General features: G+C 36.4%; 6 protein-coding genes, 2 long non-coding RNA genes and 4 pseudogenes across 33 annotated transcripts; 7 read left to right on the top strand and 5 right to left on the bottom strand.

The window, feature by feature from the left end:
* Positions 1–2,440: 2,440 nt before the first annotated feature.
* Positions 2,441–5,316, bottom strand: LOC148693219 (uncharacterized). Its single transcript, XM_088680334.1, has 5 exons — positions 5,181–5,316; positions 3,818–3,957; positions 3,080–3,268; positions 2,876–2,935; positions 2,441–2,770 (listed from the first exon to the last, which is right to left on the bottom strand). The coding sequence occupies exons 1-5, from the start codon at positions 5,314–5,316 to the stop codon at positions 2,441–2,443; spliced, it is 855 nt and encodes a 284-aa protein (XP_088536460.1).
* A 1,127-nt stretch (positions 5,317–6,443) lies between these two features.
* LOC148693220 (uncharacterized) lies at positions 6,444–8,958 on the bottom strand (annotated as a pseudogene).
* Positions 8,959–10,062: 1,104 nt separating this feature from the next.
* On the bottom strand, positions 10,063–11,578 carry LOC137742819 (uncharacterized). Its single transcript, XM_068482770.2, has one exon. The coding sequence runs from the start codon at positions 10,834–10,836 to the stop codon at positions 10,402–10,404; it is 435 nt and encodes a 144-aa protein (XP_068338871.1). The 5' UTR covers positions 10,837–11,578; the 3' UTR covers positions 10,063–10,401.
* Positions 11,579–37,049: 25,471 nt separating this feature from the next.
* LOC137742461 (putative serine/threonine-protein kinase At1g54610) lies at positions 37,050–44,393 on the top strand. Its single transcript, XM_068482335.2, has 8 exons — positions 37,050–38,224; positions 39,054–39,338; positions 39,625–39,942; positions 40,630–40,857; positions 41,377–41,477; positions 42,291–42,402; positions 42,987–43,442; positions 43,657–44,393. Exons 1-8 carry the CDS (start codon positions 37,817–37,819, stop codon positions 43,861–43,863), a joined length of 2,115 nt encoding a protein of 704 aa, XP_068338436.2. The 5' UTR covers positions 37,050–37,816; the 3' UTR covers positions 43,864–44,393.
* Positions 44,394–44,778: 385 nt separating this feature from the next.
* On the top strand, positions 44,779–46,012 carry LOC137742818 (L-type lectin-domain containing receptor kinase VII.1 pseudogene; annotated as a pseudogene). The gene has a single exon (XR_015953053.1). The product of XR_015953053.1 is annotated as an L-type lectin-domain containing receptor kinase VII.1 pseudogene (transcript).
* Positions 46,013–46,373: 361 nt separating this feature from the next.
* Positions 46,374–53,657, bottom strand: LOC148693221 (uncharacterized). Of its 20 annotated transcripts, none has more exons than XR_015953069.1 (9): positions 53,507–53,657; positions 53,202–53,275; positions 52,769–52,849; positions 52,540–52,636; positions 50,779–50,852; positions 50,560–50,710; positions 47,280–50,257; positions 46,958–47,110; positions 46,374–46,868 (listed from the first exon to the last, which is right to left on the bottom strand). It is a non-coding gene; the product is annotated as an uncharacterized LOC148693221 (long non-coding RNA). The 20 variants fall into 20 exon arrangements; XR_015953068.1 differs by having other exon boundaries at positions 47,280–50,061; positions 50,132–50,257; positions 50,560–50,852; XR_015953057.1 differs by lacking the exons at positions 46,374–46,868; positions 46,958–47,110 and adding an exon at positions 53,065–53,086 and having other exon boundaries at positions 47,405–50,061; positions 50,132–50,257.
* Positions 53,658–56,948: 3,291 nt separating this feature from the next.
* LOC137742195 (protein SPA1-RELATED 3) lies at positions 56,949–62,708 on the top strand. 2 transcript variants are annotated; one of them, XM_068481986.2, is made up of 8 exons: positions 56,949–57,506; positions 57,835–58,887; positions 59,044–59,201; positions 59,544–60,483; positions 60,558–60,704; positions 60,836–61,147; positions 61,630–61,689; positions 62,201–62,708. In XM_068481986.2, the coding sequence occupies exons 2-8, from the start codon at positions 57,994–57,996 to the stop codon at positions 62,387–62,389; spliced, it is 2,700 nt and encodes an 899-aa protein (XP_068338087.2). In that variant the 5' UTR covers positions 56,949–57,506; positions 57,835–57,993; the 3' UTR covers positions 62,390–62,708. The 2 variants fall into 2 exon arrangements, 1 of the variants encoding a protein (XP_068338087.2); XR_015953319.1 differs by having other exon boundaries at positions 56,951–57,506; positions 60,558–60,750.
* A 2,085-nt stretch (positions 62,709–64,793) lies between these two features.
* On the bottom strand, positions 64,794–68,403 carry LOC137742610 (beta-glucuronosyltransferase GlcAT14A). Its single transcript, XM_068482520.2, has 5 exons — positions 67,913–68,403; positions 66,545–67,254; positions 66,382–66,457; positions 66,185–66,300; positions 64,794–65,589 (listed from the first exon to the last, which is right to left on the bottom strand). Exons 2-5 carry the CDS (start codon positions 67,113–67,115, stop codon positions 65,090–65,092), a joined length of 1,263 nt encoding a protein of 420 aa, XP_068338621.2. The 5' UTR covers positions 67,116–67,254; positions 67,913–68,403; the 3' UTR covers positions 64,794–65,089.
* A 16,160-nt stretch (positions 68,404–84,563) lies between these two features.
* Positions 84,564–89,699, top strand: LOC137741738 (proton pump-interactor 1). 4 transcript variants are annotated; one of them, XM_068481455.2, is made up of 8 exons: positions 84,564–84,860; positions 85,613–86,016; positions 86,679–86,867; positions 86,981–87,148; positions 87,281–87,475; positions 88,379–88,477; positions 88,574–89,074; positions 89,172–89,699. In XM_068481455.2, exons 2-8 carry the CDS (start codon positions 85,651–85,653, stop codon positions 89,481–89,483), a joined length of 1,830 nt encoding a protein of 609 aa, XP_068337556.2. In that variant the 5' UTR covers positions 84,564–84,860; positions 85,613–85,650; the 3' UTR covers positions 89,484–89,699. The 4 variants fall into 4 exon arrangements, with proteins under 4 accessions (XP_068337556.2, XP_068337555.2, XP_068337558.2 ...); XM_068481454.2 differs by having other exon boundaries at positions 84,629–85,007; XM_068481457.2 differs by having other exon boundaries at positions 84,659–84,860; positions 85,631–86,016.
* Positions 89,700–99,263: 9,564 nt separating this feature from the next.
* LOC137743437 (receptor-like protein 2 pseudogene) lies at positions 99,264–101,805 on the top strand (annotated as a pseudogene). Its single transcript, XR_015953413.1, has one exon. The product of XR_015953413.1 is annotated as a receptor-like protein 2 pseudogene (transcript).
* Positions 101,806–105,903: 4,098 nt separating this feature from the next.
* Positions 105,904–108,016, top strand: LOC137742817 (receptor-like protein 2; annotated as a pseudogene).
* A 4,245-nt stretch (positions 108,017–112,261) lies between these two features.
* On the top strand, positions 112,262–113,851 carry LOC137741528 (uncharacterized). The gene is made up of 3 exons (XR_011069313.2): positions 112,262–112,350; positions 112,817–112,925; positions 113,144–113,851. It is a non-coding gene; the product is annotated as an uncharacterized LOC137741528 (long non-coding RNA).
* Positions 113,852–121,896: the final 8,045 nt, after the last annotated feature.

Consider the following 121,896-nt stretch of genomic DNA (forward strand, 5'->3'; position numbering starts at 1 on the left):
AATGACTCTTTCTAGAAAACAAAATAATTATTTCAAGTAATTTAAACTTTTACATTGACACACCCCGACCTAGATCGAAGCATGCTGGCCGTCACGTGAGAGTGACTTAACCATGTGCACAGTGCGAAAGTAATATTGATATAGAGAAATACGAATAAATAAAAACCAAGTTACTAGCAATACTAGCTAAGAAAAGGTGCTAGTGCGAGATTAAATGTGAAATACACAACCAGAGCATAAGTAGCCTAAGTGCAGTCCGACAGGACAAGTACTAATTATACAACACCCAAAGGTGATCCTACATTTGTTAAATCTGTCAGAACCTCTGGCAATCCTTGTAAGCCACCAACGATAACTCCTACCTAGAACCTGGAGGGGTGCAAAACAGAAAGTGTGAGTGGGCAAAAACAAAGCTTTTCAAAACCATTTCATTTCTCAAATGTTCTAACCCCTCACCGTAAAACCTATATAATTTCCCAAAAAATAAAATATATTCGTATTTCAAAACCATGCTCAACAAGCTTTGATCATAAATATCTCATTCCAAATATCTCAATATGACAGAATAAGTAACTCAGGTAAAATAAACCAATGAGAAATAACATATCAGTCGGATCCACCTAAAGTGGCATAGATGACTGAACTCCTAGCTCATCAATCATGTCTGCACATGAGTCGGAACCACCTATAGTGGTCTGTACGACAGGACTGGGTGTAAATAAATACACTTTAGTGCTACGATCACGTGAAAACTATGCGAATAATCGCAGGTCACCTGCAAGTCGAAACCACCTATAGTGGTCTGTATGACAAGCTTGTGCACCTAACTTGGATCCAAGGTGAGCGTATGGTGTGGGAGGTGAACATCACGTGAAGGACCGTGCCCTAACTATGGGGGGAGCACTAACACCAGTGTGTAGGTTTATAAGCTCTCAACACATCTCACATAATTATCAATTTACATAAACAATCTACAACTCACCTGGTACTTACCTGAGCGTCCACAGCGTCAAATCACATTTATACATACTATATTAATTCAATGATCTATGTATAAATCAATATGCATGGCGTTTCTAAACATAAATTCATTTAAATCGATTTTTTGGGAATAATCTCAAGTATATAAGCATATACGAAAAACCAAAAACCCACTCACTGGTATGTGGAAGGGTCGTAGCCCCCAAGCCTCGATTGACTGTGCTCGTCCTGAGGATAGGTCTCACATATATGCGAAACAACTATATAAACGTTAATTTAAAGCACATAAATGAAACTAGCTAATAACTTCTCATACCTTGCTCAAATGGGTGTTTGAATATACTAACGTGATCAACTCAACACCACGAACATCCTTATATTTTTAGAAAAATTTTCTAACTACCCACGCGCCTCCACGCGCAGCCAACCCTAACGGAACAGTTAACGGCAGTTAGGAATATTTCGTTAAAACCTTAATAGAAGTTAACGGCGTTACCTGACGCCGTTAGAATATTCCGTCAACTCTGATCGAATATTCGTCTCCTTCTCCGGCGAGCATCACCGGTCGCCGCCGTCAGCACCGTCATCTAAAACATGAATTTTTGCGAGTTTCTGGAAAAACTTTAAAACTTCATATCTTTCTCATTTCTTAACCAAAATCCATGAAATTTGTTCCAAAATGAAGCTTACAACGAGTAGAACAAAACCTTACCACTTTTAGGACTTAAATCCAACAGGATCTTGCCAGAAAAACCCACGATAATCTGGCCACTACTGCAACTCTCCAAAATTAAGCTTCCCGACGTCCAAAACACTCCAACTTTCTTCCCCGAGCTTCATGAAGACATCCTAAAACTCCCTAGAACCCTAAAACTCAAAGAAAAGTCCATGATCACGACTGCATGAACAGTAACCCAAATTGAAAATTCTGGTTTCAAAGGTTTCCCAGGTTTTCACGTCCAACCACTACCACCATTCGACTCCTAAGCTTGCAAGGAGTCCAAAAACACCATTCACGACCTCAATTCGTGATGTTTGAAAGGGTTAGTTTGAGAGTTGTTCGTATAGTCATACGAAAATGGAAGAAAAATCCAAGAATGAAGGAGAAAAAGGGTACACGGGAGTGGTGTGTGTGTGTGTGTGTGTGTGTGTGGTCCAACTTGCAGCTAACCAAAACAAAGAAAATCTAAGTTCTAATTGGGTCCAAACCATTAGGACTTAACATATTGGTCCACCTCTAAAAGCATGTCACACACAACACATCTCAATGTCCAAGGGCAAAATAGACATTTCACACTGTCAATAAAAATAATTCGGGACGGGCTGTCACAACCTACCCCCCTTAAGAAAATTTCATCCTCGAAATTCACACAATAAATACAATCCACTAATAATCATAAAACAACCTTGGATACATATCTTTCATCTGGTCCTCTGTCTCCCAGGTGGCTTCCTCCACCTAGTGATTTCTCCACAAAACTTTCACTAAGCGCACGGTCTTGTTCCTCAGCACCTTATCTTTCCAATCCAATATCGTCACTGGCTCCTCATCATAAGTCAAATCTGGATTAATTTCCAAAGGTTGAGGAGGAATCACATGTGACAGATTTGAAAAATAATGACGAAGCATGGAAACATAGAACACATCATGCACTTTAGACAACTTTGGAGGCAACTCAAGCCTATAAGTAACTTCACCGACTCTCTCAGTGATCACATACGGTCCGATGTACCTAGGACTTAGCTTACCTTTCTTCCTGAACTGTACCACACCTCTCCACGATGAAAGCTTTAAAAATACCCAATCACCCACTTTATACACCCTGTCAGTGGCATGTTTATCTGCTAAGCTCTTCTGACGGTCCTAGGCGGCTTTCAAGTTAGATTTAATCACCTGAATATTCTGAGTAGTCTCCTCCACTATCTCAGGGCCCACCAAAACTCTCTCGCCAACCTTTGACCAACACAAAGGTGTACGACAAGACCTGCCATAAAGTGCCCCAAATGGTGCCATACCAATAATTGAATGAAAACTATTGTTGTAGGCAAATTCCATTAAATCCAACCGCTTATGCCAAGCATCACCAAACTGCAATACCGAAGATCTCAGCATATCCTTTAACGTCTGAATAGTCATCTCTGATTGTCCATCTGTTTGAGGATGATATGTTGTACTATAAAGTAATCTCAAACCAAGAGCTTCCTGGAATGCTACCCAGAACTTAGAAGTAAACCTGGGATCATGATTCGAGACAATACTAACTGGAACCCCATGATACTTCACAATCTTCGATATAAATAATTCTGCTAATCGACTTAAAGAATACTTCTCCCTTATTGGAATAAAATGTGCTGACTTAGTAAGCCGATCAACTATCACCCAAATGCCATCATAACCATTATGTGTACGAGGAAGCTTGTACACAAAATCCATAGTAATGTTTTCCCATTTCCACTGTGGAACTGGAAGTGGCTGCATCAACCCAAAAGGCTTCTTCTATTTAGCTTTAACTTGTCGACAAATGGCACACCTACTCACATACTTAGCAATTTCTCTTTTCATACCCGACCAATAATAAAATGGTCGAATGATATGACACATTTTACTACCTCCAGGATGCATTGCATATGCCAAACAATGCGCTTCATCCAAAATTTCTTTCTTTAATTCAATATTATTCGGCACAAACATTCTACTCTCCTGCATAAGCATGTCATCTGATTCTCTAATTCTGAAGTCTTTCTTCTTCCCCCGATTCCTTGCCTGAATTATTTCCTAGACTTCTTCATCATCCATCTGAGCCTTAAGCACTTAATCAATTAATATTGGTCTAACTTGGAAATTAGCAAGTAGAGCTTCTTCTCGAGCTTCTACCCTTAACTTCACTCTAGTGGACCTCAAATCAGCAAGAAGAGGAACATCGCAAGCATAAATGGCATTAAGTCTAATTGGAGTCTTCCTACTAAGTGCATCAACTACCATATTTGCACGACCAGGGTGATACTTAATCGTGCAATATTAATCACTTAGCAACTCAATCTACCTTCGCTGCTGAAGATTAAGATCCCTCTGAGTAAAAGATATTGGAGACTTTTATGATCCGTATAAATCTTACATTTTTCACCATAAAGATAATGTCTCCAAATCTTCAAAGCAAAGATAATGGCGGCTAATTCCAGATCATGAGTAGGGTAATTCATCTCCTGAGGCTTTAATTGTCGTGAAGCATAAGCAATCACCATACCATGTTGCATCAACACACATCCCAAACCATTCAAAGAAGCGTCACTATAGATCTCGAAAGTACCACTATCATCTGTGAGTGCTAAAACAGGTGCATGAGTGAGATAATATTTCAACTGCTGAAAACTTTGTTCACAATTATCACCCCACTCAAACTTAACCTCTTTTCTAGTCAACCTCGTTGATGGTAATGTAATAACTGAAAAATCTTTAACAAACCATCAATAATAACCTGCTAGACAAAGGAAACTCCGTACCTCAGTGACGGTTCGAGGTTGTTCCCAATTCTCCACCGCTGCTACTTCTTAGGGATCTACTTGAATACCTTGAGCGGATATAACATGTCCCAAAAATGCCACTTGATTCAACCAAAATTGGCATTTGCTAAACTGAGCATACAATTGGTGTTCCCTCAATCTCTTCAACACCAAAGTGAGATGTCAAACATGCTCTAATTTAGACTTAGAGTATACCAGCATATCGTCAATAAAGACAATGACAAACCTATCTAAATATGGCTGGACTACTCGATTCATCAAATCCATGAAAGTTGCAGGTGCATTAGTTAATCCGAATGGCATCACAAGAAACTCATAATGACCATATCGAGTCCTAAAAGTCATCTTAGGAACATCCTCACTTTTAATCTTCAACTGATAGTAACCAGACCTCAAATAAATCCTAGAAAACACGTAGGCGCCTCGAAGCTGATCAAATAAATTATCTATACGCGGCAATGGATAACGGTTTTTAATTGTTACTCGATTCAATTGCCTATAATCAATGCATAGCCTTAAAGTCCCGTCTTTCTTCCTCACAAATAACACTGGAGCTCCCCATGGTGGCGTACTAGGCCGAATAAAGCCTTTATCAACTAATTCCTGCAATTGAATCTTCAATTCCCTCAATTCAACAAAAGCCATTCGATAAGAAGTTAAATATATAGGGTCTATACCTGGAAGCAAATCAATAGTGAACTCCACATCTCGGTTTGGCGGCAATATGGGTAAATCATCAAGGAATACGTCAGGAAAATGCCTGACTACTTTTACATCCTCCACACTACTAGGAGCAACATCATTCAACACCATAAGAGCTAAATATCCCTAGCAACCTTTTGATAATAACCTTTTTGCTCTCACAGCAGAAATAACGTCATGCCTCACCCCACTATGCTCATCCACAAAAGTAATCTCAGGTAATCCAGGACGATGGAAAGTAACTGTTTTCCCGTAGCAATCTATATTGGCACGATTATAATGCAACCAATATGTGCCCAAAATCACATCAAAATCAACAATATCTAACGGGATAAAATTAGCTAGCATAACTACATCTTCCACCATCACTGGACATCCTGGATATACACAATCAACATAACATCTCTCCCCTCTAGGCATAGCAAACTCTAAATCATACCCTAGAGGTGTAGGATGAGGTTGCGTCAATTGAGGAAATGTACGAGAAATGACAGAATACGTAGCACCACAATCAATTAAAACTCTAGCAAAGTGACCAAGAATGTTTAACATATCCATGATCAAGTCCGGATGATTCTAAGCATCCTGTGGAGAAATATTGTTAATACGTCCATGGGCTTATTGTCGTCCCCCACGACCTCTACTAGCTTGATTATTTCGCCCCTGCACAGCATGGCTCTGACTTGGCTGACCAGGTTGCCTCGAAGATCCTACACTACTGGAAGCAATCTCTACTTGATGGGGTTGTCCTCCCTAGTACCACTGAGATCCACTAGCTGGAATGGGAGGATACGGCGTATAACCTCCAGAATATTGAGGATACCCACTTTGGTATTACGGATCCTGGGAATACTGATACTACCCTGAAGCATAAGGAGCGGTGTCACCCTAATAATGGTAAGCACCACCACGACTCATCTGTTTATAACTACCAAACCCTGGAACTTGTTGGATTGGCACTAGTGGTGGCAAAGAAGGCTGATGGGGCCTCTGCTCATTCTGGGGACAATTTATAGCTCTATGTCCCATTTGACCACAAGTAAAACATCCACTGCTACCTCTCCTACACTCCCCAAATGTCTATTATTACATCTACGGCACAACGGAGCAATTCATTTACTAGCATCCCCCTGTCTCTGGAATCTATGACCCCTAGAAACTCTACCACATCTTCTCTGACCAGTGACACTAAAACCCCCATTGGAAGAACTGGAACTAGCTCAACTTTGCTTAAAGCTCTAAGTCTTGTGAGGTCCTTGAGATGATTGACCTTTACCTTTATCATCTCTCTTCTGATTGCCGTCCTTTTCTTCTTCCTCTTCACTCTCACTAGGCATATTCTCTGAATCCTCAATCCTCAACAAAATCTCATAGAACTCCTGGTAAGAAGCACAATGAGTAGTGGTTGCCATAGAACGCCACTTCTTCTTAGTACCCAATCTGAAACGATGAAGCATCTCAACCGGATTAGCAGAAACATTCGGATGATAACGAGACAAGTCAGTGAATCTCCTGTAATACTAATTCGCCGTCATCTTCCCCTGTCTCAATTGAGTAAATTCTTGCTTCTTGCAATCACTATACTCAGGAGGAATAAACCTTTTCTAAAACAACTGTTTAAACATTTCCCAGTCAACAATTTCCTCTGAGGTCAACTGATAAGCCTTCTATCTCCACCAGGATGCTGGTTCTTTACCTAAGAACCATGTAGTCGTCTCGACCCACCTTTCAGGAGGAAGATTCCCTTGACTTTGCATCACTCAGAAAGTCTTTTCAAGATGATCGAGCCACCGCTCTGCTCCTTCATGTCCTTCATTACCCTCAAACTTATCCAACTTCAAATTATATATAGTCTGCAGGGGAGTCCTCTGAGGAGGGCGAAGCGAAAAGTGAATAGCATTGGCTATAACTTCCCCTAACTGAGCTATATCGGGAAAACTAGGCTTAGCTGAACGACGTGGCTTTCTACGAGGCGGTATAGTTCTAACAGAAGACACCAAAATAATTAGAATATTCACAAAATATGCAGGACTGCCAAACCTAGTGCTATGATACCAAAACTGACACACCCCAACCTACATCGAGGCATGCTGGCCGTCACGTGAGAGTGACTTAACCATGTGCAAAGTGCGGAAGCAATATTGATATAGAGAAATACAAATAAATAAAAACCAAGTTACCAGCAATACTAGCTAAGAAAAGGTGTTAGTGCGAGATTAAGTGTGAAATACACAACCAGAGCATAAGTAGCCTAAGTGCAGTCCGACAGGACAAGTACTAATTATACAACACCCAAAGGTGATCCTACATTTGTAAAATCTGTCAGAACCTCCGGCAATCCTCGTAAGCCACCAATGATAACTCTTACCTAGAACCTGGAGGGGCGTAAAACAGAAAGTGTGAGTGGGCAAAAACAAAGCTTTTCAAAACCATTTCATTTCTCAAATGTTCTAACCCCTCGCCGTAAAACCTGTATAATTTCCCAGAAAATAGAATATATTCGTATTTCAAAACCATGCTCAACAAGCTTTAATCATAAATATGCCATGCCAAATATCTCAATATGACAGAATAAGTAACTCAGGTAAAATAAACCGATGAGAAATAACATATCAGCCGGATCCACCTAAAATGGCCTGGACAACTGAACTCCTGGCTCATAAATCATGCCTACACACGAGTCGAAACCACCAATAGTGGTCTGTACGACAGGACTGGGTGTAAATAAGTACACTCTAATGCTACGATCACGTGAAGACTGTGTGAATAATTGCGGGTCACCTACGAGTCGGAACCACCTATAGTGGTCTATACGACAAGCCTGTGCACCTAACTTGGACTCAAGGTGAGCGTATGGTGTGGGAGGTGAACATTACGTGAAGGACTGTGCCCTAACCATAGCAGGAGCACTAACACCGGGGTGCAGGTTTATGAGCTCTCAACACATCTCACATAATCATCAATTAACAATCTACAACTCACCTAGTACTTACCTAAGTGTCCACAGCGTCAAATCACATTTATGCATACTATATTAATTCAATGATCTACGTATAAATCAATATGCATGGCATTTCTAAACATAAATTCATTTAAATCGATTTTATGGGAAAAATATCAAGTATATAGGTATATACGGAAAACCAATAGCCCACTCACTGGTTTGTAGAAGGGTCGTAGCCCCCAAGCCTCGATTGACTACGCTCATCCAGAGGATAGGTCTCACCTATATGCGAAACAACTATATAAACGTTAATTTAAAGCACATAAACGAAACTAGCTAATAACTTTTCATACATTGCTCAAATGGGGTGTTTTGAATATACCAATGTGATCAACTTAACACTACGAACATCCCCATATTTTTAGAAAAATTTTCCGACCACCCACGCTCCGGCCAAGGCACGGCTAGACGCGCCCCTACGCGCGGCCAACCCTCACGGAACAGTTAACGACAGTTAGGAATATTCCGTAAAAACCTTAACAGAAGTTAACGGCGTTACCTGACGCCGTTATAATATTCCGTCAACTCTAACGGAATATTCATCTCCTTCTTCGGCAAGCATCGCCGGTCGCCGCCATCTGAAACTTGAATTTTGGCCAGTTTCTGAAAAAACTTTAAAACTTCATATCTTTCTCATTTCTTAACCAAAATCCATGAAATTTGTACCAAAATGAAGCTTACAATAAGTAGAACAATACCTTACCACTTTTAGGACTTAAATCCAACGGGCTCTCGCCGGAAAAACCCATGATAATCCGGCCACTACTGTAACTCTCCAAAACTAAGCTTCCTGACGTCCAAAACACTCCAACTTTCTTCCCTGAGCTTCGTGAAGACGTCCTAAAACTCCCTAGAACCCTAAAACTCAAAGAAAAGTCCACAATCACGATTGCATGAACAGTAACCCAAATCGGGAATTCTGGTTTCAAAGGTTTCCGAGGTTTTCACGTCCAACCACCACCGCCATTCGACTCCTAAGCTTGCAAGGAGTCCAAAAATAGCATTCACAACCTCAATCCGTGATGTTTGAAAGGGTTAGTTTGAGAGTTGTCCGTACAATTGTACGAAAATGGAAGAAAAATCCAAGAGGAAGGAAAAAGAGGGTACACGGGAGTGGTGTGTGTGTGTGAGGGTGTGATCCAACTTGCAGCCAACCAAAACAAAGAAAATCTAAGTTCTAATTGGGTCCAAACCATTAGGACTTAACATATTGGTCCACCTCTAAAAGCATGTCACACACAACACTTCTCAACGTTCAAGGGCAAAATAGACATTTCACACTGTCGATAAAAATAATTCGGGATGGGCTGTCACAAACATTGTTAATGACTCTTTGTATAAAAAAATAATTAATTAATTAAAGTAATTCCTCATTATTAGAACAAAAAGTAATAAAACTTATGTTTTGAAAACAAATGTACCAAAAATTCAAATGTACCAAAAACTAAATGTACCAAAAATTCAAATGTACCAAGAAGCCAAATGGACCAAAAATTCAAATGTACCAAGTAACTAAATGTACCATTATAATCAAACGTACCTAACAATGAGTTTTGTTACGTTCTATTTAATTTACTAAAATAAATATTTTAATAAAAAAAATCTTAAATCATTATAATAAGAGATGCATAAAAATAAGAGGAAAATGGGAATGCTAACGTGAATAGACTTCTAATCAAATAAAATTAAAGTACCAAAATTGTAGGGAAAATGTTTAATCAAATTTGCAAAAGAAATAGATGTTTAGTCTATGACATTTAAAAACGAGGCATCTAATTCAAAACGCCCCTTCCAAAAAATGCATATGTGAGTTACCTCAGTGGGTCACACATTATCACGAAACCAAGTGAAAGACACGAATAAATGCATTTGTTGTCATTTTATTCATTCTTTAATGTGAAAATTTACAACATGGACCCAAGCGAATGTGCAAAATTGCAAATAAACAACAGAGTATGTAGAACATGTTCAAGATTAACAAGATCCAAACAACCTATAAACTAACCAGAAGTGAAACCTAATCTTTGTTTTTCTCTACCTGCAATTCTTGTAGTTACCAGAATTCAACATCATTTGTTTTGTTAGACAAAATCATTCCAATTTTCAACATGATCAAGAAGTTGAAGAACTCGAAATATAAGATACTCTGGAGCACCTTAGAAGTTTCGCAGCAAAGCAAATGCATTTCTCTACTAATCATACTTCTCCCTCCATGAGTACACAAGAAGTAACACCCATGAAAGCGCCAATGTGATGTCACCAGCGACCTGTTTTGGCCAGTCTCCGGCGAGCTCTTCAAGGTTCCTCTCGAAGTAAACTCTCCAAATGGCCATGGAAATGTGAAGCAACACGCACCCCTTGGAAAAGAAGCTTTGGAACTTGTGGTCTTTGACAAAAGCAACCATGAACAGAAGGAATCCAATGGCAAACAGAAGCAATCCGGAGAAGGAATCCGCCGTTCGGATCAAAAGCCGGTCGTGAGGCGTCGATCCTTGGAGCTTGATTGCCGTCTCATGGCCATGGCTAAACACAGAGAATTCGTAGGAGTAAAACATCATGAAAGCTCCACAAATCAGAACAATCACAGAGTGGAGCATACATATTAGGAAAAACCCAGATAACCCCATTGCTCAAAATCCCAAGTAAAACACTAATCTTTCTTCTCTTCACAAAAAAACTTTGAGACGTAGGCGTAATCACATTAGTCAGAAAAGACGTGCTCCCCTGTATACCGAGTTTGAATCCCCTTCTCCGCAGTCTACAATATCGCAAAAAGGATCACATATATATCAAAAACCCTAAACCCTGAACTCTCACTTTACAAATCCCAGAAACCGGAGCAAGTAAATTGATCAGAAGCCAAACTTACTTAGCTTCCACTCTAAAACTCAAGAAACCCAGATGCCAGATAGACGCACAGACCAAGATTTCAAGATTTTTAAGATTTGAAATAAAGAATCAAACCTCAAACAAGGAAAACCCTAATCTTATTTATCAATGTTTTCCATGAACCAAAACCTTGGGCCTCTGAAAGGAAGTGAAATTAAAAAATAAGGGGGTTTTGCATGTTTGGCAAAGGGGAGAGAGGAAAGAGGAATGGATCTTGGTTGAGAAATTTCAGCAACTAGAACATCCTGATTGGCAGTGGAGGGATTTTTCTATTTGTGGTGAATTTTTTTATCTGATTTGATTAGCTGTAAAAATTTAAAGATGCTATAAATGCAAAGGATTATACAGATTTGAACTTTGCTTCTGTCTGCAAAGCCCCACAGCTCATGAACATTTTCTGGTTTCTTCCTTGTTCTGCAAAGCAATTTGTGGGGTCTACATTATTTTTCTAATTTTCTTTAGGTTGTATTACTACTAAATTGACCAAAAAAACAAAGAATACACCATATCTAGAAAATATTTCCTCACATCCTTTTTTAGAAGAAAATAAAGAAAAAAATGTATTTTTTAGGAGGCTCATAAAGACTTTTGTCCCTCTTTTGAAGATTTTATATTTTGTCTTTTTTTTAAGTTTGAAAGAAAGAGCATCATTATGTTAAGACATGAGTTTTTTTAAGGTAATGGCAACGCTTGCAGCTTTATCTTCAAAGAAAAAATAGAGCACTTTTAATGGGAGATACAAGTTGCTTTGAGATGGACATATTACATTTTTATTTTATAGGAAAGCCTTGTAATGGAGAAATGTAAATTATCCATCTTTGGATGTGGGTTTCGTTAGCCAAAGAGAAAAAAATAAATGAGATCCAAATTTAGATTTCTTCTATTAGAATATAACTCATATTTAGATTTATTTTAAATGTAAAATGAGATATAAATGTGACATATTACGTCATAAAATTTACAATTTTCTATCAAAGATGCTCTTAAAACGGTGAGAAAATTCGAACTCTCGAAAAAAGATATTTAAAAAAAAAAAATTCTTTTTAAATAATTAGCCCAAAGAGAAGTTCGTTCACTTCACGTCTTAAGCAGCCTTACCATGACTCAATGTTTTTTTATTAGGAAGCTCACGTCTTGCAGATGTCTATGGATTCCTTGGAGGAGGGTCCCTTAAATTTTTAATGTGATCGTCACACTAGGTGATACATTACGTGTCCGTTATGTATGTTAAAAGGTTAATAACTTAAAAATTAAAAATTTCCACCACTTGCACAAAAACACGTGATGTATCATCCGTGTTTCCGTCACAACTAAAAATTTCTCCTAAAATATCGAGTCTTGTTGAGCTATTTGCATACGCAAGTGGTTATTTTTTTGATAATTATACAAAAACATCTCATTAAACCTATAAAAGAAAATTTATGCCCGTCAAATTATGATTTTTTTTAAAAAGAATAATAACTTCTTACGCATAAATGAAAGATTACTCCACCATGCTAAGAAACCCTTCAAACTAAACTAGTTCTTTTTTCACAATGTGAGCTGGTGCTGTCAGAATCTTGTTCATCTGCACGTAAGAATTATCTAAAGTGGATGCACAAGAAAATGAATGCCAAAGGTTTGATGGTTGGTTGTAAATGTCCATGTACAAAGTAAGCTGTATTGCTTTGTTCTCTCCTGCACCAACCCAATGACAACTTTACTATATCTTATACATTGAGATTCACATAACATTAGAAGAAATCATCATCATATGATTCATATGAGACCACCACCTCACTTGCAGGCTACAGCTGTGGAAGTGGCAGTGGAAGTGCCCATTCTTTTATTCATATTATTAGCGATGGAATGGGTCGAGTTTAACCTGTTTATATTCATGTCGTGGTTCTGTCAATCTACAGGTTGATTAACACATAAAATAATTTTAAAACAATAATTTAATAATACAATAGCCTGCGTTATTCTTCAAACATTTGAGAAAATTTATTGTTTAATTGTTTCCACAGAGTTTTTATTTTCACGTGAATTTCAAATCATGTAACATGTCTTATCTGGAAATTGTCGCTCTTGGTATGTTGCTCAAGAGAAAATTTTTATTATGCTCGGAAAATGAATGCTACATCACGTGTCATTATATGTTTATTTTTCAAGTTGTTAATTTTTTAACACAAACATCTTACCATTTATATAATGAAACGTGGTGTATCACCCGCATTTTGAATAATCTCTTGTTGCACAATCCCGCAGATTCATCATGCACACTTACCAATGCATAGCCAACTAATGGCCATAGTATGGGATCACATGATTACAGCCTCTTTACGAACCAATGCTCTAATCAAAGCATCAATCCCTGCTTCTTACAAAAGCAAACCTCCTCTCCTCTCCTTTCCTCTCCCACCTTCTAAAACCTCCATTTTCTCTGATCAATTTCTGAATCTCTAGTGCTGGAATGTTTGTAGCTTTCCCAGCATTGGGGTCGCCTTCCTTATTAAGGCCTTAAACAATTAATGATCGATCGTTTTGTGATCGTATAATAAAATGAATACAATCAACGATGGTAAGACAAAACCGTAATAACAACAACAACAATAACAATAAAGTTTTATCCCGCTAAATGGGGTCGGCTATATAAATCTTAGAACGTCGCTGCACTCGGTTTTGTGTCATGTCTTCCGTTAGATCCAAGTAGTCCAAGTCTTTTCTTAGAGTCTCTTTCCAAGTCTTCCTGTACCCCTTTGGACATGAACCTCTGTCTCATAATCTTATATTCTCACCGAGGAGTCTGTAGGTCTTCGTTTCACATGCCCAAACTACCTTAACTGATTTTCTTTCATCTTATCTTCAATTTTGACTACTCTTAATTTACCTCAGATATTCTCATTCCTAATCTTGTCATTTTTCGTGTGCCCACACATCCAACGAAGCATTCTCATCTCTACTACACTCATTTTGTGTACGTGAATGCTTCATCGCCCATCATTTCATGCCATAAATCATTGCTAGCCTTATTGTCATCCTATAAAAAATTTCCTTGAGCCTTCATGGCATACGACAGTTGTACAACACACACGATGCACTCTTCCACTTCATCCATTCAGCTTGTATTCTATGATTGAGTGCTCCATCCAATTCTTCGTTCTTTTGTAAGATAGATCCAAGATAGTGAAAGCGTTAATTCGCTCTTTGGTACTTTTTGGTCTCCAATCCTCACCCCTAACTCATTTGAACCTTCATTCCCACTAAAGTTGCACTCCATATACTCTGCCTTTGACTTACTTAGGCAAAGACCTTTAGATTCCAACACTTCCCGTCAAAGGTTAAACCTTGTACTTACTTCTAATCCTCACCCCTAGTCTGTTGAAAGAAGTCATCGGTGGTCAAGGTTCTAGTTGCATATGCAGCATCAATTATATGCAGCATCAGTTTCAAGGTACAAGTTGCATCTGCAACTTCATGTACTCACATGTGAGTTGCAACCACCATTGTGCATTCCTGTGTCATTTGGTGAATGAGATAAAGCTGCATTTGCAGCTCCATACCTCCCATAATGTGTTGCAACTGTTCCATGCATCTTTCTCCATAGTTTTGGTTTTCATACTTTACCTAGAAACTTGTGTCTAGTTTAGTTGGTTTAACTAGTGGCCCATCTCAGTGGCTTGCGACTGTCTTTTTGTCTTTAGCTGCTAATCTTGCTTGGTCTCTCTGTATAGAGCCCTCTCTTGTCATTGTTACTTATGAATGAATACAAACAATCACTTTGAACTAGAAATCAACATGATATCAAAGCAGGAACCATAATTGGCCTGCCTCTAATTTATTCTTTACTGTTTTTTTTTTCTCTTCTGTTTATCCCACGAAAAATGGCAAAAGACAACCCTTTGGTTTCAGAGGCTACGAGTTCCTCTACTTCAACTTCCAGCATCATTCATGGAGAGATCAATCCTAATCAAAGGATGTGCTCCGTGTTGTTAAATGAATTCAACTATCTACCTTGGTCTCGTGCTGTCACGCTCGCCCTAGGAGGAAGATCCAAGATAGGGTACATCAATGGCAACATTAAACCTCCTAAAACTACCTCTACGTCTTATGATGCATGGTTGTGTAATGACCAACTGGTTATGTCGTGGCTGCTCAACTCCATGAAGCCCAAGCTGTCTGAGCTTTTCAGTTACCCAAAATCCTCATATATTTTTTAGGAAGCAATTAAAGAGATGTACGGGAGTCAAAACAACGCTGCTCATGTGTTCCAACTCAAAAATAATCTTGCTAGTTTAAAGCAAGGTGATCAAGCGTTTGTTCAACACCTTGGAAGCTTGAAGAATATATCGAACAAACTAGATTTGTATCACCCACACACCACTGATTCCGCTGTGCTTCTGAAGAAGGCTGATGAAGACAAGGTTTTCTGAATCTTAGCTAGTTTGGGACCAGAGTATGAAGATCTCAAGAGCCACCTTTTGATGACTCATGAGCTTCCATCCTTTGCAAGTGTATGTTAAGCTGTGCAAAGAGAAGAAACCCGCAGGAAAGTGATGAATGTCAAAATCAAGACCAATGTCAAAATCAAGACCAACCTTGAAGCTAGAGCATTCAATGTCAATTACAAATCAACTGGGGACAAGCAGTTCAAAGGAAGGAGGTCAGATTGGAAGTGCATTTACTGCAATAGTGGTAGTCATTTGAGGGAGAAGTGTTGGATCTTACATCCTGAATTAAGACCTAAGTTTGAAAACAGGTCTTTCAAAGATGTAAGAGGTTTACTCAACCACTCACAAACTCATGCTCCAAAGGCCTATCATGCAGCAAACACATCTACTGATGAACTGGTAAATTTCACCTCCAATCCGGTTAATTTAATAAATAAGTTTGCTGCCTATATCTAAAGGAAGAAAGGAAGTGCTAAGAGTGAGGATCGAACCACTGGAAATCCCATTGCCTTAGTTGGGAAATTTGCCGGATTCTTGGCTGATTCAGAATGTGTACCACAAAGAGACATCTTAGGTATAACAAGTGCACTTTCCACTGCTCTAAATATAGGTCTTTCACATGATGTTTGGATTATAGACTCAGGTGCCACTGAACATATAACAAACAAAGTATCCAGTTTACATGAGTATACTTAGTTACATAAACCTAGCCATGTATATGTGGCAAGTGGTAAGGGGGAACTTATTCTAGGTAAAGGGAAGATAAACTTGATGAGTGATAGGGTCGAGTCACCTGCTCTTTATGTTTCTTCTTTCCCTTTCCAATTGTTGTCCATTGGAAAGATTACAAAGACCTTAGATTGTCTTGCCATTTTCTTTCCTCACAATGTTGTTTTTCAGGACCGAGTCACCAAGAGAAAGATTGGTGAAGGAGTCAATCTAAATGGTCTATACTACCTGTCAAGGGATATCAACATTGTCCAAAAGTATTTTGCCTGTTTAAGTCTTGATCAAGAACACCAGCTTTGGCACCAAAGATTAGCTCACCCTTCTGAACAAGTGATGTCTATTGTGTTTCCTAAGTTTTTTAAAGATTCACATGAATGTGAGGCATGTCAACTCTCAAAAGCTACTAGACTTCCTTTTGTTTCATCCAAGTCTAAAACCAATAATTTTTTTGAAATTGTTTACTCCGATGATTGGGGTCCCTTGAGGGTAGAATCATTTGATTGGTATATGTACTATGTTACCTTTGTAGATGATTACTCTAGAACTACTTGGTTGTACCTATTGAAGTTTAAAAGTGAAATGTTTGATGCCTTTAAAGACTTTCACAATCTTGTTAAAACTCAGTTTTCCTCCAAGATACATATACTTAGGTCTGACAATGGCACTAAGTATACATCTAACATCATGTCAACCTATTTAAGCACTCATGGAATTATGCATCAAACAAGTTGTATGGGTACACCACAACAAAATGGTGTTGCCGAGAGAAAAAATAGGGATTTGTTGGAAAAAAAACCAGGTCCTTGTTGTTTTAAATGAATGTTCCCAAGATGTTTTGGTCCTAAGGCATTCTTTCTGCCACTTACATCATTAACAGGTTACCTAGTCAAATAATGAGTTCTAAATCACCCTATGAAATCCTTAAAGGAAGAACCATGGATGTATCTCACCTCAGAACTTTTGGGTGCATTTGCTTTGTCCATATTCAAGCTCCTCAACGTGACAAATTGGAACCAAGAGCTACTAAGTGTGTATTCATGGGTTATTCAAGTTCTTAGAAGGGTTACAAGTGCTATAATTGAAGCACTCGAAAAATTATAATGTCCAGAGATGTGAAATTTGATGAATTCACTCCCTATTTTTCAAAAAAACTCTGAGTCTATTTCGCAGGGAGAGAGTTTCTTGGATTCATTTCCACTTCCCACTCCAGCTTAAGTGCCTGAATGTAGATCCCAATTGCTCTCTATTAATCATACCGATGTTCATGTGAGTTGTGAAAATTCCACTGATCTTTCTCAAACTCAAGATCAACTCCAAGAAGCTGTGATTACTCCAAGGAGAAACCCTACCAGAGATAGGCAACCACCTGTAAGGTTTCAAGAGTATGTGGCTTATACTGCAAGGCATCCTATCTCTCAAGCTGTTACTTATAAAAATTTGTCCTCATCTCATGCATCTTTCCTTAGTCTGTTGTCTAATGAAACTGAACCTAAAAGTTTTCAAGAAGCTAGTGTCAATCTAGTCTGGCAAGAAGCAATGCACGAAGAACTCAAGGCGTTGAATGATAATCACACATGAAGTGTTGTCAAGCTTCCCAAAAGGAAGAAAGCTGTGGGAAGTAAGTGGATTTACAAGACAAATTTCACTATGATGGTGAAATTGAAAGGCACAAGGCCAGACTAGTAGCTAGAGGATTTACTCAAACATATGGCATTGATTACAAGGAGACATTTGCTCCAGTTACCAAGATGATCACTGTGAGAGTACTACTATATGTGGCTGTTAATCATGAATAACCCTTGTTCCAAATGGATATGAAGAATGCCTTTCTTCATGGTGACCTCGAAGAAAAGGTATACATAAGATTACCACCAAGACATCCTCAAGAGAATGAAACTAATATGGTCTGCAAACTTCACAAAGCCATATATGGACTCAAGCAATCTCCTCGTGCATGGTACTCCAAACTTAGCTCAGTTTTGGAAGTTGCAGGATTCAAAAGAAGCCATGCTGATTCTTCCTTATTTGTTCAAATTGGTTCAGCTGGTAAACTCGTAGTACTTATATATGTTGATGATTTAATCATTACAGGAGACAATATTGATGAACTTAATGCTCTCAAGCAATCTTTTCACCACAAATTTGCAATCAAAGATTTAGGAGTTCTCAAATATTTTCTTAGGATTGAGATGACTACTTCTAATAACGGTCTGTTCTTAAATCAAAGAAAATATGTGTTGGATCTTCTTGATGAGGCAAAAATGATGGACTCCAAACCTGCTCGTACTACTTTAGTCAACAAGCTCAAGTTAGATGTTGAAGGCGAACCTTTAACTAATCTCAGCACCTATCAAAGATTAGTTGGGAAACTCATTTATCTTACTATTACGAGACCAAACATTGCTTATACAGTGAGTCTCATTAGTCAGTTCATGCATTCTCCTACCTCAATTCATTGGGAAATGGTCAAAAGACTTTTCAGGTACTTCAAAGGCTCAGTAGGAAGGGGTATTCTCATGAAGAAAAATGGTTCAACTCACATTATGGGCTACACCGATGCTGATTGGGCATGTAATGCCCTTGATCGTAAATCTACCACAGGTTTTTGTACCTTCGTTAGGGGCAACCTTGTTACATGGAAGAGCAAGAAGCAAGCTGTGATAGCTAGGTCAAGTGCGGAAGCTGAGTATCGTGTGATGACATCCACTACTTGTGAGCTTATTTGGTTAAAAAGTCTCCGTACAGACCTAGGTTTTTCAAGTTCTCAACCGATGTATTTGCATTGTGATAACCAAGCTGCCATGCACATCGCATCGAATCAGGTGTTTCACGATAGAACAAAACACATTGAAGTGGATTGTCACTACATATGTGCCCAAGTTCAAGCCAAAGTGATCAAAACCGTCTTCACTCGAAGTCATGATCAACTGGCAGACATTTTCACAAAAACCCTAGAGGCTACTCAGTTTCAAAGGTTGCTTTGCAAGCTTGGATCAATTAACCCCTTTGATCCAGCTTGAGGGGGCGTGTTGAAAGAAGTCATTAGTGGTCAAGGTTCTAGTTGCATATGCAGCATCAGTTATATGCAACATCAGTTATATGTAGCATCAGTTTCAAGGTACAAGTTGCATCTGCAACTTCATCAACTCACATATGAGTTACAGCCGCCACTGTGCATTCATGTGTCATTTGGTGAATGAGATAAAGCTGCATCTGCAGCTCCATACCTCTCATACTGTGTTGCAACTGTTCCATGCATCTTTTTCCACAATTTTAGTTTTCATACTTTACCTAGAAACTTGTATCTAGTTTAGTTGGTTTAACTAGTGGCCCATCTCAATGGCTTGCAGCTGTCTTTTTGTCTTTAGCTGCTAGTCTTGCTCGATCTCTTTATATAGAGCCCTCTCTTGTAATTGTTACTCATGAATGAATACAAACAATCACTTTAAACTAGAAATCAACATAGTCAAAGAGTTATCAAAGGAAAAATGAAAAGAAAAGAAAAATTAGAATGTCTTGCTGTCTCTACTACCACCAGCAACCTTACGATGGCGCTTCTTATCTCCTCGTCCACGCTTTTAAGGTAAAACGATCAACTTTGTTAAACCAATTGCAGTTAAATAAATTTGTGATGGGAATGCGTTCCTTTATGATAACACACCCTTCAGGAACATCTACAGAAAGTCCCAGAGCAAGGCATCACATTCCGGATTAAATAAAGAGAAAAATAAAGCTATTACATGCAAACCGATGCAGATAAACATACACTGCCATATGTATGCATAAGCTTACACATGAGTGATATCATTGCACATGAATCAATGACCTACCACTTGTTACTGGAAACTCAGCCTCAATCCTCCTTAATATAGAAGCCAATCTGCTCATAAATGGTGGACTTATCATACTTTCCTGCAGCTTTGTTAGCTTCAGCCTCTTCAAGCACATCATACCCTATATAGTGCCTTGAAATTGCAAAGTTCACATTCTGATGCCACAAGAACCTGAAGTATTCAAAAATCAAGGTTTACGTAAAGCTCAAAGACAAATATGAATTGCCCGGCAGCACGATAACTGGCTGCAGTATCACACTGTTACATAAAGTGCATGGTGAATTTAAGTGTCACTGTTAAAAATTACTGATAGTTGCTGTATGAGGCAGGGTAGTAAGAGGATTTCAGGGATCCGTAAATTATATCCGTTCATCGTACATTGTGCGGTCATACAATGAGCGAGCACGATTTACGAATACGAATACGATATACGATGACCGAGCACGATTTACGAATCCTCATAATCATCATAAAAAGATCTAGCAAGGATCCTGTTGGTGAAATGGATCCACCACAAGCCGAAGCTTTCCATCAATCCATATAAAGTATCTAACATTGGGGAAAATCCTATGCAATAGAAGCTTCGGAATCTACCACAAATACATTAAGGGTGTAGTCAAACTTGGATTTGAGAAGATTCTAATAGATTTTGATACGTGATGGATTTCATAGAATTATATAGAATTCTGCAAAATCCATATAGATTTTGGAAGATTTGAGAAAATTTGTATAACAGATTTCTATGGATTTTGAAAGATTATGTAGCGTTGAATCTTAACCATCAAATAAATCAAATGGTGATAAATGTATCTAGGTCATAAATCTAATCAAATGAAATTGTTTATGCTATGGAGCTGCATCTCTTGGAGTAGAAAAAAAAAATTCAAGATTATCACATAAACCCAACTCCTCAAAGATCCCCCAGTGCACCCCTTTCCAATCCTACTTCCTCCCTCACTTTATTCTTATCCCTTTCATTGTCACCTTATGCATTCTGGATTTGAAATCCTATGGTGTGAGGTAGGATTTTATTTGGCTTGGTTATATATACTTCTTCCTCTCAAGTCCCACAAAATCCACAACTTCATGAAATCCTACAAAATCTTTAATTTTTTAATACATCTAGATTTGGATGGACTTTAAAACTGACTATTAAAATCTCCATTGACTACACCTAGATTTACATGGATTCTAAATATCCATTAAAATCGGTTGACTACACTATAATTTTAAAATCATTTAAAATCTTTTCAAATCCAAGTTTGATTACACCCCCTAAGTGTCAATAACATCTAAAAATTTCCCCAATGCCTTTTAATTCGGATATTTGGAGCAAATTCTAGACAACGCCCCACTATTTCTATTAAGACTTAAGAGAAATGCTAATACTATGTTTGGATGAGGGAAGTAAACTTAGAATTTTGACAAGAGTCAGTTTATAAATTGACATGCACTAATTTCCTTGTTTGAATTCATAAACATGGAAATTTTGAATTTCTAGGTGGAAAAAAACTTGGAAATTGGAACCTCTAAATTTCATGTGAATAGGTATCATTTCTAAATTTCTACGAGTAAGAGTTTAAAAATAACAAATTCCGTATTCAAATTTTATTGTTATTTTAGGTTAACCAAATAAGAAAATTCACAAAATTCTAAAAAATAAAATTTTGTCACTTCAACTTTCGTCCTTTTAAAATTCTTGCCAGCTTACATTTCAACATCAATTTTCGAATCAACATTATAAACTATTGTGCAAAAAAAAAAAAATAGAGTCCATAAAGAGCCCCACTTTTAAAAAAGTCTCCTTAATATTTTTATTCTATTAAATTAAATTAAAAGCACCACCTGATAAAATAGATGACATTGGCCTTGTTTGGTAGTTCGGACTGTTCTCACTATTTCAATCAGATAGCATAAATAGCCACCGGATAATACTGACTAATTTAGTCGAACATTTCGTGCAGTATCGGACTAATGACCGTATTATTTTTAGGATTTGGATCATCTCCTGAGCAAGGGAGACGGATCCTCCTGACCCAAACACACAAGCCGTTGGATTTTGATCCAACGACCACAAACAAGAGGTCCCTTTAAAAGTTATAATAATTATAGCCGTTGGATTAAAATATAACAGTCCATGTATTTGGGTCAAGAGGCTTCGTCTCCTTTGCTCAGGAGAGGATCCAAATCCTTACGATAGGAAGCAAATGAAAAGGTCCCAAATTAGAGCAAAATCTAATTTGAAAAAAAAAAAAAAAAAAAAAAAAAAAACCAATGAAAAGAATTTAAAAACTTTGAGTTTTAATGATAAAGACAAAATAAAGGGTAAAGTGAATAGTACCAGGATTGACTTTTTAGTGTAAAAATATTATTTTTCGTTAAAGTAAACAATACCAAGAGTTTTTCATTGAAGATCTCTTGAAAAAAAAGGGTAAATTAAGGATTTTTCTTTGGCAGCTTTCGTTCCCTAGTGGTCTGCAGTGGTTCAAAGCAATTGGATCATGTGAGATGTGGGGCTGACGCAATGAATTTTATGCTTTCTAGGTTTGGGTTTGTGCAGTAGTTCAAGGCGGCAACAATTTGCAACCATGGGATCTCGTTTCAAGATACAACAACAATGGCAGACTCGAGTGCAAGATGGTGGTGCAAGCAGTTATAGAAAAGCAGTGGGTCATGGGCAGCGACAATGCGGGTTCCCAGAACGAGTTGATTCAGGCGGCGAAGACAACTTTGGACGGCGCAGCTCTCCGATTCTAGTTCAATCCGCCACCATGGATGTCTGAATAGGGACGTCATGGCCTGGGTTTAATTTGTCACCTTTGATTTTCTGTTTGTATATGGTTGATGTTGATCAGAGATGGGGAGGGAGAGAAAAGGAATATTTGGATGAGCATGTCGTGATGCAAGCAGAGAGGTTGAGAGAGCGAGCTTGATTTGCCTAACTAATTATACAGAGGTTCTGGGGAGCATAAATTAGCGGGTGTGAAGGTATTAAAATGGTGGGACCGATTTAATTATCCGGTGCTTAATTAGTACAGATGAGCACCAAACAACTTATACCGTTTTATACGGCCTGCCAAAAAAGGCTATTGACTTTTCCTAGCATCCATACACTGCAAAAGGTAACACCAAAACCAAGGTTAGGAGTGCCAATTTGACTAAGACAGGCCAAACTCCAGTTGCAAGGCCCAACGTCTACAGGTTAAAGGTTCAACAACTTACCAAGCACCACTTTGAACAGAACCTGGACCAGAAGTTGAATGTGAGCTAGAGCCAGATCGGTCAAAACTTATGGTACATACGACCATGCAAACTTCAACTTTCGGTTAGGTGGTAAAAGGGCCAGGCCAGTTTGGTGTAGGTATTATGCTGAAATTACAGTATTATACCAATCTGTTTATGTATAATTTTATATCACTATCCTCATACATGCGTGTCTATGCGTGTTTCTTTGCAATGGTTCTATTAATTTCCATGAATCATATAAACTAATCTTAATAATAAGCAATGCTAGCTACCCTCCTATCTGCATTTCCCTACTTGCCTTCCCCACTTATTTCTTGACACATGGACTTCACTACAAATGCAGTAGGGAAGGCACTAGGGAAAAAACCTCCAATCTCGTATCTACAATGCAAGTAGGGAAGAAACTAAACATCTAAAAGCACCAGTAAATCCTTGAAACCAAAAAGTGGTGTTATTGGCATTGCCAAAATGTCATACTGCACTCCACCGGAATTCCGATATAACCAAGGCTTCGAATTTGAAGGAGATAAAATTAGTCATAGTAAATTGCTACTGGTATCACGGGATGGGACTAAACATCTTTTCTTTTTTAAACAAATGACATTATCTACACTAAGAAGGTGAGAGAGTGAGTTAAGCCTCATAAGAATCGAACCTAAGACATCTCACTTACAAGTGAAAATGAATATCACTAAAACGTAATACTAAATAGCTAATATCGCTTATGTAGTTATATTTAAAGAATACCCATTTTATTGAAAGAAAAAAAGTTTTTAAGTAATTGCGAATTGAACTAGTTGGTCAAGATTTTATGCTCTTCCACTTGCGCACAAGTTTAAACACGGAAGAAGATCGTCTCCGGATCCACTATGTGGAGATCCTAAAGATCCCCACATCCTAGCCGTTCATCGTATATCATGCGGTCTGTTTTCGTCAAATACTATTTGTGTTTAATTTTAAATAAAAAGGTCAAATAATTTATGATTGTACGATACACGATGAACGGCTAAGATATGAGGATCCCTACAGTGAATCTGAATGGAATCCAATTCCTTTAAACACCCCTTTAATTATTAGAAAGTTGATTATTTTTTAAGTCATTTCAAACTCACTTTCGATCGACTTGACGGTGAAATTGACTTATAAAGTTCCCCATTAGACGAAAAATCCACCCTTGTTGGTATTTGTCACTACCATCAGCTTGGCGAAAAATCCTCGATAACGATTTAATCAAAATCATAGACCATTTGAACAATCTAAAATATGACAATCATTTTTCTTGTTTTGCATGATTCAATTTATGACTTTTATTGTTTCATTCCAAAAGCTGATTAAAAATGTGAGTAATGGTTTTTTTTTTTTTTTTTTTTTTTGAGTAAAAGGTGTGATTGTTGAAGTTTTACAAGAATTTTTGTGTGTACGGTAAGAGAAAAATATGAGTATTTGGAAAGTGGTCATATCATTTGATGAGTCACATAAGCAAAACAATTAGTAAGAAATAGTTGTGAGTCCTAACACGTTAACATACCGGAGTTTTGTCAGTTAGATCATGATGTATGAATTTCAAAAAACTTATTGTATGACAAAATTTTCATGAAAATGGGTTATATGACCTTTTTCTTCTTGCGAATATTTGCAAAACCAATTCAAAACCATGAGCAACAATTGTTGAAATAATAAGGTTTTAAGTGTAATAAAATCACAAAGGAATTTTTATTTTTATTTTTAACAAACAATATTATTTATAATAAGGAGGATAAGGTAAGATTAACCTCACAATTGGCTAGCAATAATGTGGTCCAAAATCGCATTTGGCGATAATCGAACCTAATACCTTTTACTTACAAATAAAAAAAATACTGCTAGATAAAGTATTAAATGGCCACATAAAATAATTTTAAACAATCATAATAATTGAATGTAAATCTACAAGCATAGACAGTGCTAAACAAATATGAACACTATATGAACTTGAGTTCGAGTTAAGGCAAGTGTTCGACAGTAACTTCAAAAAAAATTACGTATAACAGTGTTTATGGTTATCCGCGCTCATCTCTTATAGGGTACAACAACTCTCTTTGCAACAGAAAAATAATTATCCTAGAACTCTCTTTATTTTGGAACTATGTATGTGCATGCAAAAAGCGAGATTAATTCAGTTTGACTACTCTATTTAGTAGAAGCAAGGAACAAGCAAGGTATAATCCGAGTTTGTTTCACTTATGAGGACCGGAATTGAATCCATTCTAAACTTTAGTGTCTGGAGTTTAGGGATAAAAAAATTTGAGCTTTTGATTTGTGTAGAAAAAAATCAGAGTTGTTGGTTTGTGGTAGATGAGCCAACATAATAAATTAATAAGAATCGTCGAATTCAATTTGTGTGATCCAAATTTTTAATCTCTAGGTTACGGACACTATAGTTCATGTAAGGATCCAATTTCACGAAGACAAATCAAAATACTGAGGCCGAGAGAGTGGGCCCACAATCTAAAAGCCTAAAACTTGCCGACAGGATCCTCTTCAGATCTTTTGGTAAGGATTCTGAGAACCGTAAGTTGTGTTTGTTCATCGTATATCATGTGGTCAGTTTTTGTCAGGTACTGTTTGTATTTAATTTTAAATAAAAATATTTAAAATAATTTCTGATCGTATGATATACGATAAATAAATATGATTTACAAATTTCTAAAATTCTCACAAAGAAAATCTGATGATGATGCGGATTCTAAAACTTGGGGTGGGTCGGTCCCAGGGACTCGTTTATTTGTCCGAGTGGGAGAAGACAGCCATAAATTTCATCAAAGCATTATTACGTGGATAACTGTTGGTAAATTAAATAAGACACAGACAGCTCTAGTTAGGTCATTCATTGTTTTCATAATCTATGCACCATTGGGTGGACCGACCCATGATTAATAGCATTCACGTTATTAACTTATTTATTTGTTTACTCGCACTAACTTTTCCAGGTTTCGTATGGACTTGGATTGTTTGCTCTTCTTATCCCATACATTTTTCATCTCCTCTTATATTATGTGGTCATGGTTAAATCATATTAGACTTGATAGTCGTGTCGTGTTTCTCGTGTTCGTGTTGTTTTGGTGTCATACCTGATAGCTTAACGGGTTGTGTCGTGCAATACCTGTTAAAGTAAATGGATAATATGATCCGATCCGAAATCAACCCGTTAATATTATCAGGTAATATGACCTAACTCGTTACCCGTTAAGAAAAATATATTTTAAATCAATAAAAATGAAAATGAAAAACATAATTTGACCCAAAAAAATGTAAAACATAATACTAAATTAGTAAATACATACTAAATTTCGGAGTTTGCCCCTTAATGAAAATTGTAAAGCTTTTCATTATGAGTGATTACATTTTTCACACTTCTACAATAATTATTATTAATTTTATTAATTTTGCACTCAAATAAAAAATACTATTCATGAGATTTGAAGGGTTTTAAAAATCTAAACGACCATGTAACCATCGTCTAAGCGTTAATGATGCAATTATGAAAGTTTATTATGCTTTCACATATTTCAGACTTATCCATTAATGATTATGAATTTTGTTTATTTTGAACTCCCTTAACTATTCATGAGACTTTGTATGGTTTTAAAAATTCAGACAATCATATACTCATCCTCAAAGCGTAGATGATGCGACTACGAGCGTTTGCATATTTTTTTCATATTTTTTTCACATGTAAATTAATTATTATAATTTTTTTAATGTGCTTAGTATTTTTAAATTACTTAATATTTTTATTTTTAATGTGTTTTATGATTTTTAATCTCAATCTTTGCCTATAATATACTATAAAAATAAATAAATAAATAAAACTTAAATTTTAAAATTTATATAGAATAATAATTAATAAATAATATATACATATTCATTATATCTATTGTATTTTATAGTAAGTTTTTTTTAGTAGATTAAAAAAATTAAAATCATCAAAATAACTTTTTTCTTATCGTGTCGAAACAGGTTACCCGCGTGTCACTTTCGTGTAAATCTATTAAGGACCTGTTATTAACGGGTTATTATCGTGTGACCCAATAATGACTCGATTAGTTATTGTGTTGATCCGAAATCCGTTATTTGCGTGTCATTTACATGTCGTGTAAGAAATTGCCAGGTCTAAGTCACGTCAACATTTTATATTCCCATTGCTTTTGTTTTATTATTTTTATAAAAAAAAAAAAATCAATATAAAATGTTGATACGGCTTAACCATGACTACAGAAATAAGAGGGGATGGGAAGGGTATAGGATGGGAAGGGCAGACAATCCAAGTCTGTCTCGTATTGTATGGGCCTGATTAGAGAAATGCTAAGATCATTTATAAAAGAGATGTCAAAAATGTCATATAGACATAGAGCTCGTTTGGATGTGCTTTTAAAATACCTGAAAGTGCTTTTGGTGAAAATGTTTTTAGAACCAATCTTTAGTAAAAATGCAAGTGATCCTGGAAAAGCACTTAAAGTGCTTCTTGGAATAAGCACATAACTGGTGCTTCTTACAGAAAGCACTTCAAGTGCTTTTGGAACCTAAAACAATTTTCTCTAAAAGCATTTTTAGTCATTTTAAAAGCACATCCAAACAAGTTCATATAACGATAACAAATGATGTACTATTTACTCCAACCAAGATGTCAATGATGACATGCCTAAGCTGACATGGACGATGTCAAATTTAAAGCTGCCTTCAAATTTGATTTTTGTTATTTCTAAAGGCATTCCAATTGTCTTACCTTAAATGCTACCACAATTAAGTATTATTTTATTATTTTTAAACCAATAACAACCCAACTTTTATTATTTTTGTTTAAAGAAACATAAATTAAAAAAACAAATTTTGGCATACCGGGTGGAAGGAAAATATTGACAATATGTCAAATTACTAAGTCAGTCATCAAATTTAAATTTGATATTTTGAATTTGACATCTTCTTTGGAGATGGTCTAAAGAGGCTCTTTTAAAAGTGAGACTCTCTATGAATTTTTTGTCGTCTTATGTTTTTGGCATAATATTTTTAATAATATTGACACGAAAATTGTTATTAAATTATGAGGTGTCAGAGAGTTCATAAAGAGTCATACTTTAAGAGAGTATCACTGGCATTTGTCATCCAATTATCATTAACCCCAAACTTTTAGACATAGAAAGCGATGATTTGTTATTGTAATTATTTCATATCAGTAAGCATTGCACACATGTATAATCATAAGCCTAAATGCCATATTATAGGATATCGACTTCTTGAAGAAGAGGTTCAGTTATTTTTCTTGTTAGTGGCAACGACTCGAATGTAACATGGTGGGTCATGAATTGGTTAAACATGGACTCTACAATGGAGGTTTTAATATATGGATGGAGGAGGAACCACTTTGGCTATCCCCCTTCCTTCAGTTTGATTTGAGAATGACAACTAATTGTAAGTGGTGAGCAAGTTGGTGAAGCATTATTTTTCCATCTTCTTTGGAGGTTTTTAGTGAGGCTTGTTGTGCCTTGGCCCGTTCGTTAATGCGGAACCGAGATTCAGATTACAACCTCACCAAAATCACACACAGTTGAATAGTTTAAAATACAAGAAATAAAGACACCGAGAAATTTACGAGGTTCGGCAAAAACCTGCCTACGTCCTCGGAGAGATATTGCTCTTCACTATGAGAAAAACAGTACAAGTTACACATGAGTTAAATCGACATAACCCAATCCCATAACCCTTGTACACCCACTCACAGAATTTTTCCAAAAGCCTCACTCTACCCCAAGAGTTCTTTCACAAGAAATCTTTCACTCTAGCTTTCTTGATTTCTCTCACCCATGCCCATGGTAGAGCCAAATGCTCACACCATCTCTTTTGGATGTGATAGGAGCATATTCATGCGACTTAAATGGCTTGTTCTCGTGCATTTACGTTATGTTTCTTTAGTTATTTTATTACTTTAAGCTATTTTCGTGTGTTTGTAGGTCCAAAGGGCTAAAGGAGCAAAAAGATGCATTTTGGAGACTTTTGGAACACTTTTGGGCTAAGGATGGATAGCTTATGCTTGGAGCCAAAGTGTTGGACGAAATTGAAGACCTAATTGAAGACCAAAGTGTTGGAACCTTGTTCCCTTTAGTTTTAGGACATTTAAACCTTTCCTTTATCCTTAGCCGTGCATAACATTCCAACATTCCACTCCTTCATTTCAGCCACACTCCCACATATCATTACTTATCATCACCACATATCACTTATCACATATCATTACTTATCACTCACCACTTATCATTCACCACTTATCATTCACCACTTATCTTATCATTCACTTATCATTCACCACATATCATTCACCACTTATCATATCATTCACTTATCATATCATACACTTAATTAATTAACCCACATGCACCCTTTATTCTTTCATCATTTCAGCCACTTTCACACACCAACAACACCACTCATTGCACATGCACTCCCACCCTTTAATCCACATGCATCTTCCATAAATCAAATCAGCCACATTCACTCACCACAACCTAATTCACATGCAAACACAATCTGCCATCATTCACACAAAACGCCATCATTGCCGTGAGTTCCCATCAGATTTCCATCATATTCACATGCATTCCATCCTTTAAAACATTGCACATGCACTCCCTTTAATTAATTAAGCCACATGCACTCCCATCCATTTCATCATTGCAGCCAACACATGCTTTCACATGCATTTTCAGATTGTCCCCTTGCACATGCAGCCACATATTCATTGCACATGCAATTCCAACCCACATGCATCCTTTAATCATTCAAACATGCAGCCACATTCCCTCCTAGCTGTCATGTTCCCCCCCATTTCACCTATAAATAAGCATCCATTGCATTCATTCTTATTCACACTCATTCATACACATTTCAGTCACAAACTCATCCATTGCAGAAATGTAGACCATAAACCACCCTTGTCGTGCTCTCCCTTACAATCCAAACACCATCCTTCCATCTCCACAACTCCTCTTCCATTCCTCCACCACTCCCCAAACCATTCACACCATCAAACTATCCCTAGACCTTGTGCTACAACGAAGAGGAAGATAAGAGGGCCTAAACGTTCATACAATTCAAGTTTGAGTTGTTGGAATGTTTAGGTGTTTCTTTGATTTCAATGTTTAATTTCAATACTCTTTGTTTTGTACGAATGAGGAATGGAAGAGAAGAGTGCCTAAACGTTCATACAATTCAAGTTTGAGTTGTTGGAATGTTTAGATGTTTCTTTGATTCTCTTTATTTTGTACGTATGAGGTACTAAACCCCCCTTGGCTAGGGGGGATTTGAAATAAATGTTTATGCTTGCATTTTGATTTGATTATTTCTAATTGCGTTTCATAAATTGTGGATTCAATTTGTTTAACCATTTGATTGATAACTTATTTATGTATGTTTATTGAGAGTGCACGCTTAATTTTCATGCATGAATATGACGCTAGAATATAAGTGAGTTTCACCTAATCGTTATGAACTTATATTCACAAGTAGTGGAGGTTGCTTATAAACAATCGCGTTAAACGAATTCTTGGCATAAGTTTCATGCGTATTCCATAGTAACGAATGCCTCGTCAACACTTATAGTTTTCATAATGCTTAATGATCTTTGATTGTATCTTTATTGTGCTGTTCACGTAAAGGACTTTTGGAGAATGTTGTGAATTGCGTTGCGCTAACCCATCCAATTCATTAACTTAAGGAAAACTTGACGGTTAATTTAAGCGGACCTAATTAACCCGGGGTGATGAGTTTCATAATTTATTGAAATGCAATTGGAAATCTTTTTATTATGTAAGTGTAACATGTGTGGAGAAGAACCCCTTAGCTATTCTATCATCCATTCATTCCATTTCATCAATTTCGTTTTTATAATCTGTTTTAATTAGAATCTGTCCATTTAGTTTATTTTCGTCCAAACCTCAATCCCCATTTATTTTAAAGTGTTAGATTAGTTAGAAATACTTTTAGTTTGTGTTTATAAGTGTTTTGATTCAATTTGTTAAACAAATTCGTCCAAATTTGTGTTTGTGCTCAAATCTGCCCAGAAAGTGGTTTTTAGGCAGATTTGAGTGTGTTTGTGTTGTTTTGAGTCTTTTGGTTTGTTTGAGTGTTTTAAAGTTTAGTTTTGCATTCTTTGAGTCTAGTATAGTGTTTCATATTGTTATTTTACGTTTTTGAGTCAAATCCAAGTGATTAACAATCCCTCCTAATCCCCGGTCTAGAACGATCCCTACTTATACATATACTACAATTTGACGAAAAGAGGGTTTAATTTGTGTGCGTATAAATCTCGCATCATGATGCTTTCCTTCTCTTCATCCGTATCCTTGTTTTGCCAAATGCTCTCTTTTTATGTTTTTCTTAATCCAAGCCTTCTCCCACAAAACATGGCTTTGAAAAAGCCACAAAACATGGAGCAATTTAAGCCACAAAACAATGAAACATTTGGCCATTATCCAACAATCTCCACCTTGGCCAAATTGTACCAAAGTCCATTGGCCTTACGTACCAGCATGCACACTCTGAATCAACCTCGTTGGTCCTGTTCCGATTCAGTTACTGCCAATGCATGTGCAGCTGCTGCAAGCTAAAAATCACCATTTAGCTTCAGACAGGATCTCAACACATCCTCGTCTCCTCCAGCAGGTTTTCCCCCTCTTCATTGTCTGCAACCTGGAAACTCGTCAGCGCGCCTATTTCCAGCAACAACCCATCGAGCCAGACAAAATTCCCACACTTCCTCCTACCTCAGGACCTTCTCATCACCTGTGAATCCCATAGCTCCACCTGCTGCAAAACCCCTGCAACACTTGAGACTAAACATCACCAGGAGAAGTGTTGCTTCGAGTACCTATAGGGCATACTCAAAGTCTTCCACCACAAACTTGCTAACCCGGCCTTGCACCCGTAGCACTGTGGACCCTTGCCTCCAGAACCGGATCCGAACCTGCTGTCTCTCTCAGATCCTCTTTCCAATTTTCTTCCACGATTTCAACCTTGAATAGCTTAAGCAGTCTTGTGCCCACCATCATCCATGGTCTCTTGTGTGTATCATTCCACACCAAAGAAGCTTGCACCTGCTCCAAACTTACTGTTTCTTTCCTTGCAGTAAAGTTTCACAAGGTTCTCGTACAAATCTGAAAGTGAGGTAAGAAGAAAGAGGCCTTTGTCTTCTTCCTCAACATCAACTTTCGCAGTTGATCCAAGCATCTCTAAACATGGCTTCCATTTCTTCAGGCTTCCATTACTCTCCTTTACCAAGAGCAAAACCGCCTTTCCATTTAAACTGCTCAACTGAAAATTCCATGGTGAACAACAAATCTGGACCTCCAACGAACCAAAGCCCCCAACGATGCTCTGATACCAATTGTTGTGCCTTGGCCCGTTCGTTAGTGCGGAACTGAGATTCAGATTACAACCTCACCAAAATCACACACAGTTGAATAGTTTAAAATACAAGAAATAAAGACACCGAGAAATTTACGAGGTTCGGCAAAAACCTGCCTACGTCCTCGGAGAGATATTGCTCTTCACTATGAGAAAAACAGTACAAGTTACACATGAGTTAAATCGACATAACCCAATCCCATAACCCTTGTACACCCACTCACATAATTTTTCCAAGAGCCTCACTCTACCCCAAGAGTTCTTTCACAAGAGCTCTTTCACTCTAGCTCTCTTGATTTCTCTCACCCATGCCCATGGTAGAGCCAAATGCTCACACCATCTCTTTTGGATGCTTTCCTTCTCTTCATCCGTATCCTTGTTTTGCCAAATGCTCTCTTTTTATGCTTTTCTTAATCCAAGCCTTCTCCCACAAAACATGGCTTTGAAAAAGCCACAAAACATGGAGCAATTTAAGCCACAAAACAAGGAAACATTTGGCCATTATCCAACAAGGCTTCCCTTGCTCCCCCAAAATTCTTGTAATCTGTTTGTTTAACAGTAATGGAAATTTCAGTTATGATAAATAAATTAAAATTTAAAAATTTAAAAAATTTAAAAAAAAAAAAGAAAGAAGGGCCATAACGTGGAATTGTTGTAAATGTCGGTAACACAATGCTACATGAATATGTAACGTTACGAATTCACCATAGGATGATATATTCACATTATTAGATTTAGGGTTTATATGTATGACTGCAACATAATCCTATAATTTGAATGAATTTGTAATGTATTCACATTTTTTGGGTTTAAGGTTTGTATATCAATGACTGCAATATACATAACTATAATTCAACTGAATTTGTTACACTACATTAACATGTCATCTTTTTTTCGACACGAGATGTTATTGTCTCACACAAACATTCGTCGTAATTAATGGACCCTTGAATTGATAACAAATATTAGCCTAGTGCAACCTCCGGTTCAACATAACTTATGCATCGTGCCATTGCCAAAGTTCGTTTCAAAACCTAGTCTAAAATCATCAACAAGAAAACCTCGTTGTTGAGAATGAATCTTACATTGATGAGATGAGGGACCTTGCATATGCTTATAAGCGAGTTGGATTACTCCCCGTATAGCTAATTGGTTTTATGGTGGAACATCAACTTCTTCACTCACTCAAACAACACTACTTAGTGCTACAATTTATGGAAAAAACACATTGCCAAGCTTACAATGCTCCTACAAACTAGGAACATTTCCTAAGAAATCTTACCTCTTATGTGTTAAGTGGCATCAGATGGTAATGTTCTAGTTAGTTTTCTTTAGCTATTATTGAAGAGTTCTATAAAAGTTGTTATTTTTTAGAAGAGTGGTTAAATACATGTTACTTTAGCCGTTTGATAAAAGGAAACTTTAATGAAAAACTCCCGGTACTGTTCACTTTAACGAAAAACTATAGTTTTACATTAAAAAGTCAATCTTGATACTATTCACTTTACCCTTTATTTTGTCATTATCGTTAAAACTCAAAGTTTTCAAGCATTTTTCATTAGTTTTCCTTTGATAAAAACTTACTTAAAAACTACATGGGTAAATGTCAAAATGATCCGAGCCGTCAAAATTTGATCTAACGGCTACAAACAGGAGGCCCCTCTAAAGTTAAAATAATTGTAGCTATTTGATCAATTTTGAACGGTCCGGATCAGTTGATCCGTGGGCTCAGATCCTTATTAACCAATTACACTGCACAACATCAATTTCGTTTTATATTTAGAAAATTGTTGATATTTTGCTAAAATCCAACAAGTATTACTCAAAAATAGACTTGAAAAAAATTGTTACTTGTTGGAAAACTAACCGTTTGGAAGAAGGTAGAGAAAGGGCCGGCTACAGAAGAAAGAAGATTGAGAAGAACTTGAGGAATTATGTGTCTAATTACTCATGTTTAGTGTCTTTATTTATACTAATCATGATGAGTTTCTTGCCTACAAGTAATACAAGTTGTATAGGAAAATGATCTTCTAGATCCTATTGATTTCCTATTTCTAGCTACGCAATCACACTAGTTTATAATCGGATTCGTTCAATTTCTTAAACTTCAATTGAAGATCATCTTTAGAAAAATCTTGGAGATCATTCGGTCTTTCAAATGTATCAAATAAATAAACTATCATCGTAAATATGTTATTTGGTACTGATATTGTAGATTTATTTCATACATTTGGTGCATAAATAATGTTTGATTCTAATTATTTTTCCTAGAGGTGAATAAGAAATTGAGGGAATTCCATTGTTATATTTATACGACAAAGATATGTTACTCGCAGTGTATGAGATATGTGCATTCTTCCATGAAGGATGCAAGTATTTTCCGTACTATAACGTAGTAAAATTCATAAAAGGCTTTTTAGTCAAAATGGTACATGATATTAACATAACTCCTCACTTTGATTCATGAGATTTGAAATTGAGTAATCCTTAGTTTGTTCACCGTCAACTATTTTGATAATTCAGTGAAAATTTTCTGTTAAATAAGAACTACAATAACAAAATGACCCTTAATATAATAAATAATGGATCAAAATGATTTGACAAACTTGAAGGTATTTTTGGAAAATGATTTGGACCTTCATTTTTTTTCTTTGTTTATTTTGTCATTTGGGTCGAACCAAATAAACAACAATAAACGACAGTTTAGACGAAGGGCGCTGAGAAGGCAGTGGAAAAGCCAACGAATTGAATCATTGAATCGGCATAAAACATTTAACAGCTTAACCCTAAACTTTTTTACGGACTACGCAGACCAAGTATATTTGTAATAGTTTCACCCTCGCTGCAAGCACGTGAGATGCACTCACGTCTTGGCAAAAGTGCTTTTCTTCCCTCGTTCAACCCTTTTTATATGTTTATGTTTTTTTTTTTTTAATCATTCTCCAATTTATGTTAGAAAAATACCAAGAATACTTTATCAAAAGGGAGAGTCTTCGTGGTCGCTTCATCACCTTGTACTTTTTTACACAATTTTTGTGCTTGCATTATAAAATATTGTTCAAACAATATGAGGTGGCGTCACTTAGTATTACGGTCTAATGTTATTCTTATTCACTTGTAAATGAGAGGTTTTAAGTTTAATTCTCGTCAAAGGTGAATTTGAACCACATTTTTGCTAGCCCATTGTGAAACTAAGCTTATCCCCTCCCCTTGATATAAATAATATTGTCTGTTCAAAAAAAAAAAAATGTGGTGACGGAGAGTCACACTTTGAGAATCTCCTTAGCATTTCTCTTTATGTTAACATGGTCTAAAATTAGACATGGTTTCATTACACTTAAAATGTTAATAAAATTTTTTATTAACAAGAGCAGGATAATTTACCCAAAATTAATTTAAATTATGGGGAGAGGGAGATGGAGGAAAGCTTGAATTCAATGCGTAGTGGGATGAAGAAAAGTGTTCTATCCACAATTATTATCCACCACTTTCCAACAAATTATTGTTCTATCCACAACTATAATCCACGACTTTTTAACAAAATACGTCAATTCTTTCTATGTAAATGAAATCATGTATGAACCATAAGTTATAAATTGAATCCCTAAGCCACTTAGTATTATAGGTGAGTGATATTTGATATCAATTTATCTTTTCACTTTTTGGTGTAAATACATCATTGTATACAAAAAAACTCAATTCCATAAAAAAATGCAAGGATTCCAAATTATTTTCATCACTGAAAGTAATATTAAAAATGTCACAAATTCTCATCTTCTCTTTTCTGTTAATAAAATAATCACGTAGTAAAAAATTTTGTAAGCAAAAAGAAAAACCAAATATGATAGAAACTATAATATTACAAATGGAGAAGGCGATTAATGCCAATTTGGCCAAAAATGGAAATGAATTATTTCAATATTGTGACAAGTAAAACACTGAAGAAAACGATGCATGAATTGAAATAGAAAATTTTTGAAATTGTCTAAAAATAGAAAATTTCTAGACATTTAGGATTTAGTGATATTTTCCCTCGTTTTTGGCAAAACATATCTCTAATTTGAGTCATGCACCCCTTATAGAAAACAAAAAAATTTCTAAAGGGAATTGTTATTGACACTTTAAAAATCTCATTTCTTACTCTAAACTTTTTATAATTAGAAAGAAAAATACACTTATGAGCAATGTAGATTAAATCTTTTGAAGTTTTAATGACAGTTCAATTTCTGAAAATAGTAAAATTAATTAGTTAAGTTGATTAAGGCAGAGACGGCGCGTGGGAAAGATGGTGGAAGATAAGAATGTCTTTTATGCTTTAGGCCTGCACAAACCACAGTCTGTCTTTTCTCTTTCACTGGAAGCTGCTGTTACCGCTGCTGGACACTCCCCCTTCTCACTCTACCAATATTTTCTTTTTTTTTCACTCAATTTATTTATTTATATTATTCGAGAGATTTGATGTTAATATTTGTTTAATTTTTGTATTTTCTTAAACTCTCCAACTCTACGTCTCTCTCCAGCCCCTGGGAGCCATTGATCCATGTCCTTCCTTCTCCAAATGCCCTGAATAATTTTCTAGGGTTTCCAGTAAAGGAGGCATTTTCAATAGGAGGGTGCTTTGTCTTGAAGGTACTCAACATTCTGCAGGTTGTGCAAAAAGGTTTGGACTTCTGGGAAATTGGGGTTTTGTTTGTTGTGAATTTGTGGGTATTTTTATTAGCATTGAGAGTTTGCATTCTATGCGGAAGAACTGGCATTTTGAAGGTTTTATTTGCTCAATTTAACTTACTATGGTGAAAGATTGAAGATTTTCAAGATTCTAGGGTTTGGGTTTCTGAAATTGTGGGTTTTGCTTCTTGCAAAAGTGTGACTTTGGTGGGTTTGTGAAGGGGTGGATTCATACATTTGGTGCTTGTTGGATTATATACATTGGATGAGTTGAATTCTGGGTTTTGGTTAGGATTGTGTGCTAAAAATGCAAGATTTCTGAGGGTGAGAACAGTGGTTCTATAGGAGGGCATTGTTGGGGGTGGTTTTGGTGCATAATGGGTTGCATTTATTGTAAGCCCTCTGCAATTGAGGATAGCAAGGAGAGCCCCAGAGAGAGATTGTCCAACAAGGGGGCATCAGACTCGCGGACGACGAGGGTTGCTTCCTCAAGGAGGGAGGAAACTTATCGGCCGAAAGATCGATATGATGGCGATGGTGGGAGAGCAATGTTGACTGATACGCAAGTGAATGGGCCTGTTCGATCGCAAGGTGAGAATTTCGAAAGGAAGAGGGAAAAGATGGAGTATGTTGTTGCTCAACATCCTGGGATTGGTATCATTCCAAAAGCTGCAGAAGGGGAGCAGGTTGCAGCAGGGTGGCCCTCCTGGCTAGCTGCAGTGGCTGGAGAGGCCATCAAAGGATGGGTACCCCGTCGTGCGGATTCATTTGAGAAGCTAGATAAAGTATGCTTCTTTTCTTGTTTCGTTCTCAAGTAGCTTTATGGTGCAAGAAAAATCTGCATTATTGAGATGGAATTTGGTATTTTCTATTTCATTATTGAGACTGAATTTGGTATTTTCTATTATTGAGATTGAATTTGGTATTTTCTATTTCATTGGAATCTGTTTCCTTGTGGTTCATAACTAATTGAGGAACAAGGTTTACTAAGTAGCCAATTTAATGTTGGGGTTGAGGGCAGTAGTATTATTATTACTTATTAGTATTGACAAGTTTAAGAATGTTGCGTCAAGGTATACAGTATACTTATGAATAGGCACATGGAATTCATATGGTGCAAAATTCACTCTTTGGTTGTCCTATGTCTTTGGTAATTGTAAAAACTTTTAAAAGAAAAAGGCAATGGAAAACTTGGAGCTAAGGGCTAGTGTACACAGAAGCTTAAAGCATTGTTTATTAAAAATCATTTGACATGGGTGACTTGTTCAAGCATAACAATTTTAAGGTAGTAGTTGGTTCTGCAAGTTATGAATGGAATTATCGGCACTTGTAGGATTTTGTTAATTTTCACTTAGGTAGGTTGGTTTTACAGTTTTATGTTTTGGGTACTCTATTGGATGCTGTTTGGTTGCTATGCTTATATATGTATCTGATTTTCACAATAACATTGAGAAAAGGAAAAGGTTTATGACATATAATAAATACCAAATCGCTCTATTCAGTTCTTTCCTCTGTGATATGATATCTCTGTTTTCAGTTATTTTCCTTGGTGCTATCTCTTTACATTTCCATATTAGCTGGCTTTGGTTGTGTCCTAATACTTATATTTTGCAGATTGGTCAGGGAACTTACAGTAATGTTTATCGGGCCCGTGATCTTGATCAAAAGAAAATTGTTGCCTTGAAGAAAGTGAGGTTTGATAACCTGGAGCCTGAGAGTGTTCGCTTTATGGCAAGGGAAATTCACATTTTACGAAGGCTTGATCATCCAAATGTTATAAAACTAGAAGGTCTAGTTACTTCAAGGATGTCTTGCAGCTTGTACCTTGTGTTTGAGTACATGGAGCATGATTTGGCAGGGCTTGCTTCACACCCTGGTCTGAAGTTTACAGAAGCACAGGTACTTGGTCATCTTCTTTCCTTCTTATACTAAAGTAACAAGTTACTGCAGGTTTTTCGTCGGTTCTTGCTTTCTGTATCTGCATGATGTTCGTGTTATGAACTTTCTCTCACCAGCATCCATTGATGCTACTGGTATTTTGTTTACTTTGACACTTGTGTAGTTGTGTGAATGCTATCCTGCAGTTTCATTTCACTTATGTATATAGACTACACGACTTATGGTATGCTAGTATCAAGACTGTTCAGTTGGATGGATGATTGACGTTTAATTGATTTATTGGCAGGTTAAATGTTACATGCAGCAACTGTTATGTGGACTTGATCATTGTCACAGTCGTGGTGTTCTGCATCGTGATATTAAAGGTTCCAACCTTTTAATTGACAACAATGGCATGCTGAAAATCGCAGACTTTGGTCTGGCAAGTTTGTTTGATCCTTGTCAAAATCAACCTTTGACAAGTCGTGTTGTAACTCTATGGTATCGTCCACCTGAGCTTCTGCTTGGTGCTATATACTATGGGACAGCTGTGGATTTGTGGAGTACAGGTTGCATAGTTGCTGAACTGTATTCTGGAAAGCCTATTATGCCTGGAAGAACTGAGGTATTTAGAGTTTTTTTTTTTTTTTTATGGGCATGTAGAGTTGATGCTCTTCACTGATGTTTATCTTCCAACTATTTGGTAGCACAAACGCGCGCACACATGTTTCTGCTTTTAAATTGAATACTTTCTAGTTGGTGGAAGAATAATAAATCAGCTAATAACCTTTCTTATTTAGTGGAAATCACCATAATGAATCATCTTCATAAATGTGTGCTGTAAACTTGCTTCCATCCTTATTCCTGATCCGGTTTGTTGTGATTTTACAACATAAACCTAGTGGTGGCATCTTGCATGTCTGTCTTGTGGCTCTCTGAATTGTTGTTCCTGTTAGGTTCATTATACACTACGAAGTAGTTTGAGTGTAAAATTTCAGATTATTCTTCCCCTTTCTTAGAAATGGTTTGTTAGATGTGAGATGGCTCTTTAGAGGTGGCTTTGTAAGTAACCTCATTGGGCCATGCCACCATGAAAGCTTTGTGGTTTTAGCTGGTAGGTTAGGGATAGTTTATGTACTGTTTCTGTTTGCATTCCAGTTGCTCAATTTCTCTGTGCCCTTGTAGTCGTGCCGACTTTGTAATTATTAGGATGTCCCCTTTCTGTTTTTTACATTCAGAATCTCATATGCTTCTCTAAGATGTAAGTGTTGTGCAACTAAATAACCGGATTTTGTGGATTTTTACCTTGTAGGTGGAGCAGTTGCATAAGATTTTCAAGCTTTGTGGCTCACCTTCTGAAGAGTATTGGAGAAAATCAAAGTTGCCTCATGCAACCATATTTAAACCCCAACAACCTTATAGACGTTGTGTGGCAGAAACTTTTAAAGATTTCCCTGCACCAGCTTTAGCACTTATGGATACCCTTCTTTCTATAGATCCTGCAGACCGTGGATCTGCAGCTTCTGCTCTCAAGAGCGAGGTTTGGATATTAATTTAATTCCAATTTAATGTTTTCTAAACAGGCATTATTTTTTCTGCAGTCTTTCTTTTAACTCGATATCTTCTTTGACACCATTCTATGTGTGCCTCACTGCTTGTGCATGCTTACATCTGCGGTAGAGCAGTAGATATGTTGTGCTTTCCGTCTTTTGCCTGTGGTATTTTTGAAAGTACAACTTTACTATGTTCAAGTCCACTTTTCATTGAGTTCACTCATTTAACGTCTTCTCTACTTTTATGCCATGTAATGGTAGCTAATTAGTAGCTCTGGAGATCATGTTAAGCAAAACACCAGATTGCAGCAATTTTTTTTGGTTTTTCCTGACTCTGCTTTTAAAGGCTACAATGTGTATTTTAATTGGCAGGAACATCTGATAACTCTCTTCTGCATTAATAACTATTTAGATTTTAGAATCATCCTATCTCTTTATGAGTTATTCTCCCATAACTTTGGTTGTGTTTCTCATGTGTTATCTTTTTGTTTCCTTATTTTTCACAGTTCTTTACAACAAAACCTCTTCCTTGTGATCCATCAAGTTTGCCAAAGTATCCTCCAAGCAAAGAGTTTGATGCTAAAGTACGGGATGAGGAAGCTAGAAGGTGAATGTTGTTACATAAATTAGTAACTGACACTTAACTACAAGTAAAATTTTACCGTTTCTCAATTTATAGTTGCAAGGAAGTTGCACAGTTGGACCACTAGCGTGTGTTTATATATATTATATCTAGATTCTACACACATTTTAAAGTACTTACATTTGTGGCATGAGTAGTTCAATCCCAACAATAACAACAACAAAGCCTTATCCCTCTAAGTGGGGTCGATTGTATGAATCCTAGAATGCCAATGTGCTAGGATTTTCTCCAAGTGTTCCGTTGGCCTCCCAAAACAAAAAATGAAAATCCTAGAAAACACTGGATTTTCTCCAGTGTCGGACAGACTTGATGCATGATACCTGTGGGTGAAGTTGTTCTTTTGTGATTTTACTAAAGCTTCCGTGTATGGGTTCTTGGGTTCTTAACATCAAATAATGGGAAACTATCTAAACCTAAATGTAATGGAATGAGTAGGCTTTGGTATTTAATAACTGATCTCATACGAGTCTGGGCACTGGAGTTTCCCTAGAGCACCCTAGTGTGTACAATTTTTCGTTGGTTGGGGCTGTGTACGGTTGTGATTTAGTCTCATTTATGAAGTGCATTAGTGTAAAACCATTTATTATTTCTGTGTACATGCTTACACACTGATGGTTTTTGGTTGAATTCTGTCTACTCATTTCTCAAGATTTAATTTGAGTATTGCGAACCTGATATAAAGTTTGGTCCTATATGTATGGTTTTTTCCTCTTCTATTTTTAACATTGTTAATGTGGGTGGTGTATATAGTAACAATCTTTTTCCACACATTGGTAGACAAGGAGCAGCAGGGAAGGGCCAAAGGCTTGACCACGAAAGGAGAGGAACAAGAGAGTCTCGAGCCATACCAGCACCTGATGCTAATGCTGAATTAGTCATGTCAATGAAGGTAACCTGTGTTATTTTAACTAAAAACACTCACTTGGCTCCATCATTGATTTATGTTCGAACCTTTTATGTATGATGATATTTATGTGTTGCCTTTCTTTTCTGTTTTTTACATGAACTTGCAGTATTTAATTGACATATTCAATGCACTTTTATTGCATAGAATCTGCCAGAAAATATCTAATATATTTTCTCTTCTACTTCTTTAAAAATCATGTCTTTTTTTCAAGTTTTCTACTATGAAAAGGGGCTTTTATGATCAACCCAATTTTTTCCTTGAGTTATATATACCCGTGCTTAGCTTGTGATTTCTACCAATGTGATTAACTCAACCTAACATTGATGGTCTTGTTAATTACAGACTTGCTTTTCTTCAACTACGGAATAATGTATTTTTCAGCTGTGAAATAATTTCTTTCACTTATAATCTTGCGTGATCCAAATTGCATGTTATTATTCAATGCAAGAAATTGTTGGGACTCAAATTTCTCTTGGAGACCCTTTGTTGTAAATTATTCAGTATTGTTTATGATATTACATTCATATGGGATATATATCTCAATGCAAGGGGTTTTCTTGTTACAGAAAAGACAAGACGGTTCTAAGAGCCGGAGTGAGAAGTTTAACCCTCATCCAGAAGAAGTAGCTTCTGGCTTTCCAATTGATCCACCTAGGCTATCACAAGCCGTAGATGCAAGTGTAGAACATCATGGACATAATCATAAGCGAGCTTCCCATTCAGGGCCATTGGCTCACCGGGCTGCATGGGCCAAGTCTACTAAGAACCCAGATGATGCTCCAAAGGTTTCAACTGGAGCTGACTTATCAGCAATGTCAGGTTTAGTGGTAGCAAGGAGGAGTATGTTTTCTGAAGAACGCAGAAAAAGGTCTAGTTCTTCACAAATGGAAGTTCCAAAAGCAATAGGCAGGTTTCCGGGTTCCTTCAAGGAGGCATCAGATCCCCTACAACAGGATCAAAAGAAGGTCATTGCAGGTTCTCATCAAAAAGAAGATATTCGAAGCAACAAAGATCCAATTATTGTGAGTACCTGAACTCAAGCCTTTTCCCCTATGATGGGGTTTCCTCGTTGATTTATAATCGCTTGTGCAAAATAACCTCAAGAGTGTGTGTTTTGTTTTAATTTTGATTTGTGGTTCATAAGCTATTCTTTATGGTTTATGTTTCATTGTTTTTTTTTATTTTTTTTTTATTCTTATTGCCCAATACATCACTTTTTATTTCTGGTTATTTCAGGTTGGTTACGGATCAAAGGGTCACAAAATGCACTACTCAGGTCCGTTGCTAGTCCCCTCTGGCAACGTGGATCAGATGCTGAAGGACCACGATCTCCAGGTCCAGGAAGCTGTTAGACGAGCACGCCTAGATAAGGCAAAGGTCAGAAAATTTCACGCTGAGGCGAACCAAATATCCACCAATTCATTATTTGTTTCCGGTCGTTGAGCTGGCATAAGTAGACCCGAAAGCAGAGCATCAGCAACAGGAAAATCACCGCAGATAAAATTGCTGGTTTTCTCTTGTGAAATGTGAGTTATTCATTGGTGGGGGGTGCCTTTATTTTTTTGTATAGGGGGGGCACTCGTGGAAGAATAGCCGGTGCCCATTTTTAACTAAGTTTATAGCACACGGTCGCTCGCTCTCTTGCCCTCTCACCTGTTTCATTTTCCCTCCTTTGCTGCTGAAAAATATGGCCCATTCTTGTAGAGCTTGTTATAAGCCATAAGCTGTAGAGTATGTGGGAAATATGAAAATTGTGTTTTGTGATGGAAAAGAGTAATTTCCTTGTGCTGTTTAACCACCTTCCCCTTTGTCAACTTTATTTACTTTTTGGATAGAAAATGGGGAAACGGTGAATCTGTTTACTCTTTTGAGTTCACATTTATAATTCTCACTTTCACATGTAATCATGATTAGTCCCCATTTTCTTACAGCTTGACTGGAATTCTAATAACAGATGCTGCATAATTTCCTAATCCTTTGATTTCTGAGTAATATATTATCTTGAAAATAGAGACGACCTAGATGATTACATGAAGACTAGTACTCACCTAAATTTTTGTTGGGTAGATTGGCACTATAAGGTTGAAAATTGTATCTGGCTGCGTTTGACTTCTTGTCATGGCTAACTTAGCTACGTCTAAGTTTGCTCTTGTCGTGGGCATCGAAAGTCCAAGCCTACACACTCCTTTTCTCCTTATGCACATCCTATTTTTTCATTCCTTGATTCTCCTTTGGTTTTCTTAATCTAAAGGTCGGAAATAAATAAGAGTGTGTAAAGAAGTATGCGGAAATCAGTTCCCAAGTCGGCATGCTTGTTCACTCGGTTTTTACCGCACAAATGTTGACTTGGAAAAGTTGGGTTTAATTCAATTTTGTTGGTTCTGGAAGGCAAGGCAAGTTCTATATATTTTGACTGCAGGATGATGCAGAAGACTCATAGCTTACTGCAGGTGCCATAGAGTTCAATGGAGTCCCTTCAATTAATTGTACTATTCCTAACCACCCTCTTTCTCCTCCAATCAAGTTTTGCAGTTGATTTCTCCTTCACTGGTTTCAACTCATCTGATATCTTGCTCTATGGAAATGCAACCACAGATTCTGGTGTTCTCTCTCTCACAACCAACACCACATTTTCCATGGGCAGAGCTCTCTACAATGCCAAGGTTCCCACAAGGTATCCAGATTCCATAAACCTTTTGCCTTTTACCACCTCTTTCACCTTTTCCATAGCCCCATACGAGGACTCTCTCCCTGGCCACGGATTCGTCCTTGTTTTCGTTCCCTCTCCAGGCATCCAATCCGCCTCTCCATCCCAACATCTCGGCTTCTTGAACAATACCAATAACGGTAACCCCAACAACCACGCTTTTGGAGTCGAATTTGATGTGTTCCAGAACAAAGAATTCGGTGACATCAACGATAATCACGTCGGCGTTAATGTCAATTCTCTAATTTCTCTGGCTTCTTACAACGCTGGATACTGGCTTGGTGAGGGCAGTAACATTACTGACTTGTCTTTCAAGGAAATAAAGCTGAGTAGCGGAGACAACTATCAAGCTTGGATTGAGTACTGGAATTACCAGCTCAGCATAACATTGGCTCCTGAAAATGTGAAGAAGCCTGAGACGCCTTTGATTAGGGTTCCTCTTGATCTCACTCAAGTTTTTCTTGATGAAATGTATGTTGGTTTCACTGCATCAACCGGCCAACCAATTGAAGATCATAAAATTCTGAACTGGAGCTTCAATAATTGAAGCTAGTATAATATTTAGAGTATTTCGTCGATATACTCTGTGAACTTGTAGATCGCTTTTAATTTTACACTTTTTTTTTTTTTAAAGAATAAATGGGACTCGAACTATTAAAAAAAAAAAGCCAATTACCTCCGTGCCGTCATATTTCCTATATAGTGCTACATCCAATGTATTTATCTTGAATATGTGTGTTGGAAGATTTGTACCTTCAGAAACGAGTAAGGTTCATGACATGCCTCATTAACCTAGCTTAATGGAGGCATGAAATATTTGTTTCTTGTTTTGATTTTGATTTTGTAAAAGTTGATGGTATTGTAAAACGATTATAATTCTCTGTCCTTATTCGTGCATGATCTTTGTGATTTTATATTTGACATTTTTTTTTTTTTTATTCAGACGATATTCTATTATAAACTTCTAATTTACAAAACAAAAAATTTGAATTCGGTGCAAGATGTGAGCATACTGCATAAGCCAAATGTAACATTTCACACTTGCTGTGTTAGCCATTTCCAATGTAGCATTTGCTGCATATGGCCCAAAGGCCACTAAACAAAACAATTGAAACACATTTAAGTTGAATAAATGCAAGACAATTATGAACAAACAGAGGGATACATGAGTGCATGAGGCCGGTAAGATAAGTAGTTTTGCCTTTATACACATTTAAGTGAGTTGGCGTATAAACACATTGCACAATGAATGGGGAGAAACTGTACATGTTTGATTAGAAAGAGATGGTTTCCAAAAAACTTCTGTTCACTTAAGAAACAGAAGAAACATTTGGTTCACACATATAACATGTGTCCTGCAGTGTAGGCAGGTAGTTCAACAGGAAATATAACATAGAAAGTGTTGAGGGCTTGTTCAAGTAGCTAATTTTGGAACCACAATTGTTCAAAGGTTGAACAAAAAAACAGAAAGGTCTGTTTTCATATGAAACTGAAGAAACAGAAGCAAACTGCAGTTTACACATATTGTGCCCCTGGAATTAAGACGACAAAGACGACAAAGTATATGCTCTGCAACCTACATACCTCACTTGGCAGTTAGCAAAACACAGGAAAAGTGGTGTTTGCTCAAGTAAGTCGTCAACCATAGATGTTAAAACAAAAAAATATGCAGCATGGTGTGCAGCATTCAATCATGAAGAGCATGGCTGTTCACTTTTTCTGGGACCGAAGATCTTTGACACTATAGCAAAAAACATCAATCATAATGTAACAAAGTCGGCCATATGAATGCTATTCAAGCATGCGTGCAAAAAACAAATTGTAAGTTACCTATCTTTGTTTTTTTTGGGCTGAGTTTTTGTTTTGAGGGCGGCAATTGGAACATTGTCGGCAGGTTCGATCTTGGGGACAACCAGATTGTGGAATTCTGCATCAATTCTGGCAGCATTTGTTGTGGTTGTTTGCTCGGTGTGAGGTTTTTTGCTGTGAATGAAAGCGAAATTGATAAGGGTAAAGATAAACGTGATGGTTATGGAAAAGAGTGCGAAAGAGTGGTCGACACCTTTTCATGATTGCAAACATATAACCAAGAGAAGCAAGTACGGTTAATAAGATTGACAGATGAGAGCATCACTCATAAGGAAAAGTTTACCTGGCAGATGTGTTTGGTTGATCAGGGAACAACGTTCTTTTCAAAGTCCTAGCGGCTGCAATTGATCGGGGTTGTTGATCCAATGGTTGGGAAGGTGTCAATGGGGCAGAGTGACTTGATTGATATTTTCTTTTTTTTTTGCTGTGGTGGGAGTGGGCGTTTGTGGTTTGATTGAGGGGATTGCTGGCTCGGACAGTGGCTTATCTTCAAGCAATCCGTGAACGTTGAAATGTCTTTCCAAAGTTGCTGTTCTGATTTCCAAAAGAGACTTGAAGTGTTTTTGATTGGCGCACCAAATTTGCAAGAATTGGTGGCGCCACAAAAGGATCCTCATATCCTTCTTCCATCACCGAAGTGTGGCAAGAAACACAAAGTATTTTATCGGCATGTCTTCCTATCATGAGGAAATTGTGTTGATTTGTGTTATCTTCCACAATAACATCAATTTTGAACTTGTGCAAGAGGAGGATATTCTTGTGTTAGACATCCATGACTACTAATATCAATCTTGTGTTAGAAAATGCATTAGGATCATCATAATGCAGGGTATCCATGAATAGCATGGCAGAACGACACATAGATCATTTAGATGGATATCACTCAACATGAACAAGTTATGCAAACTAAAGAGCGTTTATTGAAAAGTTTTAGTTAACGAAATCTGCAACAACAAAGTATACATCATTTGTTGCCCACGTAAACTCCACAGTTGCAAGGGTCAAACAACAGTCAAAGTACAGTGGAGATGGAGACTACCCCAAAGTTAATTGCATGCATGCATTGAGATCACGAACCAAAGATCAATTAAGGCATGATAGCGATTGCAAAAGCCTATGTCGGCTGGATAAACGTATGTATTTGTGCTTTTACATAAAAGTGAATTAAAGATGTTGCAAATTTAACCATCAAGTATAAAGATATACCGAAAGACACCATTTGACATAGAAAAATTAACGATTTATAAACATAGAAACGGTAGTTTCATGAGGCATTCAATCAGTTGAAAGAGATATGTAAAGGTAGGTTTGTCACATGTTGAACTTTGTTGTTGCATAGAATATTATAAGCATACAAACATTATTTTGTATGAATTTCATAACCATGAGAAATAAAATATGGAGTCAGCAAATTACTATAAGGAGTGGATTAAAAACAGATGCGAAAGAATATTACCATGGTTTGGGTAATTTATTCAGTAAACCATGTTCATTGCACTCAAATGATCCATGTCTTTTTTACAACTTTATGTCAGGATGGACAGAACTTGTACCACCAACCCTTGCCTAAATCAAATTCAACAACAGTCGCTTGGCATGCCAAACTTTCATTCTGTTATTGAGTCATAGGTTTTCAAATCATTAAACATATAAAACCGTGACTTTGCAAAGATGGACCATAAGCAAATAGAGAAAGAAATCAAGTAGCAGCCAAGGAAGATGCAGCAAATTTTTTCTTGTAAAAAAGAGGTAACTTCTGTAAACATGTCGGTGATGAGAGACTAACCTTGTGTTGTAACATCCCACATCGTCCAGGGAAGTTGATCCTGTAAGCCTTATATGTATATTTTCATCTCTATCTAGCACGAGGCCTTTTGAGAGCTCACTGGCTTCAGGTTCCGTAGAAACTCCGAAGTTAAGTGAGTTCGCACGAGAGCAATCCTAGGATGGGTAACCCATTGGGAAATTCTTGTGTGAGTTCCCAGAAACAAAACCGTAAGAGCATGGTTGGGGCCCAAAGTGGACAATATTGTGCTACAGTAGAGTCGAGCCCGAGATGTGACAATTTGGTATCAGAGCCAATCCCTGGCCGAAAGTGTGCCGACGAGGACGTCTGGCCCCTAAGGGGGGTAGATTGTAACATCCTACATCGACCAGGGAAGTGGATCCTATAAGCTTTATATGTATATTCTCATCTCTACCTAGCACGAGACCTTTTGGGAGCTCACTGGCTTCGGGTTCAGGAGGAACCCCGAAGTTAAGCAAGTTTACACGAGAGCAATCCTAGGATGGGTGACCTATTGGGAAGTTCTCGTGTGAGTTCCCAAAAATAAAACCGTGAGGGTGTGATCGGAGCCCAAAGCGGATAATATCGTGCTACGGTAGAATCAAGCCTGAGATGTGACAATTTGGTATCAGAGTCAATCCTCGGCCGGATATGTGTCGACGAGGACGTCGGGCTCCTAAGGGGGGTAGATTATAACATCTCACATCGTCCAGGGGAATGGATCTTGTAAATCTTATATGTATATTCTCATCTTTACCTAGCACAAGATCTTTTGGGAGCTCACTAGCTTTGAATTCTATTGGAACTCCGAAGTTAAGCTAGTTCGAGCAAGAGCATTCCCAAGATGGATGACCCACTGAGAAGTTCTTGTGTGAGTTCCTAGAAACAAAACCGTGAAGACATGGTCAAGACCCAAAGCGGACAATATCGTGCTACGGTGGAATCAAGCCCGGGATATAGTGGAGGCCCGGGCCAGGATGTGACGTGCAATGCAGGATCAAGTAAAAGTAACTAGTCGATTGTTTTTGACTCAGAATTAGCGCTAATGGTACGACTCGTATACATGTCACTTAAGGTGGGCAACATCCGAAGAGGTGATCTTAGATGCTCAAACCTATATTGCGTATGTTTAGCGTGAGAAAGATGAAACAAATATATATAAATGTAAATGTTGTTAAAGAAGGGTTGTGCATTTACTTTCATCTATACTCAGAGAGTTGTGGAACGTCTGGATTAAAAAAATAAACAGTTGATCCCGTGGTTCCAAGAACAAGCTTTCCTATTGATAAAAGAAAATGATCAATAAAATGAAACTTTAAGCAGCTAAATAAAGCATGTTGAGGTATAACCTAGGTATTGCTTCACTTTGAGACTTTGTCAAAGCAATAAAGATGGGTGGTGGCTACGATTGATATCCACTGTTTTCAAAATTGGTCGCAGTCTCTCCCCATAAGGTCACCCTCACAGTTTCAACCCTGTAATTTATTGAAAAGCTAGCAGTTAGTTATATGCAGTAAGCATGGTGCCACATGTGAATATTATAATCAAAATTTAACGCAGACATAAATCACTTCATATTTTCTACGTTAAGATTTCTCTTTTTTGCAATTCTTGTGTGTTGGATAGTCAGTTCTTCAATCGGCTGCACAACCTTTAAGCAACCAAATATATCTACAGATGATATTCATCGGTGGCAATCAGTGTGCACAGAAGGCAACAAAAAAATTAAAATGATTGTCTCATTTTATGAAGCAGTGCTTAAAACAAAATTTGTTACCTGTAAGTTCAACATCCCTATCTATTCTTTCGTAAAGCAGGTCAAGTTCAATCAAATTGAACCACTGCATCGAAATCTCTTGCGTTGTTTTCTGAACAGGAATGATTGTGGTCTTCTTGTTTAATTCAATGATCGCAGCATGAGGTACAACCTTGTTTGATGCTCTCTTAGTAGCAGAACATAAACATCAAAATCCAACAGAAAGACAAAGCAGCATACCAGTTCTTTATCTTCTATGCTGTTTTCAGGTGGATCTTCCTAACTCATGCCAAAAAACTGTGCACATAGTTCACCTGCAAGCATCATCCCACAACCAGAGTTCATGAAATTTCCAAAGAAAATAAATCCGTTAGCTATTTAGAGAAATTGGAAGACCAAATCATATTAAATTTGAGTTAAATGAGCAAAGATACACCAATTAAATGAGCTACTAAACACATTTTGAATCTATGAAATAGAAGAAGAATTAAATGAGGACCAAATCTTTTTCCTCTCCCTTCTCTCTCTCTCTGTTTCAATTGCTTTGAAATGACAGACAAATACAACCACCATACATGAAATCAAATTTTAGGTTCTCCCAAGAACTAAAGCTAAAAAACAAAGTAGACTTCCAAAATCAAAATAATTTATTTTACCATCCTCAACGTGGTGGAAACCCAAAAGAAAAAAAAAATAGAAATGAAAGCAAAGGAAATAACTTCAATCACAAATGAACTTAAAGCACTTTATACTCCATCCAACTTAAGCCAGAAGACATACAAAGCCATCCATCCGTGGAAGGAAAAATGAAAACTGTATCTAATGGTACAATGAAGAAATATAAATCCATTTCAAGGGATTTTCACTGAAAACTAAAAGCAAACAGCAACATAAACTTATTGGCTTCAAAGATCAAGACACATTTCAAAAACTCTGCATGTATAATCTTTCCACCATTTTCTTATCCAGTTCTTCTTTTGCTAGAACACTTGCTTTTTGGTTGGTATATACTGAATAAAAAAAGGGTATAACAAACAGTGCAATGCTTTAGTATGTTTGTCTCACCATTGAACACTACTGGAGCAATAAAAGACTTGCAGTGTTTAGTGTGAGTATGATGCATAGGTTAGTTGTAAAGATATGACAATAACATCAGGGATTGAGTTTAATCGTAAAAATATGATTGCATGAAGCTTTATCTGGTAATGCTTTAGTTGGAGATGATATTAATTGGTGGTGGTGTCTGTGTGGATGGGTGGGGTGGGGTGGGGCAGAATTTCGAACGGACACTTGCCTAGGTTGGATAATAATTTATAAAGTACACTTTTTAAAATTTCTTTGATGTTTTAGTAACTTATTTCATAAATCAAAACTTAATTTCTGTTAGAAATAAAGAGATTTAATAAAAATTAAAACATGAGATGAGTGGTATAAACCGCACTAAATTTGCATACTAATTAGGAGATAAACAGACAAATTCCTAATCAATCAAGTTACGAAGGTCCTAAATCCTAATCCTATGACCCCATTTTCTTTCCAAATTTTCCAGCAACCAAACAGACCCCAACCTAACCCTAAGCAGCAAATTTCTCAATCAAACACCACTCAATCACCCATCAAAAACCAAAGAAATTCAAGAAAACAAAGAATGCAATAGTTTTAAGGTCTTGTTTCTTATCAAAATAGATCCCTCTTAAGAAAGGGAATGAGGCAATTCTGAGAAGCAACCGCTGCGTAAGAGTACAAAATTGCATGCTTTTCATTTTAAAATTTATAGTTCAAATTTTCATTTCTATTCTGAAGATCAATATTACGTATCTTCTCATCTTTTTCATGCATTTAGATACATTTTGAAAGAAAGTCCCATGCTATTTTATTTCCATTCTGTGGTGTTCTAATCTTTCAAAAGACTCCACACACGCAGCACTTCTTCAAAAGTGGAAAAAACAGGGAAACCACGCACCCAGTCTGATTTTAAAGTAAGTTTCAAAGTCATAATACCTCCTCTTAGTTCCTCCTATCCTCACTTGGGCTCCATATGGAAAGATTTACTTGACAGTTCCTTCTAAAAGTGTTCCCTCCTTAAGGTATAACAGTTCTTGAAATATTATATGGCAAATCAATGTTAGTTCTTATGAAAAATAAGATCACATAATCTCAGAACAAGCAATGAGAGAACATTGGAAGCAACAAAAGACATGAATAAATCAAATGTCGAAATCCAACTGACCCAAGCTTTTTTCTCACTCAATACTAAGTCATTCTTAGCTCCGTCTATTAGCGTAATCTGCACATGCATCCGGCAACCCGCCTACACCATTAGGAAACAACATGTGTAAGAAGCAGATTTACAAATCAAACATATGCAACTATCTAAGGGAGGAAAAAGTTAAACAATGAAAAGTTGTCAGTTGAGGTAAATCATACTCCACAATGAAAATTAGTAAAAGATTAAAGTACAAAACAACCGAGGTAAATCATACTCCAGAACGACAAATTTTTAGAAATACAAACTTAAAATATTACCCTTTGAATTTTCCAACAGTTGCTGTAGAGTGGTGTCACTTACAGCAAGTTTAACATAATGAAGTTAGAACACTTTAAACTCTACCCAGTAGCAGAACATAAACACCAAAATCCAACACAAAGACCAAGCAGCATACCAGTTCTCTATCTTGTATGCTCTTTTCAGCTGCATCTTCTTAACTCGTTTCAAAAAACCGTTCATATAGTTCACCTACTAAGATTATCACACACAGCGAAAAAGTAAACAGATTTGTACCAAGGAATACATAAGGAACCAAGAAATGAGAAAAAGATCTACCAACAGAGAGATGAGAAGCAAACACCAGCAAATTATGAAGAAGCAGAGAAATGAGCACAGTGAAACCCAAAAATTCAAATGATGGTTTTAACAAAGCAAATGGGAACAAAACAATAAAAAAATGTTTTTCAAACAGTGTATAACCTTCAGCAACATTGCCGAGAACCCTTCCTCTCCCTCTCGCTCTCCTTCCAACGCCATTACCCTCTCACTCTGTCTCTCTCTCTCCCTCACTCACAGAGCCTTCATCCCCGAAACCCTCATTCAACGACAGCAAATGAAACCTACCCGGTTACCCCCCATTTCTCCCAAAACCGAAAAGACAAAATTGTCCTTCCCGATACACCATCTCCACCATCGGATTGTTATTTTGCACGGGCAAAACTGTAATTTAAAATTTTGGGCCTGACCAAGGGCCGGGCTTCTCAGCTAAAGCCAATACATTTGGGCCTGGCTGCAAGTCGGGCTGCTCACCTGAAGGCAGCACAAAGAGCAATGGTATTGTTGTAATTAAACTGAAACTCGGATGATTGGAACATTATCCATTTCTACAGTGCCATTTCCAACCTTTCTTTAGACTAAAGTAACGTGTCCAATAGGGGCAACCGTGTCCACGACATATAATTCAAATGTGTCTGGTAGGACAAACATATATGTCCACCACCCACATAAATTTCATTCATCAATTTGATCAATAATGCAAAACACACGCAAGAGTCCCTACCAAACAACATACCAAACTAAAAAAGAAAACAAATAAGAGGCTCAAACAAAACGACAAGGGTTGTCTGCCATCCCACTTTCGATGCCCTCATGCCCTCTTGTTTTGTGTGATCACGGTTAAGCCACGTCAACATTTTATATTGTTGTTTTTTTATAGAGATAATAAGACAAAAATGAATAGTAATATAAAATGTTGACGTGACTTAACTGTAACCACACAAATAGGAGGGCACGGGAGGACATCAGAAGTGGGAGGGCAGACAATCCTTGTCCCAAACAAAACGAACTTACAAAGGTGAATCACGTTTCTCACTTAAACAAAATATATAAATAAGATAAAAATTAATGAAAAAAACCCAGCTAAATGACTTGATGTTGTAATGGTTGATCTTAATCGAAAATTAATCACATAACATGTCACACAACCTGATTAGTGACTGAATATTATTATGCTGAAAATGACCACTAACAAATTTTTTTTTTGTGCTAACTATATGCTTATATTCAAAACGTTATTATAGGTCTCAAGATTAAGCATTTTTTTTAAGGGAATTTTAACGAAAAGCTCCCGGTACTGTTCACTTTAACAAAAAACTACATTTTTACATTAAAAAGTCAATCATGATACTGTTCATTTTACCCTTTATTTTGTTATTATCGTTAAAACTTAAAGTTTCCAAACCCTTTTCATTAGCTATTTATTTATTTTTATCATGGAATGCACATGTAACTGTCTCATTCTATCTTTCTAACTTGCAATGGTACCCGATGATCTGAATCTATTTTCTTACCCTTTAAACATTATCTCTACAAAACTTAACCAGACTCATAATTGTATAGTCATCTAACGGTTATCTAAATAAAATAAACGAATCATGTTTCTCATTTGAACGTTGAAATTTTAACAACGTTAGTTGAACGGTTATAACTAATCTCTAATATTGTGTTAGAACATGATATGTTTTTGGAAGTTGAAATTTGACGCTTAACAACATAGACTTAAATGGATGGATTGCTGATGATAAGTAACTTGCTACTTTGATACCACCACACAATTTATTTCTTCATTACAAAAGAAAAAAAAAAAGCCTATAAATTCAAATTCATCTTCCACATATGCAAACACAAATATCTAGAGTGCAGAACAAACGAAAGTGTCGATTAAGCATAAAGATTTAAATGAACAAACATGTAATTTGACCAAGGTTCTAAAAAGCACTAGGCGCTAGTCGGCGGGGGATTGGGACCTAGGGTCTATATGGCTAGACGGGGCCTAGGTGGACTAAATGGATTTAATTAAATTTATTATATAACATATAAATAAGTGCCTACTTATATTTTAAAAATACAAATATACTTGTATTGAGAATTTAGGAAAGTTAAAAATTAAAACTTAAGCCATATTGCCATCATCATTGAAAAATGTAGCAAAAAAGTAGGAAAAATAAAAAATCAAATTTGAAAATTCACTAATTAAGTAGGTTATTCAGAAAAAACCTTTAACTTAATTAAAAAAATTTTAAACAATGGAACCGTCTAACCCGCTTAGGCAGCCGTATAGCCCCTATCTTATTTTTCTCAACATTTCAGCTTAAATCGGATCAGTCCTCCACCGCCTAGCACCTAGATTGATTTTTAAAACACTGAATTTGACATTTGTTGAAGAATGTTACAGTACTCAATATCCCGCACCTATGGAATCGAATCTGACGTTGATACGTTATGAACGTTGATACATTATGAACTTTACATGCATCAACGACCAAATTATATTTATACTTTGTGCATGGGTAAGTGAGATCCGGAAGGGCTGTCTGGGTTTGCTGGGAGTTTGGCTGGTGGGGTGGCGTTCGGATTTGTGTTCCTTTTGATTTGAGGTGAGGGATTGTTTTATAATTAATTTATACTTTAATGTTTAATTATTAGGGTTTGTGGTGGAGGATTAGGGTTAGGCATGCAGATGGCATAAGAGGCCAATAACTTCCCTATAAATAATGTGGCCTTTTTAATACATCTGGCACTTGTCTTCTCCACACCAATTAGATTAGAATAATATTATGTTTGTTCAATGAGATTAAACTAATCATTTGTTTATTGCTTTGCTTTAGTTTAGTAATTTCCACTTTGGGAAAGAAGTGGTTCTTCTTTCGATTTTGGGACAACGATGAACGATTCGCCGTTTCTTAGTAAATTAATCAAAAAATTAACTCCACTAATGACTAAGTGATTAAAAATTATTGTGAACCATGTTAAGATTTTTTTATTTATTTTATAATTTGAGTGAATATGAAATCATGTTGTCACCTAAAATACAGAAAAACATTTTTTTTAGGAATTTTTATTGACATTCCAAAAATCTCATTTTACACTCTTAACTTTTATAATTGTAAAGAAAAATACACTTGTGAGGAGTGCAGAATGAAATTTTTGAAGTACTAATAACATTTTTTTTTTTTTTGTAAATTTATTGTTATTAAGGGGGGTTTGAAACTATTAAAATAATTTAGGTGATAGAAGAGTTTCAAACTTCAAACGCATGTGTGGAAAATTAACACGATATCTAATAAAATATTAGACCACATGCAAACACAAAAGTCGATGACAAAAATTAGAATATCAAAAACACATTAAGATCATTAATAAACGAAGTCTAAATAAAATTATTTTTCAAAATATTTATAAAATGCTAGACTTAAATATTCATTTCATAGTACTTGTCACTTATATTATTTGTTTGTTTAATAACTTTAACTGATCAAATAATATTTGATTTATATGTCTTTTTGTAAAGATAATCATCACAATATAAATTTAAAAATTAAATAATTCCGCTTATAAATACACTATTCGCGAGATCAAATAAGTGTGCAGCCCTACATAAGGATGCAAGTACTATCCTTGAAGGGATATGTACAAGAGACTGAGTTTGCAGCATAGTTCGGAGGGGGGATGAATCATGATTGCACTTTATCAAATAGTATCTTCCACCCATGACCCACAAGGTTTATCTAATCTACTGTTTTGGCTCTGGGCTTTTGAGAGGAAGAGGTGTTTGTTGAGCCACGTTGGTAGTTTGGAATAAAGCGGGAAGATAAAGAAGATGGTAATGCTGCAAGTAGAAAGAGTGGTCTCTCTTTGCTCTCAGGAGGCAGAAAAATAGTAATATACTAGGGGACTTGAGAAAATTAAAAAATAAATATATAATCTTTTTTTGTTTATTTTTCTGGGTTTTTAATTTACAAACGGTCTGTGTTTTTTGTGGGGAGATTTTGTTTGTTTTCCTGTTGAGAAAATATTGGGGAATTTGTAAGGCTGTGGAGGTTTCGTTTGAGTAGTGCTGCTTCAAAAAAGTTGTGCTGTTTCTCTTCTGGTTGGCCTAGCAGAACACAGAACACACAACTCCATTTTCATGGTGATACTGGTAGCTCTCCCTCTCTCTCTCTCTCTCTCTCTCTCTCTCTCTCATGGAATATATTGACTTGTCTTTGTGTTTTGAGTATTGAGCAAGAGAGCCTTTTCTTGGTGGGTTTTTGTTGGTGATGGTGGTTGAGATTGTTTGTTCTTAGAAACTGTGTTGGAAATTTCATGTATGTGACTGTGTATATGAATTGTGAATTGGGTTTTGTGAATCTGTTCTTACTTTTTGTCAGATCATTGTTATTGTGTTGGTGGTGGAATGCTTTTTCCTGTTTTCTGGGTTCAAAGTTTGCATAGTTAAGGTTATTAATTAGTTTTGTGATTGTGGGCAGCCGGGAATCTGTTGTTTGTTTGTGAAGTCAAGAACTTGCTGTGCTTGATGAGAGACTCGATTTTCGCTGTATCTGTTTGCGCCGCAGAAAGAGCTTCTGAGTCGAGATGGTGGAAGTGAGAGAGTGCAATAGAAGTCGGAGAACTCCTCCGTGTATTGGATGTGTGTGTTCTGGCTTTCATGCTGCTATAGGCGGATAACAATGGAAGGCTCATCCGAGTCTGCTGGGCAGAATTCTGATAGTTCTAGAGGGTTGAATACTTCCAGAGTCTCAAACTGGAATCCTAGGGTTCGTCGTGCTGGAAGGTTTGGCGCGTTGGGTGAGGCATTTCAGGATTCGGATTTGAGAAAGGAGAGAGATAGTGTTGTGGTGGCACACACTGATGACCTTACAAACCAGGGTGGATTGTCCGGGGTTTGTGAGGATGAGGTGGCGGTTGACCGTTTTGTCCGAGCTATTGAATGGGGTGATGTTAGCTTGAGGCAGTGGTTGGATAAACCGGATCGATCTGTTGATGTATTTGAATGCTTGCATGTATTTAGGCAAATAGTGGAAATTATTAGTGTAGCACATTCGCAAGGGATTGTTGTTCACAATGTGCGACCTTCATGTTTCGTCATGTCATCTTTCAACCACATCTCCTTTATCGAGTCTGCATCTTGTTCGGATTCTGGCACTGATTCTCCCGAGGATGAGTTAAACAGCCCAACTGAAGAAATTAAGGATTTCCCCCCTCTCTTGCATCGTAATTTGCATCAGCAACGAAGGAACTTAGGAAGAGAAAATTTTCAGTCTATGACAACTCCAAATGCCTTGTCGGAAACGAGTTGCATGCAGTCAAGTTCAATTTATGCAGCACGGGAATCGTTGGTACAAGAGAGTGAAAATAGAATCAGAGACCGAAATGTTGAACTAGAAGATAAGAGACAACCATTTCCAATGAAACAGATATTGCTTATGGAGACCAGTTGGTATACTAGTCCCGAAGAGGTTTCTGCTGGATCGAGTTCATGTGCTTCAGACATTTATCGGTTAGGGGTTCTTCTTTTTGAGGTTCGTAAATAAAAGCTTTCAATTGTTTATCTGTAGTATAAGTTAAACAAGATCTTCAGCATTCAGTTATCATTTTATGTAATGGTAAAAGTTGATTTTGTTCAGAGTTGTTTTGTTTTTGTTTTCGTGGACTAACGCGGTGGTGCTTGTGACCAGTTATTCTGTCCCCTCAGCTCAAGAGAAGAAAAGAGCAGAACAATGTCTAGTCTGAGACATCGAGTTCTTCCTCCTCAATTGCTGCTGAAATGGCCTAAAGAGGCTTCGTTTTGTTTATGGCTACTGCACCCTGAGCCAAATAGCCGGCCAAAAATGTGGTGAATACTCCTTACAAAATGGCCTTCCATCTCAGACGTTGATTTTTCTTTTCAAAAGCTACCATAAATAGTCTGAGACATCGAGTTTCATGGAAGTAATTGCTGTATATTTAACCTGCATTACATATATCTGTAATTCATTACGTCATGAAATACTCCATTTTATGCCATTTTCTATAATTTGGTCTTGTAGTTCATAAATCCCCTTGTATCTTTCACTTTGTTCTGCATCTTTTCCTCTTCTACTGACTTGTAAAATAACTCTCTCCTGTTTGTTTTGTGATGCATACTATACCTCCAGCGGGGTCACGATTTCTAAATCTACTTTGTCTTTTGTTTCAGTGAGTTGCAACAAAGTGAATTCCTGAATGAACCAAGAGTTGATTTAGAAGAACGTGAAGCGGCAATAGAGCTTAGAGAGAAAATAGAGGAGCAGGAATTATTGCTGGAATTCCTGCTGCTCATACAACAAGGGAAACAGGAATCTGCAGATAAGTTGCAAAATACTCTTTCGTTTCTGTGTTGTGATATTGACGAAGTTATGAAGCACCAAATAACTTCTAAGAAAAAGGGCAGTTCAATCCCACAACTGGTGAAGGAAGATGATTCGACCTCAAGTTTCCCGTCTATGAATGTTATTGACGATGATGATTCTGCTAGTGGGTCCAGAAAAAGGTCCAGACCAGGCATCTGGGTTCACAACGTAGAGGAAAGCGATGATAATTTGGATGGTCAGAAGACGGATACTGAAAATCAAGGTGTTCTCTCGAGAAGTTCTAGATTGATGAAGAACTTTAAAAAGCTAGAGGCGGCATATTTTTTAACGAGATGGAGGCCTGTAAAGCAGTCAGCTAAACCGGCTAAACATTCACCAATAAGTAGTTCTGTTGTAACTGAAAGAAGTTCTGTCAATAATTTGCAATCAAAAGAACAACATAGTGGAGGTAGACGAAGTGGTTGGATAGATCCATTTCTTGAGGGATTGTGCAAGTATCTGTCTTTCTCGAAATTAAAAGTGAAGGCAGATTTGAAGCAAGGGGATCTTTTAAATACTTCAAATCTAGTATGCTCACTTAGTTTTGATCGTGATGGAGAATTTTTTGCTACAGCCGGTGTTAATAAGAAAATCAAAGTATTTGAATGTGACACAATAACAAATGAGGATCGTGATATCCACTATCCCGTGGTTGAAATGGCTAGCAGGTCAAAGCTAAGCAGTATATGTTGGAATAGTTATATCAAAAGCCAGATTGCTTCAAGTAACTTTGAAGGTGTTGTGCAGGTAAGTCAAGCCTTATTTGTGATTCAAGTTACGACTTATTAGCTTGTTTTAACTAAATTGCTTAACATTTTCAGGTATGGGATGTCACAAGAAGTCAATTGTTTACGGAGATGAGAGAACATGAAAGGCGTGTATGGTCCATTGATTTTTCATCAGCAGACCCAACAATGTTGGCCAGCGGGAGTGATGATGGTTGTGTAAAGCTATGGAGTATCAATCAGGCAATTCTACTTTTGCATTTGGTGGATGTCAGCTTTGAAACTAAACGTACTGCATTGATCTGTATGCATGACGTGTATGTCTAATTCTGGATGTCTGATAAGCTGATTCTCTTTGTGGGTCGCTTCTGCAGGGAGTAAGTATTGGTACAATTAAAACAAAGGCGAATGTCTGCTGCGTACAGTTTCCATTGGACTCTAGTCGTTCCCTTGCCTTTGGTTCAGCGGATCATAAAATTTACTACTATGATCTTCGTAACTCAAAGGTTCCTCTGTGCACATTGATCGGACACAGCAAAACCGTGAGTTATGTCAAATTTGTAGATGGGACAAATCTCGTTTCTGCGTCCACTGACAATACAGTGAAGCTTTGGGATTTGTCAATGTCCTCATCTCGGGTCATTGACACTCCAGTTCTATCATTCACCGGCCACACGAATGTGAAGGTACTGCCACTCATTTATTTTATTAAAGCAATTCTAGGGATGCTTTATGAGATTGATCTGAAATTGGTATATAATAATTTTGTGTTCTGCTAGGTGCAAATGTATATCAGAAGCTTAAATACATGATGAATATTTTTAATATTTGATGCAAATGTTTTCCTGTAAATATTTCAGAACCTTCCAATATAGGCTGATTCTATAACCTAAACTTGTGGTGGACAATGAAAAATTGTTCTTCATCGACCAATTTACTAATTTAAATGTTTTTGTCGCTTTCGGATGACCAAAGTTTTCTGCCATGAGTCTTTAACTGCAAAATCTTCTTATTCAAATGCAATCTTCATTGTTATCGATATTTATGAAGGAAAACCGCTAAAGAACATAGTTTGTAAACGAGTAAATGCTTTTATGCAGTTTTTCAAAGTTTAATATGGCCGCAGTGGTCTATGATTTATAGCTTATGCGTGTTTCCCTTGTTGCAGAACTTTGTGGGGTTGTCAGTTTCTGATGGTTACATTGCTACAGGCTCGGAGACTAATGAGGTAATTTAGACAAACATCTTCAATTCACCCCATGCACGGGTTGTTCGAATCTTGCTTCGATCTTGCTACGACCAGTGAACCCAAATTTCTATTTTCTTTTTTTCACTGGAAAATTCTATAGGGTTCAAAGGAGGGCTAATGTGATAGGATGAACTTTGATTGTGTGTATGGGGATATACGATATATGTATTTAGTTAAAGGTTTCCAAGGCTTTCGTCTAAAAGTTTGAGAAAAATGACCTCTTCTAAAAATAAGGAAGAAACATGCCTTGAGATTAGTATATCAGCTAGCTACGTAGTTTTCTTCGGTGTAACTGTTTTACTTTGTAGTGACTGTTTGAAAAGATAAGGTAAATTGCAGAAGTTACTTTTGCAAGCCTAAGAAGGATCTTACCTATCTGTTTACTAATCAAATGTGTCTCATTGAAAACTGTCAAATGAGTTTTGAACAGACAATGCATCTCGTTTTGGTTATATTTAATGAATGATAATTATGTTCTTTGATTGATCAGGTTTTCATCTACCACAAGGCTTTTCCAATGCCGGCATTGTCATACAAGTTTCAGAGCACAGACCCACTTTCCGGCCATGACACAGATGATGCTGCACAGTTTATCTCTTCTCTTTGTTGGCGAGGCCAAACCTCCACCTTAATTGCTGCAAATTCGACCGGGAATATCAAAATTTTGGAGATGGTTTGATGATCTCCAAGGTGAGTCTTGAATCTGGCAGGATATGTGGGGTGTTGAGAAGAAAATGAGGTAAAAGAATCTTATGCCAGAGAAGCTTGTTAGCTCATAGGGGCTTTAGGTCATAGGAACTCGATGTTTCCAAGCAACGTAGCAAATTTTGGTATTTAGATGATAGCGGGATAAGTGGTTAAAGTCAAAAGTGAGAATGTTCTTGTTCAAATGCCATGTGTAGATAGAAATTTAAAGGAAATAGAAAGGTACAAAAATTGGTATTTCCGTGTAATTTTTAATACAATTCAAATCAATTTATATATCTATAATTTTCTAATTCCTCTCTTTTCTAGTTTTGTCTTCTAAATGAGAAAATTGTAGCAATACTCCATCTACTTCAAAAATTGGAGTAATGGTTCCTCAATTAAAAATCTATAACCATTGGTTCCTTAACTTATCAAAACATGCAACTATGATCATTTTTATTAACTCCGTTAGAATTTTGTCAAATGAGCCGTGTTGGAAGAACCACTGTTACAATTGAGTTAAAGTTGCAAGACCATTGTTCCAATTGGTTTAAAGGTAAGAGGCCATTTCACTACTTAGATTTTTCATATTTGTCCCTTGATGAGTGCGGAAATCACTTCCTCGTAAACTAATCATATATGGATTTGGAAAATGCTTTCAACTTTCCATTTACTCTGTTTTTTCCGTATGATACGGCATGTCTAGAACATACTACCATTGTATAAAAAATACAATCACGTTGTTAGGGTAGTGGTTTTCACATACTTCTTTTTGACCTTACACACATTTTCTGTTAATTTCTATTATTTGATCATCTTCAATTAATTCGATTCAATGGCCGAAAATTTAAAAGTGTGTGTAGATAGCGCCATCCAATGTGCTAATGTCTTGGTTGGGGTTAAGAAGTTAGGTTGTATGGCGTTGATTGTTTATCTTCTGAGAGAAATTCATTAATTGGACTAATTTTATTGCTAATAAAATTCACATGTCATGTAATTTCAAATACTTATGAGCCTGTGTTTCTTCCTATTTACTAACGTGAATTAGTGGTATTTATCTTCACCTTCATAGGTTTAATGTTTGATAATGGTAAAATTCGAATTACATTATATTGTGTAACTTAACTCTAACACCCGTGTCTTTAAGATATGTTGTTCAAAAAAATTCTTGTGATGTTGCTGGCTGAATCACTGATTGTGTAAATTAATGCAAATTTCCTTAACCATTTGAAAGAAGTAACCAATTTACTTCAAAAATTTTAATTCAAATACCACATCTTAATAGATTCACCCAAATGGACGAATTCTTTTTTCTTTTCGGTTAATGAGGTTTTGGTCATGCATGTTCTGTTCTTATTGCAGATGCACTTAGATTTAATATATCACTGACGAACAAGAGCAAACATAAGTGTGCATAAAGAGAAAAAAAAAAAGGTTAATTCCCTTTCTTAAAGGATTATAAATCAAGAGATAAGAAGATTTAAACTTCAACGCATGTAGCGATTAATAAACCTAATTTACTACTGCATTTGCATTTTTTTCAAATGGAGGAGGCTCGACGATGGAAGTCCGGTCACCCTTTGATTTCTTCTTGATTTCCTCTAATCACGAAGAGTCAAATCGTTGATATCTTCTGCCACCGAATCTGATGCAAAAACCACAATTAAAGGTGTAGTAATTATTTTAAGATTTGATTAACAATAGAAGATTATCCTCACCAACCTTATTGTGTAGCCAGCATTACGTCATTGTCCCTTATCAGTACTCAGTACAATTGCTTAAATTGCGTTTGTCAATTTCTAATTTTGGCTGCCAACAAAAATTAGGTAAATTTCAGTCATGTTAAAAGACTTTATAGCTCTATTCAAGGGGTTCGTCTAATAGAAAACGAGCAAAGATTTGGAATTTCTAACCTTTGACATTTATTGGGGTCATCGGTTATGTTTTGATCTGTACCGTTTAACTCGAAAATCAATATGTTGCCGCCTCATGTGATATGAGGATTGCATGAAGAGAAGAATTAGCCTGCCATCAATATGTGGTGAGATACCTCAAGAGAATTCTAAAACAGCTTAAAAGAAGAGGAAAAAGAAAGAATGAATGAAAACAAAATCTTGCAAGTGCATACAACTTTATGACACTTTAGATTTTGGTTTTTAATTTTCACTTTATCTGCTCTTCCTCGTCATTTACATCTCTCTCGTCACCACTTTTCAATTTATCCCATGTATTTATCCACTATCACTAATATCAGGAAAAAAAAAAAACGAAAACAAAATAGTTATCAAACCGACAAGTATAGTTTTCTAAATTACCAATCATTTGTACCCGTTATGATTACAAGCAAAGGCCAAAATTCTAGTTCCAAAGTTCCGAAAAGAAGAAAAAACGCAAGGTGGAAGAACAGTAACAGTATATTAATGTATGATTGTAAAAGTTCTAGATATATAATCAACCTACAGAAACAATGATGCCGACCAAACACCTGTTTGGTTTCCAGAATGTGACAACTTAAGGATATGCTCAGAGGGACACTAATCTTAATCTTCCTCATCAACCTTAATTCTATCAAACTTCGCATCAAAACTCGATGATATCCCTTAAATTCCCAACAAACTGTTGTCTTAGCCTGTTGATACGAGTTCTCTTCTTTTTCTTTCACTGATTCAATTTCCAAGAATTTCCACACAAACTATTTACACTGGTTTTGACCAAACTTAGCTGTCAAGGCAAGCCTACTCACGAGGTGGCGAAGCCTGTCGGCACCCGGACCTGGTTTGATCTTGTTCGGGTTCCCAACCCTGGAGCATTTGGGTTTGCCAGCACACCAGCCGCCTGGAGTGAAGCTGTCTTTTCTTCGGTGAAGTAATTCCTTATCGATCCTGTCCAGGACAGGGTCATCGTGTCTGAACTTCCGAGCAAAGGCAGCACCGCTTGCAATCATCTTGTTTGTGTCATTAATGTTGAGGGTGTGGGGATGCTGCTTGGGAGGAATGTCCCAAGAAATATAGTGCAAATCATGGTTGACGGCAGTTTTGGCAAACTCCGGCTCATTGCATATAACAGTGTGAAAGTAGCCTTCCGGAGAAGAAACAAAGTTTGTGTAGTACATGAGAAGGGTCCTCGGAAGATTGTCCCAACCCCAAACACAGTACTCGACGAACCAGCGTGATAAGACCATCCATGCCGAACCTGCAACAGAGGTGCATATTAACTGATTGTGCAAAACAAAGAGCAAAACCGGCAATGCTGCATGCAGGATAAAATAATATATCCTAAGAGTATAGCCAAGACTATCGGTTTTATAAGGAGAAAAAACAAACTCTATACTAATTGGAGAACTACTGATTCAGTTAATGTAGTCTGCTCACAAATTGTTCGAAGTAAATAAATCTAGTTTTCAAATTGGTTCACTGATTCAATGTGAAATATCGAAACCAAATTTCATCCCCTGAAAATAACCCCCTCAACTTTCCAGTAATCCTTTTCTGTGGAAAGGCAGTAGACATGTTACAAACAAGAGAACAAATGAGATTATCACACCAGTTATGTTTTTATGTAAATCCCCCAAAAGGCTCACTAAGAATTCCAGTAACCACGCTATTTCTTCTCAGCGGAAGAAAGAACAAACTAGGCAACAGCATATACAAGAACATTAATAAAAACATATATTTCGCTGAATTTTCTATGTCAAGAGTTATAAGTTAGTATTCTCTACATGAAGTTTTGATTTGTCAGGTTAAAAATTGTGAGCGGCCAGAGATCTAGGGAAAAGTAAAATACTCACCAGTAAACAATTTAAACGCAGTGGGCAATGTTCGCCTTGGTGTAACCCAAAATACATCCTGTTTTTTAGATGAGTAGAGACCAGGGTCTAAAATCAAGGGCATTGCTCGTTTTTCCCTGGAAGATGAAAGTTAACATAGCATTAGTGATAGTAATAAATGTAAGCATTCTATACATGTCAAGAGAGAGAGAACTCACTCTTTCCAGCCAAGTTGGCTTGTGTGCTCAATGAAATTCAGATTTCGGTTTAAAGTTGAAAACGTGTGAAGAAGATCTGCATAAAAACAATTTGAACAGTTTCTTTTAGCACAAAAACTCACATTTTAAGAAAAGTTTACAACCGTAATTGATATGGACTCACCATCTTGAGTAACAAGCGGATAATCTGAGGCGCTGAGATTGATAAACCAATCCCAATCCTTACTCCTCCTGAGAAGAATTGCGCAGGCATGAAGAGTATTAGCAACCATTGTTGGCCCTCTGTAAGTTACCATATTAGCTTTCTTGATCACAAACACATTCCCAACTGTATTAAAGAGAGTCTCGTTGTCCACTCGCGAAGCAAGCTCCAATCTTTCTGCTACCGGAGACTCAAGGTCTAAATGAAGAACATATTGATTCAACGGATGGTAAAGCGCTTTGAGAGTTCTCCAAAGCTTTTCCAAATCCCCCTTTGATCCGGAAATTAGATAAGCAAAGCGAGGAATAGCTGGTAGCGGAGGAGGGGGTGGACTTTGTGAAATTATTGTCTCAGCAAAAGCTGGACTAGATTGATTTGTTACTACCCTAGATGGTAAAAGGGAAAAGATCGAATTGATTGCGTTTCGTGAAGAGACGAGACCCGAGTTCAAGGAAGTAGCTAGAAGGAATATGCAGATGACAGAGCTTATGACAAGAGGGACTAGCCATTTCTTCTCCACTGCCGACCCCATTACCAAACCTTATGATGGGTTCTTCCAATCAATCTATTGCCACATAACCGTGTTCCTCAACTGATCAAGCGCGTCCGAATGAGATGCAGATTAAGACTACTTTCTCGTAAATATTCCAAAGTCAAGACTTTTGCAACAGCTGTTGAATCAAATACCAAATATTAAAATGCAAACATTATATTCATAAATTGTTATGTAGTTATGGTAAAACAAAGAATATTGTAGCGTTGCCGTATACATTTAGCTGACAAATTGGTGCTAAGAACTGCCAAAACAATACTTATTCTATAAAATTATCATCAACCAAACAAAGAGTAATGGCAGAAGATACAAAATTGAAGCATAAAGAAAATCGACAACGGAACAACGGAATTCAAACACAACAAATTAAAATATATAACAAAAGACTGGACTGCAACCTTGTTTCCAATGAGTCAATACAAATAAAATATCAGATATGTGCACTGATAGTGACACAATTAGTAGCAAAAACTACGTCTAATCAGAAGCAAATTCCAAATTTTGTATCCCTAATAACAATATGGAATATCTGCAGAGATAAATAAAAAAATCAAATATTGACTCAGTCATGCAAAACAAAGGAAACCCAGATCAGAAAATCGCAGTTTTGTGTAACCCAACAAAAAAAGGAACAAACCAGAAATCAGATGTCACATACCAAGGCAGCTGAATCGTGAGCTCGAAAATACAAAATAAATAAAACCCAGAAAAGTTGGAAGCGTTCCGATACAAAGATGTAAACTTTATTGAGAGAGAGATGTGAGAGGAAGTAGAACCTGTTGATATCTTTTTCTGGTGGAGAAGATGAAGAGCAAGAGCGTCTGTGCACGTTGAGAAATAAACAAAAAGGAGATTTGGAGAGAGACAGAATCATGCAAGAGAGGGGGGAGAGAGAGAGAGAGAGAGAGAGGAGACAGGGTGGGGGAAGTGGGGAGCTTGGTGGTATTTTAAAAGGGAACGAACGTGAATGTTTGTCTGTCTCACGCCTGGACTCGGAGACCCAGGCGTTCTGGTTTTGTTGGGTCTCTTCTATCTGGGATTCACCAACACGGCAACTGATTTCAACTGCTTTCCGTATCTTTGTTTATCTGCTGTTACAATCTCTCTGCGTTTCACTTTCCTCTACTTTTTCTGTTTTTGGAGGAGAAACGGTAAAGTTTTTATTAGATTTTGCTGATAACGATTCAATCTTGGCAACGTGACGGGTAATATCTAGAGGTTCCTCAAATCAACAAAATTCGGTTTTTGTTTTATATTTTTCCTCGATGTAGTTTTCAGCTGTAATTACTAATTGAATTAGGATTTTTTTCCTCTAAATTCCCTTTTTCTTCAATTATTTTTTATTTGAACGGTGACGATTAAGTATAGAAAAAGAAGATTTGGAAGGGAGAAAATCTTACTCTTACAAATTAATGTGGTGGATTCCATGTGAGGCAAAGTAATGCAGATCAACGGCTATCGTTTGTCACGCATTGAGTGTAGGATTTCCTTGAATTGTTATCAGGAAATTTTATTTGAATTCATGTAACTTTTTTCTACATTCAATTTAAATTTAAATTGTTAATTGTCTATTTTATCCTATTGTGTCACATCCTGGCCCGAGATGTGGTGGGGGCCCGGGCGACCCGGAATGTTCACTAGGATTCCGAATCGAGCCTTGCTGGCCGACACCTGGAAGGTGACGAAGCCATAAAGTGTGATAATGTATAAAATGTGAATAAATTAAAATCTAAAAGTGCTTAAGTACACGAGTGCGCGGTGAGCGAGTCCTGGTTGACATTCCGGGTCGGGATGTATCATATTGCATAATTACGATTAAGTACAAAATGAAATTAATAATAAAACTCAAATTTATCAATAAACCCATTAAACCCTACCATCAGTTCTTGTTTATCCTACGTTCATTCTGCCTAAAACCCTAATAGGTCTTGTAGAGAAAAACAAGTTTTTTTTTTTTATTGATGGATGGTGATTTTGAAGTTTTGAATCCTCCAACTAAGGTATGACTCAATTTATGAATATTTTGTTCAATTGATTTCAATTTTTTTAAAGTTTAAAAGATGAGTATTTGGGTTTCAATTTTTTTCATCAATCCTGAATGGTTTGTTAAACTTTCTGCAATTGGAAAATTCTAAGGAAAAATTTCTTACCGATGTTCTTAGATTATAAATTTCCTTGCTTGTTGATAAATATAAGGGGATGAATTGTTTGATTTGTTGCTTATGCACATCAGTAGAAAGAAAAAAGGCAAAATGTCTGGGTTTGGTAGCAGAAAGAAAGAAAAAAAAAAGTAGCCATGGAAATGCTAGTGGGAAGAGGGGGTGGAGCAAGGACACCTCTTTTAAAAAAAAAAAAATTCAGGGAATGGGTGTAAAGATAATTTAACATTTTGAATTGGTTTTAAGATGGTAGTTTAGGTAATAAAATTGGATTTAAAGAGAGATTAATTCTTTAATAAAAAATAATATAGGTGTTGATCCTAAAATTACAAAGCCTACATGGCGTGCAGGTCGAGTAATAAGCTAACTACGTCTTTCGGTTGAATGCGGGGCGTGCCAACTCGTCGGCCGAGGAGTAAAATTTGTTGATGTTGCGTTGAGCACGTTACTGACTTCTTTATTTTGCGACTGCGGCCAAGGAAGGAACAAATATCGGCCTTTGGACTCTTAAGCTTGAAGACAAGGCTGCTAGTTCTGCAAAGTTCACAAATCGTCGGCGCCGGATTCGGTCACAGTGATTATATTTGTGAGAGTATAAGCACGTCGAATCGACACCAGACTGTACGAACACAAGTATTCAAAGGTGATGTATGTCTTGATGGTGAATGTGGTTCAACCGTCAGAATGCCGAACTCTGAAACTCACTTGTGAGTATCCAATCATAAAATCAGTCGGTGTTCAATACGCCGAATGTCATAACTCGTAACACCTTACTTCGCCGAGAAGACTGATAAGATGACCTCTGCCAATAAGGATTCGGAAACCCTTCTCGACCGAGACTTGGATAGGTAACCAGTCGGCCTCGACGCAGTGTTGTTTATCCAAACTGAAGATGCTCCTCGGTCGGCTGATTCTACGACAATAGTGATGTTTATCCAAACTGAAGGATTTCGCCGGTTGCCTTCACAGTGCTGTTTATCCAAACTGAAGATGTGTCAGCGGAAAAAAGAAAGTAAAAAATCTCAAGATGTTTGACAGGTTTTGCGCAGGGCAGTTGTACGCTGAATTGGTGGTCCATGAATTGCACCCTCCTTTCTCTATTTATAGCAGCAAATCCTCCTTGAGATCGAGTCAAAATCGTATCTGGATTAGGACTTCTTGTTCTGTTCCAACTTCACTTTGACCAATCCTACCCCTATTAGGACTTTGAACTCACCCCCTTTTTGAATATTCATTGTTGGTCGAGAATCCAAATCGCACTAGGACTTCTTTGACCCTGTTGCTCATCCGAACTACTCCTTCTTGCGATAGGACTTGACCATCCTTGTTGAATGGCACAGGACCATTAGGCAGTCCATAGTGTATTTGAAACAGTTTTGGGCCGAATATAAACCTATACTCGGCCCAACACTATTATTTTGGGCCCAAATAATAGGTGAAGAGAGTAAATTGGATGTGAAAAAAGATTACTTAGGTTCAAATAAAATTTCTCATTGTTATCTTTGGCATTAGTTTCATCTCTCCTTTGTATCATAAAATTAAGGAGAATAAGTGATTGTTTTTTGGTCAAACCAAAATATTTAATTGTGATTTGACCAAAAAAAATATTTAATTGTGAAAGAAAGCAGTTGCAAACTTACAAATAATGACCCGTTTAAGGAGAATAAAGGGTTTCATAAATACCAACTTAATACTACAATCTAATAATATTCTTTTTCACTTATGAGAGAAGTCTTAGGTTCGATTTTCGTTAAATGCGAATTTAATATCATTTGTTCTAAAAAAAAAAAGGTTTCACAAATAAAAAAAAAAGAGAAAAATAAAGGAAATTGTTATTGACACTCCAAACTTTCTATAATTAAAAAGAAAAATACATTAATGAGGAGTGTAGAATGAAATTTTTGGAGTGCTAATAATAATTCCCAAAATAAAACGTAAGTTGTTCAGTCAAATTAAACTCGTTAATCTCGTATTAACCTGTTTGTGCTACGTTTGTAGAAAGTATTTCCATTTTATTATAAGTATTTTTGCTATACACATGACGATCATTTAACTTCAAATTCAAGCAATTCTTGAGAAAACATTGTTGGTTGACAAAAAAAAAGAAAAAAACCTCTAGTCCGGAAGAAACCAGGGTGCATTTAAAAGGTTAGGATTAAAATCTAACACTATGTTTGGATGAAGAAATTTTAAGTTTATTAAAAAATTTAAAATAATTGGATTTTGTTTTCTAGAATTGTGAATTTTCTTGTTCGGTTAACCTAAAAGAACAATGGAATTGAATACGGAATTTGTTATTTTTAAACTCTCAATCACAGAAAATTGAGAAACGACACATATTTACATAGAATGTAAACTTGGGAATTAGAGGACCCAAATTCCAAGTTTTTTTTTCCTCGTGGAAATTCTAAATTTCTATGTTTATGGATCCAAACAAGGGAATTGGTGCATGTCAATTTATAAATTCTGACTTTTATCCAAATTCTGAGTTTATATCCCTCATCCAAACATAGTGTAAGGAATTTATTTAAGAAATATTAGGGTATCTCCCATGCACATGACAAGTTAGTCAAATATAACTTTTGATTTCTAATTAAATAAATTTCTCTGCAATACATTAGAAGAGTTAAAGTCATTATGACTATATGTGAAATACAGCCCTCGAATTTCACCATTCAATTTTCGTGAATTTAGTTTTATTTCGTTCAATTTTGCATTGTTGGTTAATTAGTTAAAATTTGATTTTTCGTAATTCGCCAACAAAATTCGTAGACCCTTTGGGGTCACTCTTGAATTTGTTGGACCTAGAGCTCGATCTCACGAGCACATAGATGAAAATTGTTCGCGAAACAGAGTTATAATGAATGATCAGTTTCAAAATTCTTGCAATTCTGTAAGACTAGTTTCAATATTTCAATATTTCTACAAAAATCAGTTTCAAAATTTCAGTACTTCTACAAAATCAATTTCAAAATATCACCGATATTGTCCCAACTAACCACCTATTACAAGGTAGGTGTTGGGTCATTAGTAATATTAGGGATGAGAACTCCCATATAATAATTGTTTATTGTTTTGTCTTATGACCGATGGGGGATTCTATTTTCCAATACGCCCCCTCATGTGTGCCCCATATGGGATCATAACAGAAACCAATCCCCACATCAATTGCTGGTTAAGTCATTATACTGGAGCTAACACAACCTTTCGAGAGTTTGGTAATTATTTAGGGACTAGAGCTAACACAACTCCGGTGCCTAGTAATTTAATATTTTAAATTGGAGCTAGCACAACTTCTCCAACATTCCCAATATGAGAAATGCTAAGGAGATTCTCTTAAAATGAGACTTACATGGACTATCTGCCACCCCACAGTTTAATGCTAATTTTTGTGCCAACAATATAAAATATTATACAAAAAACATGAGGTGACAAAGTCCATAAAAAGACCTACTTTTTTTAGTTTCCTTAAGATTTCTCTTCCAATATTTGCTGGTAGAGTATAGATTTATGCAATGATTTATGAAGTCTGGTAAAATTGCATATAAAGTCAAATTTTGGAGTGGAAAATATTGCTGCTAATAATGTTACAAAAGAAAAAGCTCCGAAGTTTGGCAAATAAATCAAACAACGAAATCAAACCCAAGAAAATGAATATGAACAACCAGTCGGATACCGGGCTGCTAAGTCTTCATTGGTTTTCTACTTACTTGACTTGTGAATTTCTTTTCTTTTAATTAGTTTTCATTTTTTTCCTCATATTTGAAATACAAAACTAGTACCACAAACTTTTTTGAATCAATACCGTACCATAATGCCGACCAAGAAAATTTTATGGTACTTCGAGGTATTTTATATGGTGAGTTTTTTAATTGTTAGATATATGTCTTTGTTACTTTGATAAAAAAAAAATTTAATGACTAAAATTTAGAAATATGAAATATCCTTTCTCCACGTGAATTGTTTTTTTTTTTCTTCCCTTTCTTTTTATGAACTCATGTCAATTAATGTGACAACCCGTCCCGAATTATTTGTATTGTAGGTGTGAAATGACGATTTTGCTCCTGGACGTTAATTAGTGTTGTAGGGTGTTTGGTTTGTTTTGTTTTTTGGTTGGTGGGCTGCCATTTGGACCACACACTCACACACACCCATCTCCTTCATTCCCGTGACTCTCTCTCTCACATTCTCTCAGATTTCATCTGTTGTCCGTACAAGTGGTACGGTCACTCTTCAAACTACCTTCATCTTTCACATATCGACGTCAAGGAGATTACTTTTGTGTGTTCTTTGTGAGCTCAGGAGCTCATCCATACCCTTAAATCGACATGAAATCTTTGAAAACCCGAGAACCATGGAAACCCGATTTGGTGCACTATTCATGCACATGTGATCGTGAGGTTTTTAGAAGTTTTTAAGGTTCTAGAAAGCTTTAGGACCTCTTCACAAAGCTTGGGGAGTAATTTTGAAGTGTTTTGAACGTCGAGAAGCTCGAGTTCATCGAGTTGCAGGTTTGGCCAGATTATTGAGGTTTCTCCGGCGAGATTCTGTTGGATTTAAGTTCCAAAAGTGGCAAGGTTTTGTTCTACTCGTTGTAAGCTTCATTTTGATACAAATTTCATGGAATTTAGTTGAGAAATGAAGTAGATATTAAGGTTTGAAGTTTTTCCAAGAACCGGCGAAAATTCGAGTTGCAGACGGTGGCGCTGATGGCGGCGGACAGCGGCGACCGACGAGGCTCAACGGAGAAGGAGGCGAATATTCCGTTAGAGTTAATGGAATATTCTAACGGTGTCAGGTAACGGCCGTTAACTTCTATTAGGGTTTTAACGGAATATTCTCTAACGGCGTTAGGGTTCCACACAAGTGGCAGACACGTGCCCGCGCGTGGCCGGCGCGTGGAGGCGCATGAGAGGTCAGAAAATTATTTTAAAAATATGGGGATGTTCGTGAGGTTAAGTAGAGCACGTTGGTATATTCAAACACCCCATTTGAGCAATGTATGAGAAGTTATTACCTAAGGTTGGTTATGTACGTTAATTTGATGTTTATATAGTTGTTTCGCATATAGGTGAGGACTATCCGGAGGACGAGCGCAGCCACGCGAGGCTCGAGGCTTACGACCCTTCTATGTATCAGTGAGTGGGCTTTTGTTTTCAGTGTGTGTGTGTATATATATATATATATATATATATATTGGTATTCTTTCCAGAAATTACGTTTTAATGGTTTTATAATTGAAATGCCATGTCGAATATCATCGATATTATTATTGTGATTGTGTTGGTTATGCTTTGGTGCCACGGACACTCAGGTAAGTCAGGTGAGTATGTTGTTAGTTATAGATGTAGTGTTGATAAGATTGAGTTATAGTTTATATTCCTGCACCTCGGTGATTGTGCTCCGCCAGAGTAGGGCCTAGCTTTCACGTGATCGTTCACTTCCCACACCGTAGGCTCACCTTGGATCCAAGGCAGGTGTCAGCCTGTCGTACGGATCACTTTAGGTGGTTCTGACTCGTAGGTGACTTACGATACATCGCACAGCCTTCACGTGATCGTAGCACTAAGCGTATTTAGATACACCAACTTGTCGTACAGACCACTATAGGTGGTTCCGACTCGTGTGCAGGATAGCGGTTGAGGAGCTATAGTTTCAGCCGTACAGGTCACTTTAGGTAACTCCGGCTGACGTACTGATATTACTGGCATATTATGATTTGTTTTATCTCACATGCTTGATGTTTATACTATTTGTTTGGATATTCTGACGCGGCATATTCTGGCATGGCATATTTGAGTTTTATCGTTTTAGCATGATTTGATATACGAGTACGTATGGTAATTTCTAGAAAGTATACAGGTTTTACAGAGAGAGGTTATAACTTTTGAGAATGAAATGATTTTGAAAAGCTTTGTTTTTGCCCACTCACGTTTTCTGTTTTGCGCCCCTCCAAGTTTTCGGTAGGGAGGACGTGGGTGACGAAGGAGGCATCGAGGCATTTCTGACAGAGCACCCTTCATGTAGGACTTTCTAGTTAACTCTTGTGTAGTGTTTGTTTATTCTGGACTGCACCTAGGATACTTGAACTTCTACTTTGCATTTTTCCTTCTATGTTTGTCACTAGTACTCACTGATCTTTTTATTGTAAATTATCTTGTCGACTTTATTTTTCTCGTATTTTCACTCTATTACTTCCACATTGCGTACTTGGTTACGTCACCTCGCGTGACGACCAGCACACCCCAATTTTTGGATCGGGATGTATCAATTAAGTTTGGACTTACACAAATCTAGACGTGTTCAATTTTCTTAGAATAGTGTGCACTCATCTGCATTTAAATTTAAATCTATTTGTAGTGATTTAGATTACTCAAATAAAAATGTACAGACTTGTTTTGCAGACATTATTGGGCTCTTCTTGGGGAAATAACAAAAATATACATGCTCAGTTCAAGTCACTTTTTCCCAAGCCGTTTATGTAAGTAAAGAAAATCAGTAAATTTTCTGATATAGCACAAAAGAAACCTAATTCTATTGATACACATGCCACATAAGTTCCGTGTGAACAAAAAATAAATAAAATAAATGTTTAATTTTTATGATTTGCATATTGAGTTGTTGGTTCAGTATTGGAAAGAATTCGGCTTGCACAAGGTTTGTAAGTACACCAGGTTGTGGTTGAGAGCGATTCCACTCAGGCTTACGATCAACGAACACTCACAGGATTTGTATGCATTTTGCTTGCTAGCGGAGGACGCACTGCATGTGGCGGCAACTCTACACCCCACACAGACCTTGCACATCCCTAGAACCTGTAATGGATTAGCTCAGTTTGCTGTTTCAAATAGCAACAAAGTAGTTTAGTTCGAGGATCCTCCTAATTTTATTCAGGATCTCTTCATTTACGATGTGATGTAACCTTTCTTTGAGGTCAATAATATATTTAATCCTCTGTCTACTATTTAGACAGATATCGTCACCCATTGTTACTAAGAAACTGAAAGAAACCTCAAAAACGGAAGAAAAAGGGAAAAGTGCAGAAGAAACATATGTAGAAATAGAAGCAACTTCCGAAACGAAGGGGACTAAACAGTAACAAGAGGGATCCACCGAAGAAGATCCTTTCTCTTCCCTTTTTTTTCGCAAGAAAAATAGGATATGGACAAAATTGATGAAACAAAAAAGATCTGAGTGAATGAAGATGAAAAAATAAAAGGTCAATTTTACTTTAAAGAAACACTGAACATGGTATTTAAAAAAAAAAAAAAAAAAAATCCCATTTATAAAACTTATTATCTAGATGGAAATTGAGAACAATATATCGTCGTTCCTGAAGAAAACAGTCACCAAATGTGTTTTCAAGCCTAAACAAAATGGTCAAAAATATGTTAAAAAAAAAAAAAAAACACACACACACACACACGCAAACTATGTTTTACCGTGTGCACCACGCCGGAAGCAACGAACATTCTACATCGCATGGTGCGCGGAGGCCAAAATATTCCACCAAGTCGTGACGTTAATCCGTTGTCCAATCATTACGCGTACGCCCAATGCAGCACAAAACTTGCTGACCGTATCAGCGGACCAAATGTGGAAAGAAAAAATTTTAAATTTTTTTTAACATTCTTCTGTAAGGTAAATTACACTAACAGTCTAACACGTTTGAAAAATCAACACAAATCAATTAAAATACAAAGTAAGAAAATGAGCGTCGGTCCGAATGAAGTAGGCCTCACGTTGAAATATTATCTTACCAATATTATTTTTATTTTATTTTAATAAACACCAAATCATTTAAACTACGTGGAAAGAAATTCACGTACGGAAATTCAATTATATGGACTAATGCTCTTATCCAATTGGGCTATAAACTACTTGCACTTGCCCAACTCATCTTATCAGAGTTAGTGTGGAGAAGTTGAGTATTTGATATTGTTATCATCTCTTCTCCACTTAGTGTGAATCCCACATCCCTTTGGTCTCAAAATTAGTGTGATGAGTTTATGCTTGTTCTGAAAATTCTGTTATTCATTTTCTTTAGGAATTTAATTATAAAGAATTTCTTAAAATTGGTGAAGACGATTGCTAATCGATTGCAAATTGAAATTGGTGCTGCTGGAAGTTATTTACAGAATCAGAGTGCTTTTGTCCCCAAAGATTGATAGTTGATAGCATTATGGCAGCGTTTGAGACATGACATGCGATGAAGGAGTGCAAAGGGGCCAAGATGTTAGGACACATCGTCCCCGAGAGGGGAATACGACAAGGGTGTCCACTTTCGCCTTATTTGTTTCTTATGTGTGCTAAGGGTTTCTCAGGCACTTTGAAGGGGGTGGCAAATAGAGAAGCAGGGGTTCACTAAAATGATGAGGAAAAGTGAATAATCCATGTCATTTCCTCCTTGAAATGATCTTCCGATTGAATTTTTGTAATTCATTTTCTGTACTAGATTACAAATACGGATACTATATTATTCTGTACAAGCGATACTAAAACAGAGAGTTGATACCCAAATCACACAATGGTCTTAATCAAAGGCTTCAAAGGGACTAAAAGATATAGGCCCAACAATCCTAAAAACTTAAAGGATTTTTAGTCAAAATGATCCTTAGATATATCTCATCATTTAGATCTTTGAGATTTAAAATTGATAGAATTGGTCCCTGAGTTTGTCCACCATAAATTATTTTAGTCATTCGGTAAAAAATTTCAGTTAAATAAGGATAAAATGACAAAAATACTCTTAAGTTTTGACAAATCATTTTAGCCTATTATTTATTAAATTGAGGGTACGGAATTCAGGGCCTCATAAACACATTTTGGGTGTTTTTCTGGTGCTGGACTGTGTTTGGCAGGCTGCTGTGCATCAACAGATTCTGCAAGTTTTCTTCAATTTTAGCATTCTCACGATTATCATAACTTTTACCACAACGCAAAATTCTGACAACACTGCATTCTTTTGAACCCTGTAGATTAAGGATTGTTTGGCTAGGAAATTTCCCTTTCTCCCTTTATGTGATATGACTTACTAACTGCCCAAATTGTTTTTTTTTTGCTTTCCATATTTTGAATTGAAGCTTGTACATTTTGCATATTCTAATCATTTTTGTCTGTGTATGCTTTTGTAGACTCTATGAATATTTGAAGTGTGTCCTCTAATGACCGTTTGGGTTGCACAACTGGCTACTACACACGATTCTGTTGAAAAGGCTGCTGCTGCTGATTTCCTCCCCATTTCATATTCAGGTGATCCCTCCAACATGGGTTATAAAAATTTGAATGTGCATTAACTTGCTCTGCAACAAGCTCTGGATATGCATCCCTATATGGGCAGCCTATAATATGATGTGTGAGTAAGTTACAGATGTTGCAAACCGCTGCAGTAAGTTGTGGATGCTGCATAGGTGCAGAAATCTGCTGTGTGGAGGAGATCCATTTGACATTTCAAAAACACCCGTTTTTTGAGAATTCTCGGCTGCCCATTGATGAGATTCAGTGGCCATCATATCAAATAATTCAAATGTCTCCCTAACTGATTTATTTGCTAGTGATCCCCCAACTCATGCATTAACATGACTCTTAGATATAGGATTAAGCCCATCGAAAAATATGTTCATCTCTGTATCAGAATCAATATTAGCATGTGGACATTTCATGTACATCTCTGTATATCTCTCCCACCCTTCATGAAACTCCTCATTCGGCTTCTGAGTGAATGTCATAATTTCCCTCTTGTAGTTCAATGTTTTGGATGTTGGATAATATTTGTTCATAACTTTGTATGTAATTGCTGCCAAGTAGTAATGCTATTAGCTGGAAGAGTGAATAACCATGTTTCCGCCTTATCCTTTAAAGTGAAAGAGAAAAGACGTAGCTTGATGGCCTTGTAAAAAAAACCCCTGATTAAAATATTTTTGCAGCCCAAAATGAATTTTGTGATGTGTATATTTGCATCCTCATTTGGCAGCCCACGAAAAGTTGGTAAAATTTCAAGCATATGGTGCTTGATCTCAAAAGCATAGCCCTCTTCTTGTGCGGGATACACAATACAATATAGAACATCATTCGCATGGGCTACCAATGACTCCCTGAGTAGTCTACCTGCTGCAGGTAATGCCAATGCCATTGTAACCTTACTGTTCGTCAAATCAGTAAACAAATCTGCATAAAGTACCCTGCAATGAACAGTCCATGGCAAATTATTTTCTCGCAACCGATGTAGCGATGTGCGCTCCGGTTCTGGATCAAACTGTGCCAGCTCTGCAAAGTGGGATCTGGTGCTGACCATGCACATATTTCAGTAACCTGCAAAAAAAAAAAAAAACGAAAAGCGAAGATCAAAATTAAAACATTTTATTTTATTTATTTAACATAAATAATTAATTAAGAATATTATAAAAATAAATTAATTAAAACAATTCTCGGCAATGGCGCCAATTTTTTGGTAGGATTTTTAGTACCCGCAAATTAACAGGATTAAAATCACCGAAAATACTTGTAAGATTACAACATAATTGTAGTATAATCGCTCATGCAAGGTCGCTGTCCCCAAAGATTGTTTGACTAATTTGTAATTAAATTAACTCTTTGTTAATTATCAAGATAGATTTTTATCGAAGATTTGAGATTTTTGAATTTGATAAGATTAATTAACAATAAAAGAATTTCAAAAGTTTGGAAATAATAGCAACAAAGAGAAAAACGTCTTTAAATTAAAATAATTATGAGAAAGAGGGTTTAACCTTCACCGTTAACAATCCTATGAAATTATACCAATTACTTATGAATTTCCACATACATGCTTTGAAGGTTAGGTTTTCCTAATGCATATTTTCCTTGAGATGTTCAAGTGAAAACGTAGACCTAACATGCAAACCGTCTGTAATGTTCAAATCAAATATAAACATGCAAGACTCATTAAGTTTTGTGAAAACCTTTTGAAAAATCATGCAACCCTTAAGAGTGTGATGTTCACCTTAAGTGAACTTTCAATTACTAATCACAAGAAGCCCTCCTCAATTTCAGGGTGATGTTCCAACAGAAATTGCATCAAATTACTTGTCTAATTATCCTAATGGTAGTCGATCACTAAGTTAATTCAATAGTTTATACCCGTGATTAATAATTCAAAGCAAGCGTAACATCCATTCATAAGCAAATTAATAAAATCACATATTCATGCTAAGGCTTATGGCCTAACTCTAGCAATAGGAATTAGTTACGCATACTCATAATAAAAACTAGAGAAAATATTATTATTAAGAAAAAGATCGAAAACACCTTAAAGTAAAAGTCTGAAATTCTTTAAGAACCCTAGCCAAGTTCTTATCTCCCACAAGTGCATCCTAGAAGAGAGAACCCCTATGGCTGGCTAAAAACCTTATTTATATTACATAAGCATTCCAATTATCCCTAATAAAAGTCTTAGGCTTTGACTAGGAAACCAAATAATAATAAAATAAACTAGAAATAAAAGTCCAATTAGACTAGGAGAATATGCACTGCTATTGTCCAGCCACGTTTTAGTCCTAAAACTCCTCCAAATCCGGACATGATAGCTTGTTTTAAAGATTGAACAATCTGAACACATCTTCAAAAGCAGCCGAATCCAAAATATGTTGTATTGGGCTCAAAACTCCCACTCAAGCCCGAAACGTCACTATTTCAGCACTGCGCACTGTTCATTTATTCTATCGCCATAAAATAACCGCTTAATGGAAAAATCTGATATTTTTGACATATTCAAGCTCAACAATTTACGAACGTCTTTCAATTGGAATTACTCCAAAATTCATCCATTTGATCACATTTCACCACAGAAGAAGTTGAAAGTCCTATATTAAAAATACACTTTAAAGTATCAAAATTTTTCCAAAATAATAATCAAAATAAACTAAAATTAGGATAAAATTTGTAATATAATATTGACTCATAACCCTACTACCCCAACGTAATGTCAGCACCTACGTGAGGTCGCTCGAGATTATCAGGTGGTCGACATTTAGTGGTGTATCTCTTGCCAATCATTAACTGCCACCTCGAAATAACACTACAAAGAACACGAGTTTCAAAAGATGATGCATTGAGTACATCTCTATCACCATTTGTGATGGACCTGACTTAGGAATCGAAGAGTTGTTGGACGAAGTAAGAAAAAAAGTAACAAGGCACTTAACAGGAAAGTTCGGAAACAAGCCCTCAAATGCAGGAGTTAATACTCTTAAACTACGAGGGTTACAAACCTCATGCACAAATATACTCATTTTTAATATGAAAGACCTATAAAATTAAAAGTACAAGTTAAATTAGAAATTTCGACCCCAACTCATAATTCCAACTTTAGCTAGTCAAATTGTAAATCCAAAATTCTGAAATATATATTTGAATTTGGTGCATGTTGGTCCACTAGTGAGTGCTGACCAGCCCGACCTACATATAAATAAAGCATGTAGAGCATGGACCATTTCTTTTCTCTTTTTATGCGGTCACGGCCCGTTTCTTGTGCAGCTTTTAGCTTACTCTAAATTGAAACGTGATAAATAAGGTCCAATTGCAAGTTAGGTTTTCCAGAAAAAGGAAATCTTGAAGGAAAGGATCTCTATTTTTTTTATAAAAAAGGGGATTGATTGTGAGGTTCATATTACATCGAACTTTAATGATCTAAATCGTTATTTTTAAGTTGCACCTCATAGATCATCCTTGCAAAATATTAGTCAAATCGAAAATCTATAAGACATCTAATTGGGTTCAAATAAATTAACGAATACTTTGTTATATAAGAAACAATGAAATTTTATTTTGATAATTAAATAGGCAAATGGTTTCGGATTGAATTGAATTTTTGCAAGGATGATCTATGAATTGAGATTTACAAAATAGATGGTTCGGATCGTTAAAGTTCGAGATGGAGTGAGTCTCACACGTAATCCTCATTTTTTGGAAAAAAAAAAAAAATAAATAAAGATCCCTTTGCATAAAGGGCCTGTCCAAAAAATTGCCAATTTGATAAACTTGTCCAATTGTTGGTTTTGCGAAGTTTGATTTTTAACTTAATTTTATTCACGAAATAGTAAGAATATGTATGAATTTCTTTAATATATTTACCTAAGGATTACTTTTGGTTTACTCCAACAAAAATAGAGTATATCTGATGTAAAACAATATGTCCGATTTGAAAATCGGCAACCCAATTTACATTAGATCAAATGTGTATTGACTAGATTTAACTCGTATACAACTTATAAATGACCTTAAATTTTTTTTTTTATTTGTAAGATTAAAGTTTATCGAATGGGAAGAGCCTCAATTTAAATTACACCAGTCAGTTCATGAGAAAATAAAAATAACCAAATAAGTTCGTTCAATAAAAGATGAAAATTGCAAAAAAACTCGAACCCTTGTATAACAAAGGCAGAATGTCGCCGAAGCTGCCTCTACCTCGCCGATATCCACAAAGGTAGCTGCTAATAAAAAATCAACTCCATGTGATTCACAATTTGGATATGATGTAGTCACAGATAATCAAGGTTCTAAAAGACACTAGATGTTAGTCGAGTGACTAGTTAAGGCGCTAGGATTTAAGTAAATATATTATATTTCGTGTAAATAAATGTTTGCTTATACTTAAAATATATATAATTTCAACATAAACTATAAAGTAGAATGACATGTATACTATTATGAAGTATTTGAACATAATGAAAACGTGGGGAACAAAGGATACAATGTGTATTCATTTAAGTATGCAATAAGTCTCTTACAATTTATTGAAAAAATTAAATGCAAAATGAAAGTGATCTATTTTATGTCTAAGTGAGTCTCGAGCTAGGTGGGCCTGGACGAGTCTGGATGGGTTTAGTAGGTGCCTAGGCGGTTTAGACTGGTGTTATTTCTTAATTTTCAAATATTTAGAGCATTAATCGGGACAATGATCAGTCACTTAGTGTATAAACGAGACCTAAACCGTACTAGACGGAGATTTTTAAAATAATCGTCATAATCTACCAAAATTGGATGTTAGTTAAAAAGTACTACAACATTTTCTCAGTTTTGCTCCCGCATATCCAAAAGCAGCATTTAGAAATCTAATGCAAATTAGTCCCCGAAAAAGCAGTTAATCCATAAATGCCATGAATAACCAAATCTCATCACAAAAGCCAACCCACCCACAATACAGTCAGACTTTCAACACCATACGCGTACAACAGTACAAAAGTACCCTTCTGGAAAACCCAGATGGGCACATTCGTACTTTCACATTCCGATGATGTCGTCCGCATCCACATCTAATCTGATTTTTCTACTGCACTCCACTTCCCTCGTGACCCGCTGCCAAACGTGGCGTTAGCGAACAACACGTGTATACAATGGCGAGTGCGGAGACGGAGCGCAAAGCCAAAACGATCAGCTGCATCGATTTATCATCGATGACGGCAAGTCCCTTTCTAAACCGCGTCGTTTCGTGAAACCTATCGAGTTTCATTGTACGCATCGAAATTCACATTTCGTCACGGTCGTTTTCAGTTTTTACCACGGCCGGTGAAGCTACCCGTGTTTGGGAACATGATTTTATCCGAATTCTCTTTGTGAGAATTTTATGAAGTAGTTTATTTTATCTATTCATCAGTCTTCTTGCGGTCTAAAATTATTTTTAATTTTTTATTTAAAATTAAACACAAAAAATATTTAATAAAAATCACACGATGTATAAGGAACGATTAAAATGAATTGATTCTTAAGATTCTCATAAAGAGGATCTGGACATGATCCTCATCCTGTGTTTGGTACTTCATATGTTCGTACTTTTTTTATTTGGTTTATTAATTTTTTTTATGCTATTAAAAAATTAGTTCAATATTCTTTTACGATAAATTAGGCCTCTCAAATGAATCGTATTTTTCGTGTTATTTTTTGTATTATACCGTTATCTTATTGTTCGGATCGTGTAAAAAATTAGTTGGCTACTGATAATGTATTTAGGAGTTGTAATACCATAGTATTCTTAACAAAATTCATACACTAAATTAATTTTTGACTGGCATCTACAGAAAGCGATAAATTTTCCAAATGGAAAAAAAAATTATTTAACTTACTAATTTTATTGCTCTAATGGAAAAAAAAAAAACACTTATTGCGGCCTATTTTATCTATTAATGATTTACACAATCACACATAAACAGTAATTAATATCATAACAAAACTCACTTTATTATTATAGGCGAAAGCCCGGAAAGCCCAAAAAATTAAAGGGCCCAATTTTAATTATATTTGTAACTGAAGGGACGGGAAATAAAACGCTTCTCTACTTAGTCCAACAATATTTACTGAATGTAGAAGTTACAAACAAAGCAAACCCCAAATCCTCTTGCCTCACCATAAATGTCTGTCCTTCTCTCTCTACAAGTAAACATCTCCTCCTAGTAAGGGTAAATCTAGCCCACCACCACTCACTCACTCTCTCACCTCCTTCTCTTTCACTTCTCTCTCTCTTGGAAATAGGATTTAGAAAGAGAAGGACTTTGAAGGAGGGAAGGAAGGAAGAAGGGGAAATAATAAAAGGGTAAGGAGATCTTGACCATATCCTTTTTTTCCATTTTCTGGGTTTTTTCTGTACTTGGATTTGGGGGCCCTTTTTCTTTACCAAAAGGATATTCTTTCTCTCCCTCTCTCTCTCTTACTGCTTCCGTTTTTTCTGTTCCTGGTATTGGTAAGAATCTCCCCGAAATTTTTTTTTTTCAGTTTTTGTTTCTGGGTTAATTTTGGTTCATGGGTTTGATCCAATTGGTCTCGGTTGTTCTGGGTGAAAGAATTGTGTTCGGATCGTGTGTGTTGGGTTGATTTGATTGGATTTTGTTGCTTGTTCGATGTAAAGTCCCGATCTTTTTTATGCATGAATTGGTTCTGTAATTCGATGCGTTTTTTTTTTTTTGGGGAAATTGAAAATTAAATACGTCTAACGGCTGTAATTATGTATTGATCTTGTGATTTTGACGGTTGGGTAATTTTGTATATTTAATTGTATGATCTGGGTTTATCTTGTTTTGGTGTTTGAATGATCTGTGAAGGATTTTAGATTGCCATGCGCTGCATATATCAGCTGGGTTTTTATTCCTTTTTTTTAGATTTGTTTGTTTTGACGATCTGAATGGAAATGTGCTTTTAAATCTGTAACTTTTGGATTGTCTTCTCTTTGTTTTTAATTTATTGTTTTATATAGGTATTCGTATGATTGACTAAAATGTGATTTCTTGAAGCATTTGCTGGTTACCCCTGTTTTTCTTTATATAACATGATATTTGCCTTCTACATCAGGAATTTTGGTTTTGTAAGGCTGTTCTTTTGTTGAAATCATGGGTGTTGAAGTTGTGGGATTTGAGGTGATCCAAGGACCAGTGGGGGCTGTCACTGAAGGAGGGAATTCTGCCAAGGAAAATGGAAAATTGGATCAAGGTCCGGGCGGTAATGAGCCCATACAGTTTGGATCGCATGGTGATGAATCAGACAAAAAGGAAGTCAACGAGGTTTCGGTTCCAAACTTCCCCAAGGATGCAGTTGACGAGTGGCCTGCTCCCAAGCAGATCCATTATTTCTACTTCGTCAGGCACCGGACAATCGACGATCCAAAAATAAAGGCGAGGATTGATCATGCTTCTAAAGAGGTGAATGAGAGGAACAAAGCCCGTCAAGACATCATTGAAGCACTACGAGCAAAAAGGGTTAGTAGAATCTTCTGACCTTATTAGCAAATCCCATTTGTTTGAGTGTTGCTGTAAACGTAGTGTAGCTGTTTATCTGTTTGTTTTAGATTATTGACTCCTTCTTGTAGCAATGTTTACAATATGACTGTAGAACTATAATAGATGCTCATGGACATCCATGATTGCATGAATTGTCATTTGGAAACAACCAGAGAAGACTCTTTTATGCAGTCACATTGGAGACAATGTGGCTCAGGAGGGGGATGGGTATAGCTCACATATCTATTTGGAGGTTACCAGTTATGTTTAATAGTGGAAACTGATTCCCCCTCCTCCCCCCAAACCAGGTCTATTGGTACATGCAAGATGTTATATCCATTTTTGATTTGTATTATAAGATGATAGCAAAAAAATTACTTTTAAAGAAGTATACAGAAATTTTAAAGAAGTATACAGAAGATTCAAGAGCATCGTTCTTGTTGAATATTGTGTTATAAAATTCTGCTGTATCTATTTTCTAAAGATGATTGAAATTAGTATGTAGTGTCAGAAGGCAAATTAGGAAATACATAGTATAATGGACTGTTGTTCATTTTCAATTTTAGAAGAATGGCCTTTGATTTTGCTATGTTATTGCCTCCTCTCTCTTTTTTATTTGTCTTTTTATTTTTTCTGTGCAGATTGAAAGATCAGAACTGATTGAGAAGATTAAGGCTCTGAGGAATGACAACAGGCAAATTAGGTCAATTGTGGGTGAGAAGTTTAAGGATTTACAGCCTCTGCGGCAGGCTCTTGGAGAGATACGCAGTGCAGACACTGCTAGTCGCAGTGGTGGTTTATGTTCATCAGAGGAGGAGCTTAACAGTCGTGTATGTTTCTTTTCCAAGCTCTGTGCATCTCCAAATTCATCATTTTCTTTTCCTATCTTTTCCTGCTGCTATGACTTCTTGGCTTTTTCACCCATTACATACTGTTGGAACAGATCCAAGGGTTGCAGTATTATATGCAACATGAGAGCATTCCATTGTCCGAGGAAAAGAAAATACTTAAAGAGATGAAGGCTCTTGAGAACACAAGGGGACAAGTTATTGCTCGTGAGGCTGAGCTAGCTAAACTGCTTCCTAAAGAAGCCCTCAAGGACCAAGTTAAAGTAAGGGGATTCTGTTTTTACTTGTATCTTTTTGAGCCTTTTATGTTTCAATGAATTCCTGAAAATTTTGTGCTGCAGAATTGCATCATTTTATAATACGTACTGATCATTTGCAAAATTGTGTTGATGTAGCTTATGGATGGTGACTTAAAGGAAGTAAAAAAGGAGCAAGATGGTGTTAGGGCCAAAATTAAGCACCTTGATGATGCAGTGAAGGTGATTGACAAGGCAATTGCATCATTACAGGAAGATCTGAACAATGTAACTGAGAAGAGGGATAAAGCATTCGAAAATATTCGTCAGCTTAGGTTACAGACTGATCAGGCGGTAAGTCATTTTCAGTTTCTCTCTCTCTCTCTCTCTCTCTCTCTCTCTCTCTCTCTCTATTTTATATATATATATATATATATATATATATATATATATGCTTGTGTCTCAATTATCAAAATTCGGGTGCTCAAAATCTCTAAAGTGTTGAGTGATTTTAATTACATCAATTTAGCAAGCCACAGATCCTTGTGTTTTCACTGTAAAATATGTGGGCATAGTTGTCTATATGAATGATTGGGTCAATTGACCGTGCCAAAAATTGTTTTCAGAATAGCTTTAGGTGCTGTTTATATCTGACTTTTAACAATCAGGATGAAAGCATATCTCTTTCTTTAGATGCAATTTAAATTAACAAACATTGTCAGTCCGTTAAGCTGAAAGATGTGTTTTTTAGCTGGGAAACTAGGGAAGGTGAAAGGTTGAGTATATATAAGTAATTATAGTTAGGATTACCTTAGCTTTCTGTTTTTGCTTCTCATCTGGTTTGTTTATTGGTTGCTTATAAAAAGTGTTCACTTTGTTTCTTAACTTTTGGCAACACTTTTCCATCAGTCCTTTTTCCATGTTAAAAACCTAATGAACTTAAAAAGATGAAAAGGTGTGTTGTGAAGAATTATATTGGAACTTGGAAACATGTTGTGTGAAATTTGGTTCAGTTGTAATCTATTTTTGCTTTATAAAAGTTGAGTTTTTTGGGTTGGTATGTGGCCTCTTATTTAGACCTTTGCAATATGAAATTGTGAGTATATATATTTAGGGGGATGATGCGGTGTGCTGTCGTCTAATTATTGTAATGAATGCCCTCAAAATTAACAGTTATCCTTCTGACATGAAGGGGTGCATGTAGTGATTGCATTGCGTGATATTATCGCCCTATAATTATATTATTATGATTTTCAGAATGCTGGCTTCTACCAAAGCCGTGGGGTCATGACCAAAGCTAGAAATCTTGCTGCTACCAACAATGTCAAAGCACTTGAAGCACTTTCTAATGAAGAGGTTTGTATATGACTATGCATTGTTTATAGCAATTTAACTCCTCCATATAATGTATAACATCTGCATTCTAAATATTAGTCTTTGTTTTTTCTTTAGGTTGAGAAATTTATGTCCCTCTGGAACAGTAACAAGGATTTTAGAGATGATTATGAGAAAAGAATTTTGCCATCTCTGGACAGCCGTCAAATGAGTAGGGATGGACGTATAAGAAACCCAGATGAGAAGCCATTGGTGGTTGTGGAAGCACCTGTGGTAGAGACAGCACCAAAATCTAATGCAAAACAAGCTAAGGAAGATACCAGATCTGCCCTGCCAGATAGTTCGACTACACAGAAGGTTCAGAAAGAAGCCAAAAATAAAGCAACTGCTCCTAAATCTGCTGCCGAGCATATTGATGTGGCTGACGAGGAAATATTTGTTTCTGAAAAGGAGATCCTAAAAGAAGAGAAAATTGATCCGGCTAAGTTGAAGGAGATGAAAAGAGAAGAGGAGATTGAAAAAAATAAGCTGGCCTTGGAGAGGAAGAAGAAGAAGGCAGAGAAAGATGCAGCTAAAGCAGCTATTAGAGCTCAAAAGGAAGCCGAGAAGAAGCTGAAGGTAATTATCTATTAACTTATTTCTTGTTATTACTTTATCTATGTTAATCTGGTTGGTATTAGAAACTAACACGAGTTACCACTTTGACTTGCTTCAGGAGCGTGAAAAGAAGGCAAAGAAGAAGTCATCATCTGCACCCGATACCAATCCTGAGGAACAGATAGAACCAGTTGATGAGGTTGCAGAACCAGAAAAGGTAACTGAAAAGGTTGAAGCTCCTGTCCCGGCAAAGGCAAGGGTGCAAAAGGATAACAGTCTGAGGAACAGAGGTCGAGCAAGAGGTTCAGACGCACTACCAAAAGCCATCCTGAAGAGGAAGAAGTCGAGTACAAACTATTGGCTATGGGCTGCTCCTGCTGCTGTGTTAGTTGTGTTGTTTCTAGTACTGGGTTACTACTATCTTCATTGAGGAAGGCAAGCTGGAACCGATTGAGGTAGAGAAGGCTCAAGAACTACAGTTTTCTGCTTGATAGGCGTGGGATAACAACTAGGTCTGTCTGTTTAGTTAAATTAAGTTATTTCTGTTCTTTACATATCCTTTTTCGGGATGGACTCAAAACTCATAATGTTTGTGGTAGTCCAAACTATCTTTCAATGGAGAAGAAGAAACACATTCAGTTTTCTATATGTGATTTCAAATTTTGAACTTTGTCCCCTTTTCATGGATATCCTGATTCTGTTATTTTTCAAGCAATAGAGTTTGAAATTCATCTGCGATCCTTCGGGACGGTTGGATAACTATTTCGTTTTGGGGAGTGATTGATTTTAACACTCCCTGCTTTCCCTTTTGCATTCCTCTGTTTAGAACCCTAAGGGGAATCTTTTTTTTGTTTAATAACCATCCTTGAATGCTTTTATATGATTGCGTGGAATTTTATGCGTCGACTCGGGAGGAGCTCCACTTGTTTTCTATGGTAGAAATTAGCTGTTAGAAAATAATTCACTTAATAACTGAATAAGCTGGAGATGGTGAATCAAGCGACCGAGAGGTCTGCTTGAGGAGTTCCTGTTGGTGGCAATGAGCGACATAGACCCGGTCTCCAGCGTGCGGGACGGGACACTACAAAATCTACGTCGTGATGCGTTGAATTGTACTCGACGGCAAGTTTCTCATTGACGCATTCAAGGGTTGGAAAATCAATGTGCGGTCTTGGTGGTTTGCCAATTTTCTCAGTTTGGCAGTTTGCAATGCGATGTTAACTTTTATGCTCGTTTGGTCCTAAAACAACTTTCTTGTCTTGTGTTCACGACCAACTCTTTAAGTCTTCGTTTTTTGGTTTCTTTCATGCCGTCCAAGCTGCATACTTTTGGTTGCTCCTATATGAACACGGATCCCCTCCGGATCCATTATGTGGGGATCCTATGAATTGGGACCTGACAATCCACCATATGCTGCCAAGTTCTATGACTTTTGTGGGGATGAGGATCCTGAGGCATCCAGCTGCACTACCAGTTTCCGTGTTTCGTATAATGACGATTGATCCATGTAATATCTCTGTTTTAAGTTTCATCATTTCATGCAGCCTTGCTCTTGGACTCTAACCAAGGTTTTGTATCTCCAATAATCTCATCTCTTTTATATAAACACGAAGTTGATGCGTAATTGGTTTTTTTATTCTTTTCTTAACGTCTGTTTATTTTCATTATTGTATTAATGTTTTCTGCTGTTGTTTATATAATTCTAAGAGGAGACAGATTAATGGCATGAGGGTAAAAAAAAATAAAAAAGAAAACTAATGAAAATGATTTGAAAACTTTGAGTTTTAATGATAAGGACAAAATAAAGGGTAAAGTGAATAGTATCAGGATTGACTTTTTAGTGTAAAAATGTGGTTTTTCGTTAAAGTGAACAGTATCGTGGGTTTTTCATTAAAACTCTCCCAAAAAAAAAAAAAAAAAAAAAAGAACAAGGGAAGGAGGGAAGGATGAGGAATGCACGGGTTGGCCTATTTTGGCCTAAGTTTTTTTTATTTTTTTTAATTTTTTTTTTTTTTAATTTTTAATTTTTAATTTTTAATTTTTTTTTTTAAATTGGTTTGGGATTTTGTTTATGTTTGGGGTTCTTTTGCCCTAATTAATATTGTTTTGAATTCATATAGAAATTTTTTATGTTTGGGGTTGTCATGTTCGAGTATTTAATTTGGTATTTGGTAGTTTACGTTACAGTTGGGATAAATCCAAGTGATAATGTCTTTTCTGATTTATGTTCAAATGTTAACACTTTGTAGATTTTCAGTTTTTAAACAACAAGAAAATGTAACCGTTCAGACTCCAGAGTGCTTTGTCATTAAGGTAAATGATTTCCTTTTTTGCTTTGTGCCTTTTGTGATTAACAAAGTTTAGTAATTTGTTTATTCACTTATTAATTAATTGGTGAGAGGATGAAACACACTGCTGGTTACTAAAAAACTAACGGAATCTGACAGAAGAGCTTTCGTTTCTTTTTCTTTGCTTGGATTAATTTTGTATTTTTTTATAGAAATTTTTGTGCATATTTTTGGGAATTTTTATTTGGTTAGAGACAGGGGAAGAATATAAGGAGAGGAGAATTATATCCTTCGAGTTTCTAGAAGTTTTAATGCATGTCGCGTCTTGCATTTTCGTAACGTCTGTCCAAGTTGTCACTTAGATCTTTTGGTTTATGGCTACTTTAGTTTTTCACCATTAAATTGTAGGATTAAAGTTTTTAATTGAGTTCTTATTTAATTCCAGATCGGAATGGGTGCAATCTGAGCACTCCTAAAACTGAAAAGTTCTCTGAAATTTGTGAGAATGGCTATGTTAGATATTGTTTATCATCCATGCAAGGATAGCGTACCAAAATGGAGGATGTTGTGAGTGCATTAAACTTTTCTCTTCCTTTTAGAAGTTTTCAGAACATAAAATTCTTTTATGTCTATTCTCAGAAGTTTCTATTGTTGTATCATTTTCTGTCTTTATTTACCATGCTATAGTTTGGATTCAACTGAATATGATGTTACTTGACATGTTCAATTGATTGCATAGATCTAATTCCATTGGCGGATTATTATCTGTCCTTTGTCTGAATGCATCAGTAAACATTGTTTGTTTCACCACCAAGTACGATTACTGAAAACAAATATAATAAAGAATTTATTTACTTTTTGATGGACATACTATAAAATGCGTAAACATGCTAATAGAAAATACTCTTGATAAGCACTAGAGAATGATGTTATTCATGCAGTTACACCTGAAAGGCTGAAACAGTTGGTTTCCGCCGCAACGCACGAGCTAGATTAGCTTATTATCTAGTTAACCCTACGAAGAAGGGGAAATTTGCAGTTGAGTTCGTTCTTTGTCTGTAAGTTATTAAAACGAGTCTTGAGGTGGCATTTTTGTAAGCCCAAAAGCCAGAGGTTCTCTTCTAAAAAGCAAGCATGCATTGCTTCGAAGTTTGGCCCGCTTTTGTAAGTTCAATGGTGTACATATTTGCATTTTCTTACATTGTTTGAAATTAGAATTGTACATTCTTTGTTGTATTATCTATAAAATTTTTAAGAGATCCTAATTTGTCGACTATCAGCTGTGAAATCCCAAGTGGGCTGAGAAAAAAAGTGTGAAAAATAATGGGCAAAAAGAAATTATGCTGAGAAAATTACACCAAATGCAGGACTTTCCAACTAACAAAACAAATGAAACTATCTTTCTGCTTTTGTGGGTACCGAAAGTAGCGATAACAAAACCTATTGCTGAGGTTGCAGAACCAGGAAAGGTAATTGAAAAAGGTTGAAGGAAGCAGCAAAAGGATAATATTCTGAGGAACAGAGGTCGAGCTAGGGGTGCAGAAGTACTACCGAAAGACTCCTGAAGAGTAAAAAGTCGAGTACTAACTATTGGCTATGAGCTGCTCATGCTGCTGTGTTTGTTGTGTTGTTTCTAGTACTTGGTTGCTACTATCTTCTTTGAGGAAGGTAAAGATGGAACCGGCTGAGGTAGAGAAGGGTCGAGAACTACAAATTTCTGCTTGATAAGCGTGCAATAACGACTATGTCTATGTGTTTAGTTAAGTTATTTCTGTGAAGGGTCGAGAACTCAAAACTCATAATGTTGGCAGTAGTCCAAATTGGACTACTCTTTCAATGGAGAAGAAGAAACGCACATTTGGTTTTCGTTATGTGATTTCAAGATTTTAAGTTCGTCCCTTTTTTCATGGATGTTATCTTACAGAATATCCTGGTTCAGTGGTTGTGTTATTTTTCAAGCAATCATGAGTTTCAATGTCATCTGCTTTCGGGGAGTGATTTCTTTTTACACTCCATGTTTCCCCTCTTTGCATTCCTTTGTTTTGAACCACAATGAGAAATATTTTTTGTATAATAACAATCCATCATGCGGATGACGCTTTACTGCAATGACGGAAAGTAATTATGCTTGTGCACCTTAGTGTAGATTTTCCCACCAATTTACCTTCCCCCTAACAACAAAGTATCTAATTCACTGACGCTATCACTTTCATAACAAAAGAACAATACTTTGGTACTCATAGGATGAGTAGGAATGTCTACTCAAAACTATTCGTTACTGATTCATAGAATTTCGTGTTTTTTATCAGAACTGTTTATATTATAAATCATTCTATAAAAATTGCCTCTGCAACAAATCAAATAAAACTAAAGTCATTTAGTTGTTGAAGGGTTTTGAAATCTCTCCTTAGCGTATTGAAGGGTTCTGAAATCTCTCTTAGAGCAACTCCACCCCTAAGACTTTGCGCCAGCACCCAGCCCATTTATCCACTTCAATAAACAGTAATAGACTTCAATGAACAGTAATAAGTCAAAGCATCTCTACCCCTAAAAAAAATAGACTGGTCAATTTTATTATTTTTTATTACAATGGTCCTCTTATCCGACTTGTCATCGTCAGCCTCCGTACCTTCTCCGTCGTCCTCCACTTTCGCTTTCCCTTTCTCCTTCTTGTTCTCCGCCTCGACCTCCACTTTCTCCTTCTCTTTCTTCTTCTTGTTCTTGTTCTCCACTTGGGTCGGTGCTAAAGCTGGGCCAACCAGTCTCAGTCTAGACCTCCGCCTTGCTCTCGCCGGAGTTGTCCTCCTCTTCCTTCACAGCTTCCCCTTCCGCTTCTTCCGCCTCCACCTCTTCCTTCTTCGCCTGCTCTTTCTTCTTCTGAGCTCCCTTGACCTTCTTCCTCGCTGGCGCCACGAGTCACCAGCTTGATTTCGCCGGCGCCACCAACTGCTTTTCTTCTTGCTCAGTCGTCTTGCGTTTCCTCGGCACCATTCCCACAAAACGCACGCTAATAGGCCGGTCCCTGGCTCTGTCAATTCTAGGCTGGCCTGGAGACCAGCTTGGGCTGGGTGCCAGGCAATTGAACGGGCTGGAACGGATTGACTGAGTCCCGGCCCCTTTTTTTTACTGGGTGCCGGCCTAATGGTATTCCGGTGGAAGTGCTCTTAGGCATGTTGAAGGGTTTGAAATCTCTTTTTCGACGTTTGGTAGGGCTTGCAAATCTTTCTTTGAAGTGTAAGGGTTTGGAAAAAAGTACCTTAATGTGAGGTCATGATTATTTGCCATTTTTCTCAACAAACCAAGGTCTTTGATTGATTGATTGATTGATTTTTTTGTTTTTTTGAAAAAGTTTGATAGTCATTGAAGAAGAGAAAAACGTAAAAAGCATAAATGATAAGGTGCATAATGAGTGCAAGGGTTTGGAAAAAAGTACCTTAATATGTGGTCATGCTTGTTTGCCATTTTTCTCAACAAACCAAGGTCTTTGATTGATTGATTGATTGATTGATTGATTTTTTATTTTTTTTGAAAAAGTATGATAGTCATTGAAGAAGAGAAAAACATACAAAGCATAGATGATAAAGTGCATAATGAATCTTAATAAAAATATTACCGAAGATTTCAACTCCAAAAAAGAGAAAAAAAATGTTCGCACAACTAACAAAGTTAACTATCCTCCAAAGAATACAATCAAAGTAATTACTAATTATGGCAATCCTCAATAAAAGCATCTCGAATTAGGTCTGGTGAGTCTTCAAACCACACAATCTCGAATTTGGTCTTTGCTTGTTGCTCGCACATATATATAAAATATATGCAGTTACAGTAAGCAATAACTTATTCTCTTTCATTATTCTCTTCATTATATCTTATTTGTTTAATAAACATCCATCATTGCTTTTATACGATTGTGTTGAATTTTATGCCTTGTTGGGTAGTTGGGAATGGAAGGAATCATTCTAAAGAGGAAATCTCTCTTCGACGTTTTGAAGGGTTTGCAATGCGATGATATTTTTTATGCTCATTTGGTGCTTAAAATTGATTAGATTGGATTGGACAAGATTTAAGCTCAAATGAAAGGTAAAGTGAATGATTTTACATTTTTAAGAGATTAGACAAACTTATTTCATTTTCGTCCTGCCATTCCTAGGGAATTGAAAGTGATCAAATAAAACTGAAGTCTTTTAGTCGTTGAGGGGTTCTAAAATCTCTCTTTAGCGTATTGAAGGGTTATGAAACCTCTCTTTGGCGTATTGAAGGGTTTGGAAAAAAGTACCTTAATGTGCTGTCATGATTGTTTGCCAGTTTTCTTAGCAAACCAAGTCTTTGTTTTTTTTTTTTATTTGGTTGAGAAAATACAATATTCATTGAAGAAGAGAAAAATGTACAAAGCATAGAGGATATGGTGCATAATGGGCATAGATAAAAATCTAGTCGGGGATTTCAACCCGAACAAAAGGAGAAATAGTGTCTCGCACAACTAACAAAGTTAACTATCCTCCAAAGAGTACAATCAAAGTAATTACTAATTATGGCAATCCTCAATAAAAAGCATCTCGAATTAAATCCGATGAATCTTCAAACCACACCATCTCGAATTAGGTCTTTGCTTTTTTTTTTTTTTTTTTTTTTGGGAAACTAGGTCTTTGCTTTTTGCTCACACATATATATAAAATATATGCAGTTACGGTAAGCAATATCTTATTCTCTTGCGTTATTCTCTTCATTATATCTTATTTGTTTAATAAACATCCATCATTGCTTTTATACGATTGTTTTGAATTTTATGCCTTGTTGGGAATGGAAGTAATCATTCTTAAGAGGAAATCTCTCTTCGACGTATTGGAGGGTTTGCAATGCGATGATAATTTTTATGCTCATTTGGTGCTTAAGATTGATTAGATTGGATTGGACATGATTTAAGCTCAAATGAAAGGTAGAGTGAATGATTTTACATTTTTAAGAGATTAGAAAAATTTATTTCATTTTCGTCCTGCCATTCCTCTGGAATTGAAAGTGATGATTTTTCTTAATTAGAAACTTATCTCTTCTACTTTCACTTTCGACTGGTTACTACAATTTGCATGCATTCTTGTAGAGACGTCGTATCTTTTATTTTCTTGCATGCCGTGTATGCTACTAAATAGTATTAAAATGAAAACCAACACAATAAATTGATATTGAATTCGCAATTTACACGAGTTAAACTTAAAATATCATACTTACAAATGAGAAAAAATATGATTAGTTACATAGTACCAGTGGCAAAACAACTTCTTAATCTCCAGCTGTGTTTAGTTGTTTTAGTCATGACCTACGGAGGTCTTCGCTTTTTCGTTTCTTTTATGCCATGAAAGTCTCTTCAAACGTAAATAGGGGTTTGGATAATTCTAAGCAAAAATAAAATAAATAATAATAATTAAAAATAAAATAAAATAAAATCAGCTGCGTACTTTTGGTTGCTCCCACACATATGTGTGTGCCGACTTGTTAGCTATAAGCAACCAAACTGAATGCACCTCTTTTGTGCATTTGAGTAGTTCTGTTAATTGTTGTCATTGGAACGGCATCACTTGTAATCGGAACAGTTGGATAACTCATTTGGTCTTACTCTTCAAAGGACTCAAAGAAAATTGTTATATTGATGACAAATATTTAAGAGAACTATTATTGACATTGTAAAAATATAATTTGCACTCCTTACAAGAGTATATATTTTTTTAAAATATAAGAACTTTAAAGTGCATAATTTGTTGTAGGCCTAATTTACTAAATCATATAAAGGACAGAGAGGGGGTGCGGCACATTGCGAGAAAGAGAGAGATGTGTAATTGTGAGGCGTGTGTTATCTCACCCCATTGTGCATTTATTTATAGTAGTAGGGAATGTTAAATCCTTAGCCTAATAGAATTACAACTCTAATAAGATAATATCTAACCCTAGGGAATATTACAAGATATCCCTAGATATAGATTTACACAATCAGATTCTTAATCTAATATGATTGCAACATAATTAAATTTTTTAGAGTGCCAATAATAATTCTCATAGTTAATTAAAAATTAATATATGGAGAACAAATATAAACTTAAAAATAAAAAAACAATTTCCCCGTCTTTCACCTTGAAACCATATTTGCCGATTTTACCCTAGTTTCATTTAGCTATTTCCATGGACCATTCTAAATGACCAATTTTCCATTATAGTTTACCCACATTTCACATAAATTGCATAAAAAAAATAAATTAAAATGTTATTTTCCCACCCACTATTATTTCTAAAATAACCTTTAATATATATATACGCTATAATATATCCCTTCCTCATCGCTTGCACTTGCAAAAAAACTGAAATTAAATGATTAAACACCTTCGAAAACGAGTCTGAAATTTGAGAGAGAGGACATTAACATAAATGAAATGATGGTGTTATAGATGGAGGAAGAAAGAAGTGATAGAGAGGTAGAGACAAGTCCAGGGAGAGAAAATAAAGGGGAGGGAAGAAAAGGACTACTAGCATGATTAGAGACGAGCCAAAGCGGATTTTCTCACTCTTCTTGTCTTTTCAGTTTCAGTTTTTTCCAAGTTTGAAAATGGAGCGTGAGAACGAAATTTTGAGAATATGCTCTATTGGGTTATTTTCAATCAAAGTTGGTTCAATTATCAAATTCACATTCTCCACAATTGAGGGCATATTTTTCAAGATAATCCGACCCGACGTCTCTCAATTCAACTCAAGGGATGATGAGCAGAGAGATTTTTTCTTTTTTCTTTTTTCTTTTTTGTGCTGGTCCTTGTTGTTATTTTATAAAAGGGTAAAATTGATACTAAATTTTTTATTAAAAAATAGGATGAATTAATAAAACGGTGAGGTGGATTTACCACCTCACATTCCGGTCATTAAATATGTATTTGTTATTTTTCTTTTCTTGTACATATATTTTACAATGGTTGGATGAAATGTAGGGAAACATGACGTAAGTAGCGGCATTGGTCATTTACAATAGTTTGGAAGAAAAAAAAAAAAAATTAGCGAAACGTTCTTTTATTTATTATTTTTATGAAACCTTTACCTTTTAAACGGAGAAGATGGACGGTGGCCGGGACATCTTAGACATCAGTCTGGTGCTCAAAAAAAAAAAAAAAAAAAAGGAAAAAAACCGTCAACCATTGTTTAAAAGAATAGTGGTTACGTTTATAGTTGATAAAGACCAAGTAATAATACATTAATTTTTATAAAAACTGTTATTAGCATTTTAAACATTTCATTCTACACTCACAAGTGTATTTTTTTTTAATTATAAAAATTTTGGGCTTAAATGTTAAAATAATCCTCATGTTTTAGTCATTGGGTCAATTTAGTTCAAGTGTTTTCAAGCTCAATTGAAGATAGAGGTGAATAACTTTTCATTTTCAGGGGATTACACTGGGATTAGTCATAAAATAAACTTGTCCCTTTAGTCATACAATTTTTTTGGGAATTGAAGGTGATTGGTTTTCTCAATAAGAAAACCTTCACATTTAACACATTTTTTTTCCCTTCTTGCTTTGACATACCTTGATATAATGGAGTCATAAAGAATGCTGGAGTAGAAGAAATCTTTTACTACAATTTAACCCATTTCAGCTCATAAACCTTTCTCTTTACTACAATCTAGCCCATTTCAATGGAGAAGAAGGAACGCATATTTGGTTTTCTTTATGTGATTTCAAATTTGAAACTTTGTCCCTTTTCACTGTGGAAAATCTCTCTCACATATTGAAGGGTTTGGAAAATGTACATGAACGTGCGGTCAAGGTTGTTTGCAATGAAATACTGACTTTTATGCTCGTTTTCATGTGCGGCCCCCCTCTCGAGTCCATGACCACACACACAACAAAATAATACATAGCCACCTTTGGTTGCCCCTATATAAATGATATATTGCAGACTTGTTATTGCAAGAATATCTAAGTTAAAAAAATGGCTCATGACTTCCTCCTTGTCTTCTTATTCTCTTTCATAATATCTACAACAAATATTCATGCAAGCAACAACACAGAATGCACCACTGTCATGACCTTTGCCCGCACTCTATCTTCTCCTCCTGTAAATTGGAGTACTTCTGTTGATTGTTGTCGTTGGAATGGCATCATTTGTAATCAGGAGGGTTGGGTCACTCATTTGCTCTTACCCTCCAAAGGGCTCAAAGGAGGTATGTTTGTCTCATCACTTGCAAATCTCACATATCTCACTCACTTGAACCTTTCCCACAATTCACTTTATGGCACACTTGAAACCAAATTCTTCTCGTCCTTGAATCACCTCAAGATCATTGATTTGAGCTATAACCTTCTTTCTGGAGAGATACCATTTTCTCTACTACCCAAAAATATTCAGACAATAGATTTGTCAAGCAATCACTTCCATGGTGCAATTCCCTCTTCTTTTCTCCAACAAGCTTGGAATTTGACTAGTTTCAATGTCAGCAACAACACCTTCTCTGGGTATATCCCTACATCTATTTGTCTCCGATCATCTCCTTCCATAAGAGTATTGGATTTTTCCTCCAATGAATTTAGTGGCAAATTTTCTCGTGGGCTCGGGGGGTGTTCCAAACTGCAGATTCTTCGTGCTGGTCACAATTATTTGTCAGGATCACTTCCGGAAGACATCTATAATGCTACCAAACTTGAGGAACTTGTATTACCTCTCAATTCACTAAATGGAGCCATTAGTGAAAGAATTGCCAACCTCACCTACCTCACAATCCTTGACCTATATTTTAATTATTTGAGTGGTGTGATCCCTCTCAATTTTGGGAAGCTCTCCAAGTTGAAATTCATGAATTTTGATTCCAACAACTTAGAAGGTAAGTTGCCCTCATCTTTGATGAATTGCACAAACCTTGTAGAACTACATTTGGGATTCAACAACTTGGAAGGAGACCTCACCACGCCTAATTTCTCCAAACTTAGCCACCTTAGTAAACTTGACCTAATTTGGAATAACTTCACTGGTATCTTGCCAATAAGCCTTTATTCATGCAGGTCCCTAAAAACAATCCGTTTGAGTAACAATCGTTATTTAGAAGGACAAATACAACCTGAGATTCTTTCACTGAAATCCTTGTCCTTCCTCTCGATTGGTTATCTACAATTGACCAATGTCACAGGGGCAATGAAGATATTAAGCCGTTGCAGAAGTCTTCGCACACTCATGTTTAGCGGTTCGTTTGATAGTGAAGCAATGCCAACTGATATGACATGGTTGATTTTCACGGATTCCAAGATCTTCGTTTCTTGAGTTTGGCTTCATGTAGGCTCACTGGTCAGATACCTGGTTGGTTATCAAACCTAAAGAATCTAGAGGTGTTGTTTTAGGTATGAATCAAATCACAGGGTCAATTCCAAGTAGGTTGGGGAATCTTCCAAAACTCTTTTTTATGGATTTGGCAGACAATATGATTTCAGGTAATCTTCCCAAACAACTTTGTAGATTACCAAGGTTGGTGGCGAATGCATCTTCAATAGGCAGTTATGAATTCGAACTTCCCATCTTTAACTATGCATATAAAAAGGCAGATGTTTTACCTCGTGGAATGTCTAACCTTGGAGGTAGGATAGACCTATCAGTAAATAACATTAATGGTAGTATACCTACTGAGATCGGCCAATTGCAGTTTCTTAGAAATTTGTTTCTTAACCACAACAACTTCTCCGGCAACATTCCAAACCAAATATCTAACCTAAAAAATTTAGAGGCTTTGGACCTCTCCATGAATCATTTGGCTGGAAAAATCCCATGGTCCATGACGAGCCTTAATTTCTTGAGCAGTTTTAATGTCTCGTACAATAATCTTCAAGGAACAATACCGACAGGCACGCAGCTCCAGAGCTTTGCTGCTTCTGCATTTGAGGGGAACCCTAAACTCTGTGGTGCTCCACTTCCAAATGAGTGCAGAGAAATTGATGCAGATAACAAGAATAACGTCGACCAAGATGTGGACAACAAAGGTGATGAGCTTCCCTGGTTTTATTTTTTTGCAACCCTAGGTTTCATTGTCGGATTTTGGGGAGTTTGTGGTTCTTTACTTCTTAAGAAGACATGGAGGTACGCGTATTTTCAGTTTCTGGATAATGTACAAGATTTGGTCTATGTGAAGATGGCAATATGCATGCGCAAGATGAAGAGAAGGATTAGGGACTAGATTCTATGTTTTACTATATATTTTTTCAGTTTCAATAAAACTCTATGGATACACAAAATTTACATATATTTGCTGACCCACTCTCGAATGGAAGTCCTACCACTGTATGCAGATGTAAGCATCTGTATTAGGGAGTTAATCAGTAAGTGTGTAATGTTCGTGTACGAAAATAGCATCCCTCTTTCAGTTTTTATTTTTGTTGTTTGTATGTTTTCATTCTGATGTAATCTTTGTTCTTATATTATAGTGCAATAAACCTATTTGGTCACACAAAATTTGGCACATTCGTTGACTCACTTTTTAATGCATGTGTTTGTTACCCCATTGTATGTGTCTATATGAGTCTCACGTGTATTAGAGAATGTGTCAACAAATGTATCACTTCGTTGTTCAAATAGCATCACCATTATTAATTTATGCTTCAAGTTTCACCATGATGTAAGTCGAATGTCAATGAGAAGATACTCATTATGTGTTGGCAAATTTGGTCTCAAAAGAATAGTTTAATCTTCCAGAGAAACCCCTCCTAACACAATGATTGCAATTAACAATGTGAAGCAGTTTTTGTATGAATTATAAGATATCTAAAAGTTTTTATTTTGGCACAACGATTGGGACCGCATTGTATTTTACAATGCTATTTAGTATTTCGGTTTAGTGATATCCCTCTTCACTTATAACTGAAAAGTCTCAATTCGAATTTTGTGGATGATATGTTCGATACCAATTTATTGCACCACCCCTTAGTGTAGTAACGTTTATATAATCATGATTTTACAAGGTTCTCACCTTCCTCGCAGTGTCTACTGTTATTCATAATATTTTTTTTGGGCAACCACTTATTCATAATGTTTAAGATCTTATGCATAAGTTGCAAATTACTCAATTTATTGAGAAACAAATATAGTTATAAGATAAACTTGTTTCAATTGGTAATGACAAAAATTTCACTTGTATTTAATTTACTAATATTCTTGTAACAGTTTCTTTAAAACTTTTATACGGCTGTAGGAAGTTAGAGATCATTCTTTGTAATTTTAGTTGAGATTTCCATTTTCAAGAACAATTCCTTTAAGTTTCAGTCTCTCGTTCGTAATTTAGCATCCAAACCAAAATAAATTGAATACATTGTTTTTCTTTTCAGATCTCTCATTATTATTACATTTAATAGGTGTTGTTGATATGATGTTGATCTGTCATTAGTGCCATTACATTTCATAAATATTTTTTTGAAGCGTAGGAGATTTATGAATTAAGCTTAAGTAGTACTCACATAAATAACGAATTCGACACATAATTATTATTCATTCTATACTCACTCTATTGTGAGAAGAATTACAAGAAATCATTCAGTAACACTTGTTACAAAGCAAGTAGCATTTCCTATTGGTATAAGGCTCTACGCACATAATAGAGGTTGAATAGCAGGATTTAGATCCAATCTCAACTATTTGACCCAAATTTATTACAAGAAGTATAGCCCAATGGGCCTTATTATATTCTCAAGAAGACCCAAAAACAAGGGGCTGCGGCCACGTCTCCGATCAGTCCCCACCGTCAGGAGCTGCACCTCTTTTGCATTCGATTTGGAACTTGCCTTCTACATCAGGAATTTTGGGTTTGAAAGGCTGTTCTTTGGTTGAAAGCATGGGTGTTGAAGTTGTGGGATTTTAGGTGATCAAGATCCATTATTTCTATTTTTTCAGGCACCGTATAATTTTCTGACCTTATTAGCAAATCCCATTTGTGTGAGAGTTGCTGTGAACACACATTTGGTTTAATTCATGTGATTTCAAATTTTGAACGTTGTCCCCTTTCATGGATGTTATCGTTAGATAATATCCTGGTTCTTTTATTTTTCAAGCAATATGGAGTTTTAATGTCATCTGCAATTCCCGTTGGATAACCATTTAGTTTTGGGGAATGAGTGGTTTTAACACTCCCTGTTTTACCTTTGTATTCCTCTGCTTAGAACCCTAATGGGAAATCATTTTTTGTTACCATCCTTCATTGCTTTTATACCTCGACTCGGGAGGGGCTCCACCTGATTTCTTTGGCTTTTTGCGTTGTTGGGTAGTTTGGAAAGGAAGAATGAGTTGCTGTTCGAAAAAATTCACTTAATAACTGAAAAGCCGGAGATGGTGAATCAAGCGATCGAGAGGTCTGCTTGAGGAGTTCCCGTTCGTGGCGCTAATTGACATAGAGGTGTTGATCTAGGTGGCGTTCTGCCTCCGGCGTCGAAGAATAGGGACACTACAAATCAATGTGGACGGAGCTCTACGTCGTGATGCGTTGAATTGTACTCGATGGCAAGTTTGCTTTGCAAGATGTCATTTACTTTTGTTTTTCACTGTGGAAAATGTCTGTGCCGCATTCAAGGTTTTGCAAAAATGTATATTAATGTGCAATATTCGCTTTTTGGTGCACTTGAAATTAAATTATTCTCGTCCTTGAATCGCATCGAGATCCTTAATTTGAGCTATTACCTTCTTTTTGGAGAGATACCATTTTCTCTACCACCAAAAGATGTCCAAACAATAGATTTGTCAAACAATCACTTCCATGGTGCAATTCCATCTTCTTTCTTCCAACAAGCTTGGAATTTGACTAGTTTCAATGTCAGCAACCACACCTTCTTTGGGTATATCCCTTCATCTATTTGTCTCCGATCCTCTCCTCCCATAAGAGTATTGGAAATTTCCCTCCAATGAATTTTGTGGAAATTTTTAGTTCAGTTGTAATCTATTTTTGCTGTATTAGAGTTGAGTTTTATTGGTTGGTATGTAGCCTCTTATTTGGTTGGTTGTCGTCTAATTATTGTAACGTATGCCCTCAAGATTAATAGTTATCCTTCTGACATGAAGGGGTGCATTTAATGGTTGTATTTTATGTGTGATACTATCACCCTGTAATTATATTGTTATGATTTTCAGAATGCTGGCTTTTACCATAGCCATGGGGTCATGACCAAAGCGACAAATGTTGCTGCTACGAACAATGTTAAAGCACTCGAAGCAGTTCTTCATGAAGGGGTTTGTTACATGACTGCGCATTGTTAACTTCTCCATATAGCATCTGCATTCTAAATTTTGTTATTTTTTTCTTTAGGTCGAGAAATTTATGTCCCTCTGGAAAGGCCGGCAAATGAGTACGGAGGGACGTATAAGAAACCCGACAAATGAGTAGGGATGGATGTATAAGAAACCCAGATGAGAAGCCATTGGTGGTTGTGGAAGCACCTGTGGTAGAGACAGCCCCAAAGTCTAATGCAAAACAAGTTGAGGAAGATACCAAATATAAATCAACTGCTCCAAAAGCTACTGATATTGACGTGGCAGACAAGGAAATATTTGTTTCTGAAAAGGAGACCCCAAAAGAAAAGAAAATTGATCCGCTAAGTTGAAGGAGATGAAAGGAGAAGAGGAGATTGAAAAAAATAAGCTGCCCTTGGAGAGGAAGAAGAAGGCAGATAAAGATAGACCTAAAGCAGCTATTAGATCTCGAAAGGAAACCTAGAAGAAGCTGAAGGAAACTCTCTTTCAATGGAGAAGAAACACACACTTGGATTGTCATTAAGTGATTTCAAATTTTGAACGTTGTCCCCTTTTCATGCATGTTATCTAAGAGAATATCCTAGTGCTGTTATTTTTCAAGCAATGTTGAGTTTTAATGTCATCTGGAATCCTTCGGGACCGTTGGTGAACCATTTCGTTTAGAGAATATCCTGGTTCTGTTTTACCTCTTGCATTCTTCTGTTTGGAACCCTGATGGGAAATCTTTTTTTGCTTAGTAACCATCCTTCATTGCTTTTATACGATTGTGAGGAATTTCATGCTTCGACTCAGGAGGAGCTCCACTTGTTTTCTATGGCTTGTTGGGTAGTTTGGAAAGGAAGAAATGAGTTGCTGTCCGAAAAGAATTCCCTTAATAACTGAATAAGCTGGAGATGGTGAATCAAGCGATCCAGGGGTCTGCTTGAGGACTTCCAGTTGGTGGCAGTGAGCGACATAGAGGTGTTGATCTAGGTTAGGTGGCATTTGGCCTCCGGCGTTGGCGACTCAGGACACTACAAAGTCAATGTGGACGGAGCTCTACGTCGAGGTGGAGTGATACGTAGTTTGTTTTGCAGAGTCATGTACGTCATTCGGTTGTGTGCGGTCAAGGTTGTTTGCCAATTCTCGAGTCCACGATCAACAGAGGTCATCGCCGTTTGGTTTCTTTCATACCGTGTAAGGTAAAAAAAAAAAAAAAAAAAAAACAAAATTAATCACCACACACACAAAAAGAGCATGCTTCGTTGCATACCTTTGGTTGCTTTTATATATATGTACATATGCAGACCTGTTACTCTAAGCAATATCTAAGTTTGAAAAATGCCTCATGGCTTCCTCCTCGTCTTCTTATTCTTTTTCATTATATCTACAACAAATATTCATGCAAACAACCAAATTGAATGCACCTCTCTTATGGCCTTCGCCCGCACTCTATCTTCTCCTCCCGTAAATTGGTGCAATTCTGTTGATCGTTGTTATTGGAACGGCATCACTTGTAATCAAGAGGGTTGGGTCACTCATTTGCTCTTACCCTCCAAAGGGCTCAAAGGAGGTATGTTTGTCTCATCACTTGCAAATCTCACACATCTCACCCACTTGAACCTTTCCCACAATTCACTTTATGGCACACTTGAAACCAAATTCTTCTCGTCCTTGAATCACCTCAAGATCCTTGATTTGAGCTATAACCTTCTTTCTGGAGAGATACCATTTTCTCTACTACCCAAAAATATTCAGACAATAGATTTGTCAAGCAATCACTTCCATGGTGCAATTCCCTGTTCTTTTTTCCAACAAGCTTGGAGTTTGACAAGTTTCAATGTCAGCAACAACACCTTCTTTGGGTATATCCCTTCATTTATTTGTTTTCGATCATCTTATTCCATAAGAGTATTGGATTTTTCCTCCAATGAATTTAGTGGCAACATTTCTCGTGGGCTGGGGGGGGGGGGTGGTGTTCCAATGTCAAGATCACTTCCGGAAGACATCTATAATTCACTAAATGGAGCCATTAGTGAAAGAATTGCCAACCTCGCCAACCTCACTATCCTTGACCTCTATTTTAATTATTTGAGTGGTGTGATACCTCTCAATTTCGGGAAGCTCTTGAAGTTGAAATTTATGGCTCTTGATTTTAATAGCTTACAAGGTAATTTGCCTCTATCTTTGATGAATTGCACAAACCTCCTAGAAATACATTTGGGATTCAACTACTTGAAAGGAGACCTCACCACTCCTAATTTCCCCAAACTCAGCCACCTTAGTAAACTTGACCTAATGAAGAATAACTTCACCGGTATCTTGCCGACGAGCCTTTACTCATGCTGGTCACTAAAAGAAATTCGGTTGAGTAGAAATCCTTATCTAGAAGGACAAATACAACCTAAGATTTGTTCATTGAAATCCTTGTCCTTCCTCTCGCTTGGTTTTATACAGTTGACGAATTTCACAGGGGCAATGAAGATGCTAATGGGTTGCAAAAGTCTTCATACACTTCTCCTTACCGGTTCATTTTACCACAAGACAGAGCTAACTGATGATGACATGGTTGATTTTCATGGATTCCAAAATCTTCGTGTCTTGAGTTTGCAAAGTTGTGGGCTCACTGGTCAGTTACCTGGTTGGTTATCAAACCTAAAGAATTTAGAGGTATTGTATCTAAGTGGTAATCAAATCACAGGGTCAATTCCAAGTTGGTTGGGGACTCTTCCAAAACTCTCTTTAATGGATATGTCAGACAATTAGATTTGAGGTGAATTTCCAAAGCAACTTTGTAGATTACCAGGGTTAATGGTGGACAATGCATCTTAAGTAGACAATTATGAATTTGAACTTCCCTTCTTGGGACGCGTAATAAAAAAATCCAATATTTTTTCCGCATAGATTGTCTTTTTATCAAGGAATGATAAACCTAGCGGCCAATAACATTAGTGGTGTTATATCTTTTGAGATCGGTCAATTATAGCTTATTCGTGAGTTGCATTTTGACGGCAACAACTTCTCTAACCTAAGGTATTTAGAGCTTTTGAACCTCTCCATGAATCATTTGTCCAGAAAACTTCCCTTGTCAATAACGAGCCTTCATTTCTTGAAAGAATTTGATGTCTCATATAATAATCTGAAAGGAAAAATACCGACGAGCACGCAGCTCCATAGCTTCAACGCTTCTGTATTTGAGGGGAACCTTCAACTTTGTGGCGCTCCACTTCCAAATGAGTGCAAGGACATTGATGCGGATAATGAACGTGATGAACTTCCCTGGTTTTATATTTTTGCAGCCTTAGGCTTCATTGTCGGATTTTGGGGAGTTTGCGGTTCTTTAGTTCTTAACAAGACATGGAGGTATGCGTATTTTTGATTCTTGGATAGTGTACAAGATTCATTCTATGTGAAGATGACAGTGTGCATGGCCAGGATGAAAAAAAAGGATTAGGGACTAGATTGTAATTTTCATTATGTATTTTCATTTTAAATAAAACAATTTGGATATACGAAATCTACCCACTTGCTAACACATTGTCTAGTAGAGGTGGGCCTTATCATGTATTAAACAGTGTTAATTTTGTGTATTCAAATAGTACGACTTTTTTTGTTTTTTTTGTTTGTTTTATCCTGATGTAAGGTTTGTTCTAATATATATGACAATACAATAAAACTATTTGGACACACTATATTAATATTCTTGTTGACACACTTTTTAGTTTTTACTTTTGGTGCATGTGAGCTCTACCATTGTATGTGGGTTTCTGTTATATAAAAGTGTGTGTCAACAAAAATGTCAATTTTTGTGTCCAAGTAGCCGGAGTAGGGTTCTTTCTCCTTCTAATCTCTCTCCCCTTCCCTCCTCTCCTATTTGAAAAGTTACGACTAAGTCACGTTAACATCTTGTGTTAACGTTTTATTTATAGAAAGACAGAGAAGACAATGTGAGAAGAGGAGAGGAAAGGAGATTGAATAAGGAGGGGAGAGATTTGTACTCCTAGTAGCCTCAACAATAGTATTATCTTCTTTCAAGTTTCGTCATGGTGGTGGCCTAGTGGTAAATGTTGGATTGTGATGCTTCCTTCAAATTAAAAACTAGAGGTTTTAGGTTCGAAACCCACTGTTAGGCTGGAAGCCAGACTTGTGGCCAAGGGGATGCTGAAATGCCTCTGTGAGTTTTCGCCACCCTTGGAAGGGGTGGATAACCGTGGCTTGCCACTAGTTGTTATATATATATATATATTATATATAACCAAATGTCAAATCTGAGTATTTTTTTTATATGAACAATTAACAATGTTCGTAAAATGACGACAATTAACATTGTGAAACAGTTTTTATATGAACTTTGGAAATATACAAAATTCGTCATGACAAAAGTTTTACTTGTATTTGATTTGCTAACCATCTAGTAACAGTTACTTTAAATTTCAGTCTCTTGATCGTGATTTAGCATCCAAATCAAAATAAATTGAATACTTATTTTTTTTCGTTCTTGTCTCATTAGTATTTCATATTTGATAGATTTTGTTCATATGAAATCGATATTTCGCATCAATAATATGGCGTTGATTTCGATACCAATATTGCCCTTCAAGCCATTGGAGTCAATCCGTGTCCCCTTGTTTATTATATCATATCACCCTTTTGATTTCAATCAAATGGCATTAACCAACCCCCTCCACTCCTCTTACAAACAAACAAACAAAACCACATAAACCTGTGCAAGTGCAAACTGAGCTAAGTTTTGTGAACCCCAAAGCCCACCAAAAGGGAGAAGCAAACATTTTTCCTATCAAATCAAACACACAGCCTTGTGCAGTTTGCGCAGGGGCCATGGCTGCCACTAGTGTGTGCAGACAGCATCTTGTTATGAACCCAAAATATAACTGAGATTTTATGCTTTAGTTTTAGGGAATTTTAATTGGCACTCTAAAAATATCATTTTACGCTTTAATTTTTTTACAATTAGAAAGAAAAATATAGCTATAATGAGTGTAGAATGAGATTTTAAGAATGCTAATAACAACTTCCTGATTTTATTGTGAGGAATTGTTAAATATGCCAGCTGGCATTTAAAAGTGTAGAGTCTGTATAAAAGGAGCCTAGCTCCCATAAATGGATCAGATTAGTTTTATTTTACAAATGAAATCAAATACAAAAATGTGGACCTCTGCTCTGCTCTCTTCATTCGTTTAGCCATGATTCTGAAAATTGGAGTGCCATATTCCGTTTACTTTTGTTTGGTATAATTGCATACTATATTGTTCATCATGATATCACCTGTATTGTCTGCTTGAATGATGAATTTGGGTGGGTAAATTGATATCTTGTGGGAATATTTGTGAAGAAGGATTTGTGTGCATCAAAACTGTTCGATGAAATTTCTATGAGACAGAATCCAGACCATGTATCATTGATACTGTTCTTAAGAGGAACTCTGTTCAATCAGATTGGAAGGCTTATTATAAGACATGCGGAACTAGGGAATACAGATATGATTGTGGCACTCTCTTCTCAAGGCAGGACAATTTTATCACTCATAAGGATAGTGAGCCCAGAAGAGTGGGATGCATTCAATGAAGTTCTTCGAAATTGCTTAAGTTTGTTAGCCATGGAAGCTGCCAGTGAATTGCTTAAGTTGATGACAAATAATGGCGGAGTAGGGATTGTCAGGATAGTCCAATCTGCTTGTGCAATAGGTGAAGACATTGAGAATGAGGTATGCGAGCTCACTATTTTAAATCGAAAGGTAGCAATGGTTCTTCGAAAGTCGCTGCCTGCTGCTTTTAGCATCAATTCAAGTAGCCAATTTTGTTTGGATATTCGAAGGCAATTGGAGAATGACTCAATCTGTGGTAAGTGAAGGGGGTGAACTGCAGCCTATTAGGCCATTGCCTTGGTACCTTCTGAATTTAGCTTAGCATTCAAACTATTCTCGCATGCAACTGAGGAAGAACCAAACACTTGAGAGCTTTCATGAGTTCTTAAAACTTGAAAATGAGATTGGAAACATCACAAGATAGTAGGTTGTACACATGGTACCTCCACTATTCCTTGATGTATGTCCAAATCATTTTGTACTTGATACATGTGCTACACGACCAGATTCGAAAACATTCCAATTGCTTGAGGTTATCCATCAATCAATAAAACCAGGATCCCTACCTGATGGATTGGTTATAACTAATGATCTTGATGTCCAAAGATGTAATTTACTCACCCATCAAACAAATAAAAAAATGTGCACAGCCATCTTGATAGTCACTAATCATGAAGCTCAGCACTTTCCTAGTTGTGGGGCACAGTCTACTGCTGCTGAAATATGACCTGAAATGGAGCCACCCATCAGCCAAGATTTCTTTGATTGTGTTCTATGTGATTGCCCTTGCAGTGGTGAAGGTACCATTGGCAAGGCTCCTGATATGTGGAGGAAATGGCATGCTGGATTGGGCAATGGGGTTCATCCTTTACAGATTCAGACAGCTATGTGAGGTATATTGCTGTTTAAAGTTGGCAGAAGAATGGCACACTCTACTTGCTCTCGAAATTCAGTTGAAAATGAAGTTGTGGTTGAAAAATTTATATTGAATCATGATAGACCTGGTATTCACTTGACTGGGTTGTTGGAGCAAATATACAATGGTTTTGGTTGAATTGATTAGAATAGAAAGGAAGTCTTCATCAACAAAAAGGGCTTTGTGTACTGGTATTCCATTTGGTAGCGAGGGATTTGGCTTTGAGTTGGACAAAAATGGTGTTGACAGTAACATCAAATATTTGGTCAAAATTTATCCGATGCTTAAAACGGAAAACATTGTTGATATGCAGGACTTGAGTTTGTTGTGAATTTGGCAAATCACTTAAATGCTACTCCCGCAGACACCAAAGGCAAGGACACCAATTGCTCTCACTCGAATGCTGTCTCGGCTTGCACCACCACTCTTACCTCTATTGTTCTGATTGACAAGTTTCCTGACTTAGTCCCTGGGCAGATGGTTGCACCCTTGCTGATTGTGAGTCTATGCAAGAAAGCAAAAGAAAGTGGCAACTCAGATTTTGGGTTCGCCCATTCTAAGCTTCCCCAATTATTTGAATTTTGTTGTTCAAACAAGATGTTTGTAGAAATGTGGGCTTGCCAATATGGGATCATGGTGCCCCTGCTACATCTTGGGTTCTTTCTGCTGAGAAATCCCCTCAGTTAATGTTTGATATTGTGTTTGGTCATAAATTTGAGCTATTCCATGACTGTATAAGTGGGGGCGTCCACTTCACTGGATAGTTTTTGTGTAGTGAGGAATCTAATTCTGAAATGGAGGATACACCACCTACTACGGCAACTACTTCGGTTGATAAGGGAAATGCAAAGATGGATGGTACTGAGATAGCGAAGAAATCTAGTAAATCTGAGCAAAAGGAAGCTAGTAGCGAAGATGATAATGGTGAATCAAAGGGTGAAGAGTTTGGTGATTATCAGTTGTTGGCTGGGGATGATAGCAGTGGAGTTTTGGAAATGTTTAGCAAGGTGGCCTGCAAATGGAAGTTACCTGCAGGAACCAAAATACACCCAATATTTCAAGCTAGCTGCTAATATTTTTCATTAATTTTTTTTTAGTTTATTGTTAGGAATTGTTAATTATGCCAGCTGGCTTTTAAAAGTGTAGAGTCTGTACAAAAGGAGCCCAGCTCCCAGAAATGAATCAGATCAGTTTTTACAAAACAAATCAAATACAAAAATATTAAGCTCTGCTCTTCTCTCTTCCTTCCTTCCCTCGAGTTCTTCAGGTGCGAACATATCTTTCTTTTGAGGCAATTTATGATTATTGAGCATAAATCATGTTTTTTTCCCTTTCCATTGCCCAGGTTCTTGTAATTTTGATTACCCATTTGGTTGAATTGTGGATTGGATAAGCTGAAATGACAGACAAGAAAAAGGTTGGATAAGTTGAATGTGTGATGGTTTTAATCAGTTATTTATTTATGTATTACATGTATTAAACTAGACGTAGTTGAAGTGCCAAGAGTTATTTAACTTGGGTCCGTTCAACAACCATTTCGCTTTTAGTTTTTTAACTTTTTGGTGCTTGAGATAAAGGAAAGTATAAGGGGGAAAGGAGGGATGAAGAATCATGGTAAGAGGGAGGAAGAAACAAAGAAGAATGAATGAAAATGAAATCTTGAGAGTGAAATTAACTTATTTTTGTATCTGATGATCTGCTATGTAATCACTGGATTACTCTCCTTGATACAGCTTCAGGAATATGCCATTTAACTCAAGCTATAAAGGGAGATGTTGATGATATGCTTAAAGGAGTGGCAGATAAACTTTTATTGAAGAAGTAAAGCGTGTTCTCGAGATGGTACTTCAAAACTTGTATTAACTTTTCTTAACCTAACCCTTCCTTTTATAGAGAATTATGAAGTTCATATTTTTGGACCGTTTGAAATAATTTATCACGTAAAACTGACACATGAATGTAAGGTCACGTCGAATAGGTTTTGCCTTATTTGTTCGTGGAAGAAGATGAAGAGATGAGATGTTTCTAAGTTGTCATTCTTGGTTTTCCATTTATTGTAGGCTAGACGCGCATCATAGAGAAGGGAGGTTCTCCATACAAATGTTCTCATCCCTCCAGTGGTGAAGGAGTCAATGCTAGCTGATCTGAAAGCAGTTGTTCAGGGTGGATACCCGCATGTTTAACTAAATAGTTTTTGCTCTGTGTTGCGCTTGAGCAAACCAAAATGTACATGTATTAATTAATATATTGCTGCTTCAAATTGTCTAGGCTGAGCGCTGTAGGATTTCTGTAGGACATCCGGAAGTATTGACAAGTGATCCTGATGTAATTGCAGCATGGAGTATTAATATTGTGTCTATACCTCTTTTATTTATCCAAGCATCCGTCCTTTGATTGAAGCGAAACCTTATCTTAAGTTTTCACTAATGGTTCTTCCAGTATCACAGGAAACTTTGGGTTCCAGCCATGTTCTCATGGTGATTTCCTAGGCGCAATTCTTGGTACAGGGATTAATTACCAGGGAGAAGCTTGGAGATCTGGTTGATTCGGTACTGTCTTTCCACTTATACTGAACTCTCGCTCAATTTTATAGTTTATTGGTCTTATGCAACTTCTTACTTAGACGGGTTCTTTCGTTTTCTTCATGATTAGGTATCCACTCATCCATCAAGAATAAAACACTCACACTTTTTAAGTGTTTGATCCTTACTGTAGGAAAAGATCTACAAGCTCAAGATTTGTTTTTTACCATGTTACTTTCTAATACCATACTCTCAATGTAATATTTGAACATGATGTGTATCAGTGAATTTTTATCGTAGCCTAAAGAATCTTGGAAACTGAGAACACGGTACAAAGTTTTATCTGTGCAGTGTTGGTGATGTGCGTGTAAACTGGACCCCTGTTACTAAAAATGGAGCTCGATCTTGAAAACTACTTTTTTTTTTAAATTTTTAATTTTATCAAATTACTATAAACACCATACATGAGACACATTGGTACTTCTTGTACAGTTCCTGATACCTTTCCAGTATTTTTGTAAGTAGAACAATTGGATCTGGAATCGTATTCCATTCTTACATGTTAGAGCAGTATAGAACTGTATTGTTAAGTTGCAAGCACTTATTACACGTTTGTTAAAGAGTTTGAGTATTTATATTCATGTTTAACTCTTAATACGTCTTTAGCATGGCATTTCTGATGCTCAAATTTACATTGGTTCAAATAGGAGAAATTAACCCTACGAAGAAGGGGAAACTTGCAGTTGAGCTCATTCTTCATCTGTAAGTTTTCTAAACGGGGAACAATCTAACATCACCGTTCATGGGATCTGAATGAATCTTGAGGTCGCATTTTTGTAGCCCAAAAGCCGGAGGTTTTCTCCTAAAAAGCAAGCATACGTTGCTTCGAAGTTTGACTTGCTTTTGTAAGTTCAACGGTGTACATTTTTCATTTCCTTACATTGTTTGAAATTAGAATTGTACATTTTTTGTTGTATTATCTGTACAGTTATTTTTTTGAACAAAATCTATACAATTATTAAGAGGTCCTAATTTGTCGACTATCGGCTGTGAAATCCCAGGTGGGCTGAGAAAAAGTGTGAAAAATAATGGGCAAAAAGAAATTATGCTGAGAAAATTACACCAAATGCAGGACCTTATTAGTACAAAATCTGAATATAGATGCAGTTTACAAACTTTCCAACTAACAAAACAACACAAAACAAATGAAACTATCTTTTTGCTCTTGTGGGTACCGAAAATAGCCATCTGTTTATTCATTTCAATAATCTTTAAATTCTATGGTATGAAACCTTCGAATATTCAACCATATCCACAAGCTGAACAAACACATTTTGCTCCGCGGGAGCATCTCTTATCGCATCATTTCAAGCTATCTATTTATTCATTTCAATTTAATTATTGTTATTACTTTATCCATGTTAATCTGGTTGGTGTTAGAAACTGACACGAGTTATCAATTTGACTTGCTTCAGGAGCGTGAAAAGAAGGCAAAGAAGTCATCATCTGCAACAGAGTCCAAGTCCGAGGAACCGATAGAACCTGTTGCTGAGGTTGCAAAACCAGAAAAGGTTGAAGCTCCTGTCCCGGCAAAGGCGAAGGCACAAAAGGATAATATTCTGAGGAACAGAGGTCAAGCTAGAGGTTCAGAAGCACTACTGAAAGACATCCTGAAGAGGAAAAAGTCGAGTACTAACTATCGGCTATGAGCTGCTTGGTAAGCTCATATTCATATGTATTTTACATCAAATTCACTTGTCTTTTCTTAGTTAGTTCCTTATATTTTTGAGTTATTTACTTTATTTTTGTGTTTTGTAGGATTTGTCAAGTAAAGAAAAGAAAAATAGCACAAATGGAATTTTAAGTAACAAATTAGTCAAAACTGCCTGTGCAGGTTAGCTGACTTTGGAAGCAAGTTGTGGACAGCTCAGAATGAATTAGAGAATGACCCTTATATGCTTGGAAAGCTACAGATGTCTATTTTCTGGAGCATTTCACGGATTGTTAATATCATTTTTCTAGAAGAAGTTATGATCGTTTTAACACTGAAAGGTTCCCAAGAGGTTGAGCAGTTTGTAACTGACAAGAAAACATTGAAAGCAATAAATCCAATAAAATTAACAGCCAAAACTGATGTAGCTAAGAACAAGCCAGCTAACACCTATTCAAATATCAGAGGAAATGGAAAATTAAGTGAGAGTAATGGGAATAAAGGCTGTCCAAAGAGTTACAATTGTTTTAGCATTTCCTCTCACTTATTGTCATACTAAATGGCTGTTAGTGGGGTGAGTTATAGTGAAAAAACTGTGGCAGCAGAAAAGAAGAAAAGGGCTGCAGATTGCAGGGAAAAGAGTGGAAAAAAAGGTGAAAAAAAAAGATAGAAAAAAAGGAAGAAAAGTAAGGAAAAAAGGCAAGGCTGCTGCGTTGGGGAAGGAATGAGAGGAAGGAGGAAATCTTGGCATTCTCTTCTTTCGGTTTTATCTTCTCAAACTCATGTCTTTCTTTTGGTTTAATTTGAAAATTCTGTGTAACTAATTTTTAGTAGTTAGGGGCTGTTTTGAAGCTCCGAATATGATTGCAAGTTTGTTATGACATTACGTTTGAATTACTTTTATGAATGGATGAAAATTGGTTTCGTACTTGTCTCATTGATCAATTCTCTATGTGTTTTCTATGGATGCATACTTAGTAAGCATATCTATGATTCTAATGCTATGAATATGTGTGTGCATACCCTTGTCGAATGAGGACCTACATATGTTCTAGAGTAGTACTTGTTAATTGCGATTAACATGTGAATCAATTTTTAGGATAAGCAAGACAACGCTAGTACTTACGATGCCTTGTGATGACTTAAACTCTTTTCGTTCTTAATGATTTCTACTTGTTAAATCTATGAACACAACATTCTAGATTGCATGTTAGGGACTAAGTTAAGTTGAAAACGCCATTCTCTTAACATACTACATAAGAAAGAGTCATAGATTGAGTTCTAACATTGAGCCAACTTGGGTATCTTCATCCAAAAATAAAAGGATTTTGAATGAAACATAACATGTTTGCATGATTATTTGGTGGTGGACAGCAATTCCCCTAACTCGTTTTTCTTAATTTGTGAACTACTTAAAAATCTGTTTCTGTTCTGTTTTTGTTCGATTTAATTTAAATAGCAAATCAACTCCAAAAATCCCAAAAATTTGTGTCAGTGTAGCTCTGTGTGTCTAGTATCTTCATATAAAATTTCGTAGACTTTAGATAAGTGTAAGTTAGTCTAATAATTATTTTTCTGTGGCTGGTCAGTAGGGACAACAAACCAGTTTTTGTGACATTTTAAGTAGTTAGATAAAACAATCTTCTACGGGAAAGACTCTTATTTTCATATGCTACAATTGACAAATCTTATTGTTAATAAGGAAAATTAATAGGACATTTGTGTGCTACTTTGTGGTGTGCTTTTAATCCTATCACTGCTCCTGCTGCTGAGTAGTTGTGTTGTTTCTAGTACTTGGTTACTACTATCTGTTGGAGCAATATTAGAAAATATGAAAAATAACAATATAATTCTAATGATAATAATCATAAAGAAATTCACAACATCAATTATACATGAGATTAATATAAACAACTAAAGAGAATGTTAAAAAAACTGACAAACTTGGAGATTGAGACTTGCATAAATGCAATGTCCTAAAGACAGAATTTCGCCCCTATTCTTGTGCTTGTAGTTCGGTAGGCGTCCGTCTCCCATGATTCAACAATCTATAATTCAAAGTCAAAACACTTCAATCATCGGACTCGGGCAAACTTCATATATTCCATATTCTCAAGACACGACTTGGAATTTGACTAACCAAGACTAAAAGACCTTAGAGAAAAACTCTTCTCTTAATTCTCTAGACATGTGGGATGTTTGAGTTTATACAGAACTCAAGTCAACATTTTTGAAACATTATGACCGTTGCCTAAAGTTCCAACAAATAGACGCAACTCATGAATTTGAATTCAACTATGACACATGACTTTTATTTTTCATTCATATAAAAATTAAATATTATAATATTAATTATAATATATAATTTCCAACAATCCCCTACATGAATGAAAAATTAGGAAGAATTTGAGAGTACAGGCGGACAAGAGATGCATCGGGAGAGGTGTCTTTTGGAGTTGAGCCTATCCTAGTGAATACTTATCGGATTTACTTGGTGATGCAGTGAATATAGAATCTTGAACTATTCACCGCAGTAGTAAACCGAGACAATAAGCAACACACATCACTAATCCTAATATATTCTGGTTCATACGGTTATGTTCATTTTGGTCTTGAACAAATCCCGGATTCATGAGAGCTTTAGAGAATTTAGCCATCTCATACTCATAGAAGCGACCCACTTCTACTCTCACATAGGTGACCACTGATTAAGAATAGTCTGCTCTATTCCTCTTATTTATAAGATATCACTGTCATTAAGTATAAATATACAACATAAAACGTTTGCAGACAACACACTTCTTCCACCATAGGAATGAGGTAAATAGTGTGTTAACTTCTTTGAACCATGCCCAACCAGTTTGCCTATTGAACTTAGACCATGGGATCTCCAATCAACTAAGTTAGGTTTCCGTTCGGTTGATTCATTAGTTATATTGGCTTTAGCCTCATTCCCCTCGATGATCAACTTACTCTCTAGTCAAACCTTTAATAATTGGATCCACTACTAGGTTGACTATTTTTAATGGTGTGCACAATCCACCTTATGAAATTATATTTCATACGAGAGTAGTTGTTTATAACGTCAAGTCCTCAAAAGTATTTATATGTTGGGACTTTTGTAAGTAATTTGCTAACACTTGGGCACACTCTCCCACATTTAAGGAATTTGTAGGAAGGTCTCTAACCTCCTTATACCTTAAAAAATTTCTCATTTCAAGAGCTGACATTTTGATTGTCTCATTCAATTACCAAATTATTTTCCCTTCTTCTTTAGTAAATCTCATATATCAAAAGATAGCTAAGTTATCCCCACAATCCCCTTCCATTGTGGTTGCTTTTAACACTATCAATAATTCACTTTTACACTTCAAGAAGAAAATGAGAAAGATAGGTTCTTTGTCTATCTTCACTTCCAGAATTTGAAGCCTCATTAGCCTTATTTGTATAAGCACGTATTGGCACTTTGCCTTCAACCTTTGAACTTTGATAAGTTTCCATGGCTAAACTTTCACTCTAAAATGATTAACCCTTGCTTGCAGGCAACTCGATCATTATGACTAACATGTAGGGTGAAATTATGACTTTCTTAATTTTACGGTAGTTGTCAAAGCAATACCTTCACCGATGTTAATTAGCTAATCCTTATAATTTGTCCAAAGACAAAACTTGACCAGCATGCATGTTTATATAATTATGTATTTGAGAATCCAACATGCTTCTTGTGCATATTCAAACTACATACCGTAGAGATTTTTGTCTCGTAATAACACAGCTCCTCATATCATTACGTTGAATTGATCATGTGAGAATAACACAAGATTCATTTCACAATTTGCAATTTTTCATGACACTTGCAGATCACCATGAAACCACTCACAGATCAAATTCACTTTATATACAACTTGCCAACTGACCCACCATGATTATATATTACCAGTTTGGTGAATGGCGTCTCCAAGCAGTTGATAACTTATTCAGACGAGCGGTTACACATATATCTATACCAATGGAAGAGAGACACAACTTCTGAAACCCGCTCATTCATTTGAACCAAATGATCCATACAAAGTTTGCTATTTCACAACGTGTCTGCATTTAGAATGCAAACTACGCATCGCTTGTGAGATATACCAATTCAAATCAACATTTTTATTCTATTTTTTCATAAACGAAACCTTCATGGATGTGTCTGATTAGAATCAAACAAACCATTACATTCCTTTTATTAGAAAAATCCAATGGCATTTGGCATATTGCAAATGCCAAACTTCTCTATTTCAGCACATCTCCTTTCTGTAAAAGGAACTCTTTCATGAATTGGTATGAATCCATTACACCTGCAGTTCACGTGGTTTTAACCGCCACATCTTTTGAGTGTGTGTGTAAACTGACCATACTACAACTTGGGGATATTAAGCACTAAAACCCAATCCTAGCCTCGTTGATTTCCAATAAGAAACCACTTTTCCAAAGCCACAATGATTAAGAAACCATGATCTAGTATGTTGGGATAGGACTACAATTTCTCATCATCCAAATCAGTTGAAAGGTATTCAGTAAGCCTCAGTTGCAATTCAAAGTCAGATATTTGTTGTCATGGCGGTTACAAAAATAGTCATGCCTTTCCAGCATATCGCCCTTCCGCCAAGTAATGCATAAATAGAGATATATTTTCATATCATCTACAATCATACCAATTCCTATGGGCCTTGACACAAGGATACCAGTCCAATGACTGATCGTCAGTATATACGAATATATGCTTTTTCATGAACATGTATGAGTTCCAGACTCTGCATGAACCAAGCTCATGAATAACCGTGCTGTTCGGAAGTTATCTACATGCTTTAAGTATAATTGAGCGGCTTAATTCCATCTAGATATTGACACTAGTTGAATAAAAATTGCCCCATATATATAAAGTTGTAAAACTAATCACTGAAACATAATATAAATTAACATATATGCTATAAATTACCACAAAGCAACCAATGTGCATGGTTCAGTGGTTCCTCAAACGGTCATTTCAGGCATAAAATTGTGTACAACTAGTATGCATATCCTGGGTTTAAAGTATCTAATAATGTATGGACACATATATATATCAATCATATATAAAACACACAAACCAATTGCGTGACTGGTAAGTATAAGCAGATACAAGAAACAACCCATCATATTTCAATAAATTGATTATATATATGAATATCCATCCGCATATCATCATGATTTCTCACTTTTCTTTCCCTGTATTCAAAACCAGCGACAATTCTCTCCATATTAGAGAAATGTTTCTTTCCTCCGAATGATGGCAAATGATGGCTAGACTCATTATTGAACATATTATGATGTAAGTTTTTCTACATTTTGAGATTAATTTCTCACATCCATATCTTCTAATTGTTCCATAGAAAATTCTATCTTTAGATTGTTGGAGCAATATTAGAAAATATGAAAAATAACAATATAATTCCAACGATAATAATCATAAAGAAATTCACAACATCAATTATACATGAGATTAATATAAACAACTAAAGAGAATGTTAGAAAAACTGACAAACTTAGAGATTGAAGCTTACATAAATGCAATGTCCTAAAGACAGAATTTCGCCTCTACTCTTGTACTTGTAGTTCGGTAGGTGTCCGTCTCCCAGGATTCAACAATCTATAATCCGAAGTCAAAGCACTTCAATCATCGAACACGGGCGAACTTCATATATTCCATACTCTCAAGACACGACTCGGAATTTGACTAACCAAGACTAAAAGACCTTAGAGAAAAACTCTTCTCTTAATTCTCTAGACATGTGGGTGTTTGAGTTTATATATAACTCAAGTCACCCCTTTTGAAACATTGTGACCGTTGCCTAAAGTTCCAACGAACAGACGCAACTCATGAATTTGAATTCAACTATGACACATGACTTTTATTTTTCATTCATATAAAAATTAAATATTATAATATATAATTTCCAACACTATCTTCATTGAGGAAGGTAAGCTGGAATTGACTGAGGGTATAGAAGGGTCGAGAACTACAGTTTTTTGCTTGACAGACGTGCGATAACGACTAGTCTGTTTAGTTAAACTAAGTTATTTCTATTCTTTATACCCGTTCGCAGGATGGACTCAAATGTTTAAATGGTATCAGGCATAGCTTCTTAGGTTGATTAACAGATGAAAGATGAAAACTTTATAGCAGAAAGCTTAGAGAGAAGGATGAACACAGAGAATAGAGAATGCTCAGTATATTCATTGATTGAAATCGAAGAAGGAATATACAAGGCTATATCACCCAAAACAATCAAATGCTCAGATCCTATTTTTTCAGGGAGCAAGGACGCATCTCCGGCCATTCAGGCCATCGGAGGCTACCATCCTTCCACCTGGGAGAAGATCGAATGACACAATAAAATCCTAAACAGATAGGAATAACGTGTTGTGATTTATTTTAAATTCTGGTTATGAGATTAGGAATCGGAGAACAAAGAGTGAATGATGAACAAAGAAGAATTTTCAGAAATGGTTTCTTACTCTCTGCAAAATATTGCAGAGCATATTCAATTGCTTCTCT

Source organism: Pyrus communis, chromosome 11 (genome assembly GCF_041283825.1).
Source record: "Pyrus communis isolate YQ-2024b chromosome 11, ASM4128382v1, whole genome shotgun sequence".
NCBI lineage: Eukaryota > Viridiplantae > Streptophyta > Magnoliopsida > Rosales > Rosaceae > Pyrus > Pyrus communis.

What these genes read in the sequence shown, in the direction of transcription:
- LOC137742461 (XM_068482335.2), top strand. Translation starts at nt 37,817, where the DNA reads ATGGGTTGCATTTATTGTAAGCCCTCTGCAATTGAGGATAGCAAGGAG. An exon ending in TTATGCCTGGAAGAACTGAG is followed by an intron (nt 39,943 to 40,629) that starts GTATTTAGAGTT and finishes TTTACCTTGTAG; the next exon opens with GTGGAGCAGTTGCATAAGAT. An exon ending in CTTCTGCTCTCAAGAGCGAG is followed by an intron (nt 40,858 to 41,376) that starts GTTTGGATATTA and finishes TATTTTTCACAG; the next exon opens with TTCTTTACAACAAAACCTCT.
- LOC148693219 (XM_088680334.1), bottom strand. Translation starts at nt 5,316, where the DNA reads ATGGTGTTGAATGATGTTGCTCCTAGTAGTGTGGAGGATGTAAAAGTA. An exon ending in CTCTACTTGCTAATTTCCAA is followed by an intron (nt 3,269 to 3,817) that starts GTTAGACCAATA and finishes TTTATATCGAAG; the next exon opens with ATTGTGAAGTATCATGGGGT. An exon ending in AGACTACTCAGAATATTCAG is followed by an intron (nt 2,771 to 2,875) that starts GTGATTAAATCT and finishes GTATTTTTAAAG; the next exon opens with CTTTCATCGTGGAGAGGTGT.
- LOC137742195 (XM_068481986.2), top strand. Translation starts at nt 57,994, where the DNA reads ATGTGTGTGTTCTGGCTTTCATGCTGCTATAGGCGGATAACAATGGAA. An exon ending in TAGGGGTTCTTCTTTTTGAG is followed by an intron (nt 58,888 to 59,043) that starts GTTCGTAAATAA and finishes GCTTGTGACCAG; the next exon opens with TTATTCTGTCCCCTCAGCTC. An exon ending in AGCTATGGAGTATCAATCAG is followed by an intron (nt 60,705 to 60,835) that starts GCAATTCTACTT and finishes TCGCTTCTGCAG; the next exon opens with GGAGTAAGTATTGGTACAAT.
- LOC137742819 (XM_068482770.2), bottom strand. Translation starts at nt 10,836, where the DNA reads ATGGGGTTATCTGGGTTTTTCCTAATATGTATGCTCCACTCTGTGATT.
- LOC137741738 (XM_068481455.2), top strand. Translation starts at nt 85,651, where the DNA reads ATGGGTGTTGAAGTTGTGGGATTTGAGGTGATCCAAGGACCAGTGGGG. An exon ending in AGGAGGAGCTTAACAGTCGT is followed by an intron (nt 86,868 to 86,980) that starts GTATGTTTCTTT and finishes CTGTTGGAACAG; the next exon opens with ATCCAAGGGTTGCAGTATTA. An exon ending in AAGCCGAGAAGAAGCTGAAG is followed by an intron (nt 89,075 to 89,171) that starts GTAATTATCTAT and finishes GACTTGCTTCAG; the next exon opens with GAGCGTGAAAAGAAGGCAAA.
- LOC137742610 (XM_068482520.2), bottom strand. Translation starts at nt 67,115, where the DNA reads ATGGGGTCGGCAGTGGAGAAGAAATGGCTAGTCCCTCTTGTCATAAGC. An exon ending in TCCGCTTGTTACTCAAGATG is followed by an intron (nt 66,458 to 66,544) that starts GTGAGTCCATAT and finishes GTTTTTATGCAG; the next exon opens with ATCTTCTTCACACGTTTTCA. An exon ending in TGCGTTTAAATTGTTTACTG is followed by an intron (nt 65,590 to 66,184) that starts GTGAGTATTTTA and finishes CCTCTGTTGCAG; the next exon opens with GTTCGGCATGGATGGTCTTA.